The 139,825-nt window shown below is 50.6% G+C and overlaps 4 protein-coding genes across 13 annotated transcripts; 1 reads left to right on the top strand and 3 right to left on the bottom strand.

The window, feature by feature from the left end:
- Nucleotides 1-24,106: 24,106 nt before the first annotated feature.
- On the bottom strand, nucleotides 24,107-33,127 carry LOC117313170 (pregnancy-associated glycoprotein 2-like). Its single transcript, XM_033860777.1, has 9 exons — nucleotides 33,057-33,127; nucleotides 31,790-31,943; nucleotides 30,718-30,835; nucleotides 30,501-30,619; nucleotides 29,084-29,277; nucleotides 27,827-27,943; nucleotides 25,986-26,127; nucleotides 25,800-25,898; nucleotides 24,107-24,365 (listed from the first exon to the last, which is right to left on the bottom strand). The coding sequence occupies exons 1-9, from the start codon at nucleotides 33,107-33,109 to the stop codon at nucleotides 24,213-24,215; spliced, it is 1,149 nt and encodes a 382-aa protein (XP_033716668.1). The 5' UTR covers nucleotides 33,110-33,127; the 3' UTR covers nucleotides 24,107-24,212.
- A 6,458-nt stretch (nucleotides 33,128-39,585) lies between these two features.
- Nucleotides 39,586-54,840, bottom strand: LOC117313169 (pregnancy-associated glycoprotein 2-like). 3 transcript variants are annotated; one of them, XM_073809011.1, is made up of 12 exons: nucleotides 54,438-54,838; nucleotides 53,809-53,884; nucleotides 53,462-53,572; nucleotides 50,494-50,547; nucleotides 47,174-47,345; nucleotides 46,102-46,219; nucleotides 45,880-45,998; nucleotides 44,465-44,658; nucleotides 43,198-43,314; nucleotides 41,514-41,655; nucleotides 41,328-41,426; nucleotides 39,586-39,876 (listed from the first exon to the last, which is right to left on the bottom strand). In XM_073809011.1, exons 3-12 carry the CDS (start codon nucleotides 53,467-53,469, stop codon nucleotides 39,724-39,726), a joined length of 1,176 nt encoding a protein of 391 aa, XP_073665112.1. In that variant the 5' UTR covers nucleotides 53,470-53,572; nucleotides 53,809-53,884; nucleotides 54,438-54,838; the 3' UTR covers nucleotides 39,586-39,723. The 3 variants fall into 3 exon arrangements, with proteins under 3 accessions (XP_073665112.1, XP_073665109.1, XP_073665110.1); XM_073809008.1 differs by having other exon boundaries at nucleotides 39,829-41,426; nucleotides 54,438-54,840; XM_073809009.1 differs by having other exon boundaries at nucleotides 39,829-41,426; nucleotides 53,809-53,881; nucleotides 54,438-54,840.
- An 11,492-nt stretch (nucleotides 54,841-66,332) lies between these two features.
- VPS37C (VPS37C subunit of ESCRT-I) lies at nucleotides 66,333-94,980 on the top strand. 5 transcript variants are annotated; one of them, XM_073809006.1, is made up of 6 exons: nucleotides 66,335-66,599; nucleotides 67,831-67,920; nucleotides 87,875-87,973; nucleotides 90,989-91,160; nucleotides 91,907-91,989; nucleotides 92,750-94,980. In XM_073809006.1, the coding sequence occupies exons 3-6, from the start codon at nucleotides 87,881-87,883 to the stop codon at nucleotides 93,470-93,472; spliced, it is 1,071 nt and encodes a 356-aa protein (XP_073665107.1). In that variant the 5' UTR covers nucleotides 66,335-66,599; nucleotides 67,831-67,920; nucleotides 87,875-87,880; the 3' UTR covers nucleotides 93,473-94,980. The 5 variants fall into 5 exon arrangements, with proteins under 5 accessions (XP_073665108.1, XP_073665107.1, XP_033716663.1 ...); XM_033860772.2 differs by lacking the exon at nucleotides 67,831-67,920 and having other exon boundaries at nucleotides 66,335-66,595; XM_033860775.2 differs by lacking the exon at nucleotides 67,831-67,920 and having other exon boundaries at nucleotides 66,336-66,595; nucleotides 92,783-94,980.
- A 4,698-nt stretch (nucleotides 94,981-99,678) lies between these two features.
- Nucleotides 99,679-121,015, bottom strand: CD5 (CD5 molecule). Of its 4 annotated transcripts, none has more exons than XM_033860768.2 (11): nucleotides 120,888-121,015; nucleotides 109,665-109,712; nucleotides 107,607-107,918; nucleotides 107,068-107,130; nucleotides 106,489-106,821; nucleotides 104,182-104,475; nucleotides 103,403-103,528; nucleotides 102,641-102,694; nucleotides 101,586-101,705; nucleotides 100,977-101,068; nucleotides 99,679-100,301 (listed from the first exon to the last, which is right to left on the bottom strand). In XM_033860768.2, the coding sequence occupies exons 1-10, from the start codon at nucleotides 120,937-120,939 to the stop codon at nucleotides 100,980-100,982; spliced, it is 1,491 nt and encodes a 496-aa protein (XP_033716659.1). In that variant the 5' UTR covers nucleotides 120,940-121,015; the 3' UTR covers nucleotides 99,679-100,301; nucleotides 100,977-100,979. The 4 variants fall into 4 exon arrangements, with proteins under 4 accessions (XP_033716659.1, XP_033716661.1, XP_033716660.1 ...); XM_033860770.2 differs by having other exon boundaries at nucleotides 99,679-100,267; XM_033860769.2 differs by having other exon boundaries at nucleotides 99,679-100,144.
- Nucleotides 121,016-139,825: the final 18,810 nt, after the last annotated feature.

Below are 139,825 nucleotides of genomic sequence, written 5' to 3'. Positions count from 1 at the left end.
GAATTGTGAGAGTTAAGCACAGAGCGCTCGCCAGCCATCCACATACAGCGGCTAAAATGAAGAGTGCGGACGAGAATGCTGGGCAAGTAGAGCTTTTCTCTACTGCAGGCGGGAAGGCGAGGTGGTACGGCCACTTTGGAGAACAGTGTAGCGGTTTCTTTTTTTAAATATTTTTATTTTTTATGGGGCTTCCCTGGTGGCGCAGCGGTTGAGAGTCCGCCTGCCGATGCGGGGCACACGGGTTCGTGCCCCGGTCCGGGAAGATCCCACGTGCCGCGGAGCGGCTGTGCCCGTGAGCCATGGCCGCCGAGCCTGCGCGTCCGGAGCCTGTGCTCCGCAACGGGAGAGGCCACAGCAGTGAGAGGCCTGTGTACCGCAAAAAAAAAAAAAATATATATATATATATATATATATATTAAATGTTTTATTTATTTTAAAAATTATTTAATTTATTTTCTTTTTAGCAGTTTCTTATAAAGTCAACATGTACCTACCATTTGGCCCAGAACTCCCCCTTCTTGGTATTTACTGAAAAGAAATGAAAAACATATGTCCCCACAAAGACCTGGACCCAAATGTTTATAACAGCTTTTTTCATAATTGCCCCAAACTGGAAACAACTTGATGTCCTTCAGCTGGTCCCTGGATAAGTGAGCAGTGTATGGCCAACGATGGAGGACCGTCAGCCACAGAAACAGATGAACTACGGGATGAATCTCATGGGTGTTATGCTGAGTGAAAGAGGCCAGACGCAAAGGCTACGTTTGTAGGATTCTATTTATATGCCATTCTGGAAAAGGCAAAATGATGGGAACAGAAAACAGGTCAGTGGTTTCTAGGGGCTGGGGTCAGAGTAGGAGACTGACTACAAGGGGGGATGGGGGAACTTTGTGGGGGGATAAAAGTAGTCTATCTCTAGATTGAACACCTGAAGAGGTAAATTTCACTCGGTGACAATAGCCCAGACACACCTGACTTTACAGCAGGTGAAGTGCTCAGCCACTGATGGCCACACAGTAGGAGCGAAGGCAAAATTGTGTCCTAGGCTCTGCCCAAGGCTGTGGAGGCCTTGGAGGGGACACACTGGATTCATTTCAAGTAAAATGATGTAATCCGACTAAAGAAAACGAAAAAGAAAAGAACAACCAGTCATCATCCCTGCTTCCATTTTGGTCCTTTGAACCATGAGTGACATCTGTCCACGCTCCGTGTCTTATGGCAGGGGTGACAAGGTTGGCAGGCTGAGGCAAAGCTCCAAGGAGCTGGGTGGGGACTGTGAATACTTCTCAGACCCCTGGTCGCTGGGCCATCCAGAAGGGCTCTTTCATTCTATCCAGGCAGTCAGGGTGGGGTGACCAGAGTCCATCTAGGAGGGACGCTCCCCTGGGCTTCCTGGAGCTGGTTTGCAGTGCTTGGAGCCCAAGATGAGGCAACGGTTTGTGGGGAACTGCTTGTCTGTGGGACCCACATGGGAATTTTGGATAGAGGAGAAATACATTTGGGAGGCAGACTCCTCAGGCAGTAACCTGCAGGACACATGCACACATTCATTCAACACGTGTTTATTTTGTACCTGCTCTGTCCTGGGTTTGCATGGTCTAGTTGCTGGGGGTGCATCCACGAGGAAGATGGAACTAGGCCATGCCTTCGAGGAGTCTGAGGTCAGGTCAGGAGAGGACCGAGGGGGAGGCCCCTTTCCTTTCCACCTGGGGAGGCCTTTGGACCACACTAATGGGAAGCCCTAATGGGACTGATGAAGATACTGAAGTTCGGGGAAAACTTCATAAGTGGGAGGCTGACACGCTTGATGTCACCAATTCCCAATACATGGTTGACTCTGTGATGGCCCCCAATTATCCTCATCTCCTGGTATTCATGCCTCTTGTAATCCCCTCCCCTTGAACGTACGCAAGACCGATGACTTGCTTCTCGTCAATAGGATATGGCAAAGCGGATGGGGTGTCACTTTTGTGATTACATTATGTGAGATTGTTACTTGGGTCTTGCCAGCAGACTCTTCATGTAGACTTTCTCCCTTGCTGGCTCTGAATAAACAAGCTGCCCCATGAGGAGGCCCACATGGCAAGGAACGGAGGGTGACCTCCAGCCTTCAGCCAGCAAGGAACTGACGGCCCCAGTCTGACAACCCCCAAGAAACTGAATCTTGCCAGTGACCCTGTGAGCCTAGAAGATGACCTTCTCCATTCGAGCTTCAAATGATACCACATCCCTGGCTGACACCTTGACTGCAGCCTTATCAGAGGCCCTGAAACAGAGGAGGCCCTGCAGCCAAACAAGGCCTGGATTCCTGACTCACAAAAACGCTGAGATAATAAATGTGAGGTGTTGTAAGTTGCTAAGTTTGTGTTAATTTGTCACCAGCAATGGAAAGCTAATACAGGGCTAGAAACCTCCTAGAAAATTCCACAAAGGTCCACCTGGCTGCCTCATGCTTTTCTCCATTTGGGGGCCATTTCAGTGTTCTGCAAGGTGGTTTTCTGCTCAGGCAATACAAGTGACCTGAGAAGGAGGGAGTTGACATCATTGGTCTGCTTATCTGCAAACCCCCATCAGTACAGCCAGGACTGCATTTCTGTGGCTCTTCATGCTTTTCTGAGTGCTTTGAGATACATGCTCTTTTGAAAACGTATTATTCCTGCATTATCCCCATTGACACAGTTCAGAAGAGTTAAGTGATCAGTGCAGGTTCACACAGCTAAGTAGTGACACAGGCAGGACTGGAACCCAGGTCTTAGAAGGCTCTGGTCTTGGGAGGCTCTGGTCCCGGGCCGGGCTCTGTGGCCACACACATCCACCTGGTTTCTGTCCGTTGGTTAGAGTGTACAGTGGACATTCCGTGATGCCTGCCGCCCATCACAGCCCAGGGGCACTCAGAGAAGCCATCCTATCCAGTCCCCAGAGGAGCTCTTGGGAGGGAAGGTGGAATCCTGACTCTAGGACTGAGCATTCTCCATGAAGTCTGATGTCAGCCAGGGCTGATCCGTGACCGCCAGCAGGGAAACCGCGTAATCTCATTGTGCCAGACTGGCTTGGCAGAAAGATTAGATAGCAACATTTACTTTGCCATTAGCCTTACCTGACACTTGGCTTTGAGGGGCTTGCGAACTGCACTGCCAGTGCATGGTACCCCCTGCCAAGGGCACAGGTGTTCAGAAATGTTCCGTGAACATAGCAAATCAAGCAGTGGAAGGAAATCTAAAGAAGTGAATTATGGCAAGCCTGGCATGGAATATTAAGCATGACAAGTGTTTCTGAGCGGGTCTGAGAGGCCTTGGGATGGCTGGTCCCCTGGGATCTTTCAGTCAGGGTCTCACCCCAGGCACGTGGTCATCCAACAATACAGAGAGCATTTTTCCACTCCCCAGTCCCAGATCTGTGGAGTTTCTCCAGGCTTTAAAAATGAAAATTTTAATTAAGAACATTTTGGGGCCCATTTATTGCAAATACTGTATGTTCATTGCAGATATTTATAGGTTAATAAAAATTTTTAAATGACTCAACTCCACTACCCAGAGCTATCCACCATTAATGTTGTCAATGAATATATTTACTTACTTACAAAAATGAGGCCACACAATACCGTACACATGGTTTTACAACCTGATATTTATTTATTTATATTCCAGTTTTATTGAGATGTCATTGACATACAGCCCCGTGTAAGTGTAAGGTGTACAGCATAATGACCTGACTTACATACATCACGAAACGATGACCACGATAAGCTTAGTGAACATCCATTTTCTCATATAGATAGAAAATTCAAGAAATAGAAAAAAATTAGTTTTCTCGTGATGAGAACTCTTGGGATTTACTCTGTTAACAGCTTTCATATATAACATACAGCAGTGTTAATTAAATTTATCAAGTTGTACATTACACCCTTAGTACTTATTTATCTTATAACTGGAAGTTTGCACCTTTTGAGGGCCTTCATCCAAGTCTCCCTTCCCCTAATCCCACCTCTGAGAACCACAAATCTGATCTCTTTTTCTATGAGTTTGTGTCTTTGTTTTTGAAGTATAATTGATCTACAGCACTATGTTATTTCCTGTTACACAGGGTGCTTTGGTATTTCTATACATTTCAAAATGATCAGCGCAATAAGTCTGGTTACAATATGTCACCATACAAATATATAATTATTGACTGTATTTCCCACACTGTACGTTTCACACCTGTGACGCATTTATTTTGTAACTGGAAACTTGTACCTGTTAATCTCTTTCACCTGTATCTTTCCTTCTCCCACCCTGCTCCTGTCTGGTGACTACCTGTTTGTTCTCTGTATCTATGACTCTACTTCTGTTTTGTTATGTTTGTTCATTTGTTTCATTTTTTAGATTCCACATATAAATGAAATCATACAATATTTGTCTGTCTCTGTTTCACTTATTTCACTAAGTATAATACCCTCTAGGTCTGTCCATGTTGTTGCAAATGGCAAGACTTCCTTCTTTTTTATAGTGGAGTAACATTCCATTGTATGTGTGTGTGTATATATATATTGCAAATATATATATGTCACATCTTCTTTATCCATTCATCTATTGATGGTCCCTTAGATTGCTTCCATATCTTGGTGATTGTAAATAATGCTGAAGTGAACATAGGGGTGCATCTATTTACTAATTTCTTAAGTTCAAATGCATTTTAACAACCATGCATTTTACTCCCCACCACGTGTCTATGGTTTTTGACATCATACTTTACATCTTTTTGTTTTGTGTATCCCTTAATTACTTATTGCAGCTATAGATGATTTTATTACTTTTGTCTTTTAACCTTCCTACTAGTTTTAAATGTGATTGATTTTCTACCTTTACTGTATAAATGCCTTTACCAATGAGATTTTTCCTTGTGTAATTTTCATGTTTCTAGTTGTGGCCTTTTCTTTTTCGCTTAGAGAAGTCCCTTTAGCATTTCTTGTAAAGCTGGTTTGGTGGTGTTGAACTCTCTTAGCTCTAGCTTGTCTGTAAAACTTTTGATCTCCCCATCACATCTGAATGAAAGCCTTGCCAAGTAGTGTATTCTTGGTTGTAGGTTCTCCCCTTCCATCACTTTAAATACATCATACCACTCCCTTCTGCCGCAGAGTTTCTGCTGAAATCTCAGTTGATAGCCTTATGGGAGTTCCCTTGTATGTTAAGTTGTTGCTTTTCCTTTGCTGCTTTTCATGTTCTCTCTTTATCTTCAATCTTTGACATTTTAATTACAGTGTGTATTGGTGTGGTCCTCTTTGGGTTGATTCTGTTTGAGACTCTCTGTGCTTCCTGGACTTGGATGACTGTTTCCTTTGCCAGGTTAAGGAAGTTTTCAGCTATTATGCCTTTTTTTTTTTTGAATTTTTTTTTTTTTTTTTGTCTGTGTTGGGTCTTCGGAGCTGTGCACAGGCTTTCTCTAGTTGCAGCAAGCGGAGGCTACTCTTCGTTGTGGTGTGTGGTCTTCTCATTGCTGTGGCTTCTCCTGTTGCGGAGCATGGGTTCTAAGCGCACAGGCTTCAGTAGTTGCAGCACACAGGCTCAGTAGTTCCAGCATGTGGGCCCTAGAGTGCACAGGCTTCAGTAGTTGTGGTGTATGGGGTCAGTTGTCACGGCACGCGGGCTCTAGGGCATGCAAGCTTCAGTAGCTGTGGTGCACGGGCTCAGTAGTTGTGGCACACAGGCTTAATTGCTCCGCATGTGGGATCTTCCAGAACCAAGGATCAAACCGGTGTCCTCTGCATTGGCAGGCAGATTATTGACCACTACCCACCAGGGAAGTCCCTATTATGTCTTTAAATATGTTCTCTGCCCCTTTCTCTCTCTCTTCTCCTTCTGGGACCCCAATAATGGGAATATTAGTGTGCTTGATATTGTCCCTTTAACTCTCCTTATTTATTTAAAATTTTTTATTTTTTATTTATTTATTTATTTATTTTTGACTGCGTTGGGTGTTCGTTGCTGCATGTGGACTTTCTCTAGTTGCGGCGAGCAGGGGCTACTCTTTGTTGCAGTGTGTGGGCTTCTCACTGCGGTGGCTTCTCTTGTTGCGGAGCACGGGCTCTAGGTGCGTGGGCTTAGTTGCTCTGCGGCATGTGGGATCTTCCCAGACCAGGGCTTGAACCCGTGTCCCCTGCATTGGCAGGCGGATTCTTAACCACTGCACCCCAGGGAAGTCCCTCCTCATTTCTTTTCATTCTTTTTTTCTGTTAAGCTTCCGTGATTTCCACTACTCTGTCTTCCAGCTCACTGATCTGCTCCTCTGTAACATTTACTGTTGATTCCTTCTCGTGTATTTTTCATTTCAGTTATTGAATTCTTCATCTCTGTTTGGTTCTTCTTTATATTTTCTAACTCTTTGCTACAAACGTCTAACTTCTCAGTCTGTTCATCCAATCTTCTCTCAGTTTCTTTGATTATCATTATGATCATTACTTTGAACTCTTTACTGGGTAGGTTGCCTATCTCCTCTTCACTTAGTTCTTCTTCTGGGGCTTTATCTTGTTCCTTTGTTTGGAATGTATTCTTCTGTCTCTTCATTTGGCCTAATTTGCTATTTTTATTTCTATGTATTTGGTAGGTTGGTTACATTTTCCAACTTTGGAGAAGTGGCCATCTGTTGAAGATGTCCTATGCGTCCCAGCAGTGCACTGCCCTATAGTCCCAGAGTTATATGCTCTAGGGATGCCCTGTATTTGGGCTGTGTGGGTCCTTCTGTTGTGGTGAGCTGACCACTGTGGGTGGTCTGGTAGGTGTGGATGGCCCCCAGTCTAGTTGGTTGCCTGGCCCTGCCTTGTGCAGAGACTGCTGGCCCCTGGTAGGCGGGGCCAGGTCACAAAGCTGCTGGTTGCAGGGCCCTGGAGGTCCCAGGGCCAGTGCTGGCCTGCTGGTGGTCAGAGCCAGGTTCCTGGGTCTCTGGTGGCAGGGGCCTGGGGGTCCCAGAGCTGATATCAGCCCGCTGGTGGGTGGGGCTGGATCCTGGAGCAGCTGGTTGAGGGACCCAAGGTGTCCCAGAACTGGTGGGCAGGGTCAAGGCCCAGGGGATGCTAGGGCTGGTACCCACCCACTGGTAGGTGAGGCTGGGGCCTGGGGCTAATGCCAGCCCAGTGGTGGGTGAAGCTGGGTCTTGGAGTTTCTGCCTATAAGGTCAGGGGGTTCCAGGGCTGGCGTCAGCCTGCTGGTGGGTGGAGCTGAGGCCCAGGGGGTTCAGGGGCTAATGCTGGCTCACTGGTGGGCAAAGCTGGGTCCCAGGGTCTCTGGATGCAGGGCCCTGGGGGTCCTGGGGCTAGTGTTAGCATACTGGTATGCAGGGCCAGGTCCTGGCCCCTCAGGTGGACAGGGCTGTGTCCCAGGGTGGCTGTAGGCTCAGAGGGTCTCAAGGCAGCATGCCTGCTGGTGGGTGGGGCTGTGTCTCCAACTGGCTAGTGCAACCTGATTTTAAAAGAAAAACTAAGTGTTCATGTATTTTCCAAGTGATTTCTTAAAAGTTTACATCATTATTTTTTAAACTTAAAATATAATATGCACACAGAACAATGCATGTCATAGGGAATAGCTTGATGAATTTCCACAAATATATCCATGTAACCGCTATCCAGATCAAGAAACAGAATGTTACAAGTACCCCCAAAGCTCCCCCAGGCTCCCTTCCAGTTACAAACCCAGCCCCCAGAACCAAGTGTAATCACTGCTCTAACTTCAAACAGCAAAGATTACTTTGGCCTATTTTTGTACCTTAGATAAACGGCACCATGTAGCAAGCATGCTTGTGTGTCCAGCTCGTTTGCTCAAAATTATGTTTGTGGGATACACAGCAGTATTGTGTATAGGTACAGATCGGTTATTTTCATTGCTGTATGTATTTTTCCACTGTGTAAATATACACTATATTTATCTCTCCTCTAGTTGTTGGGCATTTGGGTAGCTTCCAGTGTGGAGTTCTTAGGAATAGTGCTGCTATGAACATTCTAGTACATGCCTTTTGGTGAACATGTGCATGCATTTCTGTTGGGTATAGACCCAGGAGTGGAACTGTTGGAGCACAGGGTAGGCAGATGTTTAGCTTTAGCAGGAACTGCTAAACAGTTTTCCAAAGTTCTATCATTTTGTACCCCCACCAGCAGCATATGAAGGTTCCACCTGCTCCACGTCTGTTCTAGCGGGTATAAGGAGGTATCCTCTTGTAGTTTTGATTTGCATTTCCTGATGAATAGTAACGTTGAGCACCTTGTCACGTGCCTATCGGCTCTTTGTATGTCTTCTTTTAGGAAGTATCTACTCAAGTCTTCTGCCCATTAAAAAAATTAGGGTGTTTGTCTTTTATTACAATTTGTAGGAGTTTTACAACAGAAATTTAATTTGTTAGGAGCAAAATATCTTTTCCTAAAACATTACGTGCACGTGCTGCCGTTATAGAAAAAGGAGGACAGCGGAGTTGCTCAGGCAGCGGAGGGGATGAAGACCCACCAGCCCCACAAGACGTCTCTATGGAACCCTTGGGAATCAAAGGAACACAGTTTGAAAACCCCAGCGCAGTCCATCTCCCTGGGGCAGATGGAACAAAGCCCCTTCCACCCAGACAAGTCACCAGGGCAAGGAGGCAGATGAGAGCCAGTGGCAGTAAGGCATAGGTGCCCGGGAGCATGATAATGGCTAACATCTATAAAGGCACCCGTGTGATGTGAGTTAAGTCTCATTTCAACAACGCTAGGAAGTACGTACTCCGGTTTTAATGATGGGGTCCAGAGAGGTTCAGTAACTTGTTAAAGGGTTACACAGCTGGCAGGGGGCAGAGCTGGGGTTCAAACCCAGGTTGTCTGGTTCCTGGGTCCACACTTGTGCCTCTTTTGCTGCCTCTTAGAATGTGGCATCCCAGGAAGACACACACACACACACACACACACACACACACACACACACGCCCAGTTTCAGAGCTCCCAAAGCCCATTCCTGGGGTCCAGCCTTGAGCAAATAGAGTTGTTGACCGTGGATAAGGCGACATACAGGTAGTGAGCTCTGCTCTGTGAGAGGTATGTAAGCAGAGGCTGAGATGCCATCTAGCAGCTGGTGCAGAATAGATATTCCATACAGATTAATTAAGTGAATGAATGAATGAATGAATGAGTTTCCCCCTGGGGATAGCAGGAGCCTGCTCGCCTTCAGGGGCAAGGACCATGGGGAGTGAGAGCCATCCTGGGCTTTGATAACCCCAACTCTGTGGGTCCTTGACTAGGGGGGCGCGGGGCACTGTGGTCCAAGCTCTTGAGGACAGGCAGGAAGCAGAGAGGAGGCAGTAGTTCCTGGGGCAGGAATATACCCACACAGAGTCCAGGGAAGGGAAAGGCATAGCCAGAGCCTTAACCCCAACCTCCCACAACCAGGCTGGTCGGCCTTCAGAAAGGGTTCTGACATTTGCTTTGGGTAAAATGCAAGAGAAGGCCTTGGGGGAGGCAGAAATTTGAAACTGGTCCGAGCAAGGGTTAACTGGAAGCAGACAAGGAAATGTTTGGAACCTGGGAGTGGGCTGGCGGGGGATGGAGTTATTAACCAGGGTACGGAAAATTCCTGAGAACTGGAGCGTAACCAAGGAATTGGCTTGAAGTCCCACAGCAGGGACAAAGGGATTCTCAGAAGGCCCCTGCTGCCCCTCGCAGCCCCTCACTCCTCCTCATTGTGCCTCCTCTGAGCTGGACCTGCCCAGGGCTGCAGCACGAACCTACTGGAGATGGTGGCCTGGGTGAACCCCACTTGAGGACAGAGGTCAAGGTTCATTCTGCTGATAATGGGTCTCGCCCCACCGGCCCCCATCTGCTTTGTTCTCCATATCTCTAACGCCACATTGCTCCCCGGTGAGCACAGCTCTGGACCCGATCCTCTGTGCATTTTCTGATCCAATCTGATTTGATGGAGGCCCTGTTCTTTCTTGCGATGACCTGGGTCCTGGCTTCTGACTGGTATCTTTATCATGTTTGGTTACAGCGGAGGGAGCTGGGTGTGACGGGGGTGTGGAGGGGTGTATTTAATGCGCTCCTGCTCCAGATGGACAAAGCCATTCTTAAAGCAGCCGGGGGACCCGGCCCTCCCCGCCCAAAGGGCCTGCGGCGGCAGCAGCTTCGGGCGACTTCACGCCTTGGCTGACTTGGGGGATGAGGCCGCAGTTGCAGCGGAAGGCTTTGCCATCTTCTCATGCCCTCCTGCCTGCCTTGCACCACCCGCCGTGGCTGGGTTCCTGAGCACCCAGATACCTCGTGATGCCTTTGCCTTGCTCACCTCTTCCTTCCTTCATTCATTCCACGGGCGAGGCATATGCCTGCTGGTGGGTGGGGCTCAACGGAGGTGAATCAGCTGTGAATTTTACTCTTAATGGGTTCACATCTGAATGGGAGGAATAAAACCCATTTTAAAATCATTGTAAGACAGAAAATGACAGTCATAGTTAACTAGAGCAGGATACTGAAAAGAGACAAAGTGCTATGGGGCATTTAGAAAAAGGAGCTCACTTCCAGGGTGCATCCAGGAGGCCGCCATGGAGGCGGAGGCATTTGATCTCTCTTAATAATGTTTGGATTGGAAGTTAAAATCCCCCAGGGGGAATCACGTTTTCACAGGGATCTGGACTTGGCACACGTTGGGCTAATGGGTGAGCATCAAACACACCAGCTGACCCTGTGGAATGAGCTTCGGACCGCTAGGAAAGGTAGAGGAGGGTTCCGAGACTGGCTGGAGGCTCCGAAATCACATTGCTGGTGTACAGGCAACAGCAGCCTCGCAAGTTTTCGCAGCGGGAGGCGGACCTGTGTTATGGGGACTGGAGCCCTAGGCCTGCCTCCTCTGGCCCCTTTGGCCCAGGCCACGGTCCCCATGGTTGGCTCAGGTAAGGCTGTAGGCAGACCGCTACCAGTGGGTCATACGGGCAGGGGTGGGGAGGGGAGGTGTCACAGTCCCAGCTCAATGCTGAGAGCTGTGACTTGGACTGGGACAGCTTGCCTTCCAGTCTTCCCGTAGGTCAGCCTGGGCCATTTGACCTCTAGTGGGCGGCACCCTCCCTGGCCTCTGGGCCTGGACGCGTGCTGTTTCCTCTGAATGCGCTTCTCTCTCCTCACCTGGTATAGGGGTCAGAGTCCTTGCAGGAAGCAGATGGCCGCCCAGAGGTTTGATTGAAAAGGCTTAGGGAGGGGCTGTGTACAGGGGTGGGGAGCAGGGTGACCCCCAAGAGGGATGCTGGGAGGCACAGGAGCCAGCGGCACTGGGAGTGGGGAGAGGCCAGGGAGGAAGCAGCACCACCAGAACCTGGGGCTCTTAAATATCTATTTATTTATTTGGCTGCGCCGGGTCTTAGTGGCGGCATGTGGGATCTAGTTCCCCGAGCAGGGATAAAACCCAGGCCCCCTGCATTGGGAGCGTGGAGTCTTAACCACTGAACCACCAGGGAAGTCCCAGAACCTGGCGTTCTGAAGGCAGAGGGATGCAGGGCCTGGGATCACAGAGCACAGCAGTGAGTGTCTGTGCCCTCCCCACCTTCCGACCTCCGCTAGGGCTTCTAGGCCCACCCTAGGGGCCTGTGGGCAGCCTCCTGGGCTCTGAGCAGGGCAGATCCCTGAGAAAGAATCTGGAGACCAAGGAAAAAACAGGGCCCCTGGTAGCTCCCATCTCCCTTAGGTTTTAGCATCATCCCCCTCTGCTGTCCTGTCCCCCAGCGCTAAGAACTTGTGGCCTGACCACACGCGGTGGACTGTGAACCCAGGACACGGACAGGGTCTTCCCAGCCTTTCATGGCAGCATCTGCTCCGGCCTGGCCCAGAGCGTGGAGAATGTAAAGACGGAGCTGATAGACAGGGGTCGGGCCTTGGTTCAGCTCCTGCCTCCTTGTCAGTGACCTTGAGTGACCTTTCTGTGAGCCTCACGGTCCTCAGTTCTAAAATGGGCATTAAAACCTAGCCTGTTGGGTCATTGATAGAATGAAATAGGTCCATAGTCGGCAACAGAAAAATGTAGGGCCCTTCGCTCCTCACTTCTGTTGTGGGAAGGAAAGAAATGTGACCTTGTTATGGTCAAAGCACTAGAACAACATTATAAGAGATGAAATCATTCATAACTCTCCCTTCCTAAGGTAAGTCTTTTTTCTTTTTTAATTTTTAAATTAAAACATTTTTCTTGACAAGTAGTTGATTTACAATGTTGTGTTAATTTCTGCTGTACAGCAAAGTGGCCCATATATATATATATATATATATATATATATATATATATTCTTTTTCATATTCTTTTCCATTATGGTTTATCACAAGTATTGAATAGGTCCCCTGTGCTATACAGTAGGATCTTGTTGTTTATCCATCCCATATATAATAGTTGGCATCTGCTAATCCCACACTCCCAGTCCTTCCCTCCCCCACCCCCCTCCCCCTCGGCAACCACAAGTCTCTGTGCCTGTGAGTCTGTTTCTGTTTTGTGGATAGGTTCACTTGTGTTGTCTTTTAGATTCCACATATAAGTGATATCATATGGTATTTGTCTTTCTGTTAAGGTAAATCTTTTCTTTTTTGAATATTCCCTTCATTATCTTTTTGTTGGCAGGAAACATCTAAAATTTTAGAAAAACTTTTTATTATTTTAAGTTTTTTGGCCATACTGTGTGGCATGCAGGATCCTAGTTCCCCGACCAGGGATCGAACCCGTGCCCTCTGCAGTGGCAGCGTGGAGTCTTAACCACTGGGCCTCCAGGGACGTGCCTAAAAAAAACTTTTTGTTTTGAAAATATTACAAATCTACGGAAAAACTACAAGAATAGGGGCACAAACTCCCATATATACTTCACCCATTATTGACATTTTACCATATTTACTCTGTCTCTGCGCGCACACACACACACACACACACACACACACACACACACACACACAGTTACTACATTTTGCTCAGATAATCTGAGTCGGTTGTAGACATCATGACCTTTCCTCCTGATCTTTAGTGTGATTCTCCAAAGAACAAAGACATTTGCTTACAGAACCATAGATTCGGGAAACTTAACACCGATGCAACACTATTATCTAATACGTGGCAATGTTCAGATTCCGTCAATTGTCCTAAAATTGCCCCTTTTAGTGATTTTTCAGCTCCAGGGTTTTACCCAGGGTCACATATTATTTTTGGTCATCTCGTCACTTCACTCCCCTTCAGTCTGGAATGGCTCCTCAGCCTGCATTTGTTCCTGATGCTGACAGTTTTGAAAAGTGCAGGCCAGTTTTGTAGAACGTCGCCTGATTTGGGGTTGTTTGATGTTGTCTTACCGTTAGATTCAGGTTATGTGTTTTTTAGCAGGAATATCATAGAAGCAATGCTGTGTCCTTCTCAGTGCATCATATCAGGAGGCACATGACTTGTCCCTTTACTGGTGACATTAACTTTGATTACTTGGTGAAGGTGGTGTCTCCCACCAAACTTCTCCACTGCAGTTATTGGGCTGTGATTATGAAGGTATTCAGCAGGGAGATGCTATGAGAATGTATAAGTAACCTGTGGCCCATTTAATCTTCACCCGAAGTTTAAGCAACCGTTGAGGATTTCTGCCTGAATCAATGATTGAAATGATGCTTGTAGAGTTGTAATTTTCTGTTGTTTCTTTTACATTTCAGTTATTTATTTATTTTGGCTGTGCCGTGCAGCATGTGGGATCTTAGTTCTCTGACCAGGGATCAAGCCCATGCCCCCTTCAGTGGAAGCATGGAGTCTTAACCACTGGACCTCCAAGGAAGTCCATACATTTTTCACGTTGTCATTCTTTGGTAAGGAAGAGATTTCCTTTCATCTTATTTATTTGTTTATTTATCTGTTTATATTTATTTATCGGTATGGACTCACAGGTTCTTGTTTTAGTCATAATCCATTATTATCATTATTTATTTTCATGCTTAAATTTCCCATATCTGGCCCACGGGAGTCCCTTAAGCTGACTCCTGTATTCTCTTGACACGTCCCAGGTTTTTTTTTGTGTGTTTATTGGTGTTATCGGCTGAATCATGTCCCCCAACCCCCAACAAATCCATTTGTTGACGTCCTAACCCCCAGTACTTCTGAATGACTGTATTTGGAGGTAGAGATGATTAAGATTAAATGAGGTCACCAGGGTGGACCCTAATCCAATCTGACAGGTGTCATAAGAAGAGGAGATTAAGACACAGACGCGCACGGAGGAAACACCCTATGAAAACACAGGGAGAAGACTGCTGTCTACATGCCAATGAGAGAGACCTTAGAAGAAACAACCCTGCAGACACCCTGATCTCGGACTTCCAGCCTCCAGAACTGTGAGGACATAAATGTCTGCTGTTTAAGGCACCCAGTCTGTGGTATCTGGTATCGGCCTATGCAGACTGATACAGTTGGCAATGTTTATACCTCTTGCTTTTGCAGAGTTGTACTCAGCACGAGCCAATGACATGGTGTTTCCTTAACATTGATTTCACATAAATTTGTCACCAAAATATTTATTGACCATCTATGGTGTCCCAGGCTCTAGTTGAGGCACTGGAGATTCATGAAGGATCAAGACAAACCCAAATCCCTGCCCTCATGAGTTTATACTCCAGGGAAGGACACAGATAATCAAAGATAAAGAAATAAATGATAGGGCTTCCCTGGTGGCGCAATGGTTGAGAGTTCGCCTGCCGATGCAGGGGACACGCGTTTGTGCCCCGGTCTGGGAAGATCCCACGTGCCGCGGAGCGGCTGGGCCCGTGAGCCATGGCCGCTGAGCCTGCGCATCCAGAGCCTGTGCTCCGCAACGGGAGAGGCCACAACAGTGAGAGGCCCGCGTACCACAAAAAAAAAAAATAATAATAAATGATATAGTGTGTGAAATGGTGATGTGGGAGGAAAGTGAAAGCAAGGGAGGGGACAGGGAGGGTTGACATTTTAGATAGAGGAGGGGTCATTTGCCTATAGATCTGAAGGAGGTGAGGAAGGGAGTGTAAGTGTGTTTGTGACCCGGGATTCAGGCTGCAAATCTGTGGCCATAGTCCACACTCATCACTTTAAGAGCCAGGAGCCGATTCCTTCTGGGTGATAATTTCCCTGATGTTAGAATCTAGGGTGGTTTCCAACTTTTACTGCTATAAATCAAATCCCTGGGACAATATTTATAGCTAAATATATATATTTGGAATCCATTTGTCAAAGTGTGATTATCAGGTCTAAATGTGGGAGAGTTGATGTGACAGTGGTTTCATGTTGCTAAATAGCCCTTACAAGTATCAGTAGTTGGAAACAATGGGCAGGTCCCCCGGCAGAGTGGTAAGACCATGCGGAATGTGCCGGCAATATCCATCTTGGCCACTAGATGTCAGTGCTTCACCACCCGTTCCAGGATGCTTTTTCTATGGGAATCAATTTGCTCCCTCAGGCAACTCCAGCAAAGAGAAGGTCCTCTCTTTGTCCGAAGCCGCTGTCTTTTATAGAATAATGCTCAGCTTTCCCCTGATCTTAAACGCCATTCCTGAAAAACCTAAGACAAGCATAAGATAAGGGGAAAAACTGCCCATATTGCTACCATCTTTGTGTAACCAGTGTTACACACATTTGGTCCTTCTCTGGGGTACGAGTGAAAGAATAACAAACAGCTCATGCTACTGTGTGTCAGGCACTGTCCTAAAGGTTTTCTATAGATATTAATGTAATCCTCACTATAGCTCTAGAAGGGTTAGGGACTATTCTTTCCTGTATATCTATATATCTGTCTGATTGAGTTGTATTTCAAATATCATAATTTCTACCATTTAAGGTGTACAGTTTAGTGGTTTTTCATATATTCATGAAGTTGTACGTCCATCATCATGATTTAAATTTAGAACATTTTCAACACCCCAGAAAGAAACTCTGCACATATTGGCAGTAAAACTCTACTCCCTTCCCTCCAATTAGAAAAGACTATTCAAGGCTTCCCTGGTGGCGCAGTGGTTAAGAATCTGCCTGCCAATGCAGGGGACACGGGTTCAAGCCCTGGTCCAGGAAGATCCCACATGCCGCGGAGCAACTAAGCCTGTGTGCCACAACTACTGAGCCTGTGCTCTAGAGCCCGCGAGCCACAACTACTGAGCCCGTGTGCCATAACTACTGAAGCCCGTGTGCCTAGGGCCCGTACTCTGCAACAAGAGAAGCCACTGCAATGAGAAGCCCGTGCACCACAACGAAGAGTAGTCCCCACTCACCACAACTAGAGAAAGCCCACGTGCAGCAAGGAAGACCCAACACAGCCATAAATAAGTACAAAAAGGAATGAATTTATAAAAATAAAATAAATAAATTGCATTTCTCTGATTTAAAAAAAGGACTATTCATTTTTTAAAAGGATTTATGTGTTTATTTATTTATTGTAGTAATAACATTTAACATGAGATCTACTATCTTAACAAAATGTCAAGTGCACATACAGTATTGTTAACGATAAGCACCGAGCCGTACAGCAGATCTCTAGAACTTACTCAGCTTGTGTAACTGAAACTTCGTGTCAGATGAATAGCAACTCCACATTTTCCCCCTCCCTGACCCCTGACAACCATCATTTTACTCTCTGCTTCTATGAGTTTGACTATTTTAGATAACTTATATGGGTGGAATCATACTGTATTCGTCCTTCTGGATTTGTCCTGCTTATCTCACTTAGCATAACATCCTCAAGTTTCATCTATGTGGTTGAAAATGGCAAGATTTCCTTCTTTTTTAAAGGCTCAATAATATTCCATTGTATATCTCTACCACATTTCCTTTATCCATTCAACTGTTGATGGAGCTAAGTTGTTTCTGCATCTTGGCTATTGTGAATGATGTTGCAACGTACACGACAGGACAAATACCCCTTTGAGATCATGGTGTGAAGTTTTTGGAATACATACCCAGAAGTGGGATTGCTGGATCAAACAGTAATTCTCTTTTTAAGTTTTTGAGGAACCTCCATTCTGTTTTCCAGCGGCTACACCATTTTACATCCCCACCAACAGTGTACAGGGTTCCACATCCTCTTCAACACTTGTTATCTTCTGTTTTTTGATAATGACCATCCTAACTGATGGAAGATGGTATCTCATTGTCATTTGATTTACATTTTCTTGATGATTAGTGACGGAGGAACTGAGCTTATCCCAAATTTACAGAATAGGAAACTGATGTCCAGAGATGAACTTACCAAGGTCACATGACTGGTAAGGGTCAGAGGTGGGATTTGAACCCAGGCAGAAAAGCTCCAGGATGTACGTGCCTGGCGAGTACGCCACATTGTCTTCCGTGTGCTTAGCAAACCTGGGATCATGCTGTTTTGTATTCTGTTCTTTTCTCTCAATGTCATATTGGAATGATTTCTCATAACATTAAATGTTCTGCTGAAACACAATTTTAAGGCGGTTGGTTGCATGATGACCTATCTATGCTGTGGACACTTTATGTTTACTGGACCTGGGACGTCCCAGACTTTCCCTTTTGTAGGAGACTCTGAGGAGTACATCCTGCTTATTTATGTTTGCAGGTGCTTCTGATCATCGCTTTAGCATAAACCTTAGAAGCAAAATTACTGGGACGAGACTATACATATTTTAAGAACAAGTCATTCCAAAAAGATTGTACCAACTTACAGTCTTTCAAGAAGTGTTTAGGATCTATCTTTCCCTGTTTTTTCTACCTTTTCTCTCACCGGTGGCTATAAATCTCTTTGGTCTGCATTGGGTAAAGGATAAAAGTGGAAGGTGGGGGAAGATTGTTGCTTCGAAGATCAGACTTTGGGACTTCCCTTGGCGGTTCAGTGGTTAAGAGTCCACACTTCCAAGGCAGAGGACATGGGTTTGACCCTGGTTGGGGAATTAAGATCCCACATGCTATGCAGCGCAGACAAAAAAATAGAAATAAAATTAAAAAGTTGATGAAGATCGGAATTTCTCCTCATGTTGGTAGCACAGGCTACAAATATAGAGCCTCAGGAACAGTGGGCTCATTAACCGACACAGCTCCAGCCCTGGCCTTAGGCTCATCTAGGGAGGCAAAGCCTGACTCTTTCTGCTTGATATTACGGCAGTAAGCCACGCTGACACCGTATGTGTCCCGACATGATGCAGCAGTGCGTTCTAGTGGAAGCATCTACTAATTCATCCATTCATTTACTCAACATGTATTTACTGAGGGCCTTCGATGTGCCTGTAACCACTACTGCAGCCACAAGATTGCAGGAGACTTCCTTCATCTGTACAATGGGGGTCATGCCCTGCAGGGGCTCGTGGGGAGACAGTGAAATGCACATGTAATTAACCAGAGCTATTATTCTTACTCTTATTGGTAGTTTCTCCCCAACAGAGACATTGCTTATGGTTCCATGAAGACCACTTGGAAAATGAGTTTGACAAACTATTCACTTGAGTCTCCATTAAGCCCAGTGCATGATATTTACTGTTTTAAAAAAAATGCCATTTCTGCTCTCACCTTTTCCCCCTTTGTCAGCTCTGCAACCAGTCCTCTTTCATCCCCCTCAAGCCGATCATAATCCAGGGCCACCCCAGAGGGACCAGACACACGGAACCGTGGACGTACGGCAGGTGTGCACAGAGAAGGTAGCTGCAAGGCTTACGGGTGTGTTTCAGGGTGGAGTGACAAGACTGAAGTGAATGTCCCCCTCTCGCCCGACTGCAGCCTTTCCCTGGTCCCTGAAGAGGAAGCCCCTCACTCCTCTGGCCCCCTACCCACACCTGTGTTGCTTTCTCCATCTGGCCCTTCCCATTGGGGGTTGTCTCTTTATGTGTCTCCATGAATCCGTGGCGGGTTCCTAACCCAGCCCTCTATCCTTGGGGTCCACCCCAGCACCTGGCACATAGTAGGTGCTCAGTAAATTTGTCCTGAATGGAGAAATGAGGAAGGAAGGGCGTCGTCCCTTTCGCTGATTTGTCTTGGCCGAGTAAAGGCCCATACCGTGCATTGCGTGGGGTGTGTTTTCCACCTTGTTTATTCTTCCCTGCTCCTTCTCTCACGTCGGTCTCCATCCACCTCTGACCCCTGCTGTCCCCAGCCTGGGCCTCTGCTTCCAGGTGGGAAGAAGTGATGCTTCCACTCCAAATGTGCCAAACCATGGCAGCTCGAACCAGTGGTTTGTAGCTCTGCCCCTGGAGGAAGCTCAGAAACGCTGAAGGCTTAGTGCACCCTGGGCCCCTTTACATGCGTGACATCCTCGCCAGCAGCCTTGGAGGCCAAGGGAAGGAGCATGCTGGGCCCTGGAGGGGTGGGCATGGCTCAGGGATCCACACGGCCCATCACTTGGGAAGTGGGACTGGAAAGGACACTGCAGGTGTGACACTGGCAGAGAGCTGGTGACTGGGGTGGGGGGACAAACGGGAACCATCTCAGCTTGAAGGGCCTCACCCAGAACCCCGCTGGAGCAGGCCACTGCCAAAGGTCCTGTGAGATTGGAAGGGTAGAAGGTATTTTTATTACCCGTTACCATCCCTCTGAAAGCGGAGGGGGCGGAGTTGGTGGGGGCCATCACAAACTCTTCCACTGTCTAGAAACACTCGCGGAAACTTCCTTGGGGCCTGCCTCGCCCCAGCTGCAGTCACGTGGTGCTGGAGGAGACTGTCAATCACGTTGGGCAGGGCCACGTGATCAAGTAAAGCCAATCATAGTACCCCCAAGCCCCCCGCCAGGATGGTTGCTCCAGGGCTGGACACGTGATCTGAGGTGGCCCAATCAGAGCCCTCCTTGGTATCCTGAGGTTTTCTGAGCTCTTTCCTTAGGGATTAGACGCGTTAGGGACTATATGTGTAGAAGTGTGAGGGAAGAAAGTTGTCAGGCTAAGAGAATCAAAGATGAGAGACGGGAAAGAGTGAGGGAGAGAAAGAGGGAGCTGATGGCTTCTGATTCCTTGGGTCCAGTCACTGAGATCTTCGCCTCTGCTGTGGTTCCTGTGTCCTGGATACCAGTGTCCTTCCAGTAAGTCTCCCTTTCCTTAAAGCCACTTGGAGTTGGGCTCCTCTCACTTGTGGTTCAGATCCTGCCCGGTCATGATGCACCTCCCGACCCAAAGAGAGGCACCCATTTGTCTTAGCACCGTTGAGAACAACTTTTATTCTTTGCCATAACTACTGGGGCTTTGCAGGGCCCGTACTCTGCAACAAGAGAAGCCACTGCAATGAGAAGCCCGTGCACCACAACGAAGAGTAGTCCCCACTCACCACAACTAGAGAAAGCCCACGTGCAGCAAGGAAGACCCAACACAGCCATAAATAAGTACAAAAAGGAATGAATTTATAAAAATAAAATAAATAAATTGCATTTCTCTGATTTAAAAAAAGGACTATTCATTTTTTAAAAGGATTTATGTGTTTATTTATTTATTGTAGTAATAACATTTAACATGAGATCTACTATCTTAACAAAATGTCAAGTGCACATACAGTATTGTTAACGATAAGCACCGAGCCGTACAGCAGATCTCTAGAACTTACTCAGCTTGTGTAACTGAAACTTCGTGTCAGATGAATAGCAACTCCACATTTTCCCCCTCCCTGACCCCTGACAACCATCATTTTACTCTCTGCTTCTATGAGTTTGACTATTTTAGATAACTTATATGGGTGGAATCATACTGTATTCGTCCTTCTGGATTTGTCCTGCTTATCTCACTTAGCATAACATCCTCAAGTTTCATCTATGTGGTTGAAAATGGCAAGATTTCCTTCTTTTTTAAAGGCTCAATAATATTCCATTGTATATCTCTACCACATTTCCTTTATCCATTCAACTGTTGATGGAGCTAAGTTGTTTCTGCATCTTGGCTATTGTGAATGATGTTGCAACGTACACGACAGGACAAATACCCCTTTGAGATCATGGTGTGAAGTTTTTGGAATACATACCCAGAAGTGGGATTGCTGGATCAAACAGTAATTCTCTTTTTAAGTTTTTGAGGAACCTCCATTCTGTTTTCCAGCGGCTACACCATTTTACATCCCCACCAACAGTGTACAGGGTTCCACATCCTCTTCAACACTTGTTATCTTCTGTTTTTTGATAATGACCATCCTAACTGATGGAAGATGGTATCTCATTGTCATTTGATTTACATTTTCTTGATGATTAGTGACGGAGGAACTGAGCTTATCCCAAATTTACAGAATAGGAAACTGATGTCCAGAGATGAACTTACCAAGGTCACATGACTGGTAAGGGTCAGAGGTGGGATTTGAACCCAGGCAGAAAAGCTCCAGGATGTACGTGCCTGGCGAGTACGCCACATTGTCTTCCGTGTGCTTAGCAAACCTGGGATCATGCTGTTTTGTATTCTGTTCTTTTCTCTCAATGTCATATTGGAATGATTTCTCATAACATTAAATGTTCTGCTGAAACACAATTTTAAGGCGGTTGGTTGCATGATGACCTATCTATGCTGTGGACACTTTATGTTTACTGGACCTGGGACGTCCCAGACTTTCCCTTTTGTAGGAGACTCTGAGGAGTACATCCTGCTTATTTATGTTTGCAGGTGCTTCTGATCATCGCTTTAGCATAAACCTTAGAAGCAAAATTACTGGGACGAGACTATACATATTTTAAGAACAAGTCATTCCAAAAAGATTGTACCAACTTACAGTCTTTCAAGAAGTGTTTAGGATCTATCTTTCCCTGTTTTTTCTACCTTTTCTCTCACCGGTGGCTATAAATCTCTTTGGTCTGCATTGGGTAAAGGATAAAAGTGGAAGGTGGGGGAAGATTGTTGCTTCGAAGATCAGACTTTGGGACTTCCCTTGGCGGTTCAGTGGTTAAGAGTCCACACTTCCAAGGCAGAGGACATGGGTTTGACCCTGGTTGGGGAATTAAGATCCCACATGCTATGCAGCGCAGACAAAAAAATAGAAATAAAATTAAAAAGTTGATGAAGATCGGAATTTCTCCTCATGTTGGTAGCACAGGCTACAAATATAGAGCCTCAGGAACAGTGGGCTCATTAACCGACACAGCTCCAGCCCTGGCCTTAGGCTCATCTAGGGAGGCAAAGCCTGACTCTTTCTGCTTGATATTACGGCAGTAAGCCACGCTGACACCGTATGTGTCCCGACATGATGCAGCAGTGCGTTCTAGTGGAAGCATCTACTAATTCATCCATTCATTTACTCAACATGTATTTACTGAGGGCCTTCGATGTGCCTGTAACCACTACTGCAGCCACAAGATTGCAGGAGACTTCCTTCATCTGTACAATGGGGGTCATGCCCTGCAGGGGCTCGTGGGGAGACAGTGAAATGCACATGTAATTAACCAGAGCTATTATTCTTACTCTTATTGGTAGTTTCTCCCCAACAGAGACATTGCTTATGGTTCCATGAAGACCACTTGGAAAATGAGTTTGACAAACTATTCACTTGAGTCTCCATTAAGCCCAGTGCATGATATTTACTGTTTTAAAAAAAATGCCATTTCTGCTCTCACCTTTTCCCCCTTTGTCAGCTCTGCAACCAGTCCTCTTTCATCCCCCTCAAGCCGATCATAATCCAGGGCCACCCCAGAGGGACCAGACACACGGAACCGTGGACGTACGGCAGGTGTGCACAGAGAAGGTAGCTGCAAGGCTTACGGGTGTGTTTCAGGGTGGAGTGACAAGACTGAAGTGAATGTCCCCCTCTCGCCCGACTGCAGCCTTTCCCTGGTCCCTGAAGAGGAAGCCCCTCACTCCTCTGGCCCCCTACCCACACCTGTGTTGCTTTCTCCATCTGGCCCTTCCCATTGGGGGTTGTCTCTTTATGTGTCTCCATGAATCCGTGGCGGGTTCCTAACCCAGCCCTCTATCCTTGGGGTCCACCCCAGCACCTGGCACATAGTAGGTGCTCAGTAAATTTGTCCTGAATGGAGAAATGAGGAAGGAAGGGCGTCGTCCCTTTCGCTGATTTGTCTTGGCCGAGTAAAGGCCCATACCGTGCATTGCGTGGGGTGTGTTTTCCACCTTGTTTATTCTTCCCTGCTCCTTCTCTCACGTCGGTCTCCATCCACCTCTGACCCCTGCTGTCCCCAGCCTGGGCCTCTGCTTCCAGGTGGGAAGAAGTGATGCTTCCACTCCAAATGTGCCAAACCATGGCAGCTCGAACCAGTGGTTTGTAGCTCTGCCCCTGGAGGAAGCTCAGAAACGCTGAAGGCTTAGTGCACCCTGGGGCCCCTTTACATGCGTGACATCCTCGCCAGCAGCCTTGGAGGCCAAGGGAAGGAGCATGCTGGGCCCTGGAGGGGTGGGCATGGCTCAGGGATCCACACGGCCCATCACTTGGGAAGTGGGACTGGAAAGGACACTGCAGGTGTGACACTGGCAGAGAGCTGGTGACTGGGGTGGGGGGACAAACGGGAACCATCTCAGCTTGAAGGGCCTCACCCAGAACCCCGCTGGAGCAGGCCACTGCCAAAGGTCCTGTGAGATTGGAAGGGTAGAAGGTATTTTTATTACCCGTTACCATCCCTCTGAAAGCGGAGGGGGCGGAGTTGGTGGGGGCCATCACAAACTCTTCCACTGTCTAGAACACTCGCGGAAACTTCCTTGGGGCCTGCCTCGCCCCAGCTGCAGTCACGTGGTGCTGGAGGAGACTGTCAATCACGTTGGGCAGGGCCACGTGATGAAGTAAAGCCAATCATAGTACCCCCAAGCCCCCCGCCAGGATGGTTGCTCCAGGGCTGGACACGTGATCTGAGGTGGCCCAATCAGAGCCCTCCTTGGTATCCTGAGGTTTTTCTGAGCTCTTTCCTTAGGGATTAGACGCGTTAGGGATATATGTGTAGAAGTGTGAGGGAAGAAAGTTGTCAGGCTAAGAGAATCAAAGATGAGAGACGGGAAAGAGTGAGGGAGAGAAAGAGGGAGCTGATGGCTTCTGATTCCTTGGGTCCAGTCACTGAGATCTTCGCCTCTGCTGTGGTTCCTGTGTCCCGGATCCCCAGTGTCCTTCCAGTAAGTCTCCCCTTTCCTTAAAGCCACTTGGAGTTGGGCTCCTCTCACTTGTGGTTCAGATCCTGCCCGGTCATGATGCACCTCCCCGACCCAAAGAGAGGCACCCATTTGTCTTAGCACCGTTGAGAATGGAAACTTTTATTCTTTGCTGAGAATGGGGCTTTGCAGAGCACCACAGTCCACCGCCATCCCTGGGTGGGAGTGCCCTACGTGTGAGTGTGTGTTTGGAGGGGGCCTGACTGCTGAAGCGGCCCCAGCCTTTACACTGCGGGAGCCAGGCCAATCCTGTTGTTTCCCCGATCGTAAACCGAGAAATACAGCCTCAGGAAGACGTCGCCCAGGATCCAGGTCTCCGAGCGGCTGATGTTCTCTGTGCCCCCAGTCAAGGTGCTGAGGCATTTGCCCCGAAGGCTCTGGGGGAGACGGAAATGCACAGCAGTCAGCCTGAGCCCTTACCTGCCACCCTCTGGGCATCCGGAGCCGGCAGCTTCTCAGTTTTATCTCCCTCCTTTGGTAAGAACCAAGTGGCTCTCTCAGCAGCTGCGGAAGTGGGGTGCCCATCCAAGACCAAGAGCGGCCAAGGCATGTGGTTGCCATGAGGGAGAGGGGCTGGGGGAGGGGAGGACGGGAGTTTGGGATTAGCAGATGCAAAGCACTATAGAGAGGATGTGTGAACGACAAGGCCCTGCTGTAGAGCCCAGGGAGCTCTATTCAAGCTCCCGTGATCAACTAGTGGAAAAGAAGAAGAAAAAGGATACAAACACATGTATAACAGAGTCAGTTTGCTGTACAGCAGAAATTAACACAACACTGTATATCAACTATACTTGAATAAAATGTTAAACAAGAGCAAGGATGGCCTGTAATTCCCCTCATTCCTTCTGACCCTGCTCTCCGTTTCCTCTGCAGGGAATGCCTTTGCTTCTCCCTCTTCCCCACGACCCGTTCTTAGAGACTGCGCTCAGCCCCTCTAGGAAGGCTTCCTGGCCCCACGCTCGCCCTCCCTGGCCACTCCTGGCCGGGTTGGGTGACTCACCCTGGTGCTCCCCTTGTGTACAGCCCTCATCACTCTAATCTGCACCCGGCACCCCTCGGCTCAGCCCCCGGGGGTGCCATTTGCACGGGGTCCAGTGCAGATTCGCCTGGACCCATGCAGGCCTCGTCGTGCCTCCATGAGGCTGGGGGTTTAGAATGACTGAAATTCCCTTTCTTCATCAAAGCCTTCTTTGAGGCCATCAGCCTCCTCTGAACTCCCACAGGGAACTGACATTAAGCCTCATCCCTGTGCAAGGGCCGTGCGGTCACGGTGCACCCTTAATTCACGGGAGCATGCAGCCTCCCCACAGAGGGGTCTGGTACCCCAACTCACAGAGTGGGAACTGGGGCTTAGCAAGGGGAAGTCGCAGGCGAGGACGAGGGTCGCCATGTAATTTGTCATCCAAAGCAGGACACCTTCGAGGTGGGAGGGAGACCGTTAACCATTATGGTGGGACAACACACTGAGACTGTGCCCACCCACCCCACTTGTCCCTTGGCCTATTGCAGGGATTGCTAGAGCTGACTTTCCGTGTTCATCTATCTGAGGGCTCCTTGAGGGCAGAGGCCCTTAGTGTTCCCTTCTCCTTGTGCCTCGCACCAGGCCAGCACGGGGCAGTGTTCCATTTATTTCAGGATGATGGAAGTCCCAGACTGCCCCTTACTCTCAAGTGGTTGGTTTTGTGGGAGGCACTGGCCCAGCCACAGGGGCTCCGTGGCATCTGCAATGGTGTGGCTTGCCCTGCAGAGGGCCCCCTCCTGCAAGCAGGAGCCCAAGGGTTTCTGCAATTCCACCAGGGTTGGCCCTTCACCTTTCTGATGTAGGCTTGAGGGGGCACTGGGTAGTCGTTGCCGTTGATGCTGAAGATGATTGTAGGCAGGCGAGCCACATAGCTACATGAAACCGCATACTGTTAGAGAAAGAGGGAGAGAGGTTGGCCCAGGTGATCCCTGGTGCGTGGAGAGCCCCGGAGTGACCCTGTGGCGTGACCCTTCACCTCGTTATCGACAAGGCGGGCGCCGATGAGCCTTCGGATGGCGGTGATCACTCTACTTGGGCCAACTAGGAACGACGTCCCGGTATCCACAATGGCCTGGCAGCCGCGGCAGCAACCAAAAGCCACACCGTTTATGGTGATGCTGGGAGACAGTGGGACAGAGTGGACACCAGGATCACTGTGAAGTCTCCCCCCACGACTGCCCCCTCCCTGACTGTCTCCCTTCAGCTCACGCCCTGCCTCTGTTTGCCTTTGCTCTGGTCGCCTAACCTTCGCTGACTGCCTTTCAGCTCCTGAGTGCATCAGGCTCTTTGGTGCCTCAGGGCCTTGGCACGTGCTGCTCGCCCTTCCTAGAAGACCCCCATCCCCTTTGTCTAGCTAATTTCTCCTCATCTTCCAGGTTCCAGCTTACTTGTCATTTTTTCAGGGAAGTCCTCCCCCCCAGACTAGATCAGGCTCCTGTCTTGGTCACACTCTGTAGTCTCTTCCTCATTACTAGCATGTACCGAAGTGGAAATTCATTATTATGTGTGTGACTCGTTTCATGTACGTCTGCCTTACTAGATGTAAGGGCAAGTTGTAGCCTCAGTGCCTCTCTCAAGTGCCTAGCACACAGCGGATGCACAATGTATGTTTGTTGAATGAATGAATGAATGAAAAAGTGGATGAGGAACAACCAGAGCCCTGTATGTGCTGTGTGACCGATAACGGGTCAACCCACACGGTGACGATGGAGGTTCTCCGGGGCAGCAGATGCTGAGAGTAGGGGTGTCAGAGACACAGGCTGCCCTGGGAGAGGTTGTCTCCCAGCATGGCCCACTCACACAGCTCAGACACTGAGGCCCGCGGCCAGGCGATGCCTGAGCTAGCCCAGGGGGCCTCCAAAGGACACGGAAGCTTCTGTCTGAGGGTATCACTGAGAATCCCGTCAATTATTGCCCCTTGTTCTCAGGCCACTCCTGGATCCCGGCTTCCTGATTCTCTCTGTCACAGCCCCTGCCCCACTGTGTGCCCGGGATGGGGGGTGGCTATGGGTGGGGCGAGTGTCTCTTTGTATGAGTTGCTTTCAGGTCTCAAGAATGCAGCCAACCTCTCTCCACTGCTGGGGAGTTTCTCCCTAAGGAAACCAGTTTTCCTGGTTTGTCCAGGACTTTCCCTGTTTTGAAACTGGTAGTTTTGTGTAGTGAGAGCTCCCTGGGTCCCGGGTAGCCCTAGACAGTTGGTCAACTTATCACAACCCTGTTCAGGCTGGTGACATCCTCCCTGGTCCTCTTTTCACTGCACTTCAGGGTCTTCAAACCGTGCTCCCTGCCTTCCAGCGTGGTGGGGGCAGCCCTCTTGGGCTGCACAGGTCTCTCTGAACCCTGTTCAGGACCCTGGTCAGAGCCCTGGTCAGGGGCCTGGGGTGATTATGAACCCATGGGTGGTGTGTGTATCTGTGTGTGTTTTTGTGTGTATCTGTGTGCCTGTGCGTGTGCTTACACGTGTGTCTTTGGGGGTGGAGCGTATGTCTGTGTGTGTTTTTGTGTGTGTCTGTGTGCCTGTGCATGTGCTTACACGTGTGTCTTTGGGGGTGGAGCGTATGTCTGTGTGTGTTTTTGTGTGTGTCTGTGTGCCTGTGCGTGTGCTTACACGTGTGTCTTTGGGGGTGGAGCGTATGTCTGTGTGTGTTTTTGTGTGTGTCTGTGTGCCTGTGCGTGTGCTTACACGTGTGTCTTTGGGGGTGGAGCGTATGTCTGTGTGTGTGACTGTGCGTCTGTGCGTTTCTTTGTGTGTCTGCATGTGTCCGTGTGCACGTGTGGGAGCATCACTTGGGGGGGCCCTCAGAGGGAGGGGCTTACCGGTTCATGGTTATCTGCCAGTAGTGGGGTCGGGACACTGGTATCCACTGGAGCTTTCCTTTATGGTATCTGTCGTCCACCCCGCCTAACATCACAATGCTGCCATTCTCCTTCTGGCTGAGGAGAGAAGGAAGAGGGAGGGCTCGTTGTAGCAGAATAACGGCAGGCACTGTCCTAGGGCTGTGCTTCTCCACCCATCCTTGGCACTATTAGGGTCCCCATTTTACAGAGATGGAAATTGAGGCCCGGAGGGATTGAGGACCTGTCCGAGGTGGGTCACCGACTAGTGAGTGGTACAGAAGGGGTTCGAAGCTGGGCAGGCTGGCTGGGCTCCGACCACCCACCCTTCTGAAGAGGGCCCGGTCCCCTCCAGCAACCAGAGTGCTCAGAGATACCCTCAGAGGACACCGTGCCGGAGGGGTCTGGCTGCCCCCTCGCCTAGCCTGTCATTGTTCAGAAAAGCCGAGGCTCGAGAGCGCCAAGGGTGTGGGCTCAGGCTCACCCAGGGTTGGCTTCACCAGCGTGTGTGACCTGTGCCACCCATGGGGCCTCACACTCAGCAGGGCCCTGAGCCTCTGCTATCCCTGTCTTGAAATTCCCAATACTTTTTTTTTTTTTGCGGTACGCGGGCCTCTCACTGCTGTGGCCTCTCCCGTTGCGGAGCACAGGCTCCGGACGCGCAGGCTCAGCGGCCATGGCTCACGGGCCCAGCCGCTCCGTGGCATGTGGGATCCTCCCGGACCAGGGCACGAACCCGCGTCCCCTGCATCGGCAGGCGGACTCCCAGCCACTGCGCCACCAGGGAAGCCCCTCCTAATACTTTTTGAACAAGAGGTCCCACGTTTTCATTTCGCGCTGGCACCTGCGAATTGTGTAGCTGCTTCTGAGATCCGGGTAAAATGTTAGTGAGGAGGAAACATTCCCACCATCCCTCTCCTTCCTCCCATATGAAATCCATCAGCACATCCTGTTGCCTTTTCCTCCAACCTGTATCCTGATATCTTCCACTGCTCTCCCTCTTCCCTTCACACCCCCTGGACCAAGCTGCTGCCCCTGAGCCCATGAGTATGCTTGTGTTCTCATAAAACTTTATTTACAAAAACCAGTGGCAGGGCCAGATGTGGCCCTGGGGCCATAGTTATCCCGGGCTAGACTGTCTCTCAGGAAACTTCTGACTCAGGTGGGCTACAACTTTTCATGCAACTGAAAGCATCTTACAGCTGACTTAGAGAGAGGGCTTGTGCAGTTCAGACTTACGTGCTCAAGTAGAAGGCAAAGACAGACTGAGAAATGACGCCTCGTCTCTTCAGGTTGTCGAAGACAGGGGTGGTCCCTTGGATGGCGAGGCTGGGGTAGCCCAAGCCCAGGATGCCATCAAAGGGTGCATGCTCCAACCCAAACTGCGCCTTGCTCAGGGCAAACGGCTGGACCACATCGACAAGTTTCCCGATCTGTGGGAGAGGAGAGTGTTCCCACATAAAGGTTTGGGAAGGGGGGTTGGGACTGGGCTGGGATGGAGATGCCACGAGCACCGCAGAGAAGAACTGTGGCCTGGCTGTGCCCTGTGTTGACCTCAGATAGTTAGACCAAGCTGCGACTGGAATTTGGGTTCCATTTGTGCTGGGCTGTGGCTTTGAACCAACACCTGCCCATCCTGCAAACACCATGTGAAGCGAGCGAAATTGGCCTCATGCTTCCTATGCAGGTGGAAAAACAGGGACTCAACAGGACCAAATGGTTCCGACTGGAGGACAGAATGAGTAGAGAGCAGGAGAGTCTTCTCTTTGCCATCACTGTGATCTGATGACAGAAATGGACTGAATTCATCGCAATGCATCGTGGAATTTGCATCCGCCCAGAAAGACAGAAGCCCATTTTACAATGTCGCTGCCAGGGTGCTTATGAAAATTCTGCCTGGGAAACACGCTTTGGGGATGTGTGTGTGCATGTGCGTGTGTGTGTGTGTGTGTGTGAGAGAGAGAGAGAGAGAGAGAGAGAGAGAACTCACGCCCTTTGGGGGATGCAGGCTATAGTTTTCACTAGGCTCTCAAAGGCCCCCTCTTGTGGACCCCCATTTATCAGGCCCTTCCCACGTCTGTGGCCCCCTGCTTTCCCTGTCTGGATTTCCGAAGCCCTCAGTTCCCCGCAACCGCCCAAGATCAGTTTTATCCTCTCCCCAAGTACCGCACACCTGATGAATCCTGACTGGCCAGCCCAGCTCCACCGTTTACCTGATGCCTGACCTTGGCAAGGCCCTGGCTTTCTGCACCTCGGTTCCCTCGTCTGTCTAGTGGAGCTAATCATAGCACTTGCTATGTGGGGTTGCTGCAGGAGTAAACGAGTTATTACCGTGAAAATACCTGGCACAGCCTGAGGATATAAGAGTGGGTGCTTTTCTCCCCTCTCTCCCTGCTCCCAGGAAAAGGAACCTTGAGCTGCTCATGGGCAAAGGAGCTGCAAACCCACACCTCAAGCCACTCTCTGGGTCAGCCATTCTGGGAGTTTGTGTGTCAGCAGGGACACTGTCTCCTCAGGGACACAACACTGTGGGGTGGGCGGCCAGCCACTAGGGGACTTTGGGAAAGACGGGCCCTCCCAGTTGGGCCTGCATCTGTTTTGTAAGCTGCGGTTGCTCCCAGGGCCAGCCCTGACTCGGCTTCTGGTTTCCAGTTACCCGAACAGTGTCGTAGCCAAGAAATCCAACCATCCTCCCGGAGCCGTAGGTGAGGTCGACGGTGAAGCCCGAGAGCCGGAAGGTGGTGGACACGTGAGGGTTGAAGACATTGTGTGTATCTGCGGACACAAGAGATGTGTGTCCGTCAGGTGCCAAGGACGGAGAAGGGGGTGGGAGGGGGAGTACAAGATGGGCGGGGGGGCGGGCAGGTACTCACAGCAGGGGACACTGTCGCAGTAGGTGGAAGGCACCCACAAGTCAGCTGAGCCGGTGTCAAAGACGACCCTGAACTGCTGAGGGGGCGTTCCAATGCTGATGTTGCCGACATAGGCTAGCTACAGGGGCCGGGGAAGGGTGGTGTGGTCAGACCTGGCTGCCCTGGCCGCCCTCGATTCCCAGAGCACTGCTTCCCTCGAGGTGTCCCGTGTCTCCTGAGATCACTTTCCAACCGCCCCACCTCACAGCCTCTGCTCAGACCGGTGCCTTCATTTGATTTTTTTCTTTCTTTTCCTCCATGCGGGCTCTTAGTTCCCTGACCAGGGAGCGAACCCGGTCCCCCTGCAGTGGGAGCGCAGAGTCTTAAGCACTGGCCTGCAGGCGAGTCCTGGTGCGTTCATTTGAGAAGCTCTCCAGTCCCCCCTTTAAGGCCCAGCCTGTTTCTTTCTCCAGTTGGCCCTCCTAGGTCACCCCAGGCCACCTCCTCTGAACTCAGACCATGTCCTATCACCACCACGCTTTTATTTGACATGTATTTACTCTTTGCCTATCGCTCAGGCTGTCCTATGCATTCTTGAGGAAGAGACGAGACCTTTTTTAAAATCAATAACAATAACCATAGTGTTAGATTTTCATGGCGTCACAGGCCATAGGGGCTCAGTAACTTTTTACTGGTGTCCTTGGATCTGCGGAGGCTGAACTTTGTCCGCCTGGGGTTTCAATCTTGATTTGCAGTTGGCTTTATCTTTCGATCAGACACGGCTCACCTTTCATCTGTAACTCAGTGGCTCACTTAGTTCAGGAGGAACAATCTCCCTCAAACTAATGGCATATCTTTGGCAAGAAATGGGTGTTTACCTGCCACCTGGTCATTGCCGAGCCCAGTTACCACCGACCAAGAGTTGAGGATGAGAGTGCCCTCTTCTCTGGGAATGGAGTCGGTATTCCCCAGTGTTTCTGCTTCCTGCAGGAGCCCTAGCCCCACCACCCCGCCTGGCGCCTCCAGATGAACCCCAGTGCCAGGCCAGAGCACCAGGGGGCGCTGTAGAGTGCCATCCACCCAACGCACTCACATCCAGGTAGTTCCTCAGGGGATGAAGAGACAATTTCGGGTCATGGGCGACATTCTGGGACCTTGTTCGTCCATTGTTCCTCAACAGGAAGTTTGTCAGCAAGTTTTTTTCCCTGAGGGTTTCTCGCATGGTCTTCATCTTTGTTAGCGGGATTCTTTCACCGAGCATTGGGAAAAGGAAACAAAGAAGGGTCAGCAATCAGCTGTCTGTGTTATAGTACGACTGTCACACCTTGCATTGTAATGGCACTGTGTATATTCCGAGCATTTTTATGAGTGTCCTCTCATATCAGGATGCCATGAAAAGACCATGACAAAGACCTAGGTTTGAATACAGGTTCTGTTGTGTAATCTTGGGTAAGCCATATGACCATTTGGAGTCTCAGTTTCCCCCTCGGTAGGTACAAAGGTAGAATATAGCTCCTATCGTCCGTATAGAATGCTCTGGGTATTAAGTGAGATGATATATATAATGTACCTGACATGTAAGAAGTGTCCACAATGACAGCCCTTCCCATTGCTATTGCCATCCCACTGTATCTTTTTCTAAGAAGTTCTGGGAAGGAGTCCGAAGGGGGATCATTACCCTCTTTTTACAGGGGAGGAATTTGAAATGCAGGGAGTTTGTGACTTGGCTGTGGTCACACTGCTTGTTAGAGGTAAATCAGCCTAGAAGTAGCCTTCCAGATCTTTCTCCAGGGCTCCAGCAGAAGAGAGGGGTGAGAGAGGAAGCCAGGAGATGGGGAATAAATTAGGGAAATTAAGAAGCTAGAGAAGCAAGGAAGAGTCAAAATAGAAAAAACAAAACAAAACAAAAAAACTGAAAACTCAGAGAGTTCTGCATGCACAGAGACATCCAAAGGGGATGGAGAGATAAAGGAGAGAGATACAGAGATGAAGACACAGACACATACACAGAACTGCAGAGAGAGCAGAGAGAATACCTAGAAGCAATCACAGGAGAAATGCTGTTCATAGGACCACACTTACAGTTGCACAGGCTGTGCACTGAGCAATCCCAAGGAGTGCCATTTTCACATAGGTCATGATGTGACGGTACCCCAAGAGTTGTGCAGCCCTGCAGGCCTACCCCAAGACCCTTGGGCCCCATGTTGCCCATGGCACGGTACTCATCAATAAGTGAGAGTTGAACTTCAAGAGTGTCAGGGAATGATTACATTCCCTTCTAACCCTGATGTGTGGAAGAATAAGAGGACAAGGAAGACCCCAGAAAGAGAGATGATGCCACTTACAGTCCCCGCACTTACATGACTAGGCACTCTGAGAGGGCTACCAGCCCAAGGATCCCAAGCCACTTCATGCTTCTTTTCTGGGTCCAAGTACTCAGGAAAGAGTGAGTTCTGAGCATGCAGTGCTGGCCAAGGGCTCCTAGTTATATATGCTCTGACATGCCCTAATTGTCCCCTTTAGGCCATTAATGGATCTGATCAGAAATATGAAGCTCTCGATACAATCTTTACCTCCATCAGTGTCTGTGGGGAGTGGACTTGGAAAATTCTCAGAATACAGAGATTTCTACTGTAATCTCTTCCTTGGGGCTTGGCTGAAAAACCAAACTAAACTGCACGGATTAACTAAGAGTGGGGAGACTGTCGCCAAGTTGGAGATAAAACACTGCTAACAACGTGATAAAAGTCAATGCTAGGGGCCATGCTTGACATTCGTGATCTCATGTGGTCCGAGCAACTTCATGAGGCGTGCCTTGTTGTCCTCAGCTGGAGAGGAGATCGCTCGCAGGAAAAGAGTTCAAATGGCAAAGTGAAGACTTTAGGGGCAGCCCAGTGACATGCGAGTGGCTTTATGTAGTGGGACAGATGGCACAGTTCAGGGGCACCTAGGATGTCAATCTGCATCAAAGATCTGGGCTAGAGTAGTACAATTGCACAGCTTCACTATTGAGAGAAATGTGATGCATGCATCCACAAGATACTTTATATCGTCCAACGAACATACACGGAGGACCCTGTGTGCTAGGGTCCGGGGTAGATGCTGTAAAGTCAAAGTCAAGTAAGACACAGGAGGTTCTTATCTACAGGGGGCTAGCAGTCTAGGGCAGTTCTCACAAACTCATGACCCAGGAGGCAAGAGAAATGAATGGAAGGGCTGGGCGGGCACCAGGGACACAGGGCAGCACATGCCCTACCACTGGGGGCAGTCGCTCCTCAGCTCCCACCAGCGGCTGGTTGGCAAGTTTTCAAGAGAAGTTAGAAGTCTGGATATTTATGTAAAATCCCCTGATTTTAAATGTTAGCGACCAATTTTGTTTGTTTTTTTCAAAAAACATAGTGTGAGCCAAACCTCAAACAACTAACTGTGTGCTGGATTCAGCCTGCAGGCTGTGCAGGTTTTTGTTTCTGGCCTAGAGGTGGGAGTAGAGAGGGGACAGAGAGGGGGTTCAATTCATGTTGGTCGAATGAGTAAGAGACCGAATGCATCTGAACCATGTTAATTTTCCTTCCTTATGTAAAGAAAGATTACCAGGGTCATATAAACCAATGAATTGAATAATGTCCACTTGCTGAGCATCTGGTATAATTCCCCACTAGGGTCCATGCCTTGAAACATTTTCTCTACCAAACCAAGCATGCAAAGAAATAACTTCTAAGTGTCTTATCAGTCAAAGAAGACAAAAGAGACCACTCAGAGCTCCTGCTCAGCCTGAGGTGAACAGGGCTACCTGTTAAACTGTTATTCCAGCCAAAGTGAAGATGATGGAGTTTTATGGTTCCTTCCAGGCTTCCCAGGACGTGGGTGTTCCTACGTGAGATCTATCCAGGCCTGGCCCTCGGGTAGAACGACGGGAGGCTGGCCTGGTCACCAGGTGGGTGATAGATTGGGTGCTGCGTCTTCCTACTCATTTTTGAATGTTGTTAAAATTCAGTTTTGGCGTTTCAGTCCCTACGCAGGGTATCTGACGGCAACTAGCAAGTGACACACACTATACCATTTAGCTCAGCAATTCTACTTCTAGGGATCTATCCCAAAGATACACTGGCAAAAATACAAAAAGACATATGTCCAAGCCATTCACTGCAACACTGTTTGTAAAAGCAGAAGTTAGAAACTTACCTGTAGTGACCATCCATGGGGGAGTGTTGAATAAGGCACAGGGCATCCGAACAACTGGGCATGATGCAGATGGAGGGAGGCGTGGAGGGTGAGATCTTCAGGGTGTACTGTTTAGTTTTTTAAAAAGGGGAACCGGAGAAGTGCTTCTAGTTTGTTACTTTTACATACGTGTATATGTCTATTTTCAATAAGAAAGAGTGGAAGAATAAGCCAAAGACAAAGGAAAAAAATTGTAATTTATGGGGGAGGGGCAGGGACAGAAGTGTGATTTTTCGTCTTATACTTTGACTTTGCAAGCATGTACATGTGTTCCAGAATCAAAGAAGAGATAAACACATCTGTCGAAATTGAGAACTAAGACAAATGAGCCTAATTCTACCAAGTTGGTGACCCAGCCGCACACAACAAAACATTACTTAAGTGGCTTTAAAATGCAGAACTCTGACCTACATTCAGAGTGGGATATCTTCTAAGAACAAAGACAAACACACAAACACATCCTCCCTCCAAAACCAAACCCAAAACAAAAAACCAAAGAAATCTGAAACTATATCCGGCACCTTATTGTTGGTGATGTTGCTACTGTTATTTTGAGAGTATCTTACGTAGGTTACAGGTTAAAGCAAGTAAGTAATTAATGCTAATGTTGTCATGAAGCACGACTTCCAGTGGAAGAGAGAAAAGATGTTTACGTATGAAACAAAAAGCTTCAGTAAAACCCTGCGGTCTGAAAACTTGAATTGGAAGTATAAGTTTGTACCAATTAATTATTTTCTTTATTTTTTAAAGAAAATCTCTACTTTCTGGGTCTGACCACTGAAAAGCCTAGAAGCAATGGCAACTTGATAACAGGGACTTAGTGACAATCCTGAGGCCTAGCCTGTGGCCTCTGAACACCATATCCCACCAGAAGATACAGAGATTCTTGAAGAGATGGTTGATTTCAGGGCTGGGCCAAGAAATGCACAAGATAAGCCTGGGAATCTTGAAGGACCAGAAAGGTGAGGGCCTTCAAAGATCACCGGGGGCTGGACAAAAAGTTTAGGAATCCATATAAAAAGGCCGAAGTGGGACAATTTTAGCATCACATCAAATCGACTGAAACAAAATTAAATATAAAAAAAAACCATGACCGGGATTTCCCTGGTGGCGCAGTGTATAAGACTCCGGGCTCCCAGTGCAGGGGGCCTGGGTTTGATCCCTGGTCAGGGAACTAGGTCCCACATGCCACAACGAAGAGTTCGCATGATGCAGCTAAAGATCCTGCATGCCGCAACTGAGAATCCCGAGCGCCGCAACAAAGACCCGGCACAGCCAAATAAATAATAAATATATATTTTGGAAGGCCGAATAATATTCCATTCTATGTCTCTACCACATTTCCTTTATCCATTCAACTGTTGATGGAGCTAAGTTGTTTCTGCATCTTGGCTATTGTGAATGATGTTGCAACGTACAAGACAGGACAAATGTCCCTTTGAGATCATGGTGTTAACTTTTTGGAATACATACCCAGAAGTGGGATTGCTGGATCAAACAGTAATTCTCTTTTTAAGTTTTTGAGGAACCTCCATTCTGTTTTCCAGCGGCTACACCATTTTACATCCCCACCAACAGTGTACGGGGTTCCACATCCTCTTCAACACTTGTAATCTTCTGTTTTTTGATAATGACCATCCTAACTGGTGGGAGATGGTATCTCATTGTCATTTGATTTGCATTTTCTTGATGATTAGTGAGGGAGGAACTAAGCTTATCCCAAATTTACAGAATAGGAAACTGATGTCCAGAGATGAACTTACCAAGGTCACATGACTGGTAAGGGTCAGAGGTGGGATTTGAACCCAGGCAGAAAAGCTCCAGGATGTACGTGCCTGGTGAGTACGCCGCACTGTCTTCCGTGTGCTTAGCAAACCTGGGATCATGCTGTTTTGTATTCTGTTCTTTTCTCTCAATGTCATATTGGAATGATTTCTCATAACATTAAATGTTCTGCTGAAACACAATTTTAAGGCGGTTGGTTGCATGATGACCTATCTATGCTGTGGACACTTTATGTTTACTGGGCCTGGGACGTCCCAGACTTTCCCTTTTGTAGGAGACTCTGAGGACTACATCCTGCTTATTTATGTTTGCAGGTGCTTCTGATCATCGCTTTAGCATAAACCTTAGAAGCAAAATTACTGGGACAAGACTATACATATTTTAAGAACAAGTCATTCCAAAAAGATTGTACCAACTTACAGTCTTTCAAGAAGTGTTTAGGATCTATCTTTCCCTGTATTTTCTACCTTTTCTCTCACCGGTGGCTATAAATCTCTTTGGTCTGCATTGGGTAAAGGATAAAAGTGGAAGGTGGGGGAAGATTGTTGCTTCGAAGATCAGACTTTGGGACTTCCCTTGGCGGTTCAGTGGTTAAGAGTCCACACTTCCAAGGCAGAGGACATGGGTTTGACCCTGGTTGGGGAATTAAGATCCCACATGCTATGCAGCGCAGACAAAAAAATAGAAATAAAATTTAAAAGTTGATGGAGATCAGAATTTCTCCTCATGTTGGTAGCACAGGCTACAAATATAGAGCCTCAGGAACAGTGGGCTCATTAACCCACACAGCTCCAGCCCTGGCCTTAGGCTCATCTAGGGAGGCAAAGCCTGACTCTTTCTGCTTGATATTACGGCAGTAAGCCACGCTGACACCGTATGTGTCCCGACATGATGCAGCAGTGCGTTCTAGTGGAAGCATCTACTAATTCATCCATTCATTTACTCAACATGTATTTACTGAGGGCCTTCGATGTGCCTGTAACCACTACTGCAGCCACAAGATTGCAGGAGACTTCCTTCATCTGTACAATGGGGGTCATGCCCTGCAGGGGCTCGTGGGGAGACAGTGAAATGCACATGTAATTAACCAGAGCTATTATTCTTACTCTTATTGGTAGTTTCTCCCCAACAGAGACATTGCTTATGGTTCCATGAAGACCACTTGGAAAATGAGTTTGACAAACTGTTCACTTGAGTCTCCATTAAGCCCAGTGCATGACTATTTACTGTTTTAAAAAAAATGCCATTTCTGCTCTCACCTTTTCCCCCTTTGTCAGCTCTGCAACCAGCCCTCTTTCACCCCCCCCAAGCCGATCGTAATCCAGGGCCACCCCAGAGGGACCAGACACACGGAACCGTGGACGTACGGCAGGTGTGCACAGAGAAGGTAGCTGCAAGGCTTACGGGTGTGTTTCAGGGTGGGGTGACAAGACTGAGGTTAATGCCCCCCTCTCGCCCGACTGCAGCCTTTCCCTGGTCCCTGAAGAGGAAGCCCCTCACTCCTCTGGCCCCCTACCCACACCTGTGTTGCTTTCTCCATCTGGCCCTCCCCATTGGGGGTTGTCTCTTCATGTGTCTCCATGAATCGGTGGTGGGTTCCTAACCCAGCCCTCTATCCTTGGGGTCCACCCCAGCACCTGGCACATAGTAGGTGCTCAGTAAATTTGTCCTGAATGGAGAGATGAGGAAGGAAAGGCGTCGTCCCTTTCGCTGATTTGTCTTGGCCGAGTAAAGGCCCATACCGTGCATTGCGTGGGGTGTGTTTTCCACCTTGTTTATTCTTCCCTGCTCCTTCTCTCACGTCGGTCTCCATCCACCTCTGACCCCTGCTGTCCCCAGCCTGGGCCTCTGCTTCCAGGTGGGAAGAAGTGATGCTTCCACTCCAAATGTGCCAAACCATGGCAGCTCGAACCAGTGGTTTGTAGCTCTGCCCCTGGAGGAAGCTCAGAAACGCTGAAGGCTTAGTGCACCCTGGGGCCCCTTTACATGCGTGGCATCCTCGCCAGCAGCCTTGGAGGCCAAGGGAAGGAGCATGCTGGGCCCTGGAGGGGTGGGCATGGCTCAGGGATCCACACGGCCCATCACTTGGGAAGTGGGACTGGAAAGGACACTGCAGGTGTGGACCTGGCAGAGAGCTGGTGACTGGGGTGGGGGGACAAACGGGAACCATCTCAGCTTGAAGGGCCTCACCCAGAACCCCCCTGGAGCAGGCCACTGCCAAAGGTCCTGTGAGATTGGAAGGGTAGAAGGTATTTTTATTACCCGTTACCATCCCTCTGAAAGAGGAGGGGGCGGAGTTGGTGGGGGCCATCACAAACTCTTCCACTGTCTAGAACACTCGCGGCCACTTCCTTGGGGGCTGGCTCGCCCCAGCTGCAGTCACGTGGTGCTGGAGGAGACTGTCAATCACGTTGGGCAGGGCCACGTGATCAAGTAAAGCCAATCATAGTACCCCCAAGCCCCCCGCCAGGATGGTTGCTCCAGGGCTGGACACGTGATCTGAGGTGGCCCAATCAGAGCCCTCCTTGGTATCCTGAGGTTTTTCTGAGCTCTTTCCTTAGGGATTAGACGCGTTAGGGATATATGTGTAGAAGTGTGAGGGAAGAAAGTTGTCAGGCTAAGAGAATCAAAGATGAGAGACGGGAAAGAGTGAGGGAGAGAAAGAGGGAGCTGATGGCTTCTGATTCCTTGGGTCCAGTCACTGAGATCTTCGCCTCTGCTGTGGTTCCTGTGTCCCGGATCCCCAGTGTCCTTCCAGTAAGTCTCCCCTTTCCTTAAAGCCACTTGGAGTTGGGCTCCTCTCACTTGTGGTTCAGATCCTGCCCGATCATGATGCACCTCCCCGACCCAAAGAGAGGCACCCATTTGTATTAGCACCGTTGAGAATGGAAACTTTTATTCTTTGCTGAGAATGGGGCTTTGCAGAGCACCACAGTCCCCCGCCATCCCTGGGTAGGAGTGCCCTACGTGTGAGTGAGTGTGTGTTTGGAGGGGGCCTGACTGCTGAAGCGGCCCCAGCCTTTACACTGCGGGAGCCAGGCCAACCCTGTTGTTTCCCCGATCGTAAACCGAGAAATACAGCCTCAGGAAGACGTCGCCCAGGATCCAGGTCTCCGAGCGGCTCATGCTCTCTGTGCCCGCTGCCAAGGTGCTGAGGCATTTGCCCCGAAGGCTCTGGGGGAGACGGAAATGCACAGCAGTCAGCCTGAGCCCTTACCTGCCACCCTCTGGGCATCCGGAGCTGGCAGCTTCTCAGTTTTATCTCCCTCCTTTGGTAAGAACCAAGTGGCTCTCTCAGCAGCTGCGGAAGTGGGGTGCCCATCCAAGACCAAGAGCGGCCAAGGCATGTGGTTGCCATGAGGGAGAGGGGCTGGGGGAGGGGAGGACGGGAGTTTGGGATTAGCAGATGCAAAGCACTATAGAGAGGATGGGTGAACGACAAGGCCCTGCTGTAGAGCCCAGGGAGCTCTATTCAAGCTCCCGTGATCAACTAGTGGAAAAGAAGAAGAAAAAGGATACAAACACATGTATAACAGAGTCAGTTTGCTGTACAGCAGAAATTAACACAACACTGTATATCAACTATACTTGAATAAAATGTTAAACAAGAGCAAGGATGGCCTGTAATTCCCCTCATTCCTTCTGACCCTGCTCTCCGTTTCCTCTGCAGGGAATGCCTTTGCTTCTCCCTCTTCCCCACAACCCGTTCTTAGAGACTGCGCTCAGCCCCTCTAGGAAGGCTTCCTGGCCCCACGCTCGCCCTCCCTGGCCACTCCAGGCCGGGTTGGGTGACTCACCCTGGTGCTCCCCTTGTGTACAGCCCTGATCACTCTAATCTGCGCCCGGCACCCCTCGGCTCAGCCCCCGGGGGTGCCATTTGCATGGGGTCCAGTGTAGATTCTCCTGGACCCATGCAGGCCTTCTCATGCCTCCATGAGGCTGGGGGTTTAGAATGACTGAAATTCCCTTTCTTCCTCAAAGCCTTCTTTGAGGCCATCAGCCTCCTCTGAACTCCCATAGGGAGCTGGCATTAAGCCTCAACCCTGTGCAAGGGCCGTGCGGTCACTGTGCACCCTTAATTCACGGGAGCATGCAGCCTCCCCACAGAGGGCTCTGGTACCCCAACTCACAGAGTGGGAAGTGGGGCTTAGCAAGGGGAAGTCGCAGGCGAGGACGAGGGTCGCCATGTAATTTGTCATCCAAAGCAGGACACCTTCGAGGTGGGAGGGAGACCGTTAACCATTATGGTGGGACAACACACTGAGACTGTGCCCACCCACCCCACTTGTCCCTTGGCCTATTGCAGGGATTGCTAGAGCTGACTTTCCGTGTTCATCTATCTGAGGGCTCAGGTTGAACTGAAGCTCCTTGAGGGCAGAGGCCCTCAGTGTTCCCTTCTCCTTGTGCCTCGCACCAGGCCAGCACGGGGCAGTGTTCCATTTATTTCAGGATGATGGAAGTCCCAGACTGCCCCTTACTCTCAAGTGGTTGGTTTTGTGGGAGGCACTGGCCCAGCCACAGGGGCTCCGTGGCATCTGCAATGGTGTGGCTTGCCCTGCAGAGGGCCCCCTCCTGCAAGCAGGAGCCCAAGGGTTCCTGCAATTCCACCAGGGTTGGCCCTTCACCTTTCTGATGTAGGCTTGAGGGGGCACTGGGTAGTCGTTGCCGTTGATGCTGAAGATGATTGTAGGCAGGCGAGCCACATAGCTACATGAAACCGCATACTGTTAGAGAAAGAGGGAGAGAGGTTGGCCCAGGTGATCCCTGGTGCGTGGAGAGCCCCGGAGTGGCCCTGTGACGTGACCCTTCACCTCGTTATCGACAAGGCGGGCGCCGATGAGCCTTCGGATGGCGGTGATCACTCTACTTGGGCCAACTAGGAACGACGTCCCGGTATCCACAATGGCCTGGCAGCCGCGGCAACAACCAAAAGCTACACCGTTTATGGTGATGCTGGGAGACAGTGGGACAGAGTGGACACCAGGATCACTGTGAAGTCTCCCCCCACGACTGCCCCCTCCCTGACTGTCTCCCTTCAGCTCACGCCCTGCCTCTGTTTGCCTTTGCTCTGGTCGCCTAACCTTCGCTGACTTCCTTTCAGCTCCTGAGTGCGTCAGGCTCTTTGGTGCCTCAGGGCCTTGGCACGTGCTGGTCGCCCTTCCTAGAAGACCCCCCATCCCCTTTGTCTAGCTAATTTCTCCTCATCTTCCAGGTTCCAGCTTACTTGTCTCTTTTTCATGAAAGTCTTCACCCCCAGACTAGATCAGGCTCCTGTCTTGGTCACTCTCTGTAGTCTCTTCCTCATTTCTAGCATGTACCGAAGTGGAAATTCATTATTATGTGTGTGACTCGTTTCATGTACGTCTGCCTTACTAGATGTAAGGGCAAGTTGTAGCCTCAGTGCCTCTCTCAAGTGCCTAGCACACAGCGGATGCACAATGTATGTTTGTTGAATGAATGAATGAATGAAAAAGTGGATGAGGAACAACCAGAGCCCTGTATGTGCTGTGTGACCGATAACGGGTCAACCCACACAGTGACGATGGAGGTTCTCCGGGGCAGCAGATGCTGAGAGTAGGGGTGTCAGAGACACAGGCTGCCCTGGGAGAGGTTGTCTCCCAGCATGGCCCACTCACACAGCTCAGACACTGAGGCCCGCGGCCAGGCGATGCCTGAGCTAGCCCAGCGGCCTCCAAAGGACACGGAAGCTTCTGTCTGAGGGTATCACTGAGAATCCCGTCAATTATTGCCCCTTGTTCTCAGGCCACTCCTGGATCCCGGCTTCCTGATTCTCTCTGTCACAGCCCCTGCCCCACTGTGTGCCCGGGATGGGGGGTGGCTATGGGTGGGGCGAGTGTCTCTTTGTATGAGTTGCTTTCAGGTCTCAAGAATGCAGCCAACCTCTCTCCACTGCTGGGGAGTTTCTCCCTCAGGAAACCAGTTTTCCTGGTTTGTCCAGGACTTTCCCTGTTTTGAAACTGGTAGTTTTGTGTAGTGAGAGCTCCCTGGGTCCCGGGTAGCCCTAGACAGTTGGTCAACTTATCACAACCCTGTTCAGGCTGGTGACATCCTCCCTGGTCCTCTTTTCACTGCACTTCAGGGTCTTCAACCGTGCTCCCTGCCTTCCAGCGTGGTGGGGGCAGCCCTCTTGGGCTGCACAGGTCTCTCTGAACCATGTTCAGGACCCTGGTCAGAGCCCTGGTCAGGGGCCTGGGGTGATTATGAACCCATGGGTGGTGTGTGTATTTGTGTGTGTTTTTGTGTGTATCTGTGTGCCTGTGCGTGTGTTTACACGTGTGTCTTTGGGGGGTGGAGCGTATGTGTGTGTTTTTGTGTGTATCTGTGTGCTTTGCGTGTGCTTACACGTGTGTCTTTGGGGTGGAGCGTACGTCTGTGTGTGTGACTGTGCGTCTGTGCGTTTTTTTGTGTGTCTGCATGTGTCCGTGTGCACGTTGGGAGCATCACTTGGGGGGGCCCTCAGAGGGAGGGGCTTACCGGTTCATGGTTATCTGCCAGTAGTGGGGTCGGGACACTGGTATCCACTGGAGCTTTCCTTTATGGTATCTGTGGTCCACCCCGCCTAACATCACAATGCTGCCATTCTCCTTCTGGCTGAGGAGAGAAGGAAGAGGGAGGGCTCGTTGTAGGAGAATAACGGCAGGCACTGTCTGAGGGCTGTGCTTCTCCACCCATCCTTGGCACTATTAGGGTCCCCATTTTACAGAGACGGAAATTGAGGCCCGGAGGGATTGAGGACCTGTCCGAGGTGAGTCACCGACTAGTGAGTGGCACAGAAGGGGTTCGAAGCTGGGCAGCCTGGCTGGGCTCCGACCACCCACCCTTCTGAAGAGGGCCCGGTCCCCTCCAGCAACCAGAGTGCTCAGAGATACCCTCAGAGGACACCGTGCCGGAGGGGTCTGGCTGCCCCCTCGCCTTGCCTGTCATTGTTCAGAAAAGCCGAGGCTCGAGGGCGCCAAGGGTGTGGGCTCAGGCTCACCCAGGGTTGGCTTCACCAGCGTGTGTGACCTGTGCCACCCATGGGGCCTCACACTCAGCAGGGCCCTGAGCCTCTGCTATCCCTGTCTTGAAATTCCTAATACTTTTTTTATTTTTTATGTTTTTTGCAGTACGCGGGCCTCTCACTGCTGTGGCCTCTCCCATTGCGGAGCACAGGCTCCGGACGCGCAGGCTCAGCGGCCATGGCTCACGGGCCCAGCCGCTCCGTGGCATGTGGGATCCTCCCGGACCAGGGCACGAACCCGCGTCCCCTGCATCGGCAGGCGGACTCCCAGCCACTGCGCCACCAGGGAAGCCCCTCCTAATACTTTTTGAACAAGAGGTCCCACGTTTTCATTTCGCGCTGGCACCTGCGAATTGTGTAGCTGCTTCTGAGATCCGGGTAAAATGTTAGTGAGGAGGAAACATTCCCACCATCCCTCTCCTTCCTCCCATATGAAATCCATCAGCACATCCTGTTGCCTTTTCCTCCAACCTGTATCCTGGTATCTTCCACTGCTCTCCCTCTTCCCTTCACACCCCCTGGACCAAGCTGCTGCCCCTGAGCCCATGAGCATGCTTGTGTTCTCATAAAACTTTATTTACAAAAACCAGTGGCAGGGCCAGATGTGGCCCTGGGGCCATAGTTATCTCGGGCTAGACTGTCTCTCAGGAAACTTCTGACTCAGGTGGGCTACAACTTTTCATGCAACTGAAAGCATCTTACAGCTGACTTAGAGAGAGGGCTTGTGCAGTTCGGACTTACCTGCTCAAGTAGAAGGCAAAGACAGACTGAGGAATGAGGCTTCGTTTCTTCAGGGTGTCGAAGACGGGGGTGGTCCCTTGGATGGCGAGGCTGGGGTAGCCCAAGCCCAGGATGCCATCAAAGGGTGCATCTTCCATCCCAAACTGTAACTTGCTCAGGCCAAATGGCTGGCCCATGTCAATAAGTTTCCCGATCTGTGGGAGAGGGGAGTGTTCCCACATAAAGGTTTGTGAAGGGGGGCTGGGACTGGGCTGGGATGGAGATGCCATGAGCACCGCAGAGAAGAACTGCGGCCTGGCTGTGCCCTGTGTTGACCTCAGATAGTTAGACCAAGCTGCGACTGGAATTTGGGTTCCATTTGTGCTGGGCTGTGGCTTTGAACCAACACCTGCCCATCCTGCAAACACCATGTGAAGTGAGCGAAATTGGCCTCATGCTTCCTATGCAGGTGGAAAAACAGGGACTCAACAGGACCAAATGGTTCCGACTGGAGGACAGAATGAGTAGAGAGCAGGAGAGTCTTCTCTTTGCCATCACTGTGATCTGATGACAGAAATGGACTGAATTCATCGCAGTGCATCGTGGAATTTGCATCCGCCCAGAAAGACAGAAGCCCATTTTACAATGTCGCTGCCAGGGTGCTTATGAAAATTCTGCCTGGGAAACACGCTTTGGGGATGTGTGTGTGCATGTGCATGTGTGTGTGTGTGTGTGAGAGAGAGAGAGAGAGAGAGAGGGAGAGAACTCAGGCCCTTTGGGGGATGCAGGCTATAGTTTTCACTAGGCTCTCAAAGGCCCCCTCTCGTGGACCCCCATTTATCAGGCCCTTCCCACATCTGTGGCCCCCTGCTTTCCCTGTCCGGATTCCCGAAGCCCTCAGTTCCCCGCAACCGCCCAAGATCAGTTTTATCCTCTCCCCAAGTACCGCACACCTGATGAATCCTGACTGGCCAGCCCAGCTCCACCGTTTACCTGATGCCTGACCTTGGCAAGGCCCTGGCTTTCTGCACCTCGGTTCCCTCATCTGTCTAGTGGAGCTAATCATAGCACTTGCTATGTGGGGTTGCTGCAGGAGTAAACGAGTTATTACCGTGAAAGTACCTGGCACAGCCTGAGGATATAAGAGTGGGTGCTTTTCTCCCCTCTCTCCCTGCTCCCAGCAAAAGGAACCTTGAGCTGCTCATGGGCAAAGGAGCTGCAAACCCACACCTCAAGCCACTCTCTGGGTCAGCCATTCTGGGAGTTTGTGTGTCAGCAGGGACACTGTCTCCCCAGGGACACAACACTGTGGGGTGGGCGGCCAGCCACTAGGGGACTTTGGGAAAGACGGGCCCTCCCAGTTGGGCCTGCATCTGTTTTGTAAGCTGCGGTTGCTCCCAGGGCCAGCCCTGACTCGGCTTCTGGTTTCCAGTTACCCGAACAGTGTCGTAGCCAAGAAATCCAATGATCCTCCCGGAGCCGTAGGTGAGGTCGATGGACCGGCCCCAGAGCCGGAAGGTGGTTGACGTGTGAGGGTTGAAGAGCTTGTGTGTACCTGCGAACACAAGAGAACTTAGCTCCTGTGTCCGTCAGGCGCTAAGGACGGAGAAGGGGGTGGGAGGGGGAGTACAAGATGGGCGGGGGGGGCAGGTACTCACGGCAGGGGCGACTGTAGCAGTAGATGGAGGGCACCCACAGGTCAGCTGAGCCGGTGTCAAAGACGACCCTGAACTGCTGAGGGGGCGTTCCAATGGTGATGTTGCCGACATAGGCTAGCTACAGGGGCCGGGGAGGGGTGGTGTGGTCAGACCTGGCTGCCCTGGCCGCCCTCGATTCGCAGGGTACTGCTTCCCTCGAGGTGTCCCGTGTCTCCTGAGATCACTTTCCAACCGCCCCACCTCACAGCCTCTGCTCAGACCGGTGCCTTCATTTGATTTTTTTCTTTCTTTTCCTCCATGCGGGCTCTTAGTTCCCTGACCAGGGATCGAACCCGGTCCCCCTGCAGTGGGAGCGCAGAGTCTTAAGCACTGGCCTCCAGGCGAGTCCTGGTGCGTTCATTTGAGAAGCTCTCCAGTCCCCCCTTTAAGGCCCAGCCTGTTTCTTTCTCCAGTTGGCCCTCCTAGGTCACCCCAGGCCACCTCCTCTGAACTCAGACCATGTCCTATCACCACCACGCTTTTATTTGACATGTATTTACTCTTTGCCTATCGCTCAGGCTGTCCTATGCATTCTTGAGGAAGAGACGAGACCTTTTTTAAAATCAATAACAATAACCATAGTGTTAGATTTTCATGGCGTGACAGGCCATAGGGGCTCAGTAACTTTTTACTGGTGTCCTTGGATCTGCGGAGGCTGAACTTTGTCCGCCTGGGGTTTCAATCTTGATTTGCAGTTGGCTTTATCTTTCGATCAGACACGGCTCACCTTCCATCTGTAACTCAGTGGCTCACTTAGTTCAGGAGGAACAATCTCCCTCAAACTAATGGCATATCTTTGGCAAGAAATGGGTGTTTACCTGCCACCTGGTCATTGCCGAGCCCAGTTACCACCGACCAAGAGTTGAGGATGAGAGTGCCCTCTTCTCTGGGAATGGGGTCCGTATTCCCCAGTGTTTCTGCTTCCTGCAGGAGCCCTAGCCCCACCACACCGCCTGGCGCCTCCAGATGAACCCCAGTGCCAGGCCAGAGCACCAGGGGGCGCTGTAGAGTGCCATCCACCCAACACACTCACATCCAGGTAGTTCCTCAGGGGATGAAGAGTCATTTTCGGGTAATAGGCGACATTCTGGGACCTGTTGCCAACATTCTGGGACCAGTTGCCATTGTTCTTCAACAGGAAGTTTGTCAGCAAGTTTTTTTCCCTGAGGGTTTCTCGCATGGTCTTCATCTTTGTTAGCGGGATTCTTTCACCGAGCATTGGGAAAAGGAAACAAAGAAGGGTCAGCAATCAGCTGTCTGTGCTATAGTACGACTGTCACACCTTGCATTGTAATGGCACTGTGTATATTCCAAGCATTTTTATGAGTGTCCTCTCATATCAGGATGCCATGAAAAGACCATGACAAAGACCTAGGTTTGAATACAGGTTCTGTTGTGTAATCTTGGGTAAGCCATATGACCATTTGGAGTCTCAGTTTCCCCCTCGGTAGGTACAAAGGTAGAATATAGCTCCTATCGTCCGTATAGAATGCTCTGGGTATTAAGTGAGATGATATATATAATGTACCTGACATGTAAGAAGTGTCCACAATGACAGCCCTTCCCATTGCTATTGCCATCCCACTGTATCTTTTTCTAAGAAGTTCTGGGAAGGAGTCTGAAGGGGGATCATTACCCTCTTTTTACAGGGGAGGAATTTGAAATGCAGGGAGTTTGTGACTTGGCTGTGGTCACACTGCTTGTTAGAGGTAAATCAGCCTAGAAGTAGCCTTCCAGATCTTTCTCCAGGGCTCCAGCAGAAGAGAGGGGTGAGAGAGGAAGCCAGGAGATGGGGAATAAATTAGGGAAATTAAGAAGCTAGAGAAGCAAGGAAGAGTCAAAATAGAAAAACAAAACGAAAACAAAAACGAAAACTCAGAGAATTCTGCATGCACAGAGACATCCAAAGGGGATGGAGAGATAAAAGAGAGAGATACAGAGATGAAGACACAGACACATACACACAGAAATAGAGAGAGAGCAGAGAGAAGTCGTAGAAACCAATATAGGAGAAATGCTGTTCATAGGACCACACTTACAGTTGCACAGGCTGTGCACTGAGCAATCCCAAGGAGTGCCATTTTCACATAGGTTATGATGTGACGGTACCCCAAGAGTTGTGCAGCCCTGCAGGCCTACCCCAAGACCCTTGGGCCCCATGTTGCTCATGTTGCCCATGGCACGGTACTCATCAATAAGTGAGAATTGAACTTCAAGAGTGTCAGGGAATGATTACATTCCCTTCTAACCCTGATGGGTGGAAGAATAAGAGGACAAGGAAGACCCCAGAAAGAGAGATGATGCCACTTACAGTCCCCGCACTTACATGACTAGGCACTCTGAGAGGGCCACCAGCCCAAGGATCCCAAGCCACTTCATGCTTCTTTTCTGGGTCCAAGTACTCAGGAAAGAGTGAGTTCTGAGCATGCAGTGGTGGCCAAGGGCTCCTAGTTATATATGCTCTGACATGCCCTAATTGTCCCCTTTAGCCCATTAATGGATCTGATCAGAAATATGAAGCTCTCGATACAATCTTTACCTCCATCAGTGTCTGTGGGGAGTGGACTTGGAAAATTCTCAGAATACAGAGATTTCTACTGTAATCTCTTCTTTGGGGCTTGGCTGAAAAACCTAACTGAACCACATGGACTAAGAGTGGGGAGACTGTTGCCAACTTGGAGATAAAACACTGCTAACAACGTGATAAAAGTAAATACTACTAGAGGAATGCTTGACATTCGTGATCTCGTGTGGTCACGAAGCGTGCGTTGTTGTCCTCAGCTGGAGAAGAGATTGCTAGGAGGAAAAGAGTTCAAATGGCAAAGTGAAGACTTTAGGGGCAGCCCAGTGACATGCGAGTGGCTTTACGTAGTGGGACCGATGGCACAGTTCAGGGGCACCTGTGATGCCAATATGCATCAAAGGTCTGGGCTAGAGTAGTACAATTGCACAGCTTCACTATTGGGAGAAATGTGATGCATGCATCCACAAGATACTTTATATCGTCCAACAAACATACAGGGAGGACCCTGTGTGCTGGGATCTAGGTCAGATGCTGGAAAGTCAAAGTCAAGTAAGACAAGGTCCTTATCTTCAGGGAGCTAGCAGTCTAGGGAAGCTCTCACAAACGCATGACTCAGGAGGCAAGAGAAATGAATGGAAGGGCTGGGCGGGCACCAGGGACACAGGGCAGCACATGCCCTACCACTGGGGGCAGTCGCTCCTCAGCTCCCACCAGCGGCTGGTTGGCAAGTTTTCAAGAGAAGTTAGAAGTCTGGATATTTATGTAAAATCCCCTGATTTTAAATGTTAGCGACCAATTTTGTTTGTTGTTTTCAAAAAACATAGTGTGAGCCAAACCTCAAACAACTAACTGTGTGCTGGATTCAGCCTGCAGGCTGTGCAGGTTTTTGTTTCTGGCCTAGAGGTGGGAGTAGAGAGGGGACAGAGAGGGGGTTCAATTCATGTTGGTCGAATGAGTAAGAGACCGAATGCATCTGAACCATGTTAATTTTCCTTCCTTTTGTAAAGAAAGATTACCAGGGTCATATAAACCAATGAATTGAATAATGTCCACTTGCTGAGCATCTGGTATAATTCCCCACTAGGGTCCATGCCTTGAAACATTTTCTCTACCAAACCAAGCATGCAAAGAAATAACTTCTAAGTGTCTTATCAGTCAAAGAAGACAAAAGAGACCACTCAGAGCTCCTGCTCAGCCTGAGGTGAACAGGGCTACCTGTTAAACTCTTATTCCAGCCAAAGTGAAGATGATGGAGTTTTATGGTTCCTTCCAGGCTTCCCAGGACGTGGGTGTTCCTGCGTGAGATCTATCCAGGCCTGGCCCTTGGGTAGAACAACGGGAGGCTGGCCTGGTCACCAGGTGGGTGATAGATTGGGTGCTGCGTCTTCCTACTCATTTTTGAATGTTGTTAAAATTCAGTTTTGGTGTTTCAGTCCCTACGCAGTGTATCTGACGGCAACTAGCAAGTGACACACACTATACCATTTAGCTCAGCAATTCTACTTCTAGGGAACTATCCCAGAGATACACTGGTGGGCTTCCCTGGTGGCGCAGCGGTTGAGAGTCCACCTGCCGATGCAGGGGACACGGGTTCTGCCCCGGTCCAGGAAGATCCTACATGCCACGGAGCGGCTGGGCCCGTGAGCCATGGCCGCTGAGCCTGCGAGTCCGGAGCCTGTGCTCCGCAATGGGAGAGGCCACAGCAGTGAGATGCCCGCGAACCGCAAAAAAAAAAAAAAAAAAAGATACACTGGGAAAAATACAAAAAGACATATGTACAAGCCATTCACTGCAACACTGTTTGTAAAATGAAAAGATTAGAAACTTACCTGTAGTGGCCACCCACGAGGGAGTGTTCAGTAAGGCACAGGGCATCCGAACAACTAGAGAGAGATGTGAAATGGGTGAGGTCTTCAGGGTGTACTGTTTAGTTTTTAAAAAAGAGGGACCAAAAAAGTGCTTATAGTTTGTTACTTTTACACATATATGTCTGTTTTCAATAAAACTAAAAAAACCTGTAATTTATGGGGGAGGGGCAGGGACGGAAGTGAGATTTTTCTTGTTTTATAATTTGACTTTGCAACCATGTAAATGTGTTCCAGAATTTAAAAATACATAAATAAACACATCTGTCGAAATTGAGAACTAAGACAAATGAGCCTAATTCTACCAAGTTGGTGACCCAGCCGCACACAACAAAACATTACTTAAGTGGCTTTAAAATGCAGAATTTTGACCTACATTCAGAGTGGGATATCTTCTAAGAACAAAGACAAACACACAAACACATCCTCCCTCCAAAACCAAACCCAAAACAAAAAACCAAAGAAATCTGAAACTATATCCAGCACCTTATTGTTGGTGATGTTGCTACTGCTATTTTGAGAGTATCTTATGTATGTTACAGGTTAAAGCAAGTAAGTAATTAATGCTAATGTTGTCATGAAGCACGACTTCCAGTGGAAGAGAGAAAAGATGTTTACATATGAAACAAAAAGCTTCAGTAAAACCCTGCGGTCTGAAAACTTGAATTGGAAGTATAAGTTGTACCAATTAATTATTTTCCTTTCTTTTTTTAGAGAAAATCTCTACTTTCTGGGTCTGACCACTGAAAAGCCTAGAAGCAATGGCAACTTGATAACAGGGACTTAGTGACAATCCTGAGGCCTAGCCTGTGGCCTCTGAACACCATTTCCCACCAGAAGATACAGAGATTCTTGAAGAGACGGTTGATTTCAGGGCTGGGCCAAGAAATGCACAAGGTACGCCTCGGAATCTTGAAGGACCAGAAAGTTGAGGGCCTTCAAAGACCACCAGGGGCCGCGCAAAAGTTTAGGAATCCATATGAAGAGGCCAAAAGTGGGATAATTTTAACATCACATCAAATTGATTGAAACAAATTAAATATATAAAAAGCCATGACTAGTGGTGCAGTGGATAGGACTCCGTGCTCCCAATGCAGGGGGCCTGGGTTCGATTCCTGGTCAGGGAACTGGAACCCACATGCATGTCACAACTAAGGAGCCCACATGCCACAACTGAGGATCCTGCCTCGCACAACTAAGACCCTGTGCCACCAAATAAATAAATAATAAAGATTAAAAAAAAAATAGCCATGAGTTCCAAGCGGTAATATACAACACCTAATTTGTCACTGTGACAGATTGCCAATGCACCAACTCACTATTCTGAACACTGCAAGGGGGAAATAATCATCAATATGTATGCTATTTTTGTATGTAACTACAAATAGTCGATGAAGGACTATTCATTTTAATCGAAGAATTCCAGTAATTAAATTCAGAAGAAATGGTAGAACCGGGAAACCACTGTTTTGCAACATCCTAATGAAAACATGGATCTGGGCAAAGATCATCAATGGATGCTAAAACCATAAGGTGAAAGGTCGAAGGGGAAGTTTATAACGGATGGATGAGTTTGGCAACATCAGGACCCACTGATCAATCTCAACGTCTATCAAAGTGGGGCAACTAGAAATTATGAGCCTCTTGATGTAATGCCATAAGAAATATATGGAATTACATATGAAATATTCGAATAAAAAGTTTTGAACTCAAGTCTAGATTTAACTACCAGTTTTCAGGGAAATACATAGATAAAGGAACAGAGAAGCAATGCTCTAAACCCAATACTTGGGAATTCTATAGGACAAACAACCCCACTTCCTCCTGCTTTTTAAACAAATAAATGGCATAAAAATGGGGGGGAGAGACTGTTATTTATTAAAAGACTTAAAAGACAACAACCAAATGCAACATGTGTGTACATTCTCTAGATCCTGATTTGATAAATAAACTGTTAAAAGGCATTTTTTTGAGAAGATCGGGGAAATTTTAATATGGACTGATTATTAGACGTTACTTTTGTTTGGAACAAAATAGCATTGTGGTTATATATATTTTGTGACACGGTAATCTCTTCCTTAAAATACTTCAGCAAAAATGAATAAATAGTAAAAAAAAAATGTTAAAGTGAAGGTTTAGATAAAAAAAAAGATTTGTGTAGTTGCAATGGATTGAATTGTGTCCACCCCCAAATTCATAAGTTGAATCCCTAACTCCCAATGTGATGGAATTAGAAGGTAGGGCCTTTGGGAGGTACTTAGGTTGAGATGGGGTCTTGAGAGTTCGGCCCTCGTGATGGGATTAGCGCCTTTATAAGAAGAACGTAAGGTAGATAGCTAGTGGGAAGCAGCCGCATAGCACAGGGAGATCAGCTCGGTGCTTTGTGACCGCCTGGAGGGGTGGGATAGGGAGGGTGGGAGGGGGGGAGACGCAAGAGGGAAGAGATATGGGAACATATGTATATGTATAACTGATTCACTTTGTTATAAAGCAGAAACTAACACACCGTTGTAAAGCAATTATACTCCAATAAAGATGTAAAAAAAAAAAAAAAAGCTTCCTCTCTCTCTTTCTCTCTCTCATTCTTCCTCCCCCTCCCCTACCACATGTGAGGACACAGCAAGAAGAGAGCTGTCTGCTAGCCAAGAAGAGGGTCCTCACCAGGAACCCAACTGGCTGGCACCTTGATCTGGACTTCTAGCCTCCAGTCCATGACAGCCTGGGCCAACTAAGACAGTAATGTAATTCTTGATATCGAGGGATGAAACACAGGGTTCATGATGCTATTCTTTTTTATTTTTATGTTTGAAATCTTTTTGTAATAAGTTTAAAAAACTTCCATTTGGAAGTTTCTGTCTTTAGTGATACCCTGAGGGGCCCAAGAAAAATAGACTTGGACAGGCCCCCAGTGGCTGAGCGGTGGAAGTCCCACCTGCTCATTACTCCAGCTCTTCTCGTGTGATCTGACCATCGCCAGCCCCCCGCCCCACGCTCTGGGCTGCTTGGTCATCCAGCTGGACACTTTGATGAGCCAGGTCAGGACCTGGAGGTAGAAGGAATGAAGACATTTTTAGAAAAAATGGACTGGTCATCTGCCTCCCCGGGGCGGGGGCTGCCATCTGCAGGTGAAGGATAGGGCTTAGGTAAGGAGGGAGGCAAGGAGCGAGGCTGTGGGGTTATTTGGAAGGGAAGGAAGGAGGGATTCACAACCAAGTAACCAAGAGGAAGACAGCTTGCTTAGGACCCAGGAAGGAAGAAGCACTGAGAAAAGAATGGTACCTAGCAGAGGTCCAGATCCACCTGGGTCTTCCGGTAAAACTTGTTGGAGGTCACGATCTTCCTGCTGGAATTCCTGCTGTGGACATGGAGGTGATAGAGCCGTACTCCCTGCTGGTGAGCCCCGGGAAGAGGGACAGCCACACCCAGGGGCCCTTTGATTACACTCTAGCTGTTGGCTGGACAGCAAAACGGAAGCTCATGCAAAGCGTTTAAAATGATGTCTAATTTATCTAACCTTCCTGGCATGTCTTGTACCCAGAGTTCCTTTAGGAGAGGTGATTCACCAGCCTAACTTGGGTTTCTACTGAAGTCTACAACCTTCTCATCCCACAGAACCTGAGTGGCAGAATGTTCCAGTGGGCCTGGCCCCTAAGGTCCTCCGGCTCACAGCAGCTGTGTGCCAACTGGTCTGCCACTCCCCGTTCTGAGTCCAGCATTGCCGGACATCGTCAGGCAATCACGGCACCCTGACTACCAGCTGTGGCCTCAGCATCCTCGGAAATGGGCACCTCTCAGTCACTCGTCCACTACTTGGCATTGACCTTCAGTCTGGGACAGCTGCTCTAGAGCAAGTCCAGTCTCCCCAATCCCAGAGAGGAGGAAACTGAAGCCAGGGGTGTATGACTTACCCAAAGGCTGCAGGCAAGTTAGTGAATCGCTGGGACCCAGGGCCTCTGGTTCTCAGGCTGGGAGAGCTCCGAGCAGGGAAAGATCAGAGACAGCTCAGCTGCAACCCACTGCTGGGAAGCTCTCAGAAGTCTGCAGGTGCCAGAGAGGAAGCCCTTTCCCCTGCTTCCTCAAGTCTGGCTCCGCTTCTATCACCAGACCTGCCATTGTAGCAGGAGGAAAGCAATGCTGGGAGCTGGCTCTGCTGGGTGCCAGGCAGAGTGGGGGCGCTCCCAGCTGGAGTGGCACCGGCAGGCAGTCGTACAAATAACGCCCAACTCACGCCCCGCTCAGCGGCCCTCGGGCTCCCGCTTCTCGTTCACACAACACAGACCCTCGTGAGATTGGATAACATTGAACTGCGTTCACAGCGAGGAGCATTTTCTGCTCAGCCCTTTGGCAACTTAGATGCAATGTCTTACTCTTTCTTCAGGGAACACCTGGCTGAGCGAGGCTGGGCGTGCTCAGGCAAGCTCGGATTCAAGGGATTTGTTCCCTCTTTGCTGCTCAGAAAGACCTTGGAGCTTCGAAGGCTTTGACAGGGGATGAAACCACTCCTGTTCTATGCGGACTTTGCTATATGGATCTGGTTGGAGAAAAAGGACAGATGCACGGGGCAAGGCTAGGCATCCCTGGGTACCAACTGACTGTGAGTTGAGTTCCAGCCACCAGGCTTCAGGGTCAGGTGCTGATTCTGGTCCCCGTGGCCACCTCTCGAGAAGGAATGGAGGAAACAGATTTTGCCCAGAGAGCAGTGTGGTCTGGGGACACCGTGATCACACAGGGGAAGGTTAGACAAGAGCGTTTACTTGCCTCTTGGCTCTCTCAGTGCCCTGGGGATTCCACCAAGGAGGACGAGCAAACGGAGGGGGTCAGAGTCACTGCTGGTACCCCTGGCATCTGATGCCCCTGGTGATAACCATCTCGTCTACACAGCCCCCAGCCCCAGAGCTGACTCAGCCCCACGACAGCTCTGGGGTTTCCCTTCTGGAGAGGAGGGAGAAGGCTTGCTGCTGGTAACTCACAAGTGAAGTGTGTGATGAGGTCATGGTTGGTGATCTGTGGCCTAGGTCCAACCGTGAAGGAAGATTGAAGGTGGAAAAGTAACCATTAATTGAGCTTGGTTACCTTGGGCCTTTGCAGTGACTATTTCCCCCATCTGGAATGTTCTTCTCCCAGCTCTTTTCATGGCTGGCTCCTTCTCAACATCTAGTGTCATTTCATATGTCCCCCCACCACCCCCTCCCGCAGAGAGGCCTTCCCTGGCCACTCCATTCTCCCAGGCACAGAGCCTGATCCGTTCGAGGAGCCCATAGACACTGACTGCATTTCCCGTGTGCTTTACGTGGGCACCTGAGAGCTGGATAGTGTCCCCAATTTACAGATGAGGAAACTGAGGTTGAGAGCGGTTAAGCATCTCCCTGGGGCACACAGGGCCTGTGAGGGGTAGAGCCAAGATTTGAATCCAGGTCTGTCTGACTGCAAATTCCAGCCGCTCTTTAGTCCTGGGCTTGGGGGACCAGGAAGCGATGCAGAGGAGACGAGAGTGTTGGGGATGGAGGGGGTAACTGGGAAAGGATCTCATCTATTGGGAAATATTCATTCTTTCAGTGAACCCTTCTTCACAGTGCTCTGAGCCAAATCCAGAAAATCCTCGCTGCGTAGGTGCAGCCTGGAGGGCAGGGACAGCGTGTGGACTGTGCCGAGAACACAGATGCTGGGCCCAGGGGGAAGGTAGCCTGAAGCCTAGTTCGTGATCTTTTGCCACGAGCCAGTCCCCTTGGGAGCTTGTCCATCTGGAGGGCCAGCTTTTTCTGAATGGGCTCGCAGGGGCCTTGTGGTTTAGGAAACAAAACTTCAGAAAAGAAATGTGACCAGGCTGTAACGGAGACATGCTCCTGGCGTCCTGGGAAGCGGATGCCTAATGTTGCCTTGGGTGGAAAGTTAGGAAGGCTTCCTGGTGGAGGTGGCAACTGAGCTGTGTCTCGATGGATAAAAGGACTTTGCTGAGTGGGTGTGGGGAGGAGGGAATGCCCATCAAAGAGGGCGGCACTGGCATTGTACTGGACTCCAGGGATTGTCAGTCACCTGGCAAGCTTAGCCCTATGGGATACATTATATTAGTCTGGGCAATATGGGCAGTAACAAGCAATGCCCAATTTAAAAATAATAACTTTTTTTCTCTTACTCTCTCTGTCTGTCCATCATAAGTTGTCTGGGGCTCTGATTGGAGACATCTTCTCTCGGGGATGCAGACTGATGGAGACGTCACCGTCTGCCAGGTCACTGTTTGCTGTGGCAGGAGGAAGGGCGTGTGCCAATTCATGTGCTGACTATCACGAATGAAAAGTGTTGCCTGCCGTATCAGTAAACAAAGGATGCTGCAGCCATCCAGCCATCACATTCCAGCTGCCCCCAGTGGTGAGTCTTGAGGGAACTCAGGATGGAAATATGTTGCCACCATAGAGCCCTCAGCTACTGCAGCCAGCCCCCAGTGGTGCACCTAGAGGGGACTCAGGAGGTGAAAAAACAGCATACTTGCCCTAGATAGCTAAGACGCAGATCAAAGGAATGAATTCAATGAGTCCAGACTCTTGCATCTTCCCGGACATCAAAAGCACAAAATTCCTTAACTTGAGATGTTTGGCTTCCTTTCATTGACAGTAATCCTTTGATGTTCCAACTACCTGGCTTTTGTTGCAAAAAGTCCTGTATGTCCTGGCTCCTCCTGTACCTCTCCAGAGTGGTCCCCCTGAGCCATCTGAGAGGCTGCCTCCTGGGTGTGAAGTCCTCAGAAAGTCTGCCAAATAAAACAGAATTCTCAACTTTTAGGCTGTGCTTTTTTTTTTTCAGTTGACATAAGCAAAGCATTTGCCAGGAGTGACCTGTGTCACTGCTACCTACATTTCACCGGTGTGAACAAGCCACATGGCCACACTGAATTTTGAGGGAGTATGGAAGTGTAATCCAGCATGAGTTTAGGACAAAGACTTGGAAATCTGGACACCGGCACTAATAATGCACTAATAATGCCCAGAAAAGGAGAACAAAGAGCAGGTCCCAGGGTCGGGTGGGGGCTTGGATACCATTGGCGAGGGCATGGGATTTATCCTGTGGACGACGGGGATCTTTGAGTAGGTGGGTGAAATGTTAGACTGCGGAGAATGGAGGAGAAAAAAGGAAAGAGAGGCTAAAACATCAGAAGGATACAAGAGATGAAAGACGTTAAGAGAAAGGAAGTACATTAAAAAAAAAAACCCAGAAGCTGTAGAAATGGGGTAGGGGGAGCATTTGGACACTGAGTGAAGGTCACGGCTGCTGGCTTCCAACCCTCCATTTTGGTGGGAAGAAGGGGTGTAGACAGATACTTCGGAGGGTTGTTTGTGCTGGAGAGTCAAGACTTTGGCGGGGGCATAAGGAACCACCTCAAGACTCTTTAGTTTTTCATGAAAACAAAGGACTAGACTCACTCTATGGTGAACTTTCAGAAAAGAACAAGGACAAAGGTTAAATGGGAAGAAGGCAGATTTAACTTTAATTTGATAACAACTTCTGTCTTTAAGTTACCATTGTTATTCCAACGGTTTGCCAAGCACCTTGCAGAGATAGGCGTGTGTGTGTGTGTGTGTGTGTGTGTGTGTGTGTGTGTGTGTGTGTGTGTGTGTGTGATGTTTGGAAATGTTAATTTCCTTCCTGTTCTCACAGGGCAGGAAAGAAGGAATGGAAAGGTAATACTCTAGGCCAGGAGGAGGGTGCTGGTTAAAAGCTTTGTGGTGTTCTAGAACTACACTGAAGGAAGCTCCCACCCCTGCTGGTGTTTGGAAGGCGAAGTTAAATGAAGTTAAAAGGGGAGATAGGCAGAAAGAGTAAGTAGCAGGATGGAAGGGAGGAGGAAGCTCTCTCTGGGGAAAGAGGGGTGGTCCACCCTGAGGCTCGTTCTCCTCCTGTCACGTCTGCAGGATGGGGCAGAACTTCTGACCAGAGGTCGGTGGGTACTGTAGTTTGATCACTGAGCATGTGGCCTTCAGAGGAGCTGGTGTGATCCCCTAGGACTGGTCCTTGCTCCGGCCCAGGCCTTGGGAGGGGCACCTCTGTGGCCTGCCCAGAGACAGAGGGCACTGGTGTGTCATCTTGCGGCTGGGGGATCTGACGGTGACACCACAGTGCCTGCACAAACACACACACCCTTCATTTTTTCTTCTGACACCACAATAGTCTGGAAATCTCAAAGGATTCTATGGAGGAGTGAAAAGAGTGGGATATAAGTTCTCTCTGGCCTGGAGGGGAGAGAAAATTGAACTTGAGTTAAAGATAAAGGTATATGACATGGCTTACAGAATGAAAATGAGCAGAACACAGCACTTAAGAACGCAGTGCTGGAGCCCGATGGCCTGGGTTTAAGCCCCAGCTTGGCCATCTACTAGCTGTGTGACCTTGACAAGTTACTTACTCTGTCTGTGCCTTACTTTCCCCATATTTAAATAGGGGATAATAACAGAACCAAATGAGTTAATATGTGTAGGGTGCTTCGGTTCATGGTAAGTGCTATATGAGTTTTATATAAAGTTGTCGACTGAAGAAAAAAAGCACGATGTGAGAGCTGTGAGTTAAGTTTTATTGGGGGCGAAGTGAGGGCTACAGCCTGGGAGACAGCCTCTCAGAGAGCTCTGAGGAATTTTGCCGAAGAGGCGTGTGGGGGGAGGAGGTCAGCATATACGTGATTCTGGTGAAGGGGGGACGTGCAGTCAAGCACACATTTTGGCAGAGACTTGCTGCTTGTCACGAGGAGCAGGTGTCTCCGTGAATGATTTTAGTGCTTTTCTAGACATGAGAAGATGCAAGAAATAGGGCTCATAAAATCTTTCCCGAAAAATATTTATCTGAAGGCTTGTTCTGTCAATTTTCCCAGAGCACAGAGTGCCTCATTCCTGAGCTCCACTCTGAACTCCTTTCAGGGTGTGTTGAAGGTCAGCGACTTCAGTGGCTAGTGACGCCATCCTTGTAGTGCCAGATGGCGAGTGACAGTCTTTAGTTGGCAAAGGTAAGCATGTATTTTGGACTCAAATTCGTACCTGTTACACCTGCTTTACGTGGGGAGCTTGTCCGGGAGTTAGCAGCTGCCTCAGTGTCATGTAATGATTTCATGTAATGATTTGGAACATCTGGTTCCATCTCTGGCTTTGCAGATGAGGAATCAAGGCCTAGAGAGCAGAAGGAACTTGGCCAAAGTCACTCTGGGCCAAGGAATGTAGTGACAAAACGGGGACTGGAACTCAGGCAAGTTGGAGTCGTGAGTCAGCCTCTTGCCGGCTGTGGGATCGCTGTGCGGGGCTGTCCAGCTATGGGATGAATGGGCTGCTCTGTGGGCCTCCAGGCCTGAGTGGGAGCTGGCGGAGGCTGTCTGACCTCCATCTGGTCTGGAGGCTGCTTGGAGGAAAGGCCGTTTTTTCCTTCTGACGTCTAGCTGGCCTGAGGGGTTGGGGAGCTTTGTCTGTCCTCCTGGAGGCTTATCACAGCTGATGCCAAGGTCAGTGGGGATGAAAGTGGGGGGCAGCTGTGGTGTGGCACGAAAGGGGACCCAAACTAGAGATGGAGCCTGGCCTGTCTCGACTCAGCGCTTTATCAACGATCACACCAGTTCCTGCATCTCGCTCTTAAAAACCTTGTGCGCGCGTGTGTGTGTGTTGGGATGGGATGGGGTGGGCAGGGATTTAAATGCCACGGTGAGATGCTCTCCACTGGGGTGAAATGCACCACAGCTCCAGCTGGTGGCTCACCCTGATTCATCAGAAATGGTTTCCTCGAAACAGAAACAGATTCACAGTCTTCGAAAACAAATTTATGGTTACCAAAGAGGAAAGGTGGTGGCGGGGGGGTGGGGGGATAAATTGAGAGTTTGGGATTAACATATACACACTACTATATATAAAATAGATAATCAACAATGACCTACTGTATAGCACAGGGAACTCTACTCAATATTCTGTAATAACCTATACAGGAAAAGAATCTAAAAAAGAATGGGTACATGTATATGTATAACTGAATCACTTTGCTGTACATCTGAAACTAACACAATATTGTAACTCAACTATACTCCAATATAAAATAAAAATTCAATTTAAGAAAAAGAAAAGGCTTCCCTGGTGGCGCAGTGGTTAAGAATCCGCCTGCCAAAAAAAAAAACCAAACAAAAAAAAGAATCCGCCTGCCAATGCAGGGGACACGGGTTCAAGCCCTGGTCTGGGAAGATCCCACATGCCGCGGAGCAACTAACCCCGTGTGCCACAACTACTGAGCCTGCGCTCTGGAGCCCACGAGCCACAACTACTGAGCCCACGTGCCACAACTACTGAAGCCCGCGCGCCCTAGAGCCCGTGCTCTACAACAAGAGAAGCCACCGCAATGAGAAGCCCACGCATTGCAACGAAGAGTAGCCCCCACTCACTGCAACTAGAGAAAGCCTGCGCACAGCAACGAAGACCCAACGCAGCCAAAAATAAATAAAATTAATTAATTAATTAAAGAAATAAAAAAGTAAAGATTTCCTCTAGAGACCAGAAGGGGCTCTTTCCCCTCGAGGGATTCCTGATGTGATGCTGGAGAGGGCAGAGCGGGTGCAGAACACCTTGACGTTATCTGAGATTGCGTTTTCCCCAGCTTTGGTGTGCTTTTGCTTCTAGTGGCCCCTTTGACTTGTCTTTGGAGGATCTAATACAAGGGCCGCTAGACACTGCGTGGCCATTAGTTGAAGGCTGAGAGGTAGGGGCCTGTGGGAGTGGGAGAGCCTTGGGTTAGGGCATTTTGAAGGCACAACTTACGTTCTAGAGTTTGCTGGGGGAGCAGGCTGGAGCTTCCCTCTCCAAGACTTGCATGAAATCATAGCCAGGCTTGGTTTCATCCCTTTTCCTATTCTTGCCTCCTCTGCGCCCTCACTGGTTTCTCTGGGAGCAACTTTGAAATAAATCACTTGTACGTGAAACCTCGCATCATGTGCTACTCCTGGGGAGGCTGACCTAAGATGGTCCCTTCTTCAGGCAACCCACTGAGACCCTGACTGATATAGGTTCCCCGCCCAACTGTTCCTAGAGCATCTTGAAGCTGTCCCTACCATGTGGCTTTGCCCTTGCTTGATTTTCTGAAACCCACACTGGACCACGTGTTTCAGAGGGCAGGAATCTCACTTGACTCACTTGTAAGTCCATGTAAGTAGATCTTGTCTCTATCCACCAGACTCCAATTGTCAAAACAAGGCTAACACACAGGTTAGTTATTAGGTTATGGGTGTTAGGTTACAGGTTCAACTGCTGTAATCAAAGTCTAAATAACACTGTCTTAAATATAATTTCATTTCTCCTTCATGTAATAATAGTACAGGTAGCTCCACAGTGATGGGGACCGGGTTCTTTCCTGTTGCTTTGCCATCTTCAACATGTGATGTTCACCTCTGGTCTAATATGGCTGCTCCGACTCCTGTCATTACATCTGCATTCCAGCTAGCAGGACAGAGAAGGGGAAGCAGGATGTGCCCCTTTCCTTAAACGGCATAACCAGAGGTTATAAAATTACTTCCACTCATTTGTCATTGGCTACAATGAAGTCACAGTGGCACTTTTAGGTGAAAGAGAGGCTAGTAAATGGACTTTTTAGCTGGGTGGCCCTAGACTAGAGGTTTAATTACCAAATGAAGAAGGAGACAATTAGGAGTGCCTGTTATACCCTCCCGTTTCAGTGAAGATAAGCTGAGTTACACTATGAAGACATAAAACCCCCAAATCTCAATGGCTCAACATAACTAAGGTTTGTTTCTCACTCACATCTCGGGTGGGTGGGCAGAGAACCCTGCTCATCGCAGTCTCTTGGGGAGGAAAGCAGAAGGAGGCTCCCTCTGGATGCAGGGGAAGGGAGTGTGTGGCAAATTGGACTCTGGTTCTTAAAGGCTTCCACTTGGAAGTGACATATCACCTCTACTCACATTCCATTGGCCAAAGTAAATTCCATAGTCATGGTAAAGCTGGGGGTGGTGGGTACATAGAAGGGCAGGGGCAGTGTGATCAGGATATTTATGATAAGTAACAATGGCCACCACCCTTCATTCTTGTGCCTATATTTTGTTCTTCTTTGCTTCTCCCCACCCTGCTCCTCAGCCTCTTTTGGTCTGTAGATACGGATTTGGATGAGATTATATGAGAGGACATATACTAGGCTGTTAATTAGTGGGAAAACCAAGCCAAGAAAGAAAGAAAAAAAAAAAGTCCAAAAACTATAAGAAAGCATGTTTGTAATCACAATTCTCCATTTATACAAGATTAGGTGTATGTGTGGTTTATGCATAAATTTAATAAAATAATAAAGGAAAGAAAAATTTAAAATATAAATTCATTTATCAAACCCAACAAAATAATAATAATAAAACTGTACCAGAGTAACCATGTAGTAGTATCGGGTTTAAGTTTGGATGCACGTTACAAAAAACCTAAAAGAACCATAACTTTAACAAGATAAAACTTGATTTTTTTTTCTCCCACTTAAACAAATCTGGAGGTGGGCCATCCAGAACTTGACTGGTTTCCACCTCCAAGGTCACTTCATGGTCCAACAAAACTGCAGGGGTTCCAGCCATCGCATCTGAAATCCAGACAGCTGTTTAAGAAGAAGGCGGGGAAGTCAAAGAGACTCATCTCCCAGCTGAATCTTTAAAGCAGCCTTCCAAGAAATCCCTCTTATACATCTGCTAATATCACAAAGTCACTAGTCATGACTAAGAGCAAAGGAGATTGGGAAGTGCAGTCTTTAAGCTACTGGACACATTGCTATATAACAAAATACATTCGACTCTTGAGGAAAACCAAAAAATGGCTAATTCTGTAAGCAGCTACCAGCCTCTGCCTCAGAGACACAAAACCTTTCTGGATTGATCAGGCCAAACTACTGGGCATAGTGTGGGAGCCAGGAGGAAGGAGTAGGAGTGAGAAACCAGCCAGATGGATCTGACTTGTGAGTCAAAAAAAAAAAAAAAAAAAAGTCTTCACTGGAGCTCTCCTGAAGACTGAATTGGGGGTTATACATACCACATGGCCAAACTTCTTTCGAAAACTGCTTTTCCAACTCAGTTCCCAAATCTCTCTCAATATCTTAGCTTCTTAAATATCTTGTTTTTGTTACCTCACATTCTGACCTACCTGTCTGCCATCCTTACTTTTGTTCACATCACTTCTCCATCCAGTCCACCAGCATAACAAAATCCAGTACTGTGGAGCTAAACAAACACTTTTTAGAAGTGGGTAGAAACACAATGACCATTTCTACTTTAACATTTTTTGTTCCTGATCAAGGTCATCTGAAGGACTGAGATGTCTTGGAATAGTGAGATCCCTTGTTTCCTCTAAAATCCCAACCAAGAATGTAACTTCCTTGATGATGGAGATGGTGTGTTTACTTTTGTATCCACAGGTCTTAGCAGTACAGGTATTCAGTGAATGTCTGTGGAATGAATGAACAAGAGAAGAGAGTAAGGAGCTGCCTTCTCTTTCTCTCTCTCTCGTTTATTGCATGTATGAGGGCCACTCTGAATTATGAATGATATTGGGTATAATCGAGGCATGGTATATGGGGACATAGGTGCAAGTGATAGGGGACCAGGATCAAAGGGGGTGGGGCTAGAGCCATGGGAAGCTGAAAAGAGCCAGAAGTGGAAAATAGGAAGAAACAAGGTAGGAAAAGCAACTTTTTCTAATGCCACCTGCCTCAGATGACTTGAATCTCCTGGCACATTCCCCCCATCCCCCTCCTTTGCCCTAATTCTCTATCTTTAGTTATTCAGAAGGGCCAGCATCACCCTCCCCCTGCCCCACCCTAAGATGACTTGGCAGTGACCCAGTTGATTCAGAGAGCAGTTTGTCATTTCCTCTCAACACCCTCAGTGGAATCACTGTGTCTATCACATTCAGAAGTTATTATTGTCATTGTTTTAGGAGTTTCTAGGATCTGCATAAAGAGGTGTATAAAATAGTCTTTGCCTGTCCTTATAGAAGTTGCTGTCTAGAGGGAGTGAATGTTCAATTACAGAAAAATGTAGTAAATACTAAGAAAGGAAAAAAATGTTGGGTGTTTGAAGAACATACAAGGGCGGACACTTACCCAGTCTCGGGGGTACAAGAGAGGCTTTCCAAAAGTGGAGTCTAAGACCTAAAGGATGTGAGTGATAGGAAACCTAAAACAACAGTGGCTTACAAAGGTGGTTTATTTCCCTTTCCTATACAAATCCAGAGGTGGGCATCCAGCAGTGTCATGGGGCATGGGGTTCCATGGTGTCAGGACTCAAGCTCCTTCTATTTTGTTGTGTGGTCAGGTATGGCCTCTCGTCTCATGGTTGCCTCATGGTTCAAGATGACTACTCTAGCTCCAGCCATTGCACCCACATTCCATGGTCCAACATAGTACCAGTAAGTGAAAGGACTGCTGAATATAAACTCAAGCTAATCCATCAGCAGGGTCTTCTAATTTTTTACCCACAAAGTAATACAAATACAGGATTAAAAATTATATAGCACAAAAGGGTTTATAACAAAAGGTTAAGGTCATCTGCCCTGGCCCTCCCCATCCTCTAGAAACAGTTTCAGCCCAGCTTTCTGGCAGCTGCTCCCAATGGGAGCCACTCTGACATTATGTTCAAAGTGAAATGTTTGTAAAACCAGCCATGGCATCCCTCAAAAGAGTTATTGGTGTCTCAGAAGGGTTAGTACCTTGAGACTGCTTTCCCCACTGATCCCTTCCGTGGTCTAACAGGTGACCTCTCGTTGGAGAAGGGTGATCACCTGACCCAATGGCCGTTAATTCTTAGCAGGCCTGGCAGCCTATGAAGAGGCAAGAAAGAGTAAACTCTGCCCAATAGGGGCAACGGTGATTATCTTAGCCAATCAGATCCACTCTCTCTAGAATTTGAAATAGAAATTTGAGACTACTGAAAGAGTGTTAACACAAAGAATAAAGAAGAGTCAAGTAAGAAGAATGAGACCTAGAATATTGCTGTTCCTGGCACTATCACCACCCGTGGATTTTATTGTTATGTGACCCAATAACTTTCATTTTGCAGAAGCTGTTTGAGTTGGGTTTCTGTTACTAGAGACGATGGTCTTAATTCAACATCCAAATAAGGTTTTGAATTTGGGTGGCACGGTTTCCTTGGTCTAAGAAGCTCTCGTTCTGGGGTCCCATTTTTACAAAGCTGCAATTTATGGACGCTGCTGAGAGGCAAACAGGGAATGGGCTTCATCTCTAGGCCTGGTTGTCCAGTACAAACTGCCTAGAGAAGAGAGCGCTAGCATCAGGGCCTTGCTTCAAGGCGCCACCCTCATGATTCTGCGCAAGTGAGGCTGTTTAAGGCCATCTGTTATTTTTAAGGCACTACCCGTACAGAATGGACTAAATGTAACCTAGGGCCTCGGGAAACGGCTTACTTTTCGGGAAGCTACTCAAGTGTTGTTTTGAGGAGCCCGCCAGTCAGTTCCAGACTGACAGCCACTGCTGTTTGCCAGGGGACATTTAGGACTGTGATCACTCCAGTCCCGGCGTGGGGGTTCCGCAGTCTGAGCTCAGACCATTTAGGGAGTCCCTCGGTGCTGAGATTCCATTTGTTTCCTTTCGGATATCCTTTGGGTCACTTTGAGCAGACCCCCACAAGGCCGAGCTCTGTTAAGAAAGGTGACCCTCTCCCGCCTTCCAGAGGATCAGCAGACGCTTGCGCAGGCGCACTCGCACAGGACGGCTTGGGTTCCGCCCAATGGGCGGTGTCCCTTCTGGGGGCGGGGCAATGGCCTGCGGGGGGCGGGCGTCCACCATGCGCTAGAGGGATCTCGGGGGCCTTCCCGTGGGTGTGGTCCCGGGTGGCAGCTAGAGTGTGTGTGGCGGGGACGGGAGGACGGTGTCGGGGTGAATCAGAGGCCCCCGGCGCGCACAACGTGCTGCGGGACGAGTGGCGTGGGCCCCAGCTCCCAGCGCCCGGACGTTGAAGGGGGGGGTCACATCCGGCGGGAGGGGGCGGGCCTCGTGGACCCCGGAAGTGTGGGCTCCGGCTCCGATTTAACCCGCGACAGCTGTGGCGGCGACTGCGGCGGCAGGGGTAGGTGAGAGGGGCCCGGGGAGGGGCAAGGACGGGGATGGGGGCGGCGCTGGCAGTTGCTCCCGGCGCGCCTCCGCCTGCCCGCCTCACCTTGGCAGAGGCTGGTGATTGGGCGCGAGGGGCGCGTGACTCCGGCGGAGGGCCGGCGCCCCTGCCCCTCGCAGTGGGAGGGCGGGAAGGAGGGAGGCATCGCCCGAGCTCCCTGCGCAGGTCGCGCCTCCAGCACCCCACCCCCTCACCGCCACCTTTCACCCTCCACCCCCTACTTGAGCGTCCTGCTGGTCACACATTTGGTGACGTTAGAGCCAGTTTGCCCATTGTATAGGCGGGGAAAAGAAGCCTAAGAATGGGGTTTGACTTGCCAGAGGGAGTCCAGCGGCAGAACGGGGTGTGAGGGACGCTCTCAGGGCTATGCCCTTTCTCCAGGGCAGTGAGGTTGTGGCTTTTCAGTCTTGATTCTGTTCTTATCCTTTATTCCGGACCCGGACTTGGGCTGCCCAGCATCACTGACCACTCCCTATTTATGGGCCTGCTGGGTACAAAGGTCATTGGTGTTTGTGAATCTCCAGTGTGTGCCTGGTTCCTCCTGAATTTAGAGAGCAGTGGGGTGTGTGTGTGTGTGTGTCTGTGTGTGTGTGTGTGTGTGTGTCTGTGTGTGTGTGTGTGTGTTACTGGCAGAGTTGACTCCACACCTCAGGGTTTCAGTCCTGAAACCCTGTGGGAATGTCCACTCTTAGCTCTGGAGACTTCAAAAACTCACTTCCCTTCACTTCAGCAACATCCCAGTAGTACTGTTGCTGACTCAGGCCTTTTCCACCCTCTTCATTGGCTCCCTGCCTCTTACCCAGGAGTCCCATTTCCTACTGCTGTACCCAAGATGCTGCCACCTGACTGTCAGGCTGTGACTGGCAGCCCTAGAGCTGGAAGTGGTGGTGACCAAGGGATTTGGAAAGGAAAGACTTTCTTTGGCTATTGTCCAAAGCTGCGACCCTGGATAGGCCTGAACTCTGGTTCTGGATGGGAGTGAGGACTTGGAGTGAAATACTGGACCCTGAAGTGAGAGTTCTTGGCAGTCATAATGTCCAGAAAAGCTTTTTTCCTAGATATCTGAGAAATCTGGCTTGGTGCCTTTGTAGTTTCCGTTAGGTAGAAATTTTTCTTTGTAGATTTCATCTGGGCAGCTTCTGATGGCTGTGTTTTGTTGTTGTTTGTTTGTTTGTTTGTTTTTAAGGTAGCAAAAGCTCTGATTTCTTGCTTGGCTGCCATGTGCTATTGGCAGTGTTCTGGGGGCTTTGTGAACATACTGGATTCTGGGAACACTCAAGGTAGGTGATGAGCCCATTTTGCAGATGAAGTAAGTGGATAGTAGAGATGTTAGGTAGGGTGCTACAGCCAGTAAATGGCCAAGTTGGGATTTAACCCATCAGTCTTATTTCCAAGCTAATGTATTTGCTGGATGTTAAGAATCATCTGTGATGCTTGTTAGAGATACAGAGCCTCACCTCTGGATATTCTTGCTTAGATTCTGGAGAGAGACCCAGGAGTTTGTGTGTTTTTTTTGTTTGTTTTTTTTTTTCGGTACGCGGGCTTCTCACCGCTGTGGCCTCTCCCGCCGCGGAGCACAGGCTTCGGACGCACAGGCCCAGCGGCCATGGCCCACGGGCCCAGCTGCTCCGCGGCACGTGAGATCCTCCCGGACCGGGGCACGAACCCGCGTCCCCTGCATCGGCAGGCGGACTCCCAACCATTGCGCCACCAGGGAAGCCCAGGAGTTTGTATTTTTAACACTTGCACTGGGTGATTCTTACTGTAAGGCAAGTTTGGGAAGCACTGCCTTAAGGAGTTTGTAGATTTGCTGAGCTTGGAAGTGAAATTATTTCTAAGGCTTCTTGTTATTTTTTTGCTTATTGCTGTGTAATTTGCTAATCTGCCGTTAAAAGGGCATTGGGGTAGCTAGCTGTATGAATCATCTCTTGAACACTGTTGGCCAGTCCTAGTAGGGTTTTTCCAGACTGACCTAATCAGATCAGCAAAGACCTTGTTTTAATCCGATTGGATCTCTGTTCGGAAATTCTTTTAGTTTCTCCTCAGAGTCTGGAGTTTTCAGAAGGTTCCAGTTCATTCCTGGATAGTTGCCCCTTGACAGAGAGATCTCTGTAAAGGCAAAGGTCTGTGAGCTTTTGGGAGCTTTAAAGGCATGTTTATTTAGCAGGTGTTTCCTCCACTGCATTTCTCTCCCCTTCACTGGTTTATGTCAAAGGCTTGAGCAAATACCAAACAGCTTTGTTTATTGTGATTTAGCTGGGGCTGACAAGTGGAGTCCCTGGGGCTTAGGATGGGCCAGACAGGGGAGGAGAGGGGACACTGAACCATGGAAGTCAAACGGATAACCCAGGTCAGTTATGCCTAGCCTTGAAGACATGTTAAGTACTGCTAATTTATCTGCTCCCTCCTGGGCAGAATTAGAAGTAGTGAAAGAGGCAAAGTCAGCATTATGCTGTTACTTTATTCTTCCTCTGTCCAGTGAACACTGATTTCTAATTTAATTTCTTTGTAAACAGAGGATGTACTTTGTATGCTTTGAACCGTTTTAATTTACTGTTCCATATATAAACATTTTGGGGTGTTATGTTCTTTTGATGAATTGGCCTCCTTTATCATGAAATGACCCTTTTAATCCCTGATAGTGTTCTTTGCTCTGAAATCTACTTTGTCTTGTTTTAATATAGCCAATCCAACTTAAAAAAAATTTAGTGCTAATGGATTGATATCCAGAATATTTGAAGAATTCCTACAACAGTGAAAATACAAACAACCTGATTAAAGTGGGCAAAGGACTTGAATAGACATTTCTCCAAAGAAGGTATACAGATGGCCAGTAAGCACATGAAGATACTCAACATCACTAGTCATTAGGGAAATGTGAGCCAAAATGACAATGAAATACCACTTCACACCCATTAGAATAACTCTTGTTAAAAAAACCCAAAAAACACCAGAGGTATTGGCAAAGATGTGGAGAAATTGGAACCCTTATTTATATTACTGGTGGGAATGTAAAGTGTGCAGCTGCTGTGGAAAACAGTATGGCAATTCCTCAAAAAATTAAAGATAGAATTACCGTATGATCTAGCAATTCCAGTTCTGGGTGTATACCCTAAAGAAGTATAAGCAGAGACTCAAACATATATTTGTGCACCAATGTTTCTGGCAGCATTATTCACGATAACCAAAAGGTAGAAGCAACCCAAGGGTCCACTGACAGATGAATGGATAAACAAAATGTGATACATGCATACAATAGAATATTATTCAGCTTTAAAAAGGAAGGAAATTTTTGACAACATGGATGAAAATTGAAGAAATAATGCTAAGTGAAACAAGTCAGTCACAAAAGCATAAATATTGCATGATTCCTCTTATATAAGGTTCCTAGAGTAGTTAAATTTATAGAGACAGGAAGAGTGATGGTTGCCCAAGGCTGGGGGAAGGGAGGAACGGAAGTTAATGTTTAATGGGTACAAAGTTTCAGTCTGGGATAATGAAAAAGTTCTGGAGGTGGATGGTGGTGATGGTTGTACAACAGTGTGAAAGTATTTAATGTCACAAAACTGTACACTTAAAATGTTTAAAATGGTAAATTTTATGTATGTTTTACCACAATTAAATTGATAGGGATTTAAAAAAATTAGTGCGGTGTATCTCTTTACATCTATTTACTTTTGGACTATTTGTGTCTTTATTTTTAAAGTGGGTTTCTTGTAGGCAGCATATAGATGAGTTTTGCATTTTGTGAAATCCAGTCTTAAAAATTCTGCCTTTTAATTGGGATGTTTAGACCATTTACATTTAATGTGATTATTAGTGTAGTTGGGTTTAACTCTCAAGGTCCTTCTACTCCACCGTCTTGCTCCAGGTAATATGTTTTAATTTAACATGAGCGTGTCACTTGGGCTGTTTCCTTTGCAATTCCCTCTGACAGCTGTGCTCTGAGTCCAAGATGTGCTCTGAGTCTACTTGTTGGGTAGACATCCTGTCAGAGGTTCCTCGGTGGGGTGCTGTGCCTGAGGGGCAGGCCTTGAATCTGAGACACATGGGATGCTGGGCGCTGGGCCCTGGTGGGCTCCATCTCTGCTCTAGAGCGCAGTGTATGGGGGATCTGCTTGCATCCGGGGCCCAGGTTACGTCTCCTACCCAGGTTTGCATCTGAAGGGTTAACGACTCTAGCTGGGTTTAACTTTATCATCTTGCTGCTTGTTTTCAATCTGTTCCATGTTCTTTCTTCCCATGTCCCTTTTTTCCTGACCTCCCTGGGACTGAGCTGTTTTTATGATTCCATTTTATTTCCTTTGTTAGTTTATTAGCTGTAACTGTAACTGTTTTTTTTTTTTTTAAGTGGTTGCTTGGGAATTCCCTGGCGGTCCAGTGGTTAGGACTCGGCACTTTCACTGCTGTGACTCGGGTTCAATCCCTGGACGGGGAACTAAGATCTGGCAAGCTGTGTGGTGCAGCCAAAAAAATAAATAAATAAAAAGAAAAGAAAAAGAAAAAGAGTGGTTGCTTTAAGATTTGTAGTGCACATCTTTTTTTTCCTTCACTTTATTGCGCTTCACTTTATTGCGCTTTGCAGATACTGTGTTGTTTTTTTTTTTTCCCATAAATTAGAGGTCTGTGGCAATCCCACATCAAAGAAATCTGTTGGCACCACTTTTCCAACAGCATTTGCTCACTCATTTCATGTCTCTGTGTCACATTTCGGTAGTTCTCGCAATATTTCAAAGTTTTCCATTTTTATTATATTTGTCATGGTGATCTGTGGTCAGTGATTTTTGATGTTACTACTGCAAAAGATTATGACTCACTGAAGGCTCAGATGATGGTTAGCATTTTTTTAGCAATAAAGCATTTTTAATTAAAATTATCTATTTGTTATATAATATCGGCCGCTATTCTTGATCACTTCAGGCAGGAGAGGAATTCTTTTTCTTTTAACGTCTTTATTGGAGTATAATTGCTTTACAATGGTGTGTTAGTTTCTGCTGTATAACAAAGTGAATCTGCTATATGTGTACATATATCCCCATATCTCTTCCCTCTTGCATCTCCCTCCCACATAGTATGCATCTTTAACCTGTCACAGTCTATCCTCAAGTGATCTTGTACAGCACTTTACACTAACAATAGTATACTCTCATTTCCTCCCTCCTGGCCTTTATGCTGTTGTTGTCACACGTTTCACTTCTATGTGTGTTATAAATCCTGCAATACATTATTACTGTTTTTGCTTTAAACAGTGAATTATTTTGTAAAGAGATTAAAAAGAAAGGAAAAGCTCTTTTATATTTACTTTTTAATATATATTACAGTTTATCATTTCCAGTGCTCTTTATTCCTCTCTGTAGATCCAGATTTCCACTTCGTTTTACATTCCTTCTGAATTGAGGACTTTTAAAAAACATTTCTTATTCTGCTGGTCTGTTGGTAATGAATTCTTTTAGCTTTTGGATGTCTGAGAAAGTCTTTATTTTGTCTTTGTTTTTGAAAGATATTTTTCCTGAATATAGAATTCTAAGTCAGTTATTTTTCTTTCAGCATTCTAAGATGTGGTTCCAGTGTCTTCTGTCTTACATTGTTCTATGAGTAATCTGCTGTTGTTCTTATTTTTTTTTTCTTCTATTCTTATGTGTCTTTTTTCCTTATGGCTACTTTTCTTTTATTACTGGTTTTAAACAATTTAATTATGATGTGCCCTGGTGTAGTTTTCATATTTCTTGTGCTTGGGTTAATTGAGTTTTTGGATCTGTGGGTTTAAAACTTTCATCAGATTTGAAAACTTTTCAGCTAGTAATTTGTCAGGTATTTTCTCTATTCTCCTCTCTCTCTTCTATGGGGACTCCAGTTACATGTATTTTAGGATGCTTAAAGTTGCTCCACAGCTCTCTGATTCTCAATTTATTTTTTCCCCCATCTTTTTTTTTTTTTTTAAATTTGTGGTTTGTTTTGCGTAGTTTCTATTGCTCTGTATTTAAGTTCAATGATCTTTTCTTCTTTAGTGTCTAATCTGTGGTTATTTCCATCTGGTATACTTTTTATCTCAGACATTTGTAGTTTCCATTTCTAGAAGTTTGATTTGGGTCTTTTTTATATTTTCTATGTCTCAACTTAACATTCTCAATCTTCTTTAGCATCTTGAATATATGGAATATGGTTGTAGTAACCATTTTAGTGTCCTTGTCTGCTAATTTTCTTATCTGTATTTTTGAGTTTGTTTTACTGATTGATTTTTTTCCTCATTATGGATCATATTTTCTTGCTTCTTCGTATGTCTGGTAATTTTTGATTGGATGTCAGATGTTGCGAATTTTACCCTGTTGGGTGCTGAATATTTTTGCCTTTTTATAAATATTCTTAGCATTGTTTTGGGACACTGTTAAGTTACTTGGAAACAGTTTGATCCTTTGATGCCTCACTGTTAAGCTTTGTTAGCTGGGACCAGACCAGCCTTTAGACCAGGGTTAATTTTACCCACTACCAAGGCACTACCCTTTTCAGTGCTCTACTGATGTCCTGTGAGTTAGGAAGTATTTCCACTCTGGTGAGTGGGGACACAGATTAGTCTTGGCTCAGTTTGAGGCCCAAGGATTGTTCCCTCTAATCCTGACCAGTACTGTAAACACTCAGAAGAAAACTGGAGGGGGACTCCCTGCAGATTTCCAGAGTTCACGGTGTAGCTCTCTCCTCTCTGGTATTTGACCCTGTGAACTCTGGCTACCTTGGCCTCCCTAGATTCCCAACTCTCTCTTCCCAACTTGGGGAGACTGTCAGGCTCTGCCTTGGGTACCCCCTCCTTGTGCCATGGCCTGAAAACTCTCTCTAGACAGTAAGTTGGGGCAATTGTAGAGCTCACCTCATTTGCTCCCTGCTCCTGTCCCCTGCTCCCACCCAGGAATCCATCCTCTGCTGCTAGATATCCAATGTCTGAAAACTGTTGTTTCATTTATCTTTTCTCGTTTGTAGTTGTTTGAGGCAGGAGAGTAAATCTGGTCCCTGTTGCTCTAAGTTTGCCAAAAAGTGGAGGTTCCCGTGCAGTCAGCACTTGCTGAGCACCTTGTGTGTGCTAGGCATTGACCTCGGTGCTGGGATGCAGACATGAATGAGACGTGCACTGGGCCCTTGGGGAGCTCCCAGTCTTGCTGGAGAAACATGCTGATTCCTAGGTAGTAATTGCTGTGTGGTACTTACAGGGCACAATGGGAGGGCAGGATGAAGTCTTTGGGAGAAGGAGCAAGGAATGCTTCCCAGAGAGCTGATGGTGAAGGATCAGCAGGCATTTTCAAATTAGAGAAGGTGTAGGAAAGAAATTTTAGGCAGAGGGAATTGTAAGAGCAAAGGCAGGGCAGCAGAGCTGGGAACTCCCAGAGGGCAGGATCCTTGTTGTATTGATCTTTATAGATGTGGAATACTTGTCAGGTGATTGGAAGCATGTTGTTCGTTCTGGGAATAGGTAGAACAGAGAGTCAGGATGAAGTCTGCAGCCTGTGGGGGAGAGGAGGGAGGTCTAGCTGGAAGGAGAGGCTCGGGGTCTGCTGATGCAGGGCCTTGTAGGCCAAGCCAAGGAGCACAAGATTTTGAACATGATCCTAAACACTGGTTTTTTTTGGTTTGTTTGTTTTTTGGCTTCACCAGGTCTTAGTTGCAGCACGCGGGATCTTTCGTTGCGGCATGGGCTCTTCGTTGGGGCGCGCGGGCTCCTCTTTGGTTGTGGTGCGTGGGCTCCAGAGCACATAGGCTCTGTAGTTGAGGCATGTGAGCTCAGTTGCGGTGCGTGGGCTTGGTTGCCCAGTGGCATGTGGGATCTTAGTTCCCTGACCAGGAATTGGACCCGTGTCCCCTGCATTGGAAGGTGGATTCTTAACCACTGGACCGCCAGTGAAGTCCCAAACACTGGGTTTTTTTTAAAAAAAGTTTTCAGCAGGGTGCAAGAGCTCTGATCGACTGCGTTCTCTGGAGGTTACTGGGGGATGTGGAAGAGGGCTGGAGAGGGCTGAGTCTGCTAGAACCAGGCAGGCAGCTGCTGGGGAGGCTGGCTCGTGGTGGACGTTCTGCACCAGGATGGAAACGAGTCCAGAGCTGAGTGCGGCCGCTGGTACGGCACTGCCACCTCTAGCCTGTTTGACGATAGCCTTTGTATAGATTCCTGCCTGAGTCCAGAGTAGACCTGAGGAGGCTCAGGCCTGGTTTCTCTTTTTCTGTGGCTACACTGTTGCCCCCAACACACCTGCCTGCCTCTGCTGGAGCCAGAAGTTCGTAGGGTCAGGCATCGCTGGCAGGGGTAGGGTCCGGAGCTGCCCCACTTTATACTAGCCTAGGATGGCCCCAGATCAGCAAGAAAACAGAGTCTCATCATCTCGGACTTTGAACAGACACGCTTGAGTGACCCCGTACAGACTCCTGTTATTTGTCCTGAGTGTGTCTTTGGCTTGACCTTAATCTTGATCCTTCCTTAAGGATGGTTGAACCTATGTGGTCAGCTTGATCTGCAGATTAGAAAGCGTGGGGTGGGGTGGAGGACTGACAGCTGCAGTGTGAGATCCCTTCTGAGTCACCTCAACAGTTGGGATGGAGGAGAAACAGATGGAAGTTCAGTGGGAAGAAGCTGAGGATGGTTTTCTTCTCAAGTCAGAGCCAGGGACCAGACAACGAGGACGCTTCTCTGAGTGGCCGGGTTGTGCTTTACTGTCAGGAAGTTTCAGGAACAGGCTGCTTGTTAGATGACCTGTTTCTTGGCCATCGTCTTGATTGAAGCTGAATGCTGTTGATCAGAGTTACATCCAGCCATCTGAGTTCCGTCGCTCTGTTGACTGATGTGGTCTCTGGAGGAATCTTAAGTTTTCTGTCCTTAGTGTCCACGTGGGAGGGGCTTGAGTTGCAGAGGTAGGAATGGGCTGAGTGTGTGAGCTTAGCCATGGTGATGAGAATCATGACCCTTTATTGAGCCCAGCCTGAGAGCCGGGCATTAGACTTCCTGGGCACTAACTCATTTCATCCTTATAAAAGTCCTCTGTTACTGACGAGACCGACGTATGGAGAGATTAAGTAAGCTGCCTTTGCCCTTTCTTGCTTGTCTCCCAAAGACTCGTCCTGCCCTGTGCTCTGTGAGTCCACGTAGCATTTACTACGCAGAGCCCTCCTTCCCTCCCCCTTCGCCCTGCTGGTGAGGCATCAGTGCTGGAGGAGGGGGGCTTGGGCAGGGTGTGGGGCGGGGAGTGTTGGGATTAGCAGGGGTGAGGGGTTAGGGCAGTGATTTTCCAGCTGCCTTCTGGCAAGGTGCCTCGGGGGCCCCCTTGAGGTCAAGGGGAAGACTGAGCTGGGAGAGTAGGGCTCTCCCCCTGCCCCTTCGCCCAGAGCATGGTCTCTGTGATCTGTTCCGTGCGCTGGGGGTTTGAAAAAGTTTCGGAAAGCAACAGGAGTGGGCACACCAGGCAAGTGGGAAAAGAGGATGGCGGCGGCACGTCCTGACAGCATGGCAGGCTGTGCTTAGATGGCTCCCAGCTGGAGGGTCAGGGTGGGGGGAGATAAGCAGAAGAGGGAGGGAGGGAAGGAGGGAAGAGATGGCTAGCTTCAGGGAAGGTTGGAGGGAGGTGGAAGCAGTGTTTTAAAAACAATGAATCCAGAGGTGCCTGGCATATTAGAGGTGGGGAGACCCACTTGGAGTTTGTGGAAGGGCCGGGATGGAGGCACCTAAAAGACATTGGAACAGCGACTAGATAAAACCTGGTGGTGGACGTCAGAGGTGAGGAAGACGGCCTGGAGAGTTAGAAGTTAGGGTGAGAAGCTGGAGGATGCTGATGGAAGTGGAGGTTGGGAGGGGAGTCTAGTTTGAGGAGAAAAAAGTGCCCCCTGCACTTGGCCCAGTAAACAGCTCATCATTCCTGGGTCTTCTCACTTGGGGGCCTGCCTCTGGGAAAAGAGGTGTCAGATGGAGTTATTCAGTGAACGCAAGGAGGATTCGCTCATGTAAATATCAATGTAAAGATGATACTTTCCTTCCAAAAACCTTGTCCTGAGAGATTGTACATCCCTCCTGTAGATGGGCCCCCTTTATATTCGTGGACCTTCGTTCAGATTGGTGTGGAGCCCATTTCAGAAAGCCACACCCTCTGCTTCCCTCTGGGACCTGTTCTTTCAGAGTCCTCCCCCACGAGCCTAACTGGGTGCCTGGCAGGGTTGTCAGGCAGCATTTTACAACAGTAAGTTTTGTAAAGGTGTGAGAATGTATGAATCGATGCTACCTAGCGCTTGCTTGGTGGTTTTCCTAGCACCTCCAGAAGGTTTCATGTTTATTTCTTGTTAAGTCCTCATAACCAGCCCATGAGGTTGGTAGAGATAGTCCCATTCTACCAATCAGAAGCAGAATTAGGAGGCTGAATAACTTGCCCAAGGTCACGTAGCTAGTAAAAGGTCAAGCTGGGGTTTGAATCCAGAATATTGGACTCTCAAGCCCTGAACTCTTTCCACTGCTTTTCACACTGTCTTAACTGTTCAGCATTGGGGGCTATGGAGGGCGCTCTGACTCCCAACCCCAGAAATTCCTTAGAAAGAATGAAAACTAAAGAAGTCTCCCTCCTGGAGCATACACACCAACTTTTCAGATTGTTGCGGCAGGTTAATTCGACGGTGCTTTGGGCCAGGTGAGAAGTGCAAGATGGTTGGTTTGCTTTTATCAACTCCTGTGGGAAGTTAGGTGACTGAAGGCCTGGTTACTTGATCGCGTGGCTGGAATCATCCTGGGAAAAGAAAAATAGATCAGGTCAACACGTATTTCCTCATTACGCAGCAGGCTTAGAAAGGTTTCTGAGGCAACCACAGGTGTTTCTGACGAGAGGGGTGGGATGGGGCCAGTTCCCTATAACATGTGCAGATTGAACTGTGCAGGTTGCTATGGTAACAGCTTCTTATGCTACCATAGGGAGACGTGGGAAACTTACAAGAAACCAAAGGCCTTTGCAACTCTTCTTGCAGTGTGATTTCAGGCTTGAAGTAGCCGGCAAGGAAAGGTTGGCTGGTAACTGAGAGGAAGGGAGTAATTGGAGCCAGTGCTTTAGCTCCTGGTGGAGTCAGGAAAATGGAAGCGCCTGGCTCAGTCACAGTTCTGTGTCATGGTTCAGAGGTAGCGGTCATTTTGCTTGACTCAATATTGAGCCCCGGGGGTGTCAGGAGTCGCCTCTAATCATCGGATTGCCCCCCCCCTCCAGGAGGCAGAATAATTAATACTTGTTTAGGGCGCAGGAGCTTGCAAAGCTCTCTCAGGGCCGTTTGCTCGTCCCAGGCACACACGCGATCCCCAAGGTGGGATTATCATCATGGTGCCCATTTTCCCGATGAGGAAACTGAAGTTAAGGGACTTGATCAAGGTCACACAGCTAAAAAACTGAGGAGCCAAAACGCAAACCCAGGGCGTCAGTCCTCAAATTCTGTGCGTTTCTACTCTGCACCCAGCCAGGAGAGAGCTGGCACTAATTGTTTAGGCAGAAGCAAGGGACAAGGGGCACTGCAAGGCATCTCTAGGACTGGCACACCTTAACTCTGATCTGAGCACCCTCACACTTAGAAAATGCTGTGTTTTGCTTTCAGTCTTTACTTTCTTTTTTTTTTTTTCTGAGTTTATCCTTGCATAGGATCTGATATCAGTTGAAACTATTTGTTGTTGAGCTGAACCGTCCCGGGAGAGATCCCTGTTGAGCAAGAGCCGTCAGTACCTTGCTTTCTTTTCCACCTGTTGAGGTCAGATCTGGGGGGCTGTCCTGAGGTGAGCGCTCGCCAGCATCCTCTCCCCACTGGGACACTGTGCAGCCTCCCCCTCGGGGAGTGGTGAGGAATGGCACGGCTCTGGCCTGGATCCACTAGGGGTAGTGTAGTCGCCTCTGGGCCTCACTATCTTCCACTAGATCGTGTTCGCCGTGTCCGAGGTATGTGGAGCTTGATTTCGTCAAGATAGGGTAGTGGAAAGAAGTCGAGGCCAAGAGACGGAAGCAGCAGGGGCCGGTGGCTGGAGACTTCGCATCCCCTCCCAGCGGCGTGTGGCTTCCCAAGGCCCAGGGGCTGCACCTGGAAGCTGCCTCCTTGGTTCTGGCTGCCGCTGCTCTAGCTATGTCAGGCCCTGCACAGTGCTCTGTGACAGAAGGTGGGCTCCAGGACACCTGAGAAATGTCTGTCACCTCCCCCCTCCCCTCCCCCCACCCCTCCTGTAGAATCTCTCCTCCTCGCATGTGTCTCTCATGGAGGGTATGGTGTTGATTTCAGGTGACAAACCACAGCCCACCCTGTGTTTGTTACAACTTTGAATTGGTGACTGAAATTTAAAAGTGGGGCGATGTCGCAGTGATCTGGATTTCTAGCCTCCCTTGGAGACCCGGCAGGTCTGGCAACGCTGGACCCCCCCTCCTACCTGCAGGAGGTGCCCGTGCTTTCAAGAGACACGGTGTCTGACATGCCTGCCTGGCCTGTGTGGGCATCTGGGTTTGTGACCTCTGTGGAGGTGAAAGCTGCAGAGGAGACAAAAGAAAGGTAGGAAGGAAGGAAGGAAGAAAAGAAAGAAGAAGAGAAAGAAGGAAAGAAAGAAGGAAAGGAAAATAAAAAGAAATGGGAAGGAAATCTCAAAAAGAGGGGATATGTGTCTACGTATAACTGATTCGCTTTGCTGTACAGCAGAAACTAACAACATTGTAAAGCAACTATACGCCAGTAAAAATTAATAAATAAAAAAAAAAGAAAAGCAAGTTTTTTTCCCAGGGGTTGTTAGGAAACGGTGATGCATTTTCTCTTCTTGGTGGAGGGAACGCAGATTAACACCTGCTCGTTTCCCATCTCGTCCCGGTCTCATCTCCTTAGAGTGGGTGGTGTCGCCCCGCAAAGAGCTGTCGTCGCTATACCTGTGCATGCCGTGCAGCTGCCTCCTCTTCTCAGCTGTCCTCACCCCGTCTCCGGCCTTGAGCATCTGCAGTAGCTCCCACGACGGCCCGGCTGTCACCTGCCCCTGACCTTCTGATTCCTGTCCCAGCACGAATGGCTCCAGCGATGAGGACCTGTGGGCTTCTCACGCCCCCAGCCCTCCGAGCTGACCCCCTCCCCACTTCTCACTCTGCTCTCACCTGGATTCACCATGATTTGTTGTGAAGTGTTTCATTTTTTGAAACCAAACTGAGTTCCTAGAGAGCTAGCTTCAGTTTTTACATAAGGCTGTGTCTGGCACATAGTCAGGAGTCAGTAAATGTTTATTTCCATCCCTCTGCTCCTATTTATCCTTCCTCCCTTTATCTGGGGCCTTGTCCTGTTCTTGGTATATAGTAATTGCTCATTAAATGTTTATTCAGTGAAGCAGGAAGAAATGAATGAAGGCTGAAACAGTAGAAGCAGCCCCGTCCTCAAGTCCCTGTGTCTTGCCCACCAGCTGACTGCCTCGTTCTCTCCCTGCCTCTGGCTGTTTTTCTGCAAGCATTACCCTGCGCTGTCTATGTGCCGGCCTCTGCTGGGCCCTGGAAATACAAAGGTGAACGAGAATTCTCCTTGCCTTCAAGGGGCTTGCCTCTCCTCACTCTTCTCCCCTGGGGCAGACCTCGGGTACCACCCGAGAAGTACCCATCATCCTCCTGGGCACCGTGGTAACTGGGAGGGGATCTAGCTCAGGGCCTGAGTGCCCAGGGCTGAGGTCGTTGGACTTGTCAGGCCTCCAGAAACAAAAGTGTATGGACTCTGCGTCCCTAAATAGCTTCGCAGTAACCCCCCAGTTCTCTATACTTCGTGGCATCCCTGGTGGTCGTGGCCACTTTTAGAAGCTCTGGTTTGGATTTTTTCTGCCACCTTGGATGATCCAGAAGCAGAACACTGATGGCAACAGATGCCCAGACTTGGGGGGCACCTCCTTTATGGGCCTTGGGCAGAATATTGTCCTGTTCTCACCGCCCCCAGCCCCCCAACCTGTTTTTCAAATTAGGAGAAGTGCTTGTTGCTCTCAGCCTCGGGCCTCATCCTTGGGTGACGCAGGATCAGGTGATGTCTGTGAACTTCTGAAAGAAAGGCACCGGTAACGTCCAGTGGTGGACAGTGCTGTGATAAATCTTGTAAGATGGAACTTGCCCGCTCCTCGGGCCTGAGATGTTGTCAGCGGGCACAGATGTGAGCCACCTCCACCCGGGAGGCAGGCACCGAGGAGGGCCCAGGCGATCCGTGACTTGCACGGGTTTGTAATCTCTGCATCTTGGATGACCTTATAACTAAATTCTACCCTTATCGCTCCCCTGTGTCATTTGTGAAATCAAAATACCGGAGATGGGAAGGGACGCTGGCCTCCGGTCGTTCGACCCCAGCAGTGTGTAGGACCTTGGGCAATACAGCCGTTTATAGGACCTTGGGCAGTACCCTTACTGTTTCTCTCTGGCTTTCATTTCATCGCTGAAGTAGGGGTGATTATGCCCTGTGTTCACTTTACTTACTAGGCTGATTATATAAATTAATGGGAGAGTTTGCAAAGAGGGCTTTGAGCTGTGGGACCATCAGGGTCCCATTTGACAAGTAAGGAAAATTGAGTGGGGCCCATTTGGGTGCGGGATCCTGAGCACGCCTATTCCAGAAGAAATGGGGACGGGTGGCTCTTCCACATGCCAGCAGCCTCTCGTGGAGCGGTGTGAGTGGAGGTGGCTGGGTGGGCAGAGCCTGGTGGAAGGAGCAGTGGCCGGGTCAGGGCTCCTAGCTCTGGTGTTCCCTCTCTTGTCTCCATAGGCAAGTTACATGCCACTCTACCTTAATTTCACCAACTGTGAAATGGGCATCGTAGAATTGAGAGGGATGTTGAGTTAGAAACCAGAAAAGGTGGAATAAGAAGAAAAGCACTACAGCCCACAGCCCACCACGGCCGAGTACATTTCACCTGAAAACTCGCTATGTGGAAAGAGGTCCGCTTCCAGTAGCATCGAGGACTTCGGAATATGCAGGCTGACCTCGAGAGTTCATTCTAATGACCTGCATGAAATGACGGTATTTCATACCTGAAGTTCTTGAGGCATTTCAAACATGCGTGGCCTGCTTTGAAGTCTGCAATGAAAGGGAATTGACACAGGAGAGACGCTTTTTATGACCACAGGGCTGAGATGGTCTTTCTTCTTTCTGTATTTGAGAGCAGCGCTCTTTCCCAATCAGGGAATGGCGGAGATAGTCATCCCCGAAGGGTGAGGAATGCCAGGTTCAAGGCTTTGGCGCATACCAGCAGAATGGAATCCTCTTCCCTGGCCAGGGGGCCTGATCCAGGGAGATCGTGGTCTAATTAGGGGAGCTGTGGGTTTCATTCCTTGCCCTTTTGGGGTGAGTTCTTGCTGTCTAAAAGACACATGATTGTCCAGATCACCAGGTAGATAGATGTTTCAGGGATTTTTGCCGCGAGGAGTTTATTTTTTTCTAAGCAACAGTTTGTTTCTTTTCTTTCTTTTTTTAAAAAAAATATTTATGTATTTATTTATTTATTGGCTGTGTCGGGTCTTCGTTGCGGCTCGTGGGATCTTTCATTGTGGTGCACGGGCTTAGTTGCCCCGCAGCATGTGGGATCTTAGTTTCTGGACCAGGGATCAAACTGTCATCCCCTGCATTGCAAGACCAATTCTTAACCACTGGACCACCAGGGAAGTCCCACCACGAGAAGTTTAAAGCCATTAACAGAACCAGGTGTGGGGCTTCGGCTGGCAGAGGAACGTTATCATTTGGGCCGGTGGTTGGAGGGGAAGGCATCTCAGGGGGCCGTGTGTAGTGGTACAGGGGGTCACACACTTCAGGACACCCTGGAATCACCCTTGCTTATTTATTTCTTGATTGGCCACCATTCTTTATTGAACACAGGGAAGTCTCCTTTCTTGCTAAATATCTACAGTGACTTAGTACCAGACTTTGATGAGTTACATCCTTGCCTCTGCTCCTGTCCTTGTGGAAGCAGCAGCCTCACACAGGTTTCAGCAACATCAGGGACTTTGTGTGACCTGGGACTCTCAGGCCCAGGGGGAAGGCTGGGCGGCTTTGTCTTCACAGACTCACCTGCGGACGCCCACATGCACTACAAGTTCAAGAAGGATGGACGTGCACACGGGACACATAGAGGCATCAGTACTACCCTTTGGTCAGCCCCATTAGTACAACAATTCAGTGTGTTGTAAAATACTTGAAAGTTTTATGAAGATTTTTTTTTGGTGACTTTAATCAGAACATTTCCCTTTTGCGGGGGCGGGGGGGGAAGTGGCTAGTGAAGGCAAGCCCGTCTGGAAGCCAGGCCCCTCGGGGCTGCAGGGTGGGTCCTACATCAGCACCTCCTGTGCAGTCAGATGAGCTCCCTGGGCCTTCTGGGCTGAGAGGCCCAGCGTAGGCCCCCTCGGCCTCTCCCTGCCTCGGCCTCTCCCTGCCACGGCCGGCGTGCAGCGCGGCTCTCCTGGTCTGCTCGGAGCCTGACGTGGCGGGTGTGCTCGTCGTGTGGGTCTCCCTGTGCAGGTGGCAGAGCTTGGGCTGTCCTCTCCAGACCGTAGCCCCCACGTTCTGCTGGTCAGTCTGGACACTGTGCTGGCCTCACGTGGTGGCGCTCAATGTCAGGCCGTAGGCATCTGAACGGTAGTGCGCGTGGGGTCCTGGCGGAGACTTGGTAGAAACGGCACAGGGGGATTGAGCCCCCGATTCTCATCCTGCCTCGCAGGGACTCGTTGACAAATCCCTTCCTCTCCGGGGTCTCTGCTTTTCCTCTGTCAGATGAGGCTACACCCGCCTGAGTGCCCTCAGAGAGGAAGGGGCAAGAGGACGACAGATGCTAAGCTAGCTGGACACAGGTAGCTCAGTAAAAAGGAAAACTTCATTAAAAGTTAAATTAGTTAAATTATTATGCGGAGTGAAATAAGTCAGGCAGAGAAAGACAAGTACTGTATGATTTCACTTATGTGTGGAATCTAAAAAACAAATGAACAGGCATAGCAAAACAGAAACAGAGACATAGATACGGAGAACAAACAGGTGGTTACCAGAGGCGGGGGTGTGTTGCGGGGAGGAGAGAAATAGGTGAGGGAGACTAAGAGGTACAGACTTGCAGTTGCAAAATAAATGAGTCAACGAGTATCAGATGTACAGTGTGGGAAATATAGTCAATAACTAAGTAATATCTTTGTATGGTGACTGAGTGTAACTAGACTTACCCTGTTGATCTTTTTGAAATGCACGGAAATGAATTACTGTGTTGTGTAATAGGACTAACAGTGTTGTAGGTCAGTTATATTCAAAAACAAACAAACATACAAATAAACTCATAGAAAAAGAGATTCGTGGTTACTAGAGGCAGGGGGTGGGGGAGGGGGAATTGAATGAAGGCAGACACAAAGCACAGACTTCCCATTGTAAGATAAGTAAGTACTAGGGATGATAAATAGATCATGATAAATGTAATTTATAACAATTTTATAGATTTTCACTTATAAAAATGTAATTTATAATAGAGGCAACATAAGTATAACTAGCACTGTATGTTATATATGAAAGTTGTTGAGAGAAAATCCTAAGAGTTCTCATCACACACACAAATTTTTTTCCTATTTTTAAAATTTTATATCTGTAGGAGGTGATGGATGGTCATCGTTTCATGATGTATGTAAGTCAAATCATTATGCTGTACACCTTAAACTCATACAGTGCCGTGTGTCAATTATATCTCAATAAAACTGGAAAGGAAGGAAGGAAGGAAGGAAGCTGAGAAGCTTCCTGGACTAGTTAAGGCACTGCCAATTCCTGGCCTGGTGACCTTGGGCACCTCTCAGGGCCTCGTCTGTGAGGTTGGATAATAGCAAGACTCACTGTGTAACGTGGGTTTGAGGGTCCTGGTAATGGCAAAGACCTACGTAGTGCTCACTGCGTTCCAGGTACTGCCGTTTTACAGGTGGAGAAACTGAGGCACAAACAGATTAAATAACACACCTAGTAAGTGGCAGAACCAGGCTTCAAATCCAGGCAGTCTGGCTCCAGAGTCCATTCTCCTAACATCTAGGCCAGTGGTTCTCAAAGTGTGTTCCAGGGACCCCTGGGGGTGTATCTCTGAGACCCTGTCTGGCCACCTATGAGGTCAGAACAGTTTCCACAACCTAAGACGTTATTTTCCTTTTTACTCTCTTTCTCAAATGAGTACAAGGGGAGTTTTCAGAGGGTTCACGACACGACATCCTTCTGATGGCTGGTGTGTGTGCTTTCATACTGTGTTTTAAAAATCTCTCACTTTTAATTTCGATACATATATCAATAGCTAAAATCCACAGAAATGAAAACTCTTTGGGGTCCTCCGTAATGTTAGGAATGACAGGTGTCCTAAGACCAAAAGGTGTGCCTTTGGCTCTCGAGGTTGCGCTGCCTTAAAGGTGGTCTCATCCAGCATGGATGTGGTAAATGGTTGGGGAGAGTTGGGGCCCGTCCTGGGGAACTGCGGCTCTATGTGGGGCTCTCCCACTGGGTGTGTGGTGGGCACGTCTGGACCTCCTGGGGCCCTCGCGGATGGCACTGCTGACGGTGCCGTTTGTGTGCGGCCAGCCAGCTGCCCACCCTGGAGCTTCCATCCTCAGTCCAGGGGTGTCTCTGTGCTCAGCCCTGACTGTGGGAAGGAGCAGACACCCTTCTGTGGCAGATCCCGCTCTGGGTGGAGCCAGGATGGGTGCCGTTGAGGCCCAGCAAGTTTGGGCTGTGTTGGAGGCCTCAGTAACAAATCAGTGACTTCTGTGGTGTTGGATCCTTTTGCCAGCATTGTTCTAGGCCAGGCCTCACGCTGGCCAGAGCTTTGCCTGTGTCGACTGTGGCACGAACCCATTTTACAGATGAGGAGGCTGAGGCTCAGGGTGGGTCCACCGTGCAGGGCCCCACAATGGCAAGTGGCAGGGCCCAGGACTCAGATGAGGTGAGTCTGATCGAGTCCAGGCCCCTGATGTTCCAGGTCTTCAGAATGTTTCTCCGTTCCTCCTGTGTGTCCAACTTGTGGTGGACTCACTGGGTTTGCAGTGTAATAGGGTGGGCCTCCCCATTTCTGCTCCTTCCCCAGGCCCCTGCAGTCTGCCGTGCCTCTGACCCAACCTTTAGCCCAAGGGTTTTGGGAGCAGCAGAGTGAGGTGTAGACAGAGTGCAGAATTTTGACTCTGCCATTTGTAACCTTTCTGATCCCCACCTGCCAGTGGGACGGTGCTGCCCCCTCGCAGGAGTAGGAGAGACAGCACGTGTAAAACTCACGCTGCGATGCTCAGTAACCAGTGGCCTCCGTTTCACATGACTAGCAGCGAGCTGTCGTCTTTCTCAGAATCTGGCCCTGGATCAGCTGCATCGGCGTCTCTGGGAGAGCTTCTGGATTTCTGGGCCCGACTCTGGACTACGACACAGGGCTCTGAGGGTGGGGCTGGGGCACCTGCATTCTCAGCAAGTGTCCCCCCAGGTTTAGGTGCCCATCGAAGCTTGGCATTCCTTGTCTTGGAGGTTGGGGGGCGACATTCAGCCCTCAGTAGGTAAAAGAAAGTGGGGGTGACCCTGTTTGGGTAGCTCTTTATCAGTAGGGTGACCATGGAATTTGTTGTCTAAACCGGGACACTTTTTATTTTATTTTTTTTGGCCATGCCGTGCGGTAAGTGGGATCTTTGTTCCCCAACCATCACACCCCCAGCAGTGGAAGCGAGGAGTCTTAACCACTGGACCACCAGGGAAGTCCTGGGACACTTTTGAGCGTGAAAAGGGGCACCTTTTATAGCTACACCGGGACATGAGGGGTAAACCCGGACCCTCCTGACAAATGGGGTCGTGTGGTCTCTGTTTATTGGTTTCTCCTTTATCTTTCTGCCGCCCTGAGATGCCTTCCCTTACTAGTCCAGACGAGGAAGCAGGCCTGGAGCTCACCTCTGGCTGCACAGTCATAACCCTGGGCCTCGATTCCACGGTGGCCCCTCGGCCCAGTCGTCACTCCCGCTGAGCCCTGGCGCCAGGGGTGGGGGCTCCGGGTTTCTGTAGTGTTGGCATCTTCGGAAGATTGACAGAGCCTCTGTGATGAGAAATGAGGACTATAAGACACACATCTAGAAAAGATAAAAGCATGAAAGGAGAAGATCCTGTCAGTAGAAGGGAAGCGAGTCCTGGTGCTTCCTCTTCTCGCTGGGGCTCCATCCTGGGGCCTGCTTGTGACCCCTGTGTCACACAGACATCAATCGATGTTCCTCTGGGCAGAGCGACAGGGAGAGGACTGCTGAAACCAGGTCTTCTGTCAAAGCAGGCGTCCCATTCAGGTCGGTCGATTTCTTTTCCTTCTGGTGGCTGTAGGGCCAACTTGGTGGTGATTTTTTTGTCCTTCTCTGACAAGGGCACGCATGTGACAGTCTGGTTTTTTAAAAATAAATTTATTTATTTATTTTTGGCTGCATCGGGTCTTCATTGCTGCGCACGGGCCTTTCTCTAGTTGTGGCGAGCGAGGGCTACTCTTTGTTGCGGTGCACGGGCTTCTCATTGCCGTGGCTTCTCTTGTCACGGAGCACGGGCTCTAGGTGCGCAGGCTCAGTAGTTGCGGCGCGCGGGCTTAGTTGCTCTGTGGCATGTGGGATCTTCCCGGACCAGGGTTCGAACCCGTGTCCCCTGCGTTGGCAGGCGGACTCCCAACCACTGCGCCACCAGGGAAGTTCTGACAGTCTGTTTTGTGGCACGTGGAGTGGATGGCTGTTGCAGAGAATGCTTGAGGGAAACCCAAGGTGGTTGGTGCACGCTAAACATAACCGGCAGGGAGGCTCCTGAGCCTGTGGTGTTAAAGCCAGCAAAGCCCCCATGTGGAGGGTGGGTGTATTTAGGGTTCAGGCAGGAGTGGACACCTCCCAGAGTGTGTGCTGGCCTCAGGGCTCACAGGCGGCCTTGGGCCGAGTTTAGTCTCTGCCCCTGGCTGTCAGCCTCCCTCCTCCTGCCTCTCCTGTCTGCTCCTTGGGGAGCTTCATCTGGCACTGCCGGGAATCATGGTTTTGCCTCTGACCGCCCAGTGCCTCCGTGTAGCCTGCTGTTCGTGGTCTGGGTGGAGGAGCAGCTTCTCGGTCTCCCTGGGGACGGGGGTGGTTGGGGGGCCGGACTCTGACCCTCCTTGGTCCTCCCTGTGGACTGGAGGCATCGTTGGGAAACTCCAGTTGGTCCTTTGACAGACGATGAATATGGGCTTGGGGGTCCCTTCCCCCTGAGCAGTCCCTTCCTCACTTCAGTGTCGTTCTGTGCTCCCAGGGAAAGATGGAGACCCTGAAAGACAAGACCCTGGAGGAGCTGGAGGAGATGCAGAATGACCCGGCGGCCATCGAGCGGCTGGCCCAAGACTTCCCTGAGGTAGAGGAGGGCTGTCACGGGGCCAAGGATAGCAGATGGGACTGAGGCCCTTCTTTTTTAATTTAATTTTATTAATTTTTATTGGAGTATAGTTTTTACAATGCTTTACAATGTTGTGTTAGTTTCTGCTATACAGCAAAGTGAATCAGCTATACATAGACATATATCCCATCTTTTTTGGATTTCCTTCCCGTTTAGGTCACCACAAAGCATTGAGTAGAATTCCCTGTGATATACAGTAGGTTCTCATTAGTTATCTTTTTTTTTTTTTTGCGGTACGCGGGCCTCTCACCGTTGCAGCCTCTCCCGTTGCGGAGCACAGGCTCCGGACGCGCAGGCTCAGCGGCCATGGCTCACGGGCCCAGCCGCTCCACGGCATGTGGGATCTTCCCGGACCGGGGCACGAACCCGTGTCCCCTGCATCGGCAGGCGGACTCTCAACCACTGCGCCACCAGGAAAGCCCCTAGTTATCTATTTTATACATAGTGGTGTGTATACGTCAGTCCCAGTCTCCCAATTCGTCCCAGCCCTGAGGCCCTTCTTAAGGACACTGGCTTGTTGGGGGTTTGGGCCAAGTTTATCTGCCTGTTCTGTGGCCTTCACCCTGGCCAGGCTGAGGAGCCCCTGGGGTCTCAGTCTAGTTCCTGGGCCCTCTGGGAGTTGCGGGGGTGCAGTGCCAGGAAGTCCAGGGCCCCCGCGCCAACTCTGGCACCTGGTGCCTTCCGGGACCCGCATGCCCCAGGAGCCCCCACACTGTGGCTCCAGCCTGGATTTGGAGGTGGTTCTAAAAGCACTGGTGCCGTTTTGTAACCGCCTTTCCCCAACCGCCTGGCCTGGCCCTGCGTCTGCAGGAGGAGCCGTTCTGGGGCTGGGATTAGGCTCATCTCCTGTTTAATCCCTTCCCTATCATAACAGACACCAAACCGTCTCACTTCCTAATCGTGGTCCTCACGGGAATAAAACAACCCTTCTGAACGTGCAGAGGTTTACACTTTATAAAGGGCTCTCCCCGCCTTTTCGGGCGCCTTGACCCCGTGACTCCCCTGCGAGGTCGGAAAGGTCAGGTGACCAGATGTGGCCACAGAGCTGGACGTGCCCACGGTCCAGCCTGTCCGCGGCTCTGCACGCTGCCGCCTCCGCCCCCGATGCTTGGGAGACACGGACACAAATAATGCCAAGCTCGTTGGTTGGCCTTTGGAATGTGTTTCCATTTTTGCTGATGACAAGGGAAAAATGAAGGAGGGCAAGCTCCCTAGACTTTCAAAACCCCTTGGACTAGGTTCCTAGCACGGGCTATAAGATGGTAATTGAGTCACCATGGATTGTGAGGGGAGATGGGAGCTCTTTGAGTTTGGGATGTGGACTTTGCTGAGAGAAAAGAGTAGGGGACCTCTCTCCATGTGGAAGAGTGTGAATATCGGGGTCTTCTGATGGGGTGCTTGAACTGTCTTATTGACCGATCAGGGGCTTCCTAGGGAACCCCTAATGGAGAAAGATTTGGGGGAGGCTCTGGGGAAAGGGGGCAGAAACGGGTAGGACCAGGTTTAGGGGAAGATGACACGGCATAGATTTACTGGTTAAGATCCAGGGAAAAGGCAGTGGAGGTATACAGAGGACATGTCCACTGAGGATCTGGGGCCCCGTAAGGGGCAGCTGAGCAGAGGGCTTCAGGCCCCCCGCTCTGTGTCAGACACATAAGAAAAGAAAAGCTCTCCCGGCTGATGAAAGTGAGACTGGAACTCCGCAGTGCGGGCGTCCCTGAGTCAGGGTGCTTGCTCAGTGGTTCCAGAGGGTATTGGTGGCAGCAAGGCAGACAGCCCAGGAGTGGGGGCAGACCTGAGAGGCCGTGGCCAGGCCCCATGACTTCTGGTAGCCGTGGCGTCTCTCTTTCCAGTCTGGAGCAGGGGAGCAGGCTCCAGGCCCACCACAGAGCGCAGCGCTCGAGGCCCTGTGGCTGGGGACCAGCAGGATGGCAGCCCCCGGAAGCCCCCTCCTCCAGGACGCCCATGGCCTTCCTGCGTCTGACTGGGGACGAGCCAGTCAGGCTTGGCTCGCCATGTGCCGACCGTGGTGGAGAAGCTGCCCAGTGGCTCCCGCGTGGAAGCTGGTCTTGCCAAGCTGTGCTCTGAGCCCTGCTGTGGGTGCTGGTGCCACTGGTGCTGCTGGCGTCCCCGTTCCCTCAGGGGTGTGGGTCTGACTCTCTGCCCTCCTGTCAGTAAAGAGGACCCCCTGACAAATGGACAGGGCTTCAGGTGAGAGCAGGTCTGGGAAGGGTTCCCGAGGCTGCCGCCTCACCGGCTGGTGACAGCAAAGACCTGGACGAGGAGAGAGTGCTGCTCAGCTTGGGGGCGTGCTTTCAGTGGGGCACATCCAGGTGCAAAGGTTGGCATCAGAGCCTCGGGGGCCACGGGTCGCCTGTGCCGGTGGGAGTCCTCAGCTGGTCCTGGGGACTCCCCTGCGGTTCTTGGGGGCCTCTGTGTTAGCTCATCTGAGCAGCTTCTCTGTAGGACACACCTGTGGAGGAGGCAGGGACAGGTCCCTCTGGAGTCGGTGTCACGGGCTGGCCCTGGCGTTCTCACTCCTCACACTAACTTTATTTGGGGGCTTCGTTGCGTGTCTGGCCTGTGGTCAGGTCTGGGCCACATCAGTGCACCTCAGAGGAGGTCTCTTGACTCTGAATCCCGGGGGCAGGTGGTTGGGACTTGGTCCCTTCCCTCCTAGGAAGGCTCTGACTTTCTCCGCCCCCCTCCCTGGAGCTCTGCACAGCCTACGGGGGAGTCTCCTCCCGCTCATCTTGTGGCCCTTCGCATGCATCCACCACGTAGGCTGTGGGGTTAAGGATTCGGTGAGGTGTCTGGTTTGGAGTGCTTTGCTCAGAGTCGGAACCTGGGTCTGTCTGACTCTAGTTGGGGGCTGAGTGTTGCCCGGCCCCGCCATGGTGAGTGACGGGTCCAGCCCCCTGCGAGCTGAGTGGTGGTGTGGTGGGTCTCACGGTCAAGTGTCCTGCTCTGTAGGTCCAGGACCTGCAGCTGGAGCGGGAAATGGCACTGGCCACCAACCGGAGCCTGGCCGAGCAGAACCTGGAGTTCCAGGGTCCGCTGGAGATCAGCCGCTCGAACCTCTCGGACAAGTACCAGGAGCTCCGGAAGCTGGTGGAGCGGTGCCAGGAGCAGAGGGCAAAGCTGGGTGAGCGACCGGCCCCGGGGGTGTGCACCGGGGGCGCCTCTGTCCACTCAGGGTCCCCGTTCCTGGTGGGGCTGGGGCAGCTGCTGGAGTCACGTGGAAGGACAGAGTCCCTCTCCCTCCCCAGGACAGGAAGGGGCCAGCAGTCACTGTGGGTCACCATGTCCCCAGCCCTGGCTAAGTGCTTTAGCAGCCATCTGAGGGTAGGTGCTGTCATCATTCTCGTGTCATAGATGAGAGGAGTGAGGCTCAGGGAGATGCAGGAACGTGGCTAGGGCTCCACAGCTACGTAGAGGCGGAGTTGGGATTTGAATCCAGAGAGCATGCGTCCTGGGCTGCTGCTGGCCACTCAGCCAGCCCCGCTCTGGTGATTTGTGGAGCTGGTCCGGGCTCTCTGTGTCCCAACCTGCCGTCTGTGAAGGTGAGGGGCTGTCCTGGTCCTGAAGGTGGGGGACTTCACGCTCAGGCAGATGAAGTAACTCCCTGAGAGGAAGAACAGGATTGGGGGGTGGGGAGGGTGGGCTCCAAAGCCTGAGGTCTCTTGCTTCCTGGGCTGGCGTGGAGGGGCTCAGCTGAGCTCCTCTCTGCTCAGGAAGGGAACCGACCAAAAGTGGCTCTGCTGCGGACCCCAGGGCGTTGGCTGGGCCCCCAGCACACAGGACCCTCAGAGAGCCTTGCAGAAACCTTGGCCGCCACCACGGAATCCAGAGGCACTTTTGAAATGTCAACCTTTCTGCCCTTCCTTCCAGAGAAATTTTCTTCAGCACTGCAGCTAGGGGCCTTGCTGGACCTTCTGCAGGTAGAAAGCATGAAGATTGAAGAAGAGTCTGAGGTGAGCTGGCCGTTGACACCCCCTCTTCCTTGAACAGTTGCCCCTGCAGCAGGAGCCCTCGTCCTGAGCACCAGTGTCCGCAGGGCGTGGGGCCAGGGCTTTAGTCACGGCAGCGGTGCATGGCCCCTCCACCGGAGTCCCAGTGGAGGCCCTTTTGGGTGCAGAGAACAGGAACCCAACATCACTGGCTGAAGCAGAAATGGGCGACAGACAGCACAGCCGCGGGGCAGCTGGCAGGCCTGGGTGGGAGGGCAGTGCAGTAGGAGCCCTCCAGGGCTGAAGCCAGGCCCCCAGCCCCTCCCCACTCCTGGGGCTGCCGGGTCTCTCTCCTCTGCTTCCCTCTGGGCCTCTCTTCACTCTCTGTGGGCAGACTGGCTCTCTCCACATGTCCATGCTCTGGGTGGAAGATGCTCCCCGGTCCCACAGCCCCTGGGCTGGGCTGTGCTAGTGACCAGGGGGCCAGTGTCCATGTGGCCAGTCGACACCGTGTAGCAGCTGCTGTGAGCCTGGCACGATGCCGGGGTGGGGACGGCGGTGGCCATGACAGGTGGTCCCCGCCCTCTGGGGGCTGATGGTGAGGGAGACAGAATAAATAAACACACGCTTGTATAATATATCAGCAGTGAGAAGGGCCATAGAGAGAAATTCCCAAAGCGGGGGGCGGGCCAGAGAAGACAGGCAGCTCCTGAGCCTGGCTGGGGTGGGAGGGTCGCAGCTGACCTCTGACCCGGGGGTATTCAGGTGGCCTCGATCCCGGCAGACCCCTGTTGCCACTGGAGCTTATGTCTTCCAGGCCATGGCTGAGAAGTTCCTGGAGGGCGAGGTGCCCTTGGACACGTTTCTGGAGGACTTCTCCTCCATGAGGATGCTGTCCCATCTGCGCCGGGTTCGCGTGGAGAAGCTCCAGGATGTGATGAGGAAGCCCAGGGCCTCCCTGGAGCTGGCTGGGGACGCCCCTCCTCCCCGCCCACCTCCCCCGTCTCTCCCGGGCCCCCAGGCGACGCCCCCTGTCGCTGAAGATCAGCAGGCTCCGGAGGCCCCTCCCTACCCGTTGCCCTACAGCCCCTCTCCAGGCTTGCCCGTGGGCCCCACCGCCCAAGGGGCGCTCCCGCCGGCCCCGTTCCCTGTGGTGTCCCAGCCCTCTTTTTCCTACAGCGGGCCTTTGGGTCCCCCGTACCCATCAGCCCAGCCAGGACCCAGGGCTGCCGCGGGCTACTCCTGGTCCCCACAGAGGAGCACGCCGCCCCGGCCGGCCTATCCCGTGGCCCCCACTTGTGCCTCCGGCCCTGGGTACCCCGTGGCGGGGGGCCGGGTCCCCGGTCCTGGTTATCCTCAACAGCCCCCCTACCTCTCAACAGGAGGAAAACCTCCGTACCCCACGCAGCCCCAGCCCTCAGGCCCCCTTCAGTCGCCCTATCCCCCTGGGCCTGCCCCTCCCTATGGGTTTCCACTGCCTCAGGGTCCTGCCTGGCCTGGGTATTAGGCGCGGTCCTGGCCCTTGGCCCTTCCCTACTTCCACCTGTACCACAACCTTTGGCCGCCCCCCGCCGAGATTCGAGGGTCAACTGGAAGTGGAGTTGGCTCCCCGTGGACTTGTGTCATGCGTGGGGGCCTGGAGGGACTTGGCTGGGAGCACACAGGCCTGGCAAGGCCCCGGGCAGTGTGACTGGCTTGGCTGTGCCGGACGGCCCCAGTGCTTGCTGGCCTCCTGGGGGAAGGGCGCGCCTGCTTTCGGTGGCTGCCTTTGGCTTTCCTGGTTCTCACCAGGCAGGGCGTTTGGTCCTCTCTGTGGGCTGCTCACCCCCTCCCTCTCCTCTGGGATTTGGCACGTTCGACCGAGGTACCCACGCTAAGGGATGCAGCTCTCTGTGCGTCTTGGGTCCATTCAAGGATGGCCTGCCCCACGCACCATGGCAGGGTTGGATCAGGGAGAGAGAACAGAGTTAGGAAAAACACTTAATGATTTCTAAGTCACGCAAAACCATAATTGAACTCCGACAGGCTGATGTCAGTTGAGCCTGTCCTGTGTGCTGGTTTGAACGACAGCAGCAGAGCCAGTGCAGTGAGCGGGCCGGGGATTGTGGAGGCGGACCCCAGCCCTTGCTCTCCCTGGTTGGAGGATCCGGGGGCTGCCTTGGACCGTCTGGCTGGAGGAGGCCCAGGAGACTGCAGCCACTTCGGGAGCTCATTTAGGAGTGGAGGGCCGAGTCACCTCCCCGGCCACCTCTCTTGTTTGGCGTCCCCTGCTTCCGGTTGACTTCTGAGGCCCACCCCGTCCGTCTGCTCCCTTAGTGCCTTGAGTCTCGTTCACAGCAGCCCTCACTTCATCCCCTTCCTTTGGCTGCCTGATGTAACTCTTCCCCACCCCCAAAAGCCCTCCTGAGAGAGACATCAAAAGATACCCTAACAGTTTCTTCCCACGTGGTGCTTTGTAAAACTCCATCACTGCATCAGAGTCGTTTCTTTGCATCTCCCTCGTCTTCAGAACGTATAGGGCAGGGATTGTGACTCTGAGCCACATGCAGCCCCCGGCACGTTGGGGATTTTCAGTGCATTGAGTAATAAAAACGACAGTAGACCAAAGGGGGGTGTGATGAGCAAAGCATTACCTTGGTTGCTGCAGACGTGAACCAGGTCTCAAGGGCGGACTCTGGAGCTGCTATCTGTTAGGAAGTCATATGTGCCTTGACTTGTCCACTACTCAAGTACCCAGCATCTGGTGGGCCTGGGGTGCTGGGGGCCAACGAGGAAACTCGACCTTCTGGTGCCTGCCCCCCTCCCCGGCCTGCGTGCCATCAGTGGGTGCGTGTGACGAGATGCTCGATTAGCCCTGTCGGTCCCTGACCAGCTGTGCTCGCTTCTCATAAGTTATTTATACAGAGAAATCACTAAGGGACTCTGTTGGTTCGAGTGCTTCTGAACTGGATGAGCGATCGCTGGTATGTTTGTATTATATAATTAGTTGCCATAATAAACTTTGATGAGTTAAAAGTGTTGTGGTTCCAGTGAATTTGAGAAGTGAAGACGTGGCTGCCAGCGGGGGGCATTGATTTTGTCAACTGAAAGAAAAATGCACAACGTAAGACTCGTGGATTTCAGTTTTATTTGGAGACCTTACTGCAGACTACCGCCTGGGGAACAACCTCTCGGTAGCTCTGAGAAACTGCTCCAAGGAGTTAGGGGGAGAAGCCAGTACATACATGATTTCGCCTAAGGAATAGGTGCAATCCGGCACCTCTAGGTGTCACCCTAGAGTCGTTTCAGCTCTTCTATGTGTCCCCGTTTCTCCCTCTGGCAGTCTAAAACCACTGTGGGCACACAGAGAGAGCCCTGGATGGCCAATCCCTATGTGTGGGTCCCTGGATGAGCTAGTTTTTAAAATTAATGAGTGGGTTTCCCTATGGGACTGCTGCACGGTATGAGGATTCGCTTTCATCGCTTCCGTAAATTTCTCAGTTGCCTGAGAAAGTCGTAACTGGCCGGTAAGAGCCGTGTCCGTTTTTGGAGCCGAAAGCTCTCATCTGGTATCTTCGCTTTGGTCCTGACAAACCCTGTTAAATTGCCAATTTGATGAAAGACGTCAGGCTGGCCTCCTACCTAATCACCCAGTCAGAGCCTTCCCGGTGTCTTTCAACCGAGCACTTTCTCTGTATCTTTCAACTGAGAAGTCAGGTACCTTTTTTATCTACTACCGAATGGAGCTCAGGATTGCCAACCAAGATGGGAGCTCTGAGACTCAGGAGGGACTCACCCAGTCGTCCGGACTCACTGAGGAGGCAGAAGGCACAAGGGGCCTTCGTTGGTACCAGGGCTCCAGAGGATTGGAGAGTTCAGGTGGAGAGAAGTCTGCTCTGGGTCCCTCTGTGGTCACCAAAACTGTCAACTGAAAGAAAAACGCACAGTGCAAGAGCTGTGGGTTTCAGTTTTATTGAGGGGCCTTACTATATATGGACTATTGCCCAGGAAACAGCCACTCAGCAGCTCTGAGAAGCCAGCATAGATATGATTTTGGCTGGGGAGTGTATGCAGTCAGGCACACATCTTGGTTAAAAATGACTCTGCTAGTCGCGAGGATCAGACATCTCAGTTAATGATTTTAGTGCTTTTCTGTGTATGCATGGGAAGGTGCAAGAATCTGGGTGCATTAAACTTTTTTCCGGAGGTATCTCTATCTCAGGAGCTTGTTTTTCCAAAGCACAAGTGCCTTTTTGTTTTTTCATCCTGACTGCATTTCAGGGTGCACTGTCGGTCAGCGACTGCACTGGCTAATGACTTAATCCTTGTAGAACTGGATGGTGGGCAACGTTGTTTGTTTTGCGATTTCTTCTGTAGCCTTCAGGCTTCTTTGGTTCATGTTCACAGAGCCCCATCTTTCTGAATATTGTTTCTGGAGCTGCTGCCCTCCCCTGCCCCTTCACCCCCAGGGCGTGGCTCTTACAGCATTTCCCTTTCCACTTTTGCCCCGTTTTTTTTTCCACCTGAGGCATTTTCGCGCTGGAGCCTGCACATTTGCCCTGTCCTGGGTGGAGAGCTTGGGCGGTGAGAGGCCACAGCGCTCCACTAGCGGGCATGCGAGCCTCAGCGGAGCACAGATGGGGCCCCATTCTTGCCACCTGCTGGGCTGACCGGGACTGTCAGCTTGTCCACGAAGGACCCCCAGCTTGGGTTCGAATCTTCGCATCTGGTTTCTAAAGGCGGATGGAGGGGCAGCAGGCTGCTAAACTGGCTGTGCAAGCGGTTTTCTGCCTTACCCAGCCTGCCTCCCTCTCCAGCTCCCCCTGAGCTCAGCTGCTCATCGTGAGGCCTGGGAGGGCGTCTTGTTCTTTCAGCAGGAAGGGCAGCTTCAGGGGAGTCAGGAGACCAGGTTTCTAATGGACCCGTGAGTCAGCCCTTCTGTTTCCTTCCCAGCAAGGTGACGAGGGCAGGCTGCCTGTGGAGGATGCCCAGAGATGCTGAGAATCTCCAGCGTTGAATACTCAGCGGGGCTGCACTTTGTATTAACCTTCGATGTGCATCCTCTCAGCAGCCCTTCAACCCCCAAGTTTAAACAAGGGGAGGAGACTGCAGGTGGGTAGTTCAGCGGGTCACTCAGCCTGGGGAGGGGGGGACAACCCTCGCACCTGCTGTGATCTGGCTGCAGGGGATCCTCTGAGATGCCACTGTGGTACCAGAAATCACCAGGCTTCAGGAGGCCACAGTCCTGAGAAAAGCTTGGGTAATCTGTGCTGCGAATCCCCCTGGACTCCGGTCAAAGGGTTACTGCCCTTTGCCCCCTCCTGAACTCTGACCTTGCCTTGCAAGCGTATCAGGGACTGAGAACGCAGGACACCAGGGACAGCTAGGAGACCCCTGGGCTTTGTAGGAAGAAGCTGAAAATCTCAGGGCTGGGGGAGGGGGCACAATCAAGTCGGTGCTTTGCGTTGGTCCCAGAGTGGTGGCCGGGGGTACCAGGGGCCGAAGAGAGGAAGCAGCACCTTCTAAGCAGCTCGGTGGAGAGCTGCTCTAGCTGGTCACTCAGGGCGTGCCACCCCTGCTGCTCTCGCCTCTCTCTCCCCAGGCCCTCCCCACCCCTTCCTCCCTGTCCTGCACCCGCCACATGAAATCACTGGGCGTCCTCTGCCAGATCGCCGTGGGCTACTTTTTTTTTTTTTTTTTTTGCGGTACGCGGACCTCTCACCGCCGTGGCCTCTCCCGCCGCGGAGCACAGGCTCCGGACGCACAGGCTCAGCGGCCATGGCTCACGGGTCCAGCTGCTCCGCGGCATGTGGGATCATCCCGGACCGGGGCACGAACCCGCGTCCCCTGCATCGGCAGGCGGACCATCAACCACTGCGCCACCAGGGAAGCCCCCGCGGTGGGCTTCTTGCTGCCGTGGGGGCTGCACGGGGACAGACCCTAAGTGTCAAGTTCAGAGCCTCACAGAGATTCCTAGCGCGGTGAGAAGGGCACTTAGCTGCGGCGAGGCCGTTTGAAATGCCCTTTCAATGCCACTCGGTACTCCCAGACCCTAGCGGCGTGACAGGTTTGAAGCTAGACCCGGTCCTTGGTAGTGCGAGTGAGCTTTCCTTTTGGGGTCCCCAGTTTCCTTAACATGCGGAGAACGTGCTAGAATCAGGTTGCCCGTGAGGGTCAGGTAGGCAACGATTTAGGGGAGTGGGCCGGGGCAGATGAGTGCTGCCCTCTCTGGCTGAGGTAGAGGGTGTATCCTCGGCTCTGCTCTGGGCTGGGGGTGGAGGGGTTGGGGGCCGCAGGCTGGCACGTGGCCCCCGGGGTGAGCCCAGGCCACAGTAGGGCATCCTCTGCGGCTGAGCGAGACCGGGCAGTTGCTCATCAGAGGAGCGGCGCCGACCAGTGGCCTGTGGGCTGTGTCTGCCCACCGAGGCTGGAAATTGGCAAAGGTGCTTCCGAGGCTGAGGTAGTTCCTATTCAGTTGCTTAACCAAACATCTTTTTGGAAATGCATCACCCAAGCCCACCACCACTTACAAAACAGTTTTGTAGAGAGAATTTCTGCTCAACGCAGCTCTTTTTTGGGGGTGGTGTGTTTTTAAGTAGGTCATGGTGGCTGTGAGGCCACTGAATGGTGGCCCGACTAGAGATTAAAGAGCTTTTATCCGGAAAGGGGCTGGTGAGAGACATTTGGTGCCTCGGGCCCTTTGCGCCTCCCTGAGAGCCGCCTCCCAGTTCCCTTTTGAGGAGCCCCTTCAGTATAGGAATCTCTGCCAGGTGACTCCTGGTACCCAGGTGACTAAGTGTCCCTGTTTCCGGATTCCCTGCGTGGTCAGGGGCAGAGCCACACCCTGGGCTCTCTCGGGACAGAGTCCTGAGCGGAGGGTGGGTGAGAGTTTGGTTGGAGGGTGTCAGTGGGGCCAGAGGGCTGGCCAGGCTCTTCTGGCATGCTTGTGCCACTCCAGCTCCCCGATTCTGTGAGCAGCCCCCCTCATCCCCACCATATCCTTCTAGGAACTTCCTTTTGCTCTTCCAGAGTTGCTTCTGTGGCTTGGACCATTGATATCTCCTGGTGGATATGGGGCCAAATCGAGTGGAGCAAGGCCCCAGCCCCGAGATGTCTTCTCAGGGCCCAGCGAGGCCCGGCCAGTCCTCTCCCTTCACTAGACCCTTAAGTTCCGAGTCAGATGCCCTCCTCTGGCTCGTCGTTCAGGAAACCCAGGCACTGCAGGACTAGGTATGTGTCTAGGCTTGCCGGGGAGTCGAGGGGACTATTTCAGTTAAGGGAATTACTTAACCCACAGGAATGTTCAGTCCTGGTCTCTTACTCTCAGGTTAGGAGGTTAACTGATTGGCTGAAATGACTTGAACTTTGGACTTTTAACAGCTGTGTGAACCCAAATCCCAAATCGGCTAGGATTTACTAGGTACCCACTTTGTGCAGGGCCCTGAGGTGGCACTGGTGCCCTTTGGACTTGACAGCCAGTGGTCCCTGCTCTTGGTCAAGTGAGGGGCTGCGAGGGGAGGGGGCACAGGTCAAGGGCTGGTGATGGGGCTCTGGGTCAGGCAGCCACGCATGCTGGCTGGTGGCTGCTGTGCTGTGTTAGGTCCTGTGTCAGTGTTGCACCCTCTGACCATGAGGCTGCAGAGCCCTCGCCCCCTGGTAGGTGCCCCTTCCCACTGGCACCCCCAGAGGGATCCACAGGGGTGGACCCTGGATTGAGGAGGCCGGGCACTCTAGTTCTCAGGAAGCAGAAAAATCATTATTTACAAAGAACATATTAAAAATGCACGAGAGAAATCAGCCCTTGCCTCCCACCACCCGCAAGGTGTGAGCATCCTCGTGGAGCCTCATGGGTCAGAGCTGGAGAAGAGAACTGAGTCCCCCAGACGGGGGAGGGAGCTGCCCGGGTCCGGACCCCGTGTGTCTCTGCTTGGGAGGGATGCCTGCTTCCAGGCTCTGCCCTTTCGCAGCTTCCACACCTGGAGGGCGGCCAGCTGAGCTGCGTTGGGGTCTTCGCCTGGGCTGGTGAAGATGTGGAGAGATGTGTGAGCTGGCCTGCCTCTGCTGGGCAGTAGGACGTGTTGGAAAGTCACGTCCATGGTCCTGCCGGGCAAGGACCTGGACACTGTTTTCCAAGCAGTGACTGCAGAGTATTCTCAGGACAGAAGGTCTGGCTCTTGATGTTTGTTCCTGGGTCCCGGTTCTGTGTGGTGAGAAGGAAGTGTGTCGGCGGAGGAAGCCTCATACTCTGGAGATGGTTCAGGGAGGTGGGGGACAGGCCCAAAGCCCCCAGCCCAACGTCAGGGATAGCAGCTTCTCCTTCCTGCTGGTGTAAGTCCATCAGGATACTCTCAGGGGTGCTTTTTTAAAAAAAGTCGAGGTATAGTTGATTTACAATATTATGTTCGTTTCAGGTGTACAACATAGTGATTCAAAAAGCTTATAGATTATACTCCATTTATAGTTATTATAAAATACTGGCTATCTTCCCTGTGCTGTACAATACATCCTCCTAGCTTATTTCTTTTATACATAGTAGTTTGGACCTCTTAAACTTCCCCTACCCTTAGGGGCTCTTTTATGTAGTCTTCTGAGATGGAGTTTTTTTTTTTTTTTTCTTTTTTTTTTTGCGGTACGCGGGCCTCTCACCGCTGTGGCCGCTCCCGCCACAGAGCACGGGCTCCGGACGCGCAAGCTCAGCGGCCATGGCTCACGGGCCCAGCCGCTCCGCGGCATGTGGGATCCTCCCGGACCGGGGCACGAACCCGCGTCCCCCGCATCGGCAGGCGGACTCTCAACCACGGCGCCACCTGGGAAGCCCTAAGATGGAGTTTAAGGTCTATGACCCCTCTGCTCAAATGGCCAGAGCGGCTCCCGTCACCGAAATTGCTGACGCTTACTCTTTTCCTTTATAAGGGTCCAGGTGCTCGTCCCCCAGCCCCCCACCAGGTCATGGCCGGGCAGGGCGAGCAGAGGTGAGGAACCAGGTGGCTGGTTCTTATTTATCCCCAGGGCTCTGCGGGGGCCGGGCTCACCTTTTACAGCCTCTGAGCCCCGTGCAGATCATAGTCACTGTCAGAGGAGTTATCGGGCTGGGTGGAGACACGACGCAGGGCCCCTTCCAGAGCTGTGGACAGAAAGGAGGCCATTTGAGCAGGGTTATCCCTCCAGGCTACACAGAGAGAGCCCTTCAGAGCCAAGAGCCCTGCGGGGGCTGGAAGATCACAGAGACTTTCTGAGCTGCTGGCTCAACGGCCCTGAAACTTGTTGTGATCAAATCAGCTGGTGTCCTCTAACGATGCTGAACGCCAGGCTCCCCGCGGCTTAATTGTCAGTGCCAGTCAGGGAGCACTCGATACAGGGCTCTGCGGGCCACTGACGGATGCTCTGTTCTGCCTCCAAGGGATCCGAGGGGCCTCATTTATTGAGAAACAGGTCCTTCAGGTCACAGCGGTGCTGGGGTTAATGACATCCCGGCACATTCTCTCTAGCTGTATCCCTTCCATACCCTGCCATGACCGGCTGTCAGAGGGGGGCCGTTTGATCCTTCTGCCCCCTGCTCGGCCTCCCTTCTTTCTCCAGGCGATCATGTGACCCTCTGCTCGGCCCTGCCGTCATTCCTAGGAGCGCCAGCTGGTGCTTACCTGGAAAAGCTGAGATTTGGGAGTTCCTGGGAGGCTGACTGTATTCGTTCTCCAGGTGGGAGGCCGTGGGGTTCTCAGCCTGGGACCGGACAGTCACCGTGTGGTTGCGATGGAAAGACACTGAGCGGATGTGGGAGATAGTAACATTAGACATGATGCTCTGTCCTCCTCCCCAACAGGGGCCCAACTCGAATTTCCTGTTCCCACTGTGTAACGTGGGGGTGGTGGTGCAAGGGCCCCCTGAGCTCCTTCAGTGCAACCCTTTTTCCCTTTCTTCCCCGGGAGGCTCATTGTAGCAGCGCTCAGGCTTTTAGAGCAGCTTTGGGTCGGCTGGCAAGCTGACGGGCGGACAGGCCATCAGTCAGACAGTCAGTCAGTCATCAAACATTTATCAAGCCTGGAACTGGAACACGAGTGATAGGGCAGATATGGTCCCTGCCCTCCTGGAACGGGGGGGGCTTTATATTGTAAGAAAGACTTGACAACACAGCGCCTTCTTGAAGGAATTGGCCCTTGACACACAAAGTGGGGGAGAAGGTAGAGTAGAGGCAGGAGGAGGGCTCTGGTTCTACCCACAAAGGGGGCTCTGGCTGTGGCCAGAAGGAGAGAGGATGGAGACCAGGGGTGGGGACAGGGCCGGCTGCATCCAAATGTCTTAAAACTGGCCTTGTAAATTGTTCCACGATAAAGACGTTCCATGATGAATCTAGCTTGGACAACCCTTCTTAACATACGTCCGCTTTGGAGATGAACCACGCAAAAATGCCCACGAAGGTTCTGACAAGTCCTGAAGTAAAGAACCGTGTCTGGCTTTGCTTAACTCACTGATTTCCGAGTCTCTTTGATCACGGGGCCCTCTTCTCTGAGTACCACCCATTAACACCTGTGGCTACAGTCACACCTTAGATGAGCACAGGGGAGCTCAGAGGCCTCAAGGAGCCACTGACTCTGTCCACGGTCGGCAGTGACCCGTGACCCTGCTTCACGGCCTCCTTCCTGAGTCTCGTGGCTACTGACCTGGGCCAAGGGAGGATCCTGCCTCCGGGGCTACTTACTGTTCTGGTTCAATCCCGTCGGGCCAATCCACTGGCGCTGCTTCTTCTGGCGGACTGAGTGACAGACAGGAAAGGCACATGGTGGGGGGGAGGGGGGTTGAGACAGGCGTGGGCAAGGGGTGCGGGAGCCAGGGAAGGAGGGAGGAGGTGGCAGGTGCATGCTGAGGGGCCGGTTCTCCAGGAGAAACCACCGCGGGGTGCTTAGAACCAGAATTAAGACCTGGGAGGGCAGCAGGGACCCAGCCATCACTGCCCACCTCTGGCAGTGGGCAGCCTCTCTAATCTCACACCCTTGTCTCCGAATGATTTCCTCCCGAGTTCTGCAAGGCCAGGATGATACCCCCTACCTTCACAAGGTCTGGGGTCGCCCATTTGTGGTATGAGGAAACCAGAGCTCAGGGAGGAAGTGGTTCGATTAGCTGCTAAGTGGTGGAGCCGGCCTGGGGCACGTGTCTTCTGGGGTCAGACCGTCTGGACCCACCACAGTCTAAAGAACGCCCATACCCTCCCTTTGGGCTGGAGTGGGTCCCAGCTGGGCCCCTGGATGTGGGCGAATCAGTGATTTTCCTGACTTTCTGTTTGTTACTTGGTGCGGAGAAAGGCCGGTGGGCAGGAGAGGGGCAGGGCTGGGTGGTGAAGCGGAGGTGCTCCCGGCCGGCTTTCTGGAGGCGGGAACCCTCCTCTGTGGGGCTCGTGGGCAACCCGTCCAGTCTCCCCACGCGGGGGCTTGAAAGGGAGGAGGTTCGGGGCAACTACACCTACATTTCTTCACCAGCTTCTTGTAGGCGAGAGGGCCACACACCACCAGCAGCATTACCACAAGCACGAGGGCCAGGATGACGCTTGCCACTGTGCCTGCACCCAGGCCCGCTGGGCGTGTGTTCTGGCCTGCAGGAGGCAGAGTTAGGTCAGCCCCAGCCTGGGAGGCATCAAAACTGTCCGTTCAGAGGGAAGCTCCTGGCTGGCTGGCTTCCCCCAGTAACTCACCAGCATGTGCGGAAGGCAGTTTTCTATCTGCTGTCTCTCCACCCGTCTCTGAAATTCTCTGCTACCCGTTCATTTATCCACCATTTACTATGTAACAGTTGATCATCGGCTATCATTTGCCCCTCCTGTGATCAACTCTTTAAGTTTCCACCCTTTTCCAGTTACTATGAGTGATCACCTTGCCATCACATACAAATAGCCAGCCAGCCATTCATCGCTCTCTTTTCTGTGTGAGTCAATTACCATTAGTGCAGCAAATATGTACCCCCCTCCCTTGCTTTTCTGCTTTCCATTTGGAAGAGCAGAAGACGGAAGGAGAGTTCTATCATTCATTAGCTGCCTGACAATGGCGGCCAGTCTCCTATTGACGGTTCGTGCTCACTGCTGCCTGAGCACTCTTGTCCCCTCTCCCCTCGTTTGTCATCCCTCCATCCTTCCCCAGGGCTCTCTCTTTAGTTCCTGGGGCCTGTTCTTCAGAAATGTGCTCATCGACTGAGTCTTAGAAGGAAAATCCAGAACTACCCTCCACCCACCACGGGCTGGGCCCAACTCACAGGTGACAAACACTCTCTTGCAGTGGGATTTTTTCTGCAGAAGCTGGTGGCACTGGGACAGCTTCCCCGGGGGACAGAAGAACCCCCCGGAGGTCTTCTCGCCGGTGTCCAGCAGCTGGTAGGAGCTGACGTTGCCGCACTGCTGCTCCCGGCACACGTCCTCCCACCTCGCCATGCCCTTGGCCGAGGAACTGTCGCACAGGGCGTCCCACTGCTTGCCCTGGCGCACCTCCACGGAGCCTTCACACGTGCCGCTGCCCCCCACCAGGCGGCTCTGCACCTTGGGCTGGAAATCTGGGGGAAGAGCAACGGGAGGTGAGGTGGCGGGCTCGGCGGGAGCTCCCTGGGCCCCGAGCTTGCATGCCTGGTCACTGGGACCCCGTGACACTGGCAGAGTGGGGGCCCTGGCAGGGCCCGGTGCTCGGGGGTCTGGGTACCACGTGGGACTGCCTTCCTTTCTGCCTTTCCCTTCTTCTGGCATCCTCTCTGGCATTTTCCCCATCAAGCCCTGTCCCTGGCGCCTCTGGGCAGCTGCAGCAGCTCAGGCACGTTCGGTGAAGAGGCTGGCAGTGCCCGTCAGCAGCCACCAGCGGGGAGTCGTCCCCCACCCAGGTGGCAGTAAGAGAAGTGGGGAAATAGGCCCCACCTGGGTCCGCTTCCCTCTTTGAAACGTCCTCTCATTCTCTTGCTGCTCCTTGAGAGCTGGGAGGGCTTTTCAGAGAGGGGAAACTGAGGCCCAGGGATGGGAAATACCTCCTGCTCTGAGAACTGGAGATTCGCAGGTGGGATGGAATCCAGGAATCCTGCTGCCCAGGCCTCAAGCCTGGAGGGACCAGCTTTCATAACAGGGCCTGGTCCAGCAGAAACGGATTCATTTCTGCTTATCAGGGTTGGGCCTGGAGGCCCACATGTGCTCGAGTTAGAGCGAGTTGTGATCGCAGCAGCTTTGGCCAGTTTCTATAGCAACATCCATCTTCAAAGCTCTAGTAAATCTTCTATTTAGAAAAAAAAAAATCCAAAGGCAAGCCTTCTGGGTATGGTTTTGCAAGTTGTAGCCTACAGGAGGGCTCCTAGCAGAGGGGTGGGTGGGCCTGAGAGCCAGCCAGGTTTTTGCATCAGGCCAAGAGATCCTTGGGGGCTGCTTCTGCCTGGAGGGGGCAGCATCTTACTAATTCACACCATGTGTCCAGTGGTTTGGGGGCATCCCTGCCTGCAGGATAGCCCAGTGGTCCAGAGCAGATGCTTCCCAGATGGGTGCACATGGGTCCCTGAGACTTTGCTGAAAGGCAGATCCTGATTGGTAGGTGGAGGGTGGGGCCTGGGACTCTGTAGTTCTAACCAGCCAGGTGAAGCCAATGCTGCTGGTCTGGGACCACACCTGGAGTAGCCAAGGCTTACACAACAGGCTCTGGAGTGATGCTGCTTGAGGGGAAACCCCAGCTAGTGCTCCATGATACTGAGGAAGAAATTTAACCCCTCTGAGCCTCAGCTTCCTCATCTGCAAGGTGGGGATAATAATAGCACCCGCCTTCTAAGCTTGTTGTGAAAATGAAGGAATGCCCTGACTAGTCCCCAACGTGATGTAAGCACTCAGGAAGTATGACTTCTTAAAGTCTGGGCTTCACTAGACCATCTGGTGATAGGAGCCCACTACGTCCCGAGGCATGCTGTGATTATCCTTATTTTGACCTGTGGTCCCTTTCCCCGCAGTTTCCCCATTGATCCTCGTTTTGGGATCCCCCAGACCGGCCTCTGGGCTCCTGGCCTCGACCACACCGGCATCGCCAGTCTCTTCTGGTTGGTGGCCTGTGACTCGGGAGCCTCTGCAGGAAGTCCCCTGGGGCCCTGCTCTGGTTTTTCTCTACCTACTGTGCCTCAGGGACCTCCTAGGTCTCACCATCGCTCCAACATCATCTGTTCCCGGGATTTATAAACTCCCCTCCTGCAAGGCTGGTCCCCTCCAAGCGCTCCATCCTGCTTGGGCCCTTGACACAAGCCACAGTCCACCAAACTCACCAGCGGACCGTGCCTCCTCCTGTAAGTCCTGCCACTTCCCCGTGTGGCAGCCGAGCCAGCGGTACATTTGGGCTTGTTCTGCGTTACTTTGCAGAGATGCCCGGGGCGTTGGGTGTGAGTGTGGCCTCCCCACCCCACGGCCGCCCTACCTCTTAGAGGCCAACGATCAGCCCTCCATGTCCCTTGTGTTCTCCGTAGCGCTAGTGCCCTGTGCTGCACGGAGGGCTTTCAGGAACGTGTGGTGACTGACCACATGGGGGCGCCCGTGAGTCTTGGCCCGGTCCCACTCACCAGAACAGATGAGGCCAAGAGCTTGGCCTCCCGCCTGGGGCTGAACTTTTCTGAAGCACTGCTCCAGGGTGGCACATCTCCTGTTCTGGATCCTCCACCGGATTGGCAAGGGACCGCTCTCTCCTGGCTCTAGTTTCCTGGCTGCCTCGGTCTCTGGCAGAGGCCTCAGGAAAGAGCCACACTGGAGGGCTGCACAGATGAGGTTCCCCAGGTCCTGGATCCCGTCCTGGGACTCGATGCCGACGGTGCCACCCAGGCTGCCGCTGTAGAACTCCACCAGGCCTGCACACCGCAGGCCCCCGGGTCGCGCCACCAGCTGCAGCCTGGGAGGAGCTGGGAGGTGGGGAGGGACCTGAGTGCTGACGACCAGCAGCAGGGCCTCTCTTGCTCTGTGGTTCTAACACACAGACGGGTGAATGACTGGCCGACGGCCCCGGGAGGTGGTGAGGTCCCAAATATTGCATGGAACATGCGCTACAACTTTTCATGCTTATCTGAAATTTAAATGTAACTGAATATCCTGTGTTCTTGTTTGCTAAATCCGACACCCTACCCCCAGGGCCCTCAGAATCCTTTTACCTGTGGGCTCTGGAGTGGTTATGGGCGGGGGGCTCGTGGGAAGAGGTGTTGTCCTCAGTGGCTCTGAAAAGAGATGCTCTGGTTAGGGAGGGGGCCGGGACCCTGGGAGGGAGGAGGGAAGAGTAGGGGGTGTGGGGAGAGTTGGGGTCAACAACCGGCCATGTTGAGAAAGACCTGGAACTCATGATGTAAGTACCACGGGCCCCATTAAGTCCACTTGACCCACACGTTGTGTCTAGGCCTCCTGCGAGGCAGGCAGTACCGGCCCGTTTTACAGTTGGGAAAACAGAGGTTAAGAGGAGACAATGAAGTTAACTGTTGGCAGAACCAGCTCTCGACCTTTTCCTTCCCCAGACAGGTGCCAGCACGCCCTCAGTACTCCTCCTCCAGTCCCCCAGCAGTGTATGTTTCTGAGAGGGTAGTTGTAAATCGGGGACCCCTTCCACCTGCCTGCTCAAGCCCCAGATCACAGGCGTGGGCAGCCTCCTCGGGGCTGGTGCCCAGGCCCAGGGAACCCACGGGGCCAGCTAGTTACCCACCTAAGCAGATCAGGGCCAGAGGGTCCCCCTGATTTGCCTTGCTGTCGCTGCAGTTGGAGAAGGACCCCAGTTGTCCGCGGCAGGTGATCTGGCTCTGGGGTCGCTTCCCTTTGAAGTGACGGAAGTGGGAGAGGAGCAAGGGCTCCCTGCATCGCAGCTCCTGGCAGAGCTTCCAGGCCTGACCGGGGTCCTCCCGGTGGAACGGGCGCAGGCCCCAGCTCTGGCTGTGCACTGTGTACCACTCGTCCTTGTAGTTGACCTCCAGATGGCCCTGGCACCGCGAGCCGGAGCCGCTTAGTCTCACTGTGAACCCTAGGGGTCAAAGAGGTGGAGGGGGCAGTCGGGCTGGAAAGGGCCCTCCATGGGGGCCCCTCCCTGCACCTTCCCCATCTGGACCCCACCCCTAGCAAGGCTCCCGTTGCCCACGGGCTGCCTGCTTTGCTCCTCCTGTGAGCGTCGTCCTCTGGGACCTTGCAGGGACTTTCCAGAAACTCAGGCTGATGCTGCCTCTGATCTGGGCAGCCCCTTGAAACCAGGCCAGGAGGACGGGGCTTGAGACCTCAGAGCCCAGGGAACTCGGGGCAGTGAATGAGGGGCTCTCAGCGCCCACCGTCCTGCAGAATCGCCCCTTCCTGGAAATTCTGTTTCAATAGACCCCAGATAGGGCCCGGAGCCTGATCTTTTTCTCTCTCTCTAACTTTTATTCTATTTTTTTTCTGTTCATTTTTTTAATTGAAGTCTAGTTGACTTACCATTGCTGTGCCAATCTCAGCTGTACAGCAAAGTGACTCAGCTATACACACACAGACATTCTTTATTTAATATTTAATATTCTTTTCCATATGGCTTATCCCAGGAGACTGGATACAGTTCCCTGTGCTCTACAGTAGGACCTTGTTCTTTATCCATTCTAAATGTAACAGTTTGCATCTACCAACCCTAAACTCCCAGTCCATCCCTCTCCCTCCCCCTTTGCCCCTTGTCTCTAACTTTTAAAACCAGTTTTATCGAGGTACAATTTACATACAGGGACATGCACTCATTTTAAGGACGCTTGTTCAATGGAATTTGACAAATCTATGCACACCTATAGCCCCCGCCGTGCTCTAGAAGAGAACACGCCCATCACCTGGAAGCTGCCTCATGCCTCTTCACAGTCGATTTCCCTGAATCCAGCCTCAGGCAGCCAGTGATCTGCTTTCTGTCACTAGAGATGAGCTCTGCCTGTTCTCAAACGTTATATAAGTGGGACTGTACAGCAGGAACCATCTTGCTCGAGTTTGGAGCTAGGATGCCATTGCAGGCTTCCAGGTCCCGGCCCAGGGCCTACCAAGCCCTCTGTGGCCCCTTTTGGTTGCCAGGTAGCTTCATGAGATCTTCTCGCCACATTTGTCACCAAATACATTCAGCATGATGTTATCTCAGGAAATGTGAAAAAGAGAGGTCTGTGGTGAAGTGAGTCTGGGAACTGCTGAATCTGAAAATGCTTAACTGAGTTCCTCATTGCAGGACTTCTCGGAGCCTTTACTAGGCCAGTGTCCCCTGTCAGGAGTCTGCAGTGGGTGATGTAGCGTTGCCTACCCTTCGTCCAACGAGTTCCGTGGAACCCTGTTTGGGAAACACTAGCCTCTAGGATTAAAGTCCAACCTCTAAGGCAAGACATTTCACACAGTTTACAATCCGGTGCAGCCTCTCTCTGCAGCCCCAGCGGCGAATGTCTCTGGCCAGGGAGCATCCGGCAGGACTGGGCAGGAAAAGGACTTTGCAAGGTGCAGTTATGACCAGTATCTTTTCTGTGCCTGGTGAGTGGGTCATAATAATAATTAGCACGACACCCAGCATTTGTGGGGTGCGTTACAGCCATCCAGGGCATCTATCTGCAAATGGGCCTCACGTGTGCGTGCACGCATGTGTGCGTGTGTAGGGGGTGTGGGCTGCACTCTCTCTCTCTCTCTCTCTCTCTGTAAGGTGCGATTCGCTCCGATGGAGGGATGGCAGGTCCCCCTACAGCCTGGTGGGATCGTTCCCCGCCCCCCTCTCCACGTGGCTCTTCCTTACCTTGGTCCTCTAAGTTGAGCCCTCTGAGGCCTCTGAGGCAGGAAGTGACTGCAGAAAGGAGAGAAGAGGGTCAGGAAGGGACGTCTCTCTCCTGCTTCGCCTCACCTCTAGTCACAGCCTGATCAATGGCATTTTTGCCTCCAGCCACTGTCGTGGGCTTCAGGGGCAGGGCTTCTCATACTACAGATGGCAACCCTTAGGTGGGTCATGGAACCAGTTTAGCGGGTTGCAACCATCAATTTTCCTTCTTGTTTTAAAACTTTACTTTTTATTATTATTTTTTAATTAAAAAATTTTTTTTTGTGGTACGCGGGCCTCTCACTGTTGTGGCCTCTCCCGTTGCGGAGCACAGGCTCCGGACGCGCAGGCTCAGCAGCCATGGCTCACGGGCCCAGCCGCTCCGCGGCATATGGGATCTTCCCGGACCGGGACACGAACCCCTGTCCCCTGCATCGGCAGGCGGACTCTCAACCACTGCACCACCAGGGAAGCCCAAAACTTTACTTTTTAAAAGAACATGCAGTAAGTTCCATTTTCTTTTAGTGCACAATTCTATGAATATGAACACGTACACAGATCTGCATAATCACCGTAACCATCAAGGCCATACAACAGTCCCATCACCCCCCAAAATTTCCTCATGCTGTCTCTCTGTAGTAATATGCAGCATTGCAACCATCAATTTTTAAAAAATCATGTAGTAACACAACCATCGATTTTTAAAAAACTGAAACGGACTAGAATAGAAATGTCAGAGTGCATCGTGTTTTGTGAGGCTACGGCTCACTTTGTGTGTGTTGGGTGGCAATATAAAAACGTCCTGAGTGTTGCTTTCAGTCAAAAAATGTTTGAATGTCATAGTTCTAGAGAGCTGAGAACTGAGCCGGAACGGGAACCCAGAACATGTGTTACTTTCTAGAATTCCCAAGGCAGGATAAGAATGATAGCAATTTCTCTTTAACAGCTCCCAGTTCTAGAGGAGGAAATCAGAGCTCAGAGAGGCAAAGGGGCTTGCCCAAGATCACATGGTCAGTTGGTGAAGGAGCCCAGTGGACTTGGGTCTGGGGGGAACTGGCCTCCCCTCTGTCCTGGCTCCTGCCTGGGCCCCTTCAATAGGAATGTGGGCCATTGGGCAGTCCCTCCTCCTCGAGCCTCGTCTGACTGTGGAGCAGGGGTGTCAAAGTGGCTCGTTGTCCGTGGCCACGTGTCCGGCTCGCGTGTGGCTGGGGCGGAGGTTTGATCTGGGTGGGGACGGGTCGGGTGGCACGCCTGTATGGCCTCAGAGCCCACCCTCCACGTTGGCTGCCCGGCTTTATCAGTCGTGGAGCAAGTGTTTGGTTTCCATCTGCCCCGGGCTTGCTTCTCACTTGGGAGCTGGGCACAGCATCGGTCAGGGTGAGTACTTTATATAGTAAAGGGCTGTGTTTAAGTTTCTTCTGAGAAATTGTTGCTGGGTGTAAAAAGTCCCATTTTTGCCTGAGTGTTCTGAAGCTGGTGGTAGAATTTTAAGGGGAGTCATGCCCCACCAGCCTGCCCTCTCCCTCCAACCAAGACTCCTTGTAATTAAGTTGTGGCCTATGGTAAGTTTCTTCCATCTTGGCAAGAGCCCACCATGGTTGCCCCGGGAGTCCTGGGCCTTGGAAGGGGAAGGTATTTCTCACACAGAGGGCATGTCGGGTCCAGAGCAGAGGCCAGAGCTCTGGCCTGGGTTGGGAGGGGGCTGGCCAGCTGTCCATCATCTGATCTATTGCAATGGGCAGGGCAGCCTCAGGAGGACATGGTGGAGATGCCCGGCTAGCTTGGTGAGAGAGGAGGCAGGGGGCCTTTGTCCAGCCCTCGCCTCTCACCCCTGACCTTCCACTCCTACCTCCCTCCGTCCCAGTTCCCACCATGAATGGGGCTGTACACCTTTAGGGATTCATTTCTTTGGCTAAACCCTGAGGGCACTTATGGGGATAGGGGACCCAAAGATCCATTCTTTGGTGCTGAATGTTGCAGGATAGGTTTTCTGGCACTGATGTCTTTCTCTGGGTCTGAATACCAGCTCTGCCACTTCCTTAGCCCCTGTGAGCCTCAGTTTCATGGTCTGAGGCTCAGTATGGGAGCAAGAAAGGGACCAGCTTCATAGCAATGTGGTGAGGATGAGATGAAATAATTTATGCAAAAGACAGCCCGTGCCTTCCTGGCTGGCATTCAGTTCAACACCAGAGTTGGTGTTGCTGGTTGTGGAGCTGGCTGGGCCCGGGGCAGGGGTGGGCGGGACTGCAGTCCTGCTGGGGAGTTTTCCCGGGGGCAGGGGTCCTTGTCTGGACGCTTGGAGAGCCAGCTTACAGGGCTCGCCACCTCCCTTTCCCACCTGGGACCTCCGCAGTCCCAAAGTCACCACAGTCAACGTCCGTTAACAGCAGCTACCAATTATTGAACACCTACTGTATACTCAGCCCTGGGCGAGGGGTCCTTACGGGTATCGTTCATCTTCCACACGGTCCCACGATTTGAGTTGAATATGTTCACAATATAGCTGTCGGGAGAGGCAAGTGCCCTGTCCCGGGTAACACCGCCAGCAACTGGCAGGACCTGGATTTGAACCACGAGCATGCCTTCCAAACCCATCTCTCTGCCTTCTGCCATCCAGCTGGGCCTCCAAAGTGTCAAGTTCAGAGAATGAACAAATGAGCAGAAATGAACATGACCTTGACCCTGACCCTGGTGCTGGAGTCCCCAGACCCTGAAGCCCCTGGGGACAGGGACTGGGCCTGACCATCCCTGCGGATCTCACACAGAACAGCCAGAGAACATTCTCAGGAAAGACTGAACAACCTGAGAACCAAGAAAAATTCTAAAAAAGAAAATGCTCTGTGGAGAAAAGGCATCTATGCATTCCAGGGCTTCGCCTCCCTCTGGGAGCCTGACTGGCCTCAGGTGAGCAGCATTTCTTGTCTTGTCCCTCCATCACCGTCACTGTCACCACCACCATCGCCATCACCACCATCACCATCACAACCATCAACACAGTCACTGTCACCATCACCACTACCACCATCATCACCATCACCATCACTGTCACATCATCACCATCAACACAGTCACTGTCACCACCACCATCATCAACACAGTCACCGTCACCATCATCAACACCATCACCAACACTGGTACTGTCACCATCACTGTCACCATCACCACCATCACCACAACCATCCTCAACGCTTTTTTTTTTTTTTGCGGTATGCGGGCTTCTCACTGTTGTGGCCTCTCCCGTTGCGGAGCACAGGCTCCGGACGCACAGGCTCAGCGGCCATGGCTCACGGGCCCAGCCGTTCCGCGGCATGTGGGATCCTCCCGGACCGGGGCATGAACCCGTGTCCCCTGCATTGGCAGGTGGACTCTCAACCACTGCGCCACCAGGGAAGCCCTCAACACTTTTATAGCTGTACTTTCTCCTAGACACTTTTATACATTAACTCTCTCAGACCTCACCACAGCTCTGTGGAGTTGGCACTATTATTTTGATCTCCATTTTACAGATGAGGGGACAGAGAGATTAACTAACTTGCTAAGCAACTGATGAAGAGCGGGCCCAGGACTCCAAGCCAGGCCATCTGGCACACAGTCTGTGCTTTTGACCACTGGGCCTAGCTGCCTCCCTTCCCTTCAGAGGGAAGGCTGCCACGGCCTGCTCTGTGTTTCACCAATTCCTGCATGTCCCCGGCGTGCAAACCTGATGAAAGACAGTGAACTTGTGATTCCCTTCAGTCAGTGAAACATACTGTGGGAAGACTTTCCATGAACTTGCTGTGTGATCTTGGCAAGTCACTCAACCTCTCTGGGCTTGGTCTCCTTGTCTGTAAAGTCAGGAAGTTAGAGTCCACCCTCCCTCACCTTCCTTTCCATTCAAACTTCCATGATCTATAATCTTCAGTTCCTGATGTAGCTCAGCGGCAGGCAGGCAGGCAGGCGTGGGCAGGTGAGATGTGTGACTGACTGGGAGCCTTCCTGGGTGCTGCTTCTTCCTGTCTGTCCAGGGATCCGTTCAGGTTTTGATTGTCCACAACTTATTTTCATTCTTTCAGCTGCTTCTCACAGGGATCAGACCAACATCCTCCTTCCATCGAACCCTGCTGACTGTGCTCGGGGTCCCTTTGACCCCCTCCCTGGCTACAGCTTAGCCCAGCCCCTGCGTGCAGCCCGAGGCCCAAGGCTTTGCTGCTGCAGAACCTGCAAACAGAAGCCTGGGGACCCATGATACCAAGAGGGACAGGAGGCACAGAAGCATCCTGCCATTCCCCAGGTTCTCATCCAACACCACACCCCGAGCAGCTGGGGCCAGGCCCCTTCCCTCCCCTGCCAACCTTTCCTTGGAGGCCCCACTATTTAGGGCTTAGACTGGCCAAGCCAGGGAATGATCAGGGCCAAAAATCCAGAGAGACAGTAGGAAGGCTTTTTCACTCTCCCCTCCCCCCTCCCATGTCTGCCTTTGCAGAGATTTAACCATTTTGACTCTGCCTGCCCTGATGAGGTCTCAGTGAGGAGTAATTGAATTCCTGAAAGAGGCTCTGAGACATTTACGAGCTCACCCCCTTCCTCCCCTCTCCTCTTGCATCCCCCCCCATTCTGGATGGTTCTCTCTTTGGTTCCCTGTACAGCAATACTCTGGGCCACGTCAGGCCACAGATGAGTTTTATTTGCTCAGCACAGTGTTATAATTTTTTTTCTGGAGCCCATTGTTTTGAAAGGTTTCTTTCTCTTTTTCTTTTTCGGGCAGTACCGTGCCGCATGCGGGATCTTAGTTCCCCGACCAGGGATCAAACCTGAGCCCCCCTGCAGTAGAAGCGCAGAGTCTTAACCACGGGACCTCCAGGGAAGTCCCTTACTTTTCTTTTTTGTAAAAAAAATCCCAAGGTCCAGATATTTTTGAAAAGCAACATGCTTTGGCCACGTGGGGCTGCATCCCCATGAGCCCCCAGGGCAGCCTGTTCTGTCCTGGTTTGCCAGCACCCTCAGGGCACCCTACTGTCACCCTGCATCTGGAGAGCCTCAGCTTCAAACACATGATGGCTTCTGCAGCAAAACATATGAATTTTCACAGTAAGTGGGATGTGTCAAGATTATAAGTAGTCTCCTATTCATTCAGGTCAGGATTTGCACTGTAAACGTTTGCCAGAAATTTGCAAATTTGGGGTGGGGTTGGAATTGCAAATGAACGTTGGTGGACCTGTATTATCAGTCCCACTTTACAGCAGAGCCAGAACTTGGCCCAGGCTGCTGGCTTCAGAGCTTGTACACTTGATGCCACCTCTGACCCACTCATGGGCCTGCCTGGACCCGTGAGCACCTATGCTTGCAGCCCTACACACTGAGAACTGGAGACAAGAGTGTGGCCTGCCGAGGGTCCCGGGGGCCCCGGGATCCCAGGGAGGAGCTGGGACTTTACGGATGATAATAATAGTCACAGCGACCTCTGACCCCGTGCAGACCCCAAGGGTTTTTCACGGGAGACCCCATTTCTTCCTGACTGCCTCAATCAGGGGGGGCTGTCATCACTCTGTTTTCCGGATAAGGAAACTGACAGACTGATTTAGTGCAGTTTGGAAGTCTGATGTTCCATTTCTTCCGTTAACAGTGATTCCCTTTAATAGTCCATAACATTCTCACCAATTTACAGCAAACACAATTTGTCAACTGCCTTTTGGGGGCATTCCGGATTTTCCTTCCCTCCTCCTCTGCTGAGAGGCTGACTCGGAAGGCCAGGAACTCCGCTTTTCTGAAACGACTCTCATCAGTGGGGCTGTGTTAACCTGAGTCTGTATCAGGGCTTCAGGGAAACAAAGATCTCAAAGGGCCGAAATTCTGTTTGTCGGGTTGAGCACCAGAAGAAGTGGTTGGTTTTTGATCAGGAGCCTTTTTATGTGCAAAACTTGTAGAAAATCACACTGGGCTTATGCCAGAGGAGCCTGGGGGCTGGAGCCTGCAGAAGGAACAGCGGATTCAGGTCTCTAATCTCGCTCACCCAGGGTCTGCGCCGATGAGCAACGGTGCGCAGCTTGTGGGCACGGTGGCCTTCGTATCTGAATTGCAATTCCACGCTCTCCCTGGTGGCCTCGTGTGTTTGATTGAATCTGCATGAGTTTCACGCCACCGTATGTGACTCCACTGTCACAAGGACAAGGCCTCCTTTCTGTTCAGAGCTTCACATATCCCAAAGCCCGCACAGGGGCTCGTCCTTTCCATGCACAGCCCTGTGAAGAAGGGACCGAGCTCACCCCTATTTTCAGATCAAGAAACCGAGGTTCAGAGAGGCTCAGTGACTTGCCCAAGGTCACACAGCTCGCTGTTGGTAGGGTCGGTGAAGAAACTCTGCCACCATCACTTGACAGGGCCCCATGGGACTCTACCACTGGGAGACCCCAGAGCCCGCTCGCCCATGGTACAGAAAGGGGAAACTGAGGCCGGGGAGAGGGAGGGGCTCACTCCGGAAGGGAGTCTGTGGCAGTACAGGGGACCCGTGTTGCCTCTGCCAGTTGCCACCAATCTCCTATCCTGTTTCCACCACGTCTCTCCCAGCTGTGCCCCAGGGACAAGGGAGTAGCAGGGTCCCTGTGGGAGCCGTATGGGTCAAGCCCCCCCAGGGGTACATACCAATGATGAGGGCAGGGGTGGTGACAGTAGTAGTTATAGAGGAAGTGATACAGGGCCACGATTCCCTGTCTGCAATTCAAAGTCTAAAACCAAGAGTCTTTTCTGATGCATTTGGCAGGAAGGCGTCTGTGCCTTCAGTGGCGGATTCGCTTTCACTGCAGAAGTGGGAATGTGTTTCATTATGGCATGTTGCCCAGTCTGGAAAATTCTGGGTTCCCAAGTGCATCTGGCTGGAGGCTCCAGGTAACGGCTTGTGGACCTGGAGAGGCGAGAGTTCCAGTTTCTCTCCAGGGCACTCTGCCCCCTTTCTCCTCTGCTTGGCCCCTGGGTGCCTTGAGTTCATTGGAGAAAACGCTCTGTGCTCATGGAGGCTTCCACAGCTGCCTCGCCACCAGCCTGTGTGTGACGGCCCGTCTGCCTGCAGCCGTCGTCCCCGGGTCCACATAGCATGGTGCAATCGCTCATTTCCTACATGTATTTACTCAAATATTATCTTCTCGTGAGACCCACTGCAACTTCCTGGGATACAGCATGGCCCCCGAGCTCCCAATCCCCAACCTCACGTCACTTCGTGACCTCCTAACATCCGTATGATCATTGATTTAGCTTCTGTCTGTCTGTCTCCCCATCACACCCCAACTACGATGTCGGCTGCACCTGGACAGGAATTTTGATTGTTCATTGCTGTGTCCCCAGCACTTAGAACAGTACCTGGCACACAGTAGGTGCTCAGTAAATACTTGCTGTCTGAATGAATGAACCAGATTTAACGATAGCAGTTATCCTTTGAGATGGGCACAGTGGTTATCCCCATTTTATAGATGAGAAAGCTGGGTCTCAGAGGGGTGTTCTTGTCATTTGTGAGTGGCCAAGCAGAAATCGAACCCGGATCTGCGTTGCTCCAAAGCCCCACAGGCCTTCACACATGTCTGCACGCAACACAGGCACACATATAGCAGGTACACACACAGCACACACACACATGCTCACCAGGCACCCACAGGCACCCACATGCATGCACACAGAACAGGTGTTCAATCAATTTTGTTGGGTGGAGTTGAAGTCCCTCCCTGGTCCCCTGGTCACTGCAGGGAAACCCCTCTGAACTGTAGGCAGGCGCTGGTCAGAGTGACCAGAGGGGACAGTGCCAGTCCCTGAGCCCCCAGGTCCCTCTGCTACCCGCTGGGGGTGGGGAGCTCGGGGTTGCTGGGGGCCTGATTCTTTGCACCCAGAGCCAGCAAGGGCCTCAGCTCTGCAGCTGGGACCGCGGGCCGGATGGCGGGCTCACACTGGGCGTCGCCTCTCCTCTCCTCTACTGTAGATGCCCAGCCCCCCTCGGCCTGTCCTGCCCGTTGCCTTCACCCTTGATGTCCTCTCTGCCTGGGACACTCCTCCCACTTTTCTCTGCCTGGCCGGTTCCTTCCATCATTCGGGTCTCAGACGAGACATCACCTCCTCAGAGAGGAGCCCCTCAGACTGGGAGCCCCTTCGAACGTGAACTTGGTTAATGAGTCTCAAACATTGCGGTTTCCTTCGCTGCACTGATCACGATATTTAGAAATTTGTAAATATTTCGGGTGCGCCCTCCATGAGGGTGGACCCCTGTGTGGATCACGGCCGTATCCCCAGAGTTTTACACAGAGCTGGACACCTAGTAGATGCTCAATAAATGTATGTGGATGAATAAATTAATGAATAACTAGCCTGTGCAGGAGGACTGGGGGAGAGAAAGACTGATGGCTAGGCTCGAGGCCTCCCCACCAGGTCCTGACACCTTGTTTCTTGCTGACTCTGATAATAATAATAATAAATTTATATAATAAATAAATTTATATAATAAATGAATTTATTATTATTATTAATGCTTACTGAGCACTTACACAAACCGACATTCCTATTAAAGCTCTGTATTCATTGATTCACTTAATCCTTATAAATCGCTATGAGGCAGGTCCTATTATTATTCCAATTTTGCAGAAGAGGAAACTGAAGCTTACAGAACGGGTCCATGGTCACCCAGCTGGCAAGGGGGGACCAGAATTCAAACTACCAAGTCCGTGACTTTCCCAAGCCTTAGTGCCAGCTTCCGGAGTCCCGGTGGCCGGGCCTGAGCCTCTGGGCAGTGATCAGGGATGCCTCCATGCCCCACCTTCAGCAGGTGAGCCCTGGGCAGGTTGGAGCTCAGGGCAGCTGCAGAGGGAAGCAGGCTGTGAGCATCTTCATGTACCAAAGGTCCCCCAGCCACGGGCACAAACTTGATGGCCAGCCAAGAGGCCGCAGTGTTCCCAGGGCTCTGGCGGTGAAGCATCTCTACTTGGAATGTCTTGAAGGGCGCCTGTGCTGTTTGCCCCAGCCACAGCCCTGACCCTCGGTGTCCCCAGCCCTCGGGGGCTGCCTGTCTGCTGGTGGCGGTTGTGTCCTGCAGCCATTTTCCTACTCGTGGGAGTGGCTTTGGTGTGCCTTTGCTCTTGGCTAGGGGTACAGAGGAGGCCCCACGAGAGCAGAAGCACTGCACTGGGGTGGGCTCTGCAGCTCACTAGCTGCTCCCCCTGGACCTCAGTTTTCCGCACTGTAAAATGGGGACAATGGGCCCACCTGCTTCCTAGGCTGTTGTGAAGCTTTCAGAAGAAAATGGCTTTAAAAGTATTTCTTGGGCTTCCCTGGTGGCGCAGTGGTTGAGAGTCCGCCTGCCAATGCAGGGGACACGGGTTCATGCCCTGGTCTGGGAGGATCCCACATGCCGCGGAGCGGCTGGGCCCGTGAGCCATGGCCGCTGAGCCTGCGCGTCCGGAGCCTGTGCTCCGCAATGGGAGAGGCCACAACGGTGAGAGGCCCCAACGGTGAGAGGCCCGCGTACCGCAAAAAAAAAAGTATTTCTTAAGCTGTGACCCGCTGAACAATGGGAATGTTTTTTATCCACCAGTTACACACACACACACACACACACACACACACACACACACACACACACACACACACTGGGAATCCTGTGCTCCTGGGCTTCCAGATGGTTCCCACACTCTGGTGAAGGCACTGCCTCCAAGGCTTCCTGACTCTGGGCTCCATTAGGCCTAGTCCTACCAGGAGCCTCGCCCCTGATGGGGTTCAGGGGGAGGCCAGCAGAGCAGGACTCCACCCCGACTCCCAGGGGGCTTGGCTAGACTCCTGCCCTGCTGGGGTCAGAGGCCACAGGTGAGGGGTCGGTGGGGAGCTTAGGGGCCTGGTCCTTGTAGTCTCCAGGGCCTAGGAGGGTCCCGTAAGCAGTGGGGTCCATCCGTCAGCCTCTCCCCTGGGGACAGAAGGCACTTTGCACCTCCCGCAGCTCCATGGAAGAGTCGCCGTGAGGACACGCGTGCACGTGCGCCATTGCCAAGTGCCTGGGCGAAGGCGAGTCTACATTGGGGGCCATGTTTACCCATGAAAACACACGCATACACACACACACACACATACTCACACCTACACACCCGTTTTCTAGGAGGGACTGAGGCCCCCCACCAGGCAGGCAATGTCCCCAAGGACTTTCCCTCCAAACTGGGAAACTGCAAGCTGCCGCCTGTTCTCACCCGTTCCCGTCCCGAGTCAGTCACCTCTCTCACCCTGCCACACCTTCCAAACCCTTGAGAAGTGGTCAGATCCTACCCAGTTCACCCCCCCTGCATTTTATAAATAAGGAGATGGAGGCCCCGAGAGGCTCGGACCTATCTGAGGTCATACCCGGCCAGGCTTGGATCCCAGGGCTCAGGTCACGAAGTACCCTCCCCTCCCCGCCCCTCCCGCTTGCTCAGGACCCTCCCCACTGGCCAGTGTCGGTGACACCCCAGCAGCAGGGCTCCGGTCCTGAACTAGCGTCCCAAGGCCTCAGGGATGGAGGACTGCCCTTTCCACCGTCTCCCCTCCGGCAAACAGTAGGCCCCAGACTCACCCACCCCAACCTTATCCCCAGACAGCTTCTCCAGAGGCTCCAAGTCAATTCTACAGTGGCCCCCGGGGAAGTGTTCAGAAGCCCCTCCTCCGGGTCTGGAGTGACAGTAGGCCCACACCTGGCTGGCAGGCCTGGCTGAGACCCCCTCTGGGATGAAACCAGTAACTAGGGACTAAGGTGTACGTCTTTGACATCTGCTCGACGGTGATCCGGTCCCCACCCTGCCCTGGCCCGCTCTGCCCAGAGCATCATCAGAACTGCCCAGGAGACGGCAGTTTCCTGTCCCTGGAGGCATCCAAGTAACGGCTGGACACTCATGGGGTGGGGGGGTAGCAGCAGAGGGAAGCCGGCATTGAATGAGGGCTGGACAACTTGATTTCTAGGCTGAGGGTCTGATCTTGGCATGGATTCCACCCCGAAGGGGACAGTAAGGTCCCCAACAGTGCAAGAGAGAAGCAGAGGTGGGGCCCTGGGGGTGGGACAGGCAGGGCCAAGAGCCGAGCTGGGGCTGGGGGAGAAGACAGGGATCCTGGTGGCCCCAGCCCTCCGTGCTGCTCCAGACATGCGGGCCTGAGTCAGACTGAGGGGATCTGACTCCGGCATCTTCTCCTCTGTACCCTGAGCCCAGGTACCCCAGAAGACACCCCAGAAGGGGTACTCACCCAGCAGCCCTAGCAGGTACAGGGCGGCCAGCGGCGGATGTCGAGACCCCATGGGCGCGGCCTCCTCTGCCTCCACCTCAGCAAGCTCGGCCCCTGTAGGTGAGGGTGTCTGGCCCTGTGTCTGCCTCTCCGGGAGAAGGGGGAGGGGCGGGCAGGCTCATGCAGGGGTGGGACAGGGGAGCAGGCAGTGTGGGGCCTGTGTCATCGTGTTTGAAGTTGAAACTGTCAACTTCCTCCTGGGTAAAACCATCTGCCCCAGTTCGAATGGCGGCCCTGATCTCTGCCAGCTTCCTGCCCGGGGTGCCTAGGCCTGGGCCAGTGCCCTGACCCCGCCATGCTGGGACAGGGCTGCGGCCTGGGGGAGCCCTGAGCCGGGCCGAGGGGAGGGAGGCCTGGGGGAGGGGGTTGGGAGAGACGGGGGACACGTCTCTGAGCTGTGCTGGGGTGATGAGTGAGAGTTGGGAGGTGGTGGGCACCGCCCCCGTCCTTGCAGCAGAGACTCAGTGATGAAAAACCAAACCAAACCCTCCATCTCTGCTACCGGGATGAGGTAGGAGTTGGAGGTGAATCCCCGCAGGTGGCATTTTACGAGCAAACACAGGAAAGGGCTCCTCCATGGACCCTGGGCTTGCATCAGGGTGTATATGTGAGAGCTCAGTGTGGATGGCGTGATCCCTGTGTCGATGTTGCTGAAATAAACCCCGGGCTGCTGAGGAAGAGGAGGGGTGCTGGGCATTTTGCAAAGCGGATGGGGTAGGCCAGCGACTGACCAGGGAAAGGTTCAACCTCTCTGGGGCCTGGGCTCAGGTCCCTCACTCCAGGGTAGACGGAGCCCAGACCCAGGCTCCTTGGGGCTTCTCGCAATCCGGGCCATGCCAGGGGTGAAGTGGCTCAGGGACGTGACCGTGGCCGAATATGAAGAGTTGGAGGGTAAGGGTCCGAGCCAGGCCTCCCAGCTGCACGCCCCCCATCTCCACATCCCCTCCGCCAGCAGCTGGAGGCCCTCTAGGGCTGGGGGGTGGGGGTCTCCCTCCCTGGGCCCATGAAGTTGTCTCAGCAGCTACACAATAGCATCCACTCAGCTCCCAGCATCCAACACTCCCCAGTCTCCTCTAATACGGGGCCGGGAGGGTGTTGGGGTGCTTGAATCCATTCCCTAAGGAAAGGATCAAGGCCTGGGGTCAAGACCTGTCATAGGTGTGATCGGGGAGGCACACCCACCACCTCATACAGGATTCGGAGGTGCTTCCTCCCCTCCCCAGAGGTGACATGGAGGCTTCAGCCAGCCCTTCCTGGCCCCGCGCCTTCCCACTCCCCCCACTCCCCTTACCCTCTCAACCCACCCACTCTCACATCCATCCTTCCCATCCTGTGACTGGAAATCCCAGACTTTTCATTCCTTCCTTCAATTGTTCATCCAGTAAACCTTTGCCCCATGCTAAGCACCAGAGATGCAGAGATGGAGACACGTGGTCCCCACTCGGCTTACACTCCGAGGACCCTCTGGATAATTTTTCTCTTAAAGACTCGGTGTTGGGAATTCCCTGGCCGTCCAGTGGTTAGGACTCTGTGCTTTCACTGTTCGATCCCTGGTCAGGGAACTAAGATTCTGCACACCGCGTGGCATAGCCAAAAAAAAAAGACCCTGTGTTTAGGAAGCTTTTATTGGTCACACCAGTGGTGTGTATTAAGTGGCCCTTCGTGACCCTGTTACCACACTCAGTTTGCATAACTGCAGCCGGGAAAGGAGAAGGGGTTTTTATTGAGCACCTACCCAAGCTGGGGGGCGTGGCCTCTTCCCAACCACCATGGGAAGTGGGTGGAGTTTTCCATTTCACAGAGGAGGAAACTGAGGCTCAGAAAGTAAGGTACTTGGCCTCAGGAGGTTAAAACTAAGATTTGAACCCACATGTCTCTCACTCCATAACCCTTGCCACTACCCTCCAACCTCACTTACTAAAAGCAAAGAAAGCAAACAAAAAATTTGGCTTTTTATTTGATCTCAGAGTCTTTGTTACAGACAAGGGTATGGTTTTTACTCTTTTCTGTTAGTTTTTGGAAAATTGAAAGCAGCTCAGGACCTCGGGTGGAAGGGATCCCGACACTCCTAAAGCGTCCATTCCCTCCCCAGCCGCTGTCCTGTTGGCGCCCCCCTCTGCCTCCTCAAGCCCCGCCCCCCTGCCGCCCCCACCACCACCACCGGTGAGCCTTCCTTCCACCCCTCCCAGGCCTCCAGGCCCACTGTTCCCACTCAGACCCCAGATCCCTGGCGGGAGTTTCCTGTCCCCAGCGCCTGTACTTTCCATGACACAAGAGGAAGTCGGCTGAGCCGGGGTTGGGTTTTCCAGGCCGCCTGGCCGGGGTGGAGGCCAAGGGTGGGGGTGGGGAGGGGGTTAGCACCCCACCCAGGGCCGTGTCAGTACCTCGTCGGCCTCCGCGGGAGAGGCGCCTGCCTGCGCTGCCCGGGCCCACACCAGGTAACCACGGGGGTTGCGTGTGTCTGCCGCTCAGTCGTCCAGCGCTGCCTCGGCCCCTCTGGGCTCCCTGATTCCCCAGCGCCCACAGGATTTGCCCTGTCTGCCAGGGCAAAGGGGCCACAGGGGACACGTGGAGAAGGGGGAGGAGCTGAGGGTTGGGAGGGAGGGAGGGGCAGCGGGAGGAGATGAAGGATGCGGTGAAATGTGACTGGTGCCTAGTAGGTCCTCAGTGTTTGTTGAATGAATGGATGAATCCGTGGGGTGGTTCCCAAAGGCCCGGGATGGCCCGGTGGCCAGAGGAGGTGTCTCTGCTCTGCAGTGGGCGGGAAGAGCCCTGCACATGTTTGTTTGTTGAATGACTCAGTGACCTAAATCCTCGCAAACCTGTACCTGGAAGCCTGGAGGGGGTTGGGGCACGCGGGTGGGGAGCAGGCTTGGCAGCAGCTCTCTTCTACCTCCCACCTCAGGAGGTGCACCCCTCCCCCAGCTTTGCTCCAGCTCAATCAGACATCAGTGGGGGGCCGGGAGGGGGGAAAAGGAGGGGCGTAAGATTTGATTCTGGATCTGGGTGGGCAGCTAAGGGGCATGCAGATGTGGTGGAGGGGGCCCACCTCTGCCCTATATGGCTGCTCAGAGCCTCAGCTGACTTATCTGCAAACCATGGGGCTGGATGATCCCAAGACCAGTTCTCTTGTTCTAGGACACCCCCTTCCGAGGCTGCGCCTTCGCCACCTGAGTTGGAGGTGGGGGATTTGTCTGTTCTGGTACCTGGAGGGTTTGACTCTTTCTCTTGAGCGAGTAGATGTCAAGTGCCAGGGCTTTGGGGGAAGGGCCGAGCGCAGAGAATCAGAGGTTGCCCTGGGTAGGGGCATGCTGGCTCTGTAAGGTGGCTCAGTGTGTGCACTTTCCTGGAACCCCGGGTGGCCGTACAGCCTGCAGGGACAGGTCCGGGCACCCTCCCCCCACCTTTCCCAGCCCCTCCCAGGAGCCGGGTTTTGCTATCTGATGACACTGGTCTCACATCCCCGTGGTGAAACCTTGAGTCAAGGACTCAAGCAAGTTACCTAAACTCATCTGTGAAATGGGACGGTTTGAAGGTGAAGCATGTTAACCTGTGTAAAGAGCAGAGCACAGTCCTGGCTCCTGGTCAGGGCTCTGGGAACCAGAGTTGTTATGATGATCATTTCAGGGTGGAGAGTATAGGGTTTGGGGGCCCGGATGCCGACTTTCGATTCTGACTAGTTGGGTGACCTTGGGCAAGTCATTTCCCCTTTCTGAGACTGATTATCTTCTTTCTCTACGATAGGGGTAGGGAATGAGCCCTGCATCGCAGGGCTTCTGGAAGGTTCCATTATAATGACATGAAGGGCTTGTAAACCCTAGTGCACTTGCTCCCTTGGGTAAGTGTGAGGCTGGTTAGCTCAGGCCCCGTTCACTTAAGCCTCCCGGGGCCTATTCATATTTCCTCATGGGGACCATGTGCCTGGAGGCCCAGCAGATGCCCTTGAATGAACTGAACTGCCCTTTTCACTCCCACCCCCACCGGGCCTGCTGCCAGCCTCCCCATGGTGCGTGTGCAAGAAATATCCCACAGCCCGTGGCTCGTGTGCAAATCACACATCTCGAGGACTCAGCCTTCACAGTTTCTCTTCTGTTGCTCCTATAAGTAAGATTGGACTTGTTCGACCACAGGGCATAAGTTTTGATTGAGAAAATGGGGCCACCTAGTAGACAGAGTAGAACAAGTGTTAACCGAGCCCATTTTTCAGATGAAGTAACTGAGGATCAGAGAGGTTAGGTGAATTTCCCAAGACGCACAGCTAACCAACAGTGAGGTCTGGACTGAGCCCCCAGGTCTCCTGGCCTGTGGGCGACCCTTTCCCAGCATGGCCTCTCTCTCTTATATCAGGCTGGTGCTTCCCCTACCCTTTGAGGATTTTTGCTGTGTTATAATAGAGATGATGGGGACCTAGGAGGTGGATAGACCCAGCTGTGTGTCCTCAGCCGCAGCCTCCTCTCTCAGAGCCTCAGATCCCTTCTGTAAAATGGGCAGAACAGAATCTCTCTGGAGGGATGTTGCTGGCCGAGTACCCCTGTGGGAAAGGCACATAGTGGGTTGTCAGCGTAGTAAGCTTCCTGGTGCCAGGGTCTGCAGCCCGATAGGACAACATTCAGCATTTCTAAAGTCCTAGCACTTGTTGGAAGTGCTTCTGTTTCTTTCATTTGTTCTCCAACCCAAGGCTTCTCTCCCAGCACTGGCACACAGCTCTTTCTTGAACAAATGAATGAATGAATGACAGGGAGGCTTTGAGCATGGGCACATGAAATGGACTGACCAGCACCCCCCCATCCGACAGGCAGCTGGGACAGTGCATAAGAAGGGCTAAGCTTGCAGGAGGAGATGTGTCCAATCCAACCCCTGAGAAAGTCAAGGAAGTCTTCCTGGAGGGGGTGACAGGTTGAGACCTGAAGAATGAGTAGGAGTTTGCCGCTTTGGTGATAGGATTGGTTTTCCAGGCTGAGGGCAAAGGCTTCTGGATCCTGTTTGCACAATAACCATGTTACTATAGGTGAGAAGGGTCTACAAGTTGGGGGAGCTGGGTGTCAGTCCTGTCTCAGCCCTTTACTGGCTCTGTGCCTGGGGTTGAGTGTCTCCTCACTGAGATGGTCCCTGAGATTCCTCATTCTGGCTTAGGATCTTACTTAAAGAATACCATTCACCAGAACCTGAAAAATCGACATAGCCTTGTTTAGGACAAAATGGCAAAAGTCACATTGTTTTTAAAACAGCTCCTACTCAGTGTTACTTTTAGAGAGCTCTCCTATATTCTCCAGGGTGCAAGTCAATATATGTAAGGGTGTTAGGCCACTGAGGGATAATGAAAAATGGAAAGACAGGGCAAAAGGCAGATCAGTTTCACCCCAACTCTACTCTGGTATATGATACAGTCAAGAGAGAGGATACAGATCACGGTGCACCGGCTCAGAGAGATGCCTGTTCCGCTTAGTGAAAAACACCACTTCAGGACAGTTTGTATCTTGCAATCTTTTTTTCATAAAATAAAAATATGAGTGAATTGAATAGCCAGATAAAATGTTTCTACATTCACAGAAGGAGGTTTTGCTGAATATTCACCAAAATAATGATAAGAGAGATGAATTATGGGGGACAAGTTTTGGTTGAGGTGGAAGAGTGAGGTTGGGTTGGGTTTTTGTTTTTATTTTATGCACCTCTGTATTGTTTAGTTTATTTTTTCAAAGAATGTATATTATGAAGTTATGATAAATTTAAAAATAGCGTAAAAGGGATCTGCAGAAGATCTTTTAAAGAAAAACGTCCCATGTATTTATTTGTATAATTATAGATGACATATTTTTATTATATGACTTTCCTTAATAATAAAAAAAGCATGTTTATTGAGAAAAATCAAATCTAATAGAGTATAAAGAAAAGTGAAACCACCCACAATCTTACCATAGAGCATGACCACCATTAACATATTAGGGCATATATTTTTCATTTTCTATTTATAATTATAATTATACTTTCAAAATTAGTATCATATATGATATATATATATATATATATATTTTTTTTTTTTTTTTTAACGGTACGTGGGCCTCTCACCACTGCGGCCTCTCCCGTTGCGGAGCACAGGCTCCGGACGCGCAGGCTCCGGACGCGCAGACTCAGCGGCCACGGCTAGCGGGCCCAGCCGCTCCGCGGCATGTGGGATCTTCCCGGACCGGGGCACGAACCCACGTCCCCTGCATCAGCAGGCGGACTCTCAACAACTGCGCCACCAGGGAAGCCCGATATATATTTTATATATATGTTAAAGATATGTATGTCTATATATAAGATATATAAAGGTATATACATATACATATATACACAGAAATATATATATATATATATACATATATTTGTAACCTGCTTTTTCTCTTAAAATATATCTTGGGTGTCTTCCCAGGTCATAAGCTTATATAACATGGTTTTTAAACGGCTGTGTGCCATAGCTAATATCTAAAAGTCCTGATGTTTGTTTAACTCATTCCTATTAGTGGACATTTGTGTTGTTTACTTTCTCTCTCCTTTTTTTGTTATTAAAAATAACTCTGGGGCTTCCCTGGTGGCACAGTGGTTGAGAGTCCGCCTGCCGATGCAGGGGACACGGGTTCATGCCCCGGTCCGGGAAGATCCCACATGCCCCGGAGCGGCTGGGCCCGTGAGCCATGGCCGCCGAGCCTGTGCGTCCGGAGCCTGTGCTCCGCAACGGGAGAGGCCACAGCAGTCAGAGGCCCGCGTACCGCAAAAAACAAACAAAAAAACTCTGTGATAAGTATTTTTGCACACACACCTTTTTTCATATCTTTATTTCCTTTAAGTAGAATTATTCGAATCAATGGTTATGGCCATTCTAAATACCAAAAGCCCTTTTAGAACATGGAGTTAGTTCTCTCCACCCCAGCCTAGTTTTAGTAAATCTGAGTGCTGACTGGCTGAATTTACTTAAAAAGGAACACAACCCAAATGGTTTATAACCACTTTCACGATCGGGTTTTTTTTTTAATCCTGTGAGTGGGCACTCCGGGTCAGTGAGGGAGGGGCCCAGGCACACCTCGGAGGGCAAATTCGAGATAATACTAAGACACATTTTTTTTTTTTTGGTACGCGGGCCTCTCACTGTTGTGGCCTCTCCCGTCGTGGAGCACAGGGTCCGGACGTGCAGGCTCAGCGGCCATGGCTCACGGGCCCAGCCGCTCCGCGGCATGTGGGATCTTCCCGGACCGGGGCACGCACCCGTGTCCCCTGTATCGGCAGGCGGACTCTCAACCACTGCGCCACCAGGGAAGCCCCTAAGACAGCAGATGCCCTTTTTGTTGATTGACTGAGTGTCCAGGGCTGTCCTATGATGACTTCCATTTGTCTAGTGATCTGGACCCATTGGTGGGAGGTTCTGAAGAGCTGAGGCCACTGGTCCTGTTTTAGAGATGAGGAAACAAATCCTGAGAGATGTGGGGATGGGCCCAGGTGCAGTTAGCCTCCGAAGGGTGGAAGAGGCAGATTAGCAGAGGCATCTGGAGAGAGATCAGCTCTGGCCTGGGGTGGAGGGTAGGAAGGTGTAGCCCAGAGCCTCCACCTGGTCCAGACCCACATGGAGCCCTCACCTGGATGTGCATCCCAGCAAGTCCCCAAACTTCAGAATGTGTTCCATGTTCTTAATTCTTTAAGCTCTGTTGAGGGCAGGGCCATCTTGGTTTGACCCTATGAGATGGTCTGGAAGCAGGTATTTATTGGCTCTGTATGTGGTGCTAATGGTGATGGTGATGATGATGGTTTGAAGATGATGAAGATGATGTTGGTGATGATAATGGAGTTAATGATTTCCACTTACCAAGGGCCTGCACAGTGCTAAGGGTTCTGAGTACTCGTTATTTTGTTTCTTTTTTAACTTGCGTACGCCACCATCACTGATACGGAGGATGACTTGAGGTGGCTTACCCATGAGCATCTTTATCTCAATAGCTATGTGTTTGTTTTAATTTATATTAATTTAATATTCTAGAAAGCAAATAATTAGCACACCAAACCCATGACTTATGAGAGTGATGTCAAATGTTATTTTTAGATTATTTAAACTGCTGAGTTGATTTAAGGGAAAAATATGAATAGTTAGCACCTCGATAAGGTAAATATCAGGAAGGTGGAATTTAATGTATTTATTATTATTATTATTTTGGCCACACCATGAGGCAGGCGGGATCTTAGTTCCCCAACTAGGGATCGAACCTGTGCCCCCTGCAGTGGAAGCATGGAGTCTTAACCACTGGATCACCAGGGAAGTCCCAAGAAGGTGGAATTTAAATAGTTGACATTTGGGACCATTAGAGACAGAGACCATTATAATCCCTATTTTTCAGTGGAGAGAGCGGAAGCTGAGAGTTTCATGAGCCTGAGATCATGATACACAAGTGGTGGAGCTCGGACTTGAACTCAGATGCCTAATTTACAAAACTTCTATTTAAATATAGGACACGCCTAGAATAGTGCAGATATACACGCATAGCTTCAGCGACTTCACAAACTGAACACACCCATGTCACCAGGACCCAGATCAAGAAACACAACCTGACCAGCACCCAGAAGGCCCCCTCCTGTGCTTCCGTTGTCACCCACCCCTCCCCACCCAGGCATCCACCATCCTGACTGCTGTCATCATAGATTGGTTTTGTCTGTTCTTGAACTTTATCTAAACGGTGTCACACAGTTTGTACTTTTCTGTGTCTGGCTTTTTTCACTCAACATTATGCTTGGGAGATCCATCCATGTTACCATGTACAGCAGGAGTTTGTTCTTTGTTGCCGTATAGGGTTCCATTGTGTGATGGTAACGCAATCTATTCAGCCATTCTACTGTGAAAAAATGTACAAAGTCCACTTTTTTTTTTACCCTGAAGCTCTGCTGCCACCCACAGATACCTGCACATAAAAGAGTAGACAGGACTTTCTCTAAAGAGCTAGAGACCAAGGAGGGGTGTGAAACACACAAACCCACAGTTACAGAGGCAGGTGCTTTCCTAATCGCAGAGCAGCCTTGAGGTGGCCTGGTGGTCAGTGGTTTGGACAATCTTACCGCTTCTCCTGCAGCATTGCACTTTATAAAGCACTTTTTCCTGCAGCATCTCACAGCCCCATTGGGTGGCCGGGGGCTTGTCCCCATGCTATAAATGAGGAAACCAATGCTAAGGGAAGTGACTCCAACACCACAGGGTGAAAAAGAAACAGGATCAGGATCTGAACTCGGCTCTTCAGATACTAAATCCTGGGCTATTTGTACCTCCTTCCAGTTGCCTAGTAAATCCAGGAAGCTAGCCAGGCCGTGGAGACCCTCAGTAGCCTGGGGATTCCAGCTGCCTTCTGAGAAAGAGTTAAAGCCAAAACAAGTCCCTGGCTTTTTGGAGTGAGAAACTGCCTTCCTTTGAGCCTCAACTTTATTTCATTTGAAAAACAGGGGGAGGGTCCCTGCCCCACCCCACGGGAGGACTGTGGTCGCCAAGCGATGATCAATAACGGTTTCTGACTGTCACTCCTCACAGAGTTGAACTTTCACATCCATTGTTGCAGACGATCTCATAACCACCCCAAGGAGCAAGGCAGCCCAGGTGACATTTGCCCCATTTTTCAGGGAGGTGACGTGACGCGCCCATAGTCACTTGGCGGGTTAAGGAACCAACAGGGACCCAGGGTTCCTGACTCTCAGCCCAAGAGAATAGCCCCCTCCTTGCTACACTGGGCCTGTCCACCAGGGGAGGCCTGCTTGTAGGCCTAGAGCGTGCACGGGGGCCTTGGGGTCTGAAACACAGGAACATGAAGGCCCAGAGATGTTAGGGGGCTTTGTCAGGAACCACAGCAAGAAAGGTCAGGCCGGGTGGGAGCCCATGGCCCCCGCATCCACTGTCTGCAGGACAGGTCTGGGTGGGGAGGCTGGGGGACGAGGGTCACCGAGAACCTCAAGACAGACTGATTCTAGGGCAGCCTCCCTGGCGGGGACATGGTGGGGAGAGGGGCTTCCAGAGCCCCTTCTTATCATCTGGAAAGCTCGGCCACTCACCAGCTGAGCGACCTCTGTAAAATGGGAATGATAACAGCTCCTGCCTCCTTAGACTGGGAATTAAATGAGGCAAAGCAGGCAGATCTGAGAACAGTGCCTGGCATGGAGGACCCCTACCCCCAACTCTGCTGATGAAGGGGAGGCACAGGATGCCTGTGGCCCTGGGGAAGGGTCAAGCAACACACTCCCCTCCCCAGTATCCCAGAAGGGAAGGTGTTTGTGAGACACTGGATCCAACTGTCAGAACCAGCATGTAAACTGTGATGTTCCATTGAGTCTGTGACCGGGCTGCTCTACCGGGTTTTACAAGCAGGAAAGTAGGACTGTAAGCCATGCCCTACTTGTGCAGGTAGAGGGAGGGGCCCGTGGGGAAGCAGCTGGCCTGGGCCGTGTGTGTCTGTGGGGGCCGGGTCCTGCCTCAGGGGGACTGCGCTCAGGGCCTGCCCTTGGTGTCCCTGTGAGGTTGGTCTGCCCAGTGTGCAGGGCTGGCCCCGGCCCTTGATGAGACAGACACTAGGGAGGCAGATGCCCACATGATGCTGGGGCAATGCACCCAGGGTGAGGGCTGGGTGGGGCTTGGGAAGGAGTGTGGGGACCGGAAGGAAGCTGGAGCTTGTCTTGCCCCCATTCTCACCCTCAGCCAGGCCCTGGCCCAAGGCTTCCTCCCCCAGGAAGCCCTCCTTGGTTTCCACTCTGCAGTGAGGTGTGAGCTGCCCCATCTCCCTCCACCTTCTTTTCTCCTCTGAGCTCTCTTCCAATTTCCCTTCTCTGACAAGGAGGTGGGACAGAAAAGCTAAAAGTCTAAAATTCGGTAATCCTGAGAGCTCGTTCCTCTGCAGGCTCTGTTGAAGGTATGGCTACCATGGCCACAGGTTGAACTGAGAGGTTCCAGGTCAAATCCTGGTAACAGATTTGGACAGGGCACAGGAGATTTAAAACATGAATGAGGATTTCTCACGAGGGGTCCTCTGCTCAACGGGGTGTCCCTCCAGTGCCTGGATCCCTGAAGAGGGTGGCTGCGTACTCGGGCTGGAGACTGATGCTGGGGTCGGGATGTCAGGGAGCAGAGGATCTTCCCCTGCCTATTTGAGGTCCACAATGGTAAGGACACAGAGCCATCCCACAGAGGTGGGATCTTTCAGCCTGAGGACACTGCACAGCACTCAGAGAGCTGCTTTTGGGGGATCCTGTTATCCACTGACACCCCAGTCGTGAGAGATTCTGAAAGGGGCACCTTTGGGGCCTAACTGAGGACCTGCCTGGCAAATCCCCGGGGCTGCTAGGCCTCCAGCCTGGCTTCTACTTCCCCAGGGGCTGCCCATGGCCAGGGCTGCCGTCTAGGTGCACCCTGAGCCTGGGGTGGGACCCAGTCCAAACTTGGGGTCCAGTTTCCGCTTCAGGGTTCCACGAGGTGCCCAATGTCACGAGTGCGCGTTTGTGCATTTTTTGGGGGAGAAGGCACATACCTTTAGTCTGAGTCTCCGTGCCTCACCGGCACCTCAGAAGGCCCCAGAACCTCTGATGCAGGACGAGGCCGTGCAACGTGGTCTCGTGTTTTGTTGGTTTGCTGGGCTTTGCTGCAGAGAATGCACCTTCTCCCCTCGGAGGAAACCAGGAAACCGCTGCCTGGGGACCCGGGCTTTGTGCTTTTTGTTTGGGTTCTGTGTGTGATCAATTGTTCTGCCAGAGATTACAGCCTGCCTGCATTTCCCAGGGCTCCTGAGTCCTTCCATGGGGAGCCGCTGGCATGGCGCTGGCTGCCGGGGCTGGAGGTGACATGGACCCCACTGTACAGAGAAGTGGGCTGAGGCCCCCAGGTCAAGTGACTGGAACAGGCCCAAGGCCAGTGCGGAAAGGCATCTGAGACTTCCATTCCGGGTCCCTGGCCTTTTCATCCCATTATCCCCCTAGCTCTCAGCCTTCCCTGTTGCCATGGCAACGACAGACCGGGGCTGGAGGGAGTTCCTATTTACTAGTACTTTCCATGCATCATCAGCCGTTTCATCGATTGCTCTGCAACCCTGCAAGCCCTGGATCTTTTTTTTTTTTTTAATTGAAGTACAGTTAATTTACAAGGTTGTGTTAGTTTCTGGTGTACAGCAAAGAGATTCTGTTATACAAACATACATATATATGTTCTTCATATTCTTTTTCATTATAGTTTCTTACGAGATATTGAATATAGCTCCCTGTGCTATAGAGTAGGACCTTGTTGTTTATCTATTTTATATATAGTACTGTGTATCTGCTAATCCCAAACTCCTAATGTGTTCCTTCCCCCCACTTTCCCATTTGGTAACTGTAAATTTGTTTTCTATGTCTGAGTCTGCTTCTGTGTTGTAAATAAGTTCACTTGTATCCTATTTTAGATTCCACATATAAGGGATATCATATGATATTGGTCCTTCTCCGTCTGACTTTACTTAGTGTGATCGTCTTGAGGTCCATCCCCGTTGCCACAAATGGCAAGCCCAGGATCTTGTCCCCGCTCTGTGGCTGCTGCCCGGGGGCGGAGAGGCTGGCAGACCCCAGAGCCGCTGCATTTTCACAGCTTCGCTCTGCCTCACCACGGGCTTCTCACACTCTAGTCGACAGCCCACTCATTTCAAGCAAAATTCTAAATTCAGGGCCTCAGAAACGTGCTGGCCTGAGCAGATCTGACACCGAGCCCCAGCGGTCCCCCCTTCTGGTTGACAAAGAGCCTTCTCAGGCTTTGTCTGAGGTCCTGGGGAATTCGGGGAGCTTGGAAATCAGGGGAGGGAATCAGACACAACAGAGCTGGACCTGGGAGAGAGGAATGGCCCAACCTCACGTGAGGAGAAGGGGTTTGTTTCCCCTTACATCCTGGCCCTTTTTCGATGTTAAATGTTTCTCTTTTGTTCCCCAGGTGTGTGGCCTGGGACCTGTGGGTTTGGGAGCTCTTGAAATGACGAGGCCCCACTTTGGGGGGATTCATGGGGACAGGGTGGGGAAGGCCACTCCCAGGTTTTCAGAGGAAAAAAATCTCTAAGTGACAGAAATGTGATAGATTGGTTATCAGCTAGGTGAACTGTGAAACACAAGCTCCTCTCCTATTTGCTGTGATAGTGAAAAAATTCACAGGCATTTTATGGGAAACTTAGAAAACAAAAAGGGACCGCTTTCCAGTCCCGGTAACCTGCTGCTGTTACTCCGGTGTGTTTGCAGCTGTGCTCGGCCTGAGTCCCTGGGGTGGGTGAGGGGAAAGGAGGCCTTCTTCATCCAGCCCCCAGCCGCAGACCCAGTGCGGTGCCCCTCTCTGGGACAACTAACCCTCAGCCCCTACCCCTTAGTATTTGTCTCTGTCTGACCCAGTTTCCCTCCCCAACCCAAGGTCAGAGAGCTCAGTTTTCTTTTCCTAACTACCCTCTTTTAGATTAGAAAAAAAGAATACTCGTTTACTACCTTTTGTACAAAAATCGGAAGGTACCTAAAATATATAGAAAACATTTAAATCACCACATAATCTCATCACCCTGAGATCCCCGTGGTACCACCTGGCTGGGGCCACCCTGCTAAATTCTTCACTTATGTGTCCCTGACCGCCTGGCTTAAACCTGACCTCTTTAGCACACCCAGTTAAGCTTATTTATTTCAGCTTTGTTTTTTGTTTTTAAAGCATTTTTATTATTGTAAAGACTGCGTGCTCACTGGAGAAAATTTGGAAAGCACAGAAAGTCATTTTCTTGCTTCTTCAAACAAAGAAAGGAAACTCGTAATCCCATCTCCCCGAGGTGACCACTTGTAGTTTGGAATAGCTTCGTTTTATCTTTTCGGACTTCTAAAAAAGCCTATGTTGAAAGCATATGTTTCCACAGTTGAGAGCATATTAAACAGAGGACTCTAGGTCGTGGTCTGCCCCGCGATAGTGTGAATAGGCATTTCCCATGTTAGTAAAAGCAGTAGATCTTGTGTATGGTCTGCGTGTGCTCAGGCTTTGCCCAGTTCTTTGCAGGCGACATCTCGCTTAATCTTCTCACCACCTTATGAGGCAGGGCTGGTGTTAACTTCACACGTGAGGACACTGAGACGACCTTGTCTGCGGTCGGAGAGCTATAGCCCCGCTTTGGCTCCAAGGTCCGTGCTCTTAATCACTAGGTTATCTCTCTTCCTCTGAAATTTTAATCACTTTTCTAGTTCTATAGTTCTGTATAAAAACAGCAAACGACCATTGTTAAATATTCAGAAATGCCGAACAGCGTAAAAAATATGAAGAATCCCGTGATATTTATTTCAGACATTTGACAGCACTCTGTGCATGTATAGGCCCTGTATTTTTATAGTTGATGTCATCCTCACCAGTCAGTTTTGAAAGATTTTTTTTAAAAATCTAATCTTATAGGTATTTCCCAAGTAGACCTTTTTGGAAAAACATAATTTTTATTGATAGTTTATCAGTTAGAGTGGGTGTAATCACTTCCCGGAGGCTGGGTTCTCTTTCTGAATATATAAATCACTCAGGGATAGATAACTTTCTGCGTAAAGCTCTTTCTGTATTTCTGATGATTTCTTTAGGGTCTGTTCCCAAAACTGAATTACTGGGCCAAGGGTTTTTACAGCTCTTAATTCCTGTTGCCAAATTATTTTACAATCGGTCACTCTGTACTCTTCAATACGCAGCTTCTGCTTTCCTTCTAATTAGATGAATATAAAATGCTACCCTGGTTTAATCTGCATTCTCTTTATTCCTAATGAAGCTGAATTTTTAAAAATGTGTTGGTTAGTCACTTGTATGTCTTCTTTGGTGGAGGGTCTAAGCGCTTTCCAATCAAACTTTTTTTTTTTTTTTTTTTGCGGTACACGGGCCTCTCACTGTTGTGGCCTCTCCCATTGCGGAGCACAGGCTCCGGACGCGCAAGCTCAGCGGCCATGGCTCACGGGCCCAGCCGCTCCGCGGCATGTGGGATCTTTCCGGACCGGGGCACGAACCCGTGTCCCCTGCATCGGCAGGCGGACTCCCAACCACTGCGCCACCAGCAAAACCCTCCAATCAAACTTTTTGTGATGATAGAAATGGTCTGTATCTACACTGTTTAATGGGATTCCAATCAGCCAAATGTGGCTCTTGAGCCCTTGAAATGTGGCTAGTTTGAGTGAGAAACAGAATTTTTGGCTTGATTTAAATTTAGATTGAATTTATTTATTTGTCTTTAAATCTAAATTCATTCAAATCTAAATTTAAATAGCCACACGTGTCTGGTGGCCACCATATTGGAAAACACAAGTCTAAGCGTTTCCCTGATTATGTATTGGAGTCTCAGTGGGTGTTTTGTATTGATTTATATGAGCTCTTTATATATTACGGCTATTAATCTTTTGTCGTATTTGTTGCAGATATTTTCCCCAGGTTGCAATTTGACCTTTACTTTTTTGTTCTCATTGTTTACAGAGCAACAAAATGTTCGGTCGCCAGATCTCATAATCTTTACTTTTGTGGTTTCTCCCATAGCTTTAGGCTTAGAAAGTCTTACCCCTCACCAAGGTTTGATAAATATGCTTATCAACTTTATGCAAGTCTTTCTGTGATTTTTTTTTTCTTTAGCCCTTTAATCCACCCAGAATTAATTTTGCTGTGTGGTATGAAGTACAGCATGTCTTAGTCATCTCTGTGCCTGGCGTAGAATATGTACTCAATACATTTTATCTCAGATGAGACACTCTGGCGCCTGCAGATTAGGTGGGTGGGTGGGGAAGAGTGGGTAAGTCGGGTGAAATTAAATAGAGCATAAAATGCCGCTACTTAAAACATTGATACAGTTTTAAATTGTGATGTTTATAAAGATTTTAATAATGTAAGAAAAGGACTCCGATACAATGTTATTTTCAAGGAAAGACACAAAATTACACCTACCATGTAATATCAACTATGTTTTAAAAATGCAGTGAAAATGTTGGAAGAAATATTCCAAAATATTAATAGTAATTGTCTCTGGGTGGTTGGCTTTTTTTTTTTTCCTGCTTCTTAACATTTCTATACTTCCCCAGTTGCCTACAGTACTTTGATGATCAGAAATGTTAAATCCAGCACTTGAAGAAACAATGCATGATCACTTGATACTTCTAGCTTCCCAAGCCATCATTGGCCAAGTCAGCAATTCACATGGCCAAGTTCTGGGTTGAGGGCAGGTGGGCCATGGTGGGGAAGGGTCCTACCTGCCTTTCGGTTCGGGCAAGCTGAGACTAGACTTCCTTCTCAGCTCACAGCATTTGACTGTCTCAAGTGATATAACCTGGGGCAGTTTTCTCATCTCTAAAATAAAAATAATAATGACTTTGTGTGTGGGCCTGTGGGGATACATTGTTTTGTTGTTAATTACACACACAAACACAGTATATATGTGCAATATTATACATTGAAACATATTCAAAGAACACCAACATAAACTTTTTAAAAAGCAACATTCCTTCATCTCTATCATTCTCCACCAGATGTAATCATGGCTAAAAGTTTGGTCTTAATCTTTTTTTTTTTTTTTTTTAAGGGAGGGTAACATTTATTGAGGGCTTGCTGTGTGCCAGGAACAATTTTAAATATTTATAGGTATTAACTCACTTAACGCTTGTATCAGTCATATGAAGTATAGGTACCACGAGTGCCTGTATTTTACAGGTCACAAAATGCGAGGCACAGAGAGATTAGTGACTTGACTAAGGTCTCTTGGCCATCAGGTTGCAGAGCCAGGACGTATACCTAGGTGTCGAGACTGGTACTGCCTCTGACCTGGGCTATTCTGGAGCTGCTCCGGTGGAAGACATCCTGGGACTTGCAGTGGGGTCACCCATTGGATGTCCCTCTCCAGAACTGGTCTGAATCTGTATTTACTTATTTATTTACAAAATGGGATATTATACTTGTATACATATATACCGTATAATTGCTTCCCTTTTTTCACCTCCCAATAAATCGTGAGTGACTTTCCATGACAGTATATGTGGATTATGTCATTGTCTTTAATGTCTGCCCAATTGTCTAAAATATATGTGTGCCATGATTTATCCTTCTCTTCATCAATGTTTAATCTGCTCCCTCTGTAATAAGGACAGCACAGCAAACACGTCTTTAGGCATGTGTGTTTACTGTCTTTTAGGATGGTTTTCCAGGTGTAGCATTGCTTTGCGTGTATGAACATTTAAAAGTTTGAAAGATATTGCTGATGCCAAAGTGGTTCTTTTAAGACAGTTGAACCAGTGGACGTGATTACTGTCACGGTAGGAATGCTTTGATTGTCCCCCACCTCCTCAAAGCTGGATGTTACCAATAGTTTTTGTTTTTTTTTTTTAATAGTTTTAACTTTTACCAATATGATAGGTATAAAATATCTAATTGTGTTTTTAAATTTTTATTTCTTTAATTGTCAGGGAAGTTGACATTTTTTTCATATGTTTTGTGAATATTTGTATTTCTTCATTGGTTAATTATCCATTCATATTTTTTGCCTGTTTTTCTTTTAGGTTGTCTTTCTTTTCCTGGTTGACTTATAGAAACTCTTTATATATCACAGATATTAATTCTTTGTTTATTACATGTGTTGCAAATGTTTTGCCTCGGCCTGCCATTTTGTTTGCAACCATTTATTTTTATGGCATCTTTCACTATTCGTAAGTTTAAAATTTTTATGTAGTCAAAATTCTTTTTCTTTCTCTTTATGGATACTAGTTTTACATCATACTTAGACCTTTTCCAAATTGAGGTTACAGAAATTTTCCCCTATACTTTCTTCTAGTATTTTTGTTGTTTTATTTTATAACAGGCTTCTTTAACCCACCTGTATGTTTTTAAGTCTGGTGTGAGATGTGACTTGTTTCAGTTATTTAAAATCTTCTTTACAGTTTTTATTTCTTAACTTTTTTCTCCAAAAGGAGAGCAGTTGCTTCAACACCACTATCTGAAAACTCCACGTCCCCACCACGGATCAGAAACACCACCACATTATTGAATTTTGTTAAAAATCTGGGTCTTTCTCTGGATTCTCTCTTCTTTTCCCTTAGTTAATCTAGTCAGTTTTAATTTCTGTAAATCTGTAGACCTAACCGTATTCTCGATATGTGGAAGGACATTATTCTTTCTCAAACATTTCTTAGTTATTCTCACTCATTTTCAGTGGAAGGACATTATTCTTCTTTCTCAAACATTTCTTAGTTATTCTCACTCATTTTCAGTGGAAGGACATTATTCTTCTTTCTCAAACATTTCTTAGTTATTCTCACTCATTTTCAGTGGAAGGACATTATTCTTCTTTCTCAAACATTTCTTAGTTATTCTCACTCATTTTCAAGTAAATTTGTCAAATCTCCCACCCCTGAAAAATCCTATTAGATTTAAATTTGGATTGATTTGAAGTAAAATTAACAAGATTACAATCTGGTGTTAGACTAAATAAAATTTGCTTTGGGCCTCGGTATCCCCAATTGTAAAGAGAGGGGGTTGGATTTGATGTGAAATTCCTATCAGGCGCTCTAATTGAAAATTACAACAACAACAACAATAATAGTCATTATAGGGCCTAAAGCACCACGCTGGGCACTAGGGCACAAAAATATAGAAGGCAAAATCCCTATCCGCCAGGAGCTTCTCATCTAAGGGGAGATTCAGCACGTGCAAGACATTATGGCCAAATGTCCAATTGATGTGTTTCAGATTCACGGGCAAAAGTAGATAAAAGAGAAAAAGAAAGGGAGTTCCCTGGTGGCCTAGTGGTTAGGATTCTGGGCTTTCACTACCGTGGCCTGGGTTCAATCCCTGGCTGGGTAGCTGAGATGCCGCAAGCCGCTCTACATGGCAAAAGAAAAAAAAAAAAAAGAATAAGAAAAAAATAAATAGATGGAGG

This window comes from Tursiops truncatus, chromosome 8, assembly GCF_011762595.2.
Source record: "Tursiops truncatus isolate mTurTru1 chromosome 8, mTurTru1.mat.Y, whole genome shotgun sequence".
NCBI lineage: Eukaryota > Metazoa > Chordata > Mammalia > Artiodactyla > Delphinidae > Tursiops > Tursiops truncatus.
The sequence above is the reverse complement of the archived record's forward strand: the minus strand, read 5'-3'. Positions and strand labels throughout refer to the sequence as shown.

Bases quoted from the DNA above. Each gene is read 5' to 3' on its own strand.
- VPS37C (XM_033860772.2), top strand. From the start codon at position 87,881: ATGGAGACCCTGAAAGACAAGACCCTGGAGGAGCTGGAGGAGATGCAG. The intron at 91,161-91,906 runs GTGAGCGACCGG...CCTTCCTTCCAG, and splicing joins GGAGCAGAGGGCAAAGCTGG to AGAAATTTTCTTCAGCACTG. The intron at 91,990-92,749 runs GTGAGCTGGCCG...CGATCCCGGCAG, and splicing joins AGATTGAAGAAGAGTCTGAG to ACCCCTGTTGCCACTGGAGC.
- LOC117313169 (XM_073809008.1), bottom strand. The intron at 45,999-46,101 runs GTGAGTACCTGC...TTGTGTTCGCAG, and splicing joins CTGCTACAGTCGCCCCTGCC to GTACACACAAGCTCTTCAAC. The intron at 43,315-44,464 runs GTAAGTCCGAAC...TTCTCTCCTCAG, and splicing joins TTTGCCTTCTACTTGAGCAG to CCAGAAGGAGAATGGCAGCA.
- LOC117313170 (XM_033860777.1), bottom strand. From the start codon at position 33,109: ATGAAGTGGCTTGGGATCCTTGGGCTGGTAGCCCTCTCAGAGTGCCTA. The intron at 31,944-33,056 runs GTAAGTGCGGGG...GCTCGGTGAAAG, and splicing joins CTCTCAGAGTGCCTAGTCAT to AATCCCGCTAACAAAGATGA. The intron at 29,278-30,500 runs GTAACTGGAAAC...CCTCTCCCACAG, and splicing joins TTGGCTACGACACTGTTCGG to ATCGGGAAACTTGTCGATGT.
- CD5 (XM_033860768.2), bottom strand. From the start codon at position 120,939: ATGGGGTCTCGACATCCGCCGCTGGCCGCCCTGTACCTGCTAGGGCTG. The intron at 109,713-120,887 runs GTGAGTACCCCT...TCCTTTCTGCAG, and splicing joins GTACCTGCTAGGGCTGCTGG to TCACTTCCTGCCTCAGAGGC. The intron at 107,131-107,606 runs GTGGGTAACTAG...ATCTCTTTTCAG, and splicing joins TCTGGCCCTGATCTGCTTAG to AGCCACTGAGGACAACACCT.